Here is a 143,594-nt window from a genome sequence, read left to right on the forward strand (position 1 = left end):
AACAAGGTTTAAAATGGCAATAAATACAAATTTGTCAATAATTACCTTAAATGTCAGAGTTCCCATCATGGTGCAGTAGAAGTGAATCTGACTAGGAACCATGATGTTGTGGGTTTGATCCCTGGTCTCGCTCAGTGGGTTAAAGGATCTGGCATTGCCACGAGCTGTGGTGTAGTTTGCAGATGCGGCTCGGATCTGGCATTGCTGTGGCTCTGGCATAGGCCAGCAGCTGTAGCTCCAGTCAGACCCCTAGCCGGTGAACCTCCATATGCCACAGGTGCAGCCCTAAAAATAGAAAATAATGATAATAATAATTACCTTAAATGCCAGTGGACTGAATGCTCCAATCAAAAGATACAGAGTGGCAGATTGGATAAAAAGCAAGAACCTACAATATGCTGTCTACAAGAGACTCATCTAAGGGCAAAGGACACATATACTTTGAAAGTTAGGGGATGGGGAAAGATAGTTCATACCAATGGACAAGACAGGAAAGCAGGGGAGTTGCAATATTCATATCAGACAAAAGAGACTTTAAAATGGAGGCCATAAAGAAAGACAAGGAAGGACACTATTTAATGGTAAAAGGATCCATACAAGAAGAGGACATTACAATTGTCAATATATATGCCCCTAATATAGGAGCACCCAGATATATACAACAAACACTAACAGACATAAAAGGAGAGATTGATGGGAATACAATCACAGTAGGAGACTTTAACACCCACTCACATCAATGGTCTGATCCTCTAGACAGAAAATCAATGTGACAACAGAGATCCTAAATGACACAATAGAAAAGTTAGACTTCATTGATATTTTCAGGACATTACATGCAAAAAAAAATGAGCATATACATTCTTCTCAAGTGAACATGGAACAGCCTGAAGGATTTATCACATAATGGGGGGAAAACAACTAACCTCAACAAATTTAAGACTATAGAAATTATTTCAAGTATCTTCTGTGACCACAATGTTATGAAACTAGAAATCAACCACAGGAAACGAAATGAGAAATAACTGACTACATGGAGACTAAACAACATGCTACTAAAAAACCAATGGGTCAATGAGGAAATCAAAAAGGAAATTAAAAAATACCTTGAGACAAATGATAATGAAAACACAACCTTTCAAAATCTATGGGATGCTGCAAAAGCAGTGCTCAAAGGGAAATTCATAGCAATACAGGTCTTCCTCAAAAAAGAAGAAAAATCTCAAATCAAAAACTTAATCCATCACCTAAATGTATTAGAAAAAAAGAGCAAATAAAACCTAAAGTCAACAGAAAGAAGGAAATCATAAGGATTATAAATGAAATCAATAAAATAGAGATTCAAAAAACAATTAAAAAAATCAATAAAACCAAGAGCTGGTTCTTTGAAAAGGTAAGCAAAATTGACAAACCTCTGTCCAGACTCACTAAGAAGAGGAGAGAAAAAACCCAAATAAACAAAATAAGAAATGAAAAAGGAGAAATCTCAATGGACACTGCAGACATACAAAAAAAAAAAAAAGAGAATACTATGAACAATTGTACGCCAACAAATTTGACAACCTAGAAGAAATGGACAGCTTTCTAGAGGCTTACAGCCCATCCAAACTGAATCAAGAATAAATAAATCAATTGAACAGACCAATCACTAGAAATAAAATTGAATGTGTAATAAAAAAAAACACTCCCAACAAACAAAAGTCCAGGACCAGATGGCTTCACAGGCAAATTCTACCAAACATACAAAGAGGAAATTATACCCATCCTCCTTAAACTTCTCCAAAATGTTGCAGAAGGAACACTCCCAAAGACATTCTGTGATGCTACCATCACCCTAATACCAAAACCAGACAAAGATACTACCAAAAAAGAAAAATATAGACCAATATCTTTGATGATATAGACACAAAAATTCTTAAAATTTTAGCCAACCGAATCCAAGAACTTATAAAACAGATGAAACACCACAACCAAGTGGGATTCATCCCAGGTTCACAAGGATGGTTCAATGTACACAAATCAATCAACATCATATACCACTTTAACAAAAGAAAAGTCAAAAACCACATGATTATCTCAATAGATTCAGAAAAAGCATTTGACAAGTCCAATATCCATTCATGATAAAAACTCTTACCAAAGTAGGTATAGAGGGAATGAACACACCTTAATGTAACAAAAGACAATTAAGAATAAACCCACAGCCAATATATTACTCAATGGAGAAAAGCTGAAAGTCTTCCTGCTAAATTCTGGAATAAGACAAGGATGCCCACTCTCACCACTTTTATTCAACATAGTATTGGAATCCTAGCCACAGCGATGAGAACAGCAAATGAAATAAAAGGTATCCAAATTGGAAGAGAAGAGGTAAAACTGTCACTGTATGCAGATGACATGATACTATACACAGAAAATCCTAAGGACTCCACACAAAAACTTTTGAGCTGATCAGCGAATTCAGCAAAATAGCAGGATACAAGATTAACATTCAGAAATTGGTCGCATTTCTGTAAACTAACAAGAAATATTAGAAAAAGAATACAAAAATACCTTTAAAATCACACCCCCAAAAATTAAATACCTGACCAAGGAGGTGAAATACTTATATGCTGAGAACTGTAAAACTTTAATCAAGGAAATTAAAGAGGATTCAAAGAAATGGAAAGATATTCCATGCTCCCGGGCTGGAAGAATTAATATCATAAAAATGGGCATACTACTCAAAGCAATACACATTCAATGCAATCCCTATCAAATTACCCATGGAATTTTTCACAGAACTACAAAAAACAATCCAAAAATTTATATGGAACCACAAAAGACCCAGATTACCAAAGCGATCCTGAGGAACAAAAACAAAGCAGAAGATGTAACTCTCCCAGACTTCAGGCAATATTGCAAAGCAGCAGTAAGCAAGACATTGTGGTACTGGTATCAAAACAGACACAGAGACCAGTGGAACAATATAGAGAACCCAGAAATAAACCCAGACATGAATGGCCAATTAATCTTCAACAAAGGAGGCAAGAATATAAAAACGGGAAAAAGACAGTCTTTTCATCACGTGGTGCTGGAAAATTGGACAGCCACATGTAAAACAATGAAACTGGAACACACCCTCCACTAGGCACAAAAATAAACTCAAAATTGCCGAAAGACCTAAGCATAAGACAAGACATCATCAAACTCCTAGAAGAGACTATAGGCAAAACATTCTATGACATCAGCCTTACAAATGTTTTCTCAGACCAGTCTCCCACGGCAACAGAAATAAAAGCAAAAATAAACCAATGGGACCCAATCGAACTGACAAGCTTTTGCACAGAAAAGGAAACCATAAAAACAAACATAAAGACAACTTACAGAATGGGACAAAATAGTTTCAAATGATGCAACTGACAAGGGCTTAATCTCTAAGATATACAAACAACTTGTACAACTCAACAGCAAAAAAGCCAACAACGCAGTTGAAAAATGGGCAAAAGACCTGAATAGACATTTCTCCGAAGAAGATATACAGATGGAAAACAAGCATATGAAAAAATGCTCAACATCCCTAATTATTAGAGAAATGTAAATCAAAACTACCATGTCACCAGTCAGAATGTCCATCATTAATACGTCCACAAATAACAAATGCTGTAGAGGGTATGGAGAAAAGGGACTCCTCCTGCACTGTTGGTGGGAATGTCAATTGGTACAACCACTATGGAAAACAGTATGGAGGTAGCTCAGAAAACCAAATATAGAACTACCATATGACCCAGCAATCTCACTCTTGGGAATATATCCAGAAAAGTCTTTCCTTGAAAAAGACACATGCACCCATATGTTCATAGCAGAACTATTCGCAATAGCCAAGACAACTTAAATGTCCATCAATAGATGAAAGGATTAAGATGATGTGAGATATATAGCTATATGTATCTATATATCTATATATATCACTCAGTTATAAAAAAGAACAAAATAATGCCATTTGCAGCAACATGGATTGAACAAAGAATCTCATACTGAGTGAAGTAAGTCAGAAGGAGAAAGGCAAATACCACATGATATCACATATCTGGAATCTAATATACGGTACAAAAGAACCTTTCCACCAGAAAAAAATATATACGGACTTGGAGAAGAGATTGTGGTTGCCAAGGGGGAAGAGGAGGGGGAGTGAATGGATTGGACTGGGAGTCAAGGTTAATAAAGGCAAACATTGCATTTGGAGTGGATAAACACTGAGATCCTGCTGTATAGCACAGGGAACTATATCCAGAGACTTGTGATGGAACATGGAGGATAATATGAGAAAAAGAATGTGTGTGTATATCTATCTATCTGTCTGTCTGTCTATCTATCTGTCTATCATGTGCTGAGCTTTGTAGGAGACACACTTGTATTCATATCAGTGAGTAATTGTGTGACCTTGAGTAAACAACAGAATGTACTTTCTAGGCTCAGTTCCATCACCTATAAAACAAGGATGACAATAATAATATCCCTGAAGATGAAATGAAACTGAGGTAGTAAGTCACCTAGTCATACAGGCAAAAAATAGGTTAACTCCCTCCTTTTGGGAATAAGGTATAAAGTCAGTGCCAGGCAGTGGTTAAGATCCTGAACACAAGTTCTGGGGTTGAAATCTCAGCTCTGCCACTTAACAGGCTGTGTGATCTTGGGCCAGTGATGCTCCCTGTGCCTGGGAAGATGGGGACAGTGAGGACATGGCTCACAGGGCTGCTGGGAGGAACCAGGGCATCTGGAGCAGACCTGCCCTGCAGTGAGCACTGTGTGTGTCACCTCTCACAGCTGTCGTGTCAACACCACCCCGCTGCAGCCCCAGGGCTCAGGGACCCTTTCTGAGCTGACAGAATGTGTGAGCTGCAAGCTAGGGCCTCTTCCAGAGCCAGGCTGGGCTGAGGAGGGTTGATCCCAGTTGGTCTTTTCTGGGTCTGCTCCTGAGCAGGGGTGGGTGGTGGGGGAAGCTCAGTTCAAGCCCATCCCCCACCCCTACTCCAACAGCATCTGTTTCCACAGATCTGTCCAGTGCTTTGCCTGGAAGGGGAGTGAGCTTCCTCAGGAAACAAAGTTCTCCTAAATGACCCATCTGGTCCACCAGGCTGCTCATGGGCTGGGCAGGACTCTGTGGGCCTCCTTCCTTCCCAATACTGGCCCTGATCACCCTTAGGGTCACGCCTACCCTCTTAGCACTACTGCCAAGAAATCACTCCCCTTGTCAAATCAGGACCCTGCCTATCCCTTGGGCTCCTGGCTGCCCTCTACTGCCAGCACCACCATCCCTCAGGCCACCTAAGGTCCAAGTCTACGTTCAGCCTCGGCCAGCTGCCCATCAGACAAACCTCTGCCCCCTTTAAGTCAATCTCTTATCACTAGTCTGGGACCACTCCTTACATGAATCCCTTAGAGAGAGCTTGTGGTTATTTCTGGTGCTTCAGGAAGAAGGAGGGATTTCTTGAGTATTTTGCTTTGGGACCTTGGGAGAGGCTGGCCTGTCCCCACTTGTCCCCCATCTCACCCTCTGCCCTCCTCCCCCAGGGCCGTGGCAGCCCAGATTAATCTTATCCCCTCCCACAAACTCAGTTTCAGCTTTGTTCTTAGTGTCAGGGAGAACTGGCCCAAATACAGCACATAAAGACACAGTTGTCTGATCTTCAAGCAAACAGGGAAGCTCAGCCACCTACCCCTTAGTAGGAAGCCATTACTATTGTATTGAAAAAAAAGCCTGATATGTGATGGATATATTATTATGGTTCTATTATAAAATAGAATAAAAAACACCTCATTCACATTCACGTAAAATAGGAGCCTTCAAGGATAAACCCTACAACGCAGATACACAAGGAAAGGATATCAACTCTCTTGGTCACTGATGTGTTCCCAGGGCTGAAAAGGAAGACTGGCACAGTGAGGTTAGTCAAACGAATATAACGTGAGCAGACAGCATCAGGCTCAGGCTGAACCTCCTGACTGGTCTGTATTCCATCCCTCCTGCCCTTTAGGGAAAATGTCTGAGAATCAGTGATTCACATGTTATCTCCCGGAATCCTCCTCACAACCCCTGGTCCTGGGTGATGAACATCTGCATGCAGGGAACCACGAAGAACCTGGGTTCCCTGCCATATTTGAGGACGTGCCCATAATTTGAATTTTTATGAGAGACTGGGCATCTCCCGAGATAAAAAACTTGAAGGTAGGAAAAATTGACCTTCCCCCAAAGTGGAGCCTGGACACACATTTAAGGAGCCAGTGACACACAGGCACAAGCTCAGATCAGAATTCCTTGTGCTCGGCCTGCTAGCATCCGGTGTGCATTTCCAATGGCCATGGCTCCTGGACCAGCTGCCCCTGGTGGTGCCCTGGCTACCCAGTCCCCCTCCTTCCGGGTCTGAGCCTCTTGTGGGCCTGATCCCTTCCTAATAATTTGCCAATCTACCCAGCATCGTTTTAATACAATTATTCTCTGCTTATATTACCAAAGATGTTTTCTACAGTGTGTAGTTAAGAACTTTCAAGGTGAAAAGCCAAAGCTATTATGTCCATTTTTGGATGAGAAAACCAAGGCTTAGACTGGCACTGACTGAGCACAGGAAGCATGATCCAGGCTGAGCTCTGATCTCAGTTCAGGGTTGGAGGCAGTTGAGATGTAAGGGGAAAGGCCCTGAGATGACCAGGGGGAACTAAAGGAGTTCTCAGTGTCTGGAGAGAGGGAGGAGATGAGGCTGGAGTGGTGGGGAGGGGTCTGAGCTTGCAGGGCTTTGGAGGTGACCTGTGGAGTTTGTTTTTCCTCCTAAGAAGGCAAAGAGAAGCCTTCAAGGTATCTCAGTTTGAGCTCAGTCCAAATCAGATATTAAGGTAAAGAGCAAAGATGGAGGGATCAGGGAGAAGCTTCTGGCAGGCATCCAGGTGAGCGGATGGATGGATCTGGACCAGGCAGTGGCTTTGGAGATGAAGAAGAGTGGGTGTATTCGTGAGTGTTTTGTGAGAAGCATCTGTGAAGGTGGTGCCTTGGCTTAGATTGGAAAATGGGGATGGGGCAGTGTGTGTTGGGGGTGGGGGTTCAAGAGACGGGACTGGACATGATGAGAGAAAGGTACCCTGATCCATGCAGAGGGAGAGATCAGGAGAGAGATGGACATGTCTTTACGACTTTGAGTCTCAGCAGATATCAGATCCAGAGACAGATATTGGAGATGTGTCACCATAAAGCCTATTCACTTCCTGTAGCACCTTCGTAAAAGTCTCATCATTAGAGCACCTTCCCCTTTCCCTCTACCCCCACACCCCAGTAATGCTCTTTCCCCTTGTTTTCCATTTGTCATGGCGTTTATCACTCACTGACCCGACACTACATACTGGTTCACTTATTATCCATCGCCTGCACTAGAATGTCAGCACTATGAGGGCAGAAACTATCCGTTCTGTTCTCTGCTCTCTGTCCAGTACTTAGAACAGTGCCTGGCACATACTTGGTGCACAACAATATTTGCTGACTTTGTGGAATCTTAAAGCCACTGGCCTGGAGGGAGAAGAGCAGGTACACAGAACAGAGGTGGTCTTGGCGCAGGTCCTGAGGACCTGAAACACTCAGACGTGGGAGAGGAGGAGGGAGAGGAAGACGGAGGAGAGGCTGAGCAGCTGGAGGAATATCCTCCCAGGGAATGGTTTTCTGAATTGTGCTGAGAGATCTAGTGATGAGAACATGAAAATACCTTGAGTTGCCCAGTGGGGCTCCCTGGTGACCTGGTGAGCAGGGTTTCCTTGGAGAGGAGGGAAGAGAAGGCAGAGAGGGGCTTGGAGCAAATGAGAGGAGGGAAAATGGAGGGGGGGGTGTCGGTCATGTTCAAGGTGCTTGTGGAGAAAGGGTGCAAAGCCTATAGCCTGGAGGGTATAGGATGGAGGGTTTGCTTTTGTTTGGTTTTCAACTGGGAGATGCTGCCGCGTGCCTTGTGCTTGATAGGTGCCTGGTGCATAGCAACCCCTCGATAAATGTCACCAGTGTGTCCCTTGGTCCTCCTGCTGTGCTGGGTGTGACGTGCCCTCAGGGAAGGAGAGGGGAAGAACAGGGAGGGAAGGATGTTCAGGTCATGCACAGACCTCTTGTTCCCGGTCAGGTAAGGATGGACTCATCGCTCCTCCTCCCTCCTTCCATCACTCGCCTGTCTCCTCACTCACTGGCAGAGCAGCGAGTCTGAGGACAGTTCTGGGAGTAATGAGGTGAGCAGTGGAGCAGCCCTGCCCTCAGGGATGTCAAGGGAGAGAGCAGGGTTGGGAGAGGGGAACCCAGGCAGCTCGGGTGTGAGGACGAAGGAGGGAGATGGTCGGGGGCATCCTGGGCAGCAGCCAGCTCATCCTCCTCCCTGGTCCCCAGGGCCTAGGACAGCCCTCGGCACACAGGAGATGCCAGATGCATACGGACTGAGTGAAGAACAGCTTCATCATCACACTTTGCTATTGTCTTTCAAGCACTTGCTGTGATCCAGGTCCTGGTACATCATTTCATCACTGCAATCACCCTCTGAGGTGGCCATGCTGAAGGGGTAGTCTGGATTCTGGCCTGGGTTGGGGACAGTGACAGGAGATAAGTCTATGGGGTTTGTGAGGTGGAACCAGGATGGAGGGGTGCTGGGCATCCAGGGCACAGCCCAGGGCAGCTGGTCCAGGCCCCGTGTGGTTTGGCAGTGTATACTGGATGCTCCAGCAGGCCCCGGCAGAAAGAATCCTGATCTAACCTTGTGCCTGTGTGTAGGCATAGGGAACATCCCAGGCTAGAGGTCAAATAGGAGCTGCAACTTCCGACATATGCCTCAGCCACAGCAATGCTGGTTTGTGAGCCACCTCTTCATCCTACACCACATCTCACAGCAACGAACACACTGAGCAAAGCCAGGGATCGAACCTGCATCCTCATGGATACTAGTTGGGCTGTTACTTCTAGGTCATAACGGGAACTTCAAAAAAAAAATTTTTTTAAGTTAATGTAGTTACATGTTTCAAAACTAAAATCCTTAGAGTTCCCGTAGTGGCTCAGTGGTTAACGAATCCAACTAGGAACCATGAGGTTGCAGGTTCGATCCCCGGCTTCACTCAGTGGTTTAAGGACCCGGCGTTGCCATAAGCTGTGGTGTAGGTCACAGACGTGGCTCAGATCTTGGGATGCTGTGGCTCTGGTGTAGGCCGGCAGCTATAGCTCCAATTAGACCCCTAGCCTGGGAATCTCCATATGCCGCGGGAGCGGCACAAGAAATGGCAAAAAGAAAAATAAACAAAAACAAAAAAAACCTAAAATCCTTAAAAAAGCCAGGAAACCTCCCTTCTGTCTGTGGCTCCATCCACTCTGTCCCAGCTCCCACACCCCCCACCCACCCGCACCAGGTAGCTGCCCCACTGGACTCAGGGGAGAACGTCCTGTGCCCCTGATACAAGTCAAGTATACTCAGATGTGTTTGTTTCTACTTCTCCCCCTTTTATTACATAGAAATTGATTAGCATACATCACTCTGTATCACACTGCTCTTACGTAATATATCCCAGAGATATTTCCTTATCATCTGAGGGCATCTGCATGTCTGGCAGCTGTACAATGCTCCCTCTTGTGTGTCCACCATGATTCCTTCCCCTGAATCCTGACGATGAGCACATTGATAGCTTCCAGTCTTTCCACTCTTACCTCCAGATGAGATCTTGAGTGGGAGCTTGATTCGTGCTGCTCTGGTGAGAGAAAGTGCTGGGCGAGCCCAACACCCTACATGCAACCTCCACTACCTCAGCAGAACACTAGTGCTCCAAAAACCACAGCTTTAAAGCCATGATTTTAGTCCTATGTGATCATTTCATAAATGGGAAACTGAGGCTCAGAACAAGGATAAGACTCATCTGTGGCCATGAACCATCTATGGCAGAACTGGAACAAGACACAAGATCTCCTGGGCTCTGCTCACAATGCTCTTCACGTTGCATCCCCAGGGGGACCCGAACAGGGCTGCGGGGACACTTGACTGGAGTCAGGAGCAGATGTGACTTGGACCCAGGGATGAATCCTTGGTCTGCTTCTCTCACACTCTGGGCTCCTGTTTCCCCCTTCTCCTCTTGGGATCAGCCCCTCTGCACCCTCAGCAGAAAGGACTTTGGGGTCCATAAAGGAAATGTGAGGTCCCCACACAGGACCAGAGCCCTGGGGCTGCTGATCTGGACTCTGAAGAAGTGGAAAGTCGAGGATGTGCAGGAACAAGGGAGTCTGGGAGACTTCAGCCTCTGGAGACGCTGGAGGCACTCTCTGTTTTTGAGAAGAATCGCTGGAGAGTCGGACCACTGGGAAGTGACTGAGGAAACACGTGTCATGAAAGAGAACTATGTCAACCACCAAGCAATTGTCCTGGGGAAGGAGGGTCTGTCTAATCAGGAAGGATGTAACTCAGAAACAGGAGCCCAGCAGCCAAAGGAAACAAGCAGAGAGGGTGGACGCAGGGGAGGGAGGCAACTCCCATCTCCACGCCTGTGTCTTCAAGACCTGCCCCTTCCTTGGGCACCGGGAAGAGGTGGGGTTGGGAGGGGACACGGAGTCTCTGGCACCCTCTCCCCAATCCTGATTAGGAGGAAACAGACCCCCCAGCAGTGAGTGACCCTTCAGGGTAAGGTGGCAGGTTGGCGCAGAACTGGGAGGATGGGGCTGGTGCCAGCCTGGAGGATGCTGCTGCCACCCTTGGAACAGGCAGCTTGGGCAGTGGAAATGAGGCGGAGAACTAACTCAGGTAGTTAGTGGAGGAACATGGACTTCGATATAGTCCCTGATTAATGTTCGTGTTTTAAGATTTGTAAAAACTAATCCAGACACACAGGCCCTGCTTTTGAAGGATTAACTACTGAAAGTACCTTTGTTTTATGTCAAGGTGGGAACTAACCCCTGACCTATATGCTTGACTGTTGGCAAAAGAATTGTAAAGACTGGTGACTCTAAGTCTAGAGAAAAAAAGACTAAAAGGACCATAAAACTTATGGAGCATCCCCTAAGTCTAAAGTCCCGATTGGACCAGACCCAATATAGGTGAACTGGGCAAGGCCAAGGGGAAGAAGAACTGATACCTGGGCCCCACGTTGGTACTCGTGTCTTTAAGAGACAAAAACCCCCATAGAACCATAGAAAGGGGGGACTCTTTCTCCTCCTCTCAGTGTCTGTGCTGGGAGCTTTTTGCTTTCCTGTAATAAAGACTTTTGCTTGCTTGCTGCCTGTGTGTTTGTCAAGTCCATTCTTCAGCTCTGTGAACAAGAACCTGGATTCTCGTCACATCTTTCAGGTAAGAGAGAGAAAGACAGCTGCCTGGGAACCAGGGCACCTCGTCCTGCCTTTACTCTGCCAGACACAGGGAGACTGGGACAAGACCTGCCACCTCCCTGGGGTCCAGCTGTACCTTCGTTATGACAAGAGGGTGGGACTAGGCACAGGACATTTAAACTTTCTTTTGAGCTCCAGAGTAAGCAGACTGGACCTTGCCTTTGTGGCAAATGAACCTCAACCCCCACCAAACTGGAGGGATGGAGCAGCTGCCCTCCTGAACCATGAGACTTGCTTGGACCATGAGCCTCAGGTGAGCCCACTCTGGGCAGTTCTTTGACTAAAGCACAGAGGCATCGCCATCCTCCTGGGAAGGAAGGTTGCATTCAGTTTGATTCAGGAAAACATGGATATAAGACTCTTTGCACCCACATTTCTGGGAGTCAGTGCATACTTGCTTTGTGCATGACAATATCAAATCTAACCAAGAAAGAAATGGAACTTTTCTTTCAAGCCAACCTGCGGATTTTAAATAGGGATTTTAAATAGTCTTTCAGAAGGCTCTGAGAACCTTGCTGAAGAGCTAAAGGGTAGGCCAGTATGCCTGGGGTCTGAGCGAAAACAGCCAAACACACATCTTGGTAGAAGTCTATTGCTCTTTTGGGAGAAATAAGTCAATGGTTTTAGTGCTTTTCGAAGTTGGGAAGATGCATGCAACTGGGTTCAGAAAAATTTCTCCTGAAAATATCTAACTGTCTGAGGGCTGGTTCTGCCACTTTTCCCAGAGACCTTTGTAGGTCCTCATCCTGGTCTTTGCCCTGAATCCCTTTCAGGCTGGATTATAGGTCGGTGCTGCCGTGCCTCGTGGCTGGACTTTTGTAGAACCGGGTGGTGAGCAACATTCTTTTCATCACAACCCCCTCCCTTTTGGTCTGAATTTCAGCCAACATGAGGCATTTTGGGATCAGTTTGTTCTAGGAATGCTTATTCCCAGGTCAGGAAAGGATTTCACTGATAAGCCACTCAAGGTGCCATGACTCACCTAGTTCTGGGAACAGCAGCCAAAAGGCACTGGACCACCTCTCTCTGGCTCATCAGCCTCTAGGAAGTTGATTCCTATTGTTGCTTCTAGCCCTGTCTAAGGTCACACTCTTACTATTACAATCAATAGTTTTATAGAGGTATACATCAGGTCATTTATTTCTAGTAGACCAGTCATCATCATTTTTTATTGGAACCTAATTACGCAACTATTTATCCAAGAAACAATAGTCTTATAAAATAGGAAGAATACAAATAATAGAACTAGTGATGTTAGTAAAGGTGTCAGTAACTGCTCTCATCTGTTAAGGAGTGACATGCCAGGTGCTAGAAGAAGAAACACTGATCTTTATGGTAGACCAGACATTTCTTCTTTTTTTTTTTTTTTTTGACTTTTGTCTTTTTAGGGCCACACTGGCAGCATAAGGAGGTTCCCAGGCTAGGGGTATAATCAGAGCTACAGCTGCTTGCCTACACCACAGGCATACAACACCAGATCCACACTGCATCTGAGACCTACACCACAGCACATGGCAACACTGGATTAATAACCCACTGAGCAAGACCAGGGATAAACCCACAGCATCATGATTCCTAGTGGGATTTGTTTAAGCTGTGCTGCAATGGGAACTCCGCCATGAGAGGATATCCTAGAGCAGACACTTCTGCCCTTGGGGTTCTGGTTAACACACAAGGCACATGCACAATACACACTCCTTAGGAGGCAGGAGGACCAAAGAGCAAAAAAAAACATTTTAGGTTTAAATTTTTTGTGCCTTAAAATGTGCATTTTATTTCATTCCTTATGATGTTTCTGCCACATGAGGCCCCTGGGTGAGGAACCCCTGCTTCCTCCCAGGACAGGAGTGAGAGGCAGCTGTGAGGGGCCTTCTCCTCCACTCCCCCACAGCTCCGCTGGCCTGGCCCCTCTGCCCTGCTGACACTGGGATGCTGGACTCTGAGGCTTTGCACCGAGAGCAGGCAAGGAAGAAGGATTGTGGTGCCTCGCAGCCACCAGTTCCTGTAAGGAGCTGCTTTCCACACCCTGAGCATGCACAAACATTTGCACAGAGGCCTCCAGGTGCTGGCAGAGCCCCTTTCAGACCTAGGGGGCAGGATGTTGGGCACTGGGGTGAGGCCAAACTGCCAGTGTCCCAGGGCTGGGCCAAGCCCCTAAGACTCTGCCTAAGATGGGAATTGGGAGGCAGTGGGGCAGGCTTGCAGAGATGCTGGTTTGTATGAGAATGGAAATCTACTCAGTTTCTTCTGAACTCCAGGCAAATGTGGGTCAATGAGGGAAGGTTGATTTTGTGGCTTTGTCTTTTATTTTCGGATTGAGGTTTAAAAAGGACATCATGAGTGTGGGAGAAGGGACAATTCTCTCTCTGATGGACAGCAGAGGCTGATGGGAGCCAGAAGCTCCAGGAAACCTTTTAACAATGATACACATTTATATTATTGCATTATTTGGGAGTCCCAGAGAAGCAGGAAGCAGCAGCAGAAAACAACTGGCCAACAAGAAACGCATGTGCGCAGAGCACCGTCAAGCAGTACAAGTACTTTGACGCTTCCCATCCTCCCGCTCCCCCCAAGAGATCTGAAACATACTTCCCCTTTAAGAGTATGCTAGTTTGAGCACACAGTACTTTTGGCCCTTGTGATGAGAAAAAAGAACAGAAAAGCTACCCAGGCTGTGCCACCTTAAGCCTGGCAGTGGCCATTTTCTCCTTGCAGAGGCAGGGCCAGCTGTCTTGGCACTGAGGCTGGTGGGTCACAGGCTTGTCCCTCACAAACACTTCACACAGTTGTCTTGAAGACAACGCACTCAGTCCTTGGCCAGTTCTGTTTTTGACTCCCCAGAGAGCAGCGGGAATGGAAGGCACCTGCTCCTTGCTACCTTGTAAATGGGCTCTAGTCAGAGCATTTTGAATAAGCCTGCAACAACTCTGGAGCCAGTTTCAGGTGGGACTGGTGTGCTACCAGGCGGGCAGGGGCTCCACCCCAGGGTTTCTGCTTTAAGCCTCCTGCTCACTGGAAATTGTTGACCTCCACAGGTTTGTTTTTTTTCTTTTTAATGTTTAAAGGGGAGGTACACTGCACACCAGCCTCCACTGGGGAAAGGGGGCTGAATTCCTAGCCACCCACCCCCACCAAACACACACACACCAACTAATGCACAGCAGGGGACAGGCGGCTTTGGCCATGAGGCCCAGGCGGCTTTGGCCATGAGGCCCAGGGTAGGAAGAGCTGCACAGAGGCCTGTGTGATATGAGTTCAGCACCTTAGGGGATGAGGGGGGCAGAGAAGGAAGACGTCTCAGGGCCCCTATTGATGCGAAGAAGAAAGAAGTGTCAGCGCACAGGAGATTAGAAAAGAACAGACGACCAGAAGGAGCCAGAGCAGAACATGTAGAAAAGGTCAGAGCAGCAAGAGGAAGAGGGAGAACAGGACGTGGGCCACCAAAGAAAAGAGGAAGGGAGACAGAGCAGAGGAGGGAAGGAGACAGAAAAGGGAGCGAGACGAGTAGGGAAGGATGCGAGAAGGGAGCGAGGAGAGCCAGGAAGAGGACCTCAGGGGGCATCAGACTCCAGAAAGATACCTCTGGTGAGAAGAGTGACTCAGGAGCCCCTGGGAGGATCTTCAGTCCCCACAGAAACCCGACAGGACCAGAACACCAGGTCAGCCACGTAAAGGAGCAAGTTGATGGCAGTCAGGACGGTCACAGCCAGTCGCTGGTCCCAGGGGCACACGTAGTAGTTGGGGTCACCCATAATTGAGCAGTTCACATCGCTGGACCGCTGGGGCTGGCCCCCCACCTTCTCATCAAACTGGTAGAGAGGCAGAGGACCAGTGCACTGGCGTAGAGGAGGACGGAGAGCAGGGTGAGCCCCAGCTGGAAAATGGGGAAGGGGATGGGCAGCCTGTATTCACAGTCCCCCAGGTTCAGTACAAGGACCACGGCGGCCTGGAGGAAACAGATGGTGTACACGGCCACGCACCACCGCAGGGCCGGCTGGTCGTGGTACAGGGAGGTGTTGCTGATGAAGGCGAAGATGACACAGGCCGTGAAGGTCTCCAGCACCTTCAGCAGGCCTGGCATGGTGAGCACATAGCAGGTGACATCATTGAACCAAAAAACTCTCCAGATCACTCCCACTTCCACGGCATAAAGCAGAAATGCGATGCAAGAGAATGCAGTGGCAGCAATGGCCCGGTCCCGGTAAGGCTCATAAGGCAGGAATTGGACGTAGGCGATGGAATAGATGATGGAGGCAGAAAGACAGAGGAGAGCAGCATAACAGGCGAAGGTGCCGGAATGTTTCTACCAGACAGATTTTTTTTCGTTCAATGATGTCACCTACTATGGGCTCACCATGCCAGTCCTAACAGGCATAGATGATAGAATATTTGTACCTGACGGAAGGAAAATCAGACATGAGTTTCCAAATCTGGAGCATGAGGATGATGAGAGTCACAGCAAAACAGAAGCACCAGATGGACAGGGTCCAGTTACCTAGAGCCCCCCGCCCAATGCCCATGTCAGCCACCAGGGAGAAAGCCACACAAGTGGAGAAGAGCTGACACACTTGGAGGCAGCAGTCCGATAAACAATCACGTTCATCTATCAACCAGGTGAACATGGTAGTTGTGATATTCAGGCAGGTTGAGGTCACAGGTATGCCAGTGGTTTTTGCTCAGGACCTGTCAGGGAAAGACCCACCCTGGAGATGGATTCAGTCAGACACTTGGAAGAGGCTCAGGGGCCTGTGGTGGCTGAGGCTCAGGATCTGCGGGGTTTGAACTGTGGGTAATATCACAGCTGCTCCAGAATGCCCCTCATCCCCCTTGGCCTTGTCAGGGGGCTTGTCTGATCTCAAACCTCACAGCTGGGTTGGGTCTGGCCTCAAACCATGAACATTTTTTACCTTTTTGAGCTTTTTGCCATTATCTATGGAGAAACAGCATAGGAGGGTCCTTATCTACAATCCCAGAACTTCAAGTCTCTCAAAACTGAAAATGAATTTTTTTTAAATTGCTTTGTAACAAATTTTGATCTAAACAGACATGAGAAAATTAATGGTCTTTGTTTAATTGACTTAGTGGGCATTTGCAAAAGGGCATTTGTGGAAATACCAATGTGTTTTACTACAAGGCACTTTCAGACCCCAGTGAGGTGTTATGTCCTACAGAGTAGAGGCACCATGTCACCTGACTGAAGCTGAAGAATTCTCAGTTCGGGAGCATATCTGGAGTAGAGGGTTCTAGGGATAACTCCATTTATTGATGAGAAATCTAAAGTTTAGGAAATCCAGTGCCTTCCTTAAACTCCAAAGGCGAGGAGTGGGACCCCAGACAACTGTGCCAAAGCTGTGGATTTGAGCCCTGTGCTCTCCAGCCCAGCATTGCAGCAGGGCCCCTGGGTGGGAGCCCAGGACCAAAGATGGCGGCTCTGGGAATCCAGGACCCACCTCAGGGCCACGGCCTCCTTCACAGAAACCTGAAGGGACAGGGGTCTGGCCTCTCCTCCCTGCAGCCACCCCTGGAAGGAGCTGCCATCTGAGGGGACACAGCCCCACACAGAGGAGGACAGGTGCAGAGGTGAGCAGGGAGAGGCCCTGGGGGGAGAGCAAGGCAGTGGGGACAAGATGACATGGCAGGGGGAACCGATTTGCACCCCTCCCCCCAGGTTTGCCTGAACTTGTGCTCTCCCCCATTTGGGAAGGAGACCCCAAGCCCATTACTCCAAGGTGGAGCCTCATGAAGGAAACGCAGACTCCGTGGACATGAAGTCTGGCTGCTGAGCCCCAAAGCTGCCACCCAGGTGGGGGTCTGGAAAGATCTGGGAGTAGTACCAGCTGAGGGGGGATGTGTCTGGCCTGGGAGACTGGTTAGCAGCTTCCAAGCTGGGAAGCAGGGATTGGAGATGAACGAGGGTGTTGCGTCTGGATGACGTGTGATGTGGAGCCGTTCAGGGCATCCCAGGGGAGCGGGTGTTGGCCGCATCCTCCTGGTGGAGGCAACCCGCTTCCTCCCAGACTTTGTCTAGAACCCAGGGCTGTTCCTGGGCTGTCAGCCTGTATTCACCAATGCCTGCACACGGGTCCAGCTTGGGCAGTGGTGTGAAAAACAACGCGAAGGACCATTTCCACCATTTTTTGTGGATCATCTCAGTACAGAAGCCTGGCTTTTTCCAGCTGGGTAGGTCTGAGATGGAAAGCAGAGTAGAAGTCCACTATTAGCCCACTGGCTGCCCTTGGGCATTAGAGCCTCCCGCAGGGACCTGTCCTAAAGGAAATCCACCCACCGCCCCTGTAGGGCACACACACTGGCCAAACCGAGTGGCCTGTCAGGTGTCAGAGACCATCTCACACCTTGCTTCCCCACACACAGGGGGAGTGGTCAGTCTCTGCCAGGTTCCCCAGGAGTCCTCCTCCTCCCAGGGACGGGCCATGGGAGGCCAGAGCCCCAGGCAGCCCCATCAGGCCCTGGGAGAGAAAACACAGCAGGTTCAGTCCCCTGGAAGTTCAGACCCACACTCATCCTCGCTTGACAGCAAAGAGGCCTTTGGAAAGGGAGCAGGCTTCTCACATTTGCATAAGTAATTTCCTGTCCTTGTTGGAAGAATCCTTATTATGGAGCAGCAGGAAAGCCTGCACCTATGGAATCTCCTCCCACTTACCCATTCTAACTGCAAAATAGGAACTGCGAGACCCTTTCAGGGGCCAGCATTCTTCTGAAGGCAAAACATACCTTGGCCAGGCTATATTACAGTAAATACTCGTTCACTCCTTTTGTCTTGGTCATGGGCTTATAGCTAGGATCGTGCCAATCTGCTCAGACGTGTCCCAGGGGACCTCTGGAAGGGATGGAGGTCCACCCCCACTTCACCTCGCTTTCTTCTTCTGAACAGATTTCAAACAAACAAATTCTCCCTCAGACAGAGCCGGGTCCAGAGGGCCAGACTGCCATTGCCCAGTCCTGCAGTATCTGAACTGACCCCTAAAGGACAAAGGGCAACGAAAGTGCCTGAATGGGTGGGATGGGGGGCTCCAGGGTGCATATACCTGGACGCACTCAGTCAAGAGCATGGCTGCTCTTGGAGTTCCCGTCGTGGCTCAGCAGAAATGAATCTGACTAACCTCCATGAGGACGCAGTTTCAATCCCTGGCCTCACTCAGTGGGTTAAGGATCCAGCACTGCCATGTAGGTTGTAGACGTGGCTCGGTTCTGGCGTTATTGCGGCTGTGGTAAAGGCCAGCAGCTATAGCTCTGTTTCGACCCCTAGCCTGGCAACCTCCATACGCCTGGAGTGCTGCTGTAAAAAGCAAAAAAAAAAAAAAAAAAAGGCACTGCAGCTCCTTCAGAGGCCATTTTTTTTTTTTCTCAACAGAAGGTCAAAGCAGGTTGCCAGCAACTAGTGGTGGGGTACAGGAAAAGTTTCAGAAAATAAGTTCAGCAGATCCTCGACACCCAGAACCAGTGGGGCCCAACCATCCCAGGGGAATCTTGGCCTCACCCCAAAGGAGGTAGAGGGGCCAGGAGCTTCAGAGATCTGACTCCTGCCTGGAAGGCTAGCGTGTGTCGCCCAATTCAGGCTTGTCACTCAAGAAGCCAATGCTGAGAGATAAGTACTGGATCAAAGAAAAGCAGCTTTATCTTAAGGAACCCAGCAACCTGGGGAGAAGCTGCGTTAATATGCGGAAGAACCAACTCCTCAAGTTTCAGCCAGGATCCTACAAGAAGGGAAGCAGGCAATTGCTGCAGGCCACAAGCCGGGGTGGGCTGTGCTTCTAGTGCTGAAACGGCAAGGTTCCTACAGCAGTGCCTGCCCGCCCGCATCACCATGTGTGCTTCCTTAAGGCTGGGCTCCATGCCCATCAGGAACTTCCTCTTCCGCCTCCTGCAGCTGCTCTCCACCTGCGTGCCCTTCTCCCTGGTGGCCAGCGATGACATTCTGAAGGGGGACATCATTAACTGGTACATGTTCCTCTGGTGCTTCTGCTTCATTGTGAGCCTCCTCATCTTCCTAGTGGAGCTTTGCGGGCTCCAGTCCCGCCTCCCCTTCTCCTGGGATGGATTTCTCTATGCCTATGCCTTTAACTTCACCATCGTCTGCCTCACAACCTCCATCATCTTCGGCACCGCCCACATTCAGTTCTTGTCTCCAGGCCCCACCCGGGACCGCGCCACCACTGCCACCGCTTTCTCCTGCATCGTCGCTGTGCTTTACGCCATTGAAGTGGCCTGGGTCTATGTCCGTCCTGGTGATATATCCTGCTTTGTGCCCACCTTGCCAGGCATGCTCCGGAGGCTGGAAAGCATTGTGGCCTGTTTAATCCTCACCATCAACAGCAGCCGCTCCCTGTACCAGCACCAGCCGGCCCTGGAGTGGTGCGTGGCCGTGTATGCCATCTGCTTCATCCTGGGCGCCGTGAACTTCCTGGTGAATGGGTCTGACTGTGACAACGACAAAAAGCTGCCCATTCCTTACCCCCGCTTCCTGCAGGGACAGACCGTGCTCTCACTCCTCCTCTACGCCAGCGCTCTGGTCCTCTGGCCTCTCTACCAGTTCAGTGAGAAGTTGGGCGGCCAGCCCCAGCGGTCCAGCGATGACAGCTGCAGCGATCACCACACCTCTTTCGTCTGCATCTGGGACCTACGACTGACTGTGACCATCTTGACAGCCATCAACCTGCTGCTTTACGTGGTTGACACCGCGTACTTGGCCCGAGAGGCTCTTGTAGGAACTCAGGCTCAGCCCAGGGGCTCCCAATAACTTTTTTCACTGGAAGTTTCTTTACTGGTGTCCTCTGAAGGTCCCTCTGTCCCTTCTCACGTCCCTCCCCCTCATCCCAGCCTCTTCTCTGTTCCCTTCCCTTCTTCTGCTCTGTCTCCCTCCCTCTTTTCTCTGGCTGCCCACACTCTGCTTTGCCTCTCTCTCTGTCTGCTCTCATCTTTTCTACATTTTCTGCTCTTTGGTGCTTTTCTGGTCTTTTGTCTTCTCATCTCATGTGAGCTGACCACTTTCTCCCATGTTTCTTCTCCTGATCACTGGGGACCCTGAGACATCCTCCTTCTCTGCCCCTCCCTCCTCCTAAGGTGCTCAAGGCACATCACACAGCCCTCTGTGTAGCTCCTCATACACTGGGCCTCGGGAGGGCTCTTGTTGCCAAAGCTGCCTGTGCCCCTGGCTGTGCCCTAGGTGTGGGGTGTGTGTGGATTTGGGGGGGTGGGGTGGATAGCTAGGGATTGGGCCCCCTTTTTCCCAGTAAAGGAGGAGTACAGTGCACCTCTCCTTTGAGTTAAGGTCTGCAAAGCTCAGTAATATCTAGTGGCAGGAAGCTTCACACAGAGACCCTCTGAGGCCCACCTGGTGCTCAGCCCCACCTGAGACTGGCTCCAGAGTTTGTGCAGTCTTACCAAAATCCACAGCGGGCTCCGAAGAAGCCAGGGGTGAGCTCCTTCCATCCCACCTACTCTCTGGGGAATCAAAAGTGGAGCTGGCAAAGGAGCCCAGGGTCTTTAGGACAACTGTCTGGAGCACTTTTGAAGGTCAGGGACGTGACCCTCCTGCCTCAGTGCTAAAGGCAGCATGTCCTGCCTCTGCAGGGAGAAGCAAATGGCCCCTGCCAGCTTGAAAGCTGATGTGAGCCTGGGTGTTTTATTTTTCTTTTCTTGTTTCTGGTCAGGAGGGCAAAAATGCTGGGTGCCCCTGTTCTTCAAGGAGAAGTTTCTTTGCAAATTCTCTTGGGGTGGTGGCTGGGCTGGGTGGGGACTGTTGCTGCCACAGTCAAAGAAACCGCTGGGCTTGAGAGTGTTTTTCGTGTGCCTCTAGCCTTCTGCTGTGGCCTCCTGCTTCTCTGAAACTCAGGCATAATCCGATCTCTAAAATGTACATAGTTATTCTTCTTATTCCCTGGAACGTCTGCTTCACATCAGCCCCTCTACTAGACATAGAGAAAAGCCTTTTTCCTGATCCCAAATCCGTCCAATTCCTTATGCTTTAACCTTTTAAAGGTGAAAGAAAGAAAAACCACAAACCCCACACATCACCAAACCCTAATTGCCTCCAATGTGCCTAGAGCTCAGAAGAGGCCTAGAAAATTCCCAGTCTCCCCCCCAGAGTCCCTCTCTGAGAGCCCCCCCCACCAGCCTCCCCTCCCCCTGCCCAGCCACAGCCTAGGGAGTGGCCCAGCCCTGGGAAACTAGAGTTAGGCCCCACCCCAATGCTCTACATCCTGTCCTCTAGCTCTTGAAGGGGCCCTGCAGCTCCTAGATGCCTCTCTCTTTAACGTGTGGGCTTATGTGCTTATCAGTGTGTGTGTGTGTGTGTGTGTGTGTATGTGTGTGTGTGTGTGTGTGTGTGTGTGTGTGTGTGTGTACACGTGCATGCATTGAGATCAGCAGCACTTTTTAGTAACTGGGGGCCTGGAAGTCACCCCAGGCCTTCTTCCTCTTTTACTCTCAGCCACAAAGCCCTAGAGCCCAGCATCCCAGTGTCAGCACGGCAGAGGGCCCAGGGCAGCAGAGCTGTGGGGGAGGGGAGGGGAGGGACCCTCATGGCTGCCTCTCACTCCTTTGCTGGGAGGAAGCAGGAGCTCCTCACCCAGGGGCAGGTTGGGTGGATGGGGAGGGCCCAAGCAGGTGGTCCCATGGCAGGAAAATCTGAAGATGAAATGAAATAAAATGCATGTGTGAAGGCAAGGCAAGAAAATATGGAGTGTAAAATGGGTCTCTGTGCTTTGGGCCTCCCCCCTCCCCTCCAGTGTGCATGGTGCCTCTGCATTCTCCTGAACCAGACCTCCCCAAAGGCAGAAACACCTACTCACCCAGAAAGACACATGTTTCTTCTTCTGGCATCAGTCCCATATCTCTTTACAGCCCTGTTTACTCCTGACCTTGTTCATGTCACTAGCTAGAGGACTTGTATTTGGGCTCTTTTACAAGATCCTTGTTCTTGTCTTAATAAGTGTGTCACTGAGCCTCTGATCAAAACAATCATGACCAGGTGACGTGACAGGGTTGACCTGATGTCTGTGGTTCTGTAAGGTCCATGGTGGTAACAGTGGGACTCTAGGTGTGGGAAGGAACAACAAAAGGGAACCATGTCCTAGAGCCTGACGGACCCGTGAGACAGGTGCTCCAGAGGCTTTTGGCGGCGGGTCACAGGACCAGGTGAGTAATACACCTGAGAGCCTATGGATGGAATCCTCACCTGATCCGGGATGAGCCTCCCTAGTGCCCTGGACAAGAGGCTAATAAAATGCTTCCCACACCCTGGTTGAAATAGAGCCTGAAAGGTAGGGGATGGTGAAACAGGAACGTTGCCCACCACCCAGACCTACAAGAATCAAGCCATTAGCCTCTGCAGTCACTGACTACAATCCACCCTGCAAGGAATTCAGGGCTAAAATCAGGATGAGACACTTTGTGCTCTGGCAAAACTGGTAGAACGGGCCCTCAGATCCTTAGATATTTTCAGGAGAAATTTGTAGGAACCCAGTGTCATGCATCTTCCCATACTTAGAAAAGCACTAGAACTCTTAACTAAGATGTCTGTTCCTTTGAAGAGCCGTGACGTTGCCAGGATGTGTGCCTGGTGCATGTACCCCTTCCCCAAAATCACATACACACTGGCCTCCCCCCTTTGCTCTTCAGAGCAGATCTCAGAGCTTTCTGAAGGACTGTCTCCCCAGTTATAATCCTCAGTTTGGCTCAAATAAAACTTCCCACTTCTTTGATGATTGATAATTGATTAGGGTTTCATCAACACAAGCAAGTGTGCACAAACAAGTGTGCACTCCCCAAGTTTGTGGGCAGAAACCTCAAATTCCTACATTTTCCTGAAGCAAACTGAACAGAACCTGGAACCTCACTTTCCAGGAGGATGGTGATGCCTCTGTGCTTTAGTAGAAGAATTGCCCTGGGAGTTCCCACTGTGGCTCAGCAGCTTAGGAACCTGACTAGGATCCATGAGGATGAATGTCTGATCCCTGGCCTCACACAGTGGCTTAAGGATTCCACAGTGCCTTGAGCTGTGGGGTAGGCCACTGGCTACAGCTCCAATTCCTCCCTAGCCTGGGAACTTCCATATGCCATGGGTACAGCCCTAAAAAGACAAAAAAAAAACCCACCAAAAATACAAAAAACAAATCATGCAGGAATGGGCTGACCTGAGGCTCACTGTCCAAGCCTCATGGTTCAAGATGGCGGCTGCCCCATCCCTCCTGTTTGGGGGTTCCTTTGTCACGATTCCAAGGCAAGGTCCAATCCCCTCACCCTGGAGCTCAAAACAGACTGCTAAGCCCTTTTTTTGTCCCATCTTCTTGCCATAGAGAAGGTGTCACTGGGCCCCAGGGAGGTGGCAGGACTTGTCCACAGTGCCCCTCTGTGTGGCAGAGTAAAGACGGGACCCAGGCATCCTGGTTCCCAGACAGCGGTCTTTCCACGCTGCCTGTTCTAAGTGTGGAGACAGCAGGATCCTTAACACACTGAGGGAGGCCAGGGATCGAACCCACATCCACAAGGACACTCTGTTGGTTTCTTAACCCATTGAGACACAGTGAGATCATTAATACATTACCTTTTAAGAAAACAAAATTTCAGTATGAAAAACACCCAGTGGAGAAACAGATCAGGGGGAGGCTCATTGGACAGACAGTCTCCATAGTCCCTGCCTCCGGGATGGGCAGGCTGGGGGAGAGGATAAGAGATGCCCACACAGGCCTGTCTCCAAAGGCAGGGGAAGGGAGGGGCCTGGGGTCCAGGGCTCTGGGGAGGGGGAGCTGTGGCCCCCAAGCCCACCTGCTGGGTGGCCAGGCCCTCCCCCAGCCCTTTAGCACCACAGTTGATGGAGAAGCCCTGGCTCCAGGCCTCAGGCCCTTCCCTTGCTCCTGCCTGGCCTGGGCTCCCTGTCTCCCAGGGTCGTGGCCAGAGGCTCCCTCTTCAGCAGGCAGCCAGAGCTGCCCCACCCACAGTCCAGCAGATCAGAGCCTCCTCCATGCAGCAGTGGCTCCAGCTGCCGCCAGCCCCAGACTGTGGCCCGAGCCGCGTCCAGGACAGAGCCCAGGGCACAGATGTTCTTATTCTTTGACTGTGGACAAAATTCTTGGGAAATCATGGAACCAACCTTCCTCAAGCCATCTTTGAGAGAGAAGAGAGGCCTCCTTCCTTTGGGACCTCTCCTTATACAAATTCCTTAAGGAGAGCTTGTGGTTATTTCTGGTGCTTCAGGAAGAAGGAGGGACTTCCTGAGTGTTTTGTTTTGGGACCTTGGGCCTGTCCACAGTTGTCCCCCATCTCACCCTCTGCCCTCCTCCCCCAGGGCCTTAGCAGCCCAGATTAATCTTATCCCCTCCCACAAATTCAGTTTCAGCTTTGTTCTTAGAGTCAGGGAGAACTGGCCCAAATACAGCACATAAAGACACAGTTGTCTGATCTTCAAGCAAACAGGGAAGCTCAGCCACCTGCCCCTTAGTAGGAAGCTATTGCTATTGTATTGAAAAAAAGCCTGATATGTGATGGATATAGTATTATGCTTCTATTGTAAAATAGAATGAAAAACTCTTCCTTCGTATTCAAAAGTAAAATAGGAGCCTTCAGGGATAAACCTTACAATGCAGACACACAAGGAAAGGATATCAACTTTTTGGTCACTGATATATTCCCAGGGCTGACGAGACAGATGAGCACCATGAGGTTAGTTGAAGGAATATGACATGAGCTGACAGCCTGGACCTCCTGATTGGTCTGTATTCCATCCCTCCTGCCCTTTAGGGAAAATGTCTGAGAATCAGTGATTCACATGTTATCTCCCGGAATCCTCCTCACAACCCCTGGTCCTGGGTGATGAACATCTGCATGCAGGGAACCACGAAGAACCTGGGTTCCCTGCCATATTTGAGGACGTGCCCATAATTTGAATTTTTATGAGAGACTGGGCATCTCCCAAGATAAAAAACTTGAAGGTAGGAAAAATTGACCTTCCCCCAGAGTGAAGTCTGGACACACATTTAAGGAGTGAGTGACACACAGGTACAAGCTCAGATCAGAATTCCTTGTGCTCGGCCTGCTAGCATCCGGTGTGCATTTCCAATGGCCATGGCTCCTGGACCAGCTGCCCCTGGTTGTGCCCTGGCTACCCAGACACCCTCCTTCCGCGTCTGAGCCTCTTGTGGGCCTGATCCCTTCCTAATAATTTGCCAATCTACCCAGCATTGTTTTAATACAGTATTTCTCTGCTTTTATTGCCAAAATGTTTTCTACAGTGTGTAGTTAAGAACCCTCAAGGTGAAAAGCCAAAGCTATTATGTCCATTTCTGGATGAGGAAACCGAGGCTTAGACTGGCACTGACTGAGCACAGGAAGCGTGATCCAGGCTGAGCTTTGATCTCAGTTCAGGGTTGGGGGCAGGTGAGATGTAAGGGGAAAGGCCCCGAGATGACCAGGAGGAACTGAAGGAGTTCTCAGTGTCTGGAGAGAGGGAGGAGATGAGGCTGGAGTGGTGGGGAGGGGTCTGAGCTTGCAGGGCTTTGGAGCTGACCTGTGGAGTTTGTTTTTCCTCCTAAGAAAGCAAAGAGAAGCCTTCGAAGTACCTCAGTTTGAGCTCAGTCCAAAGCTGATATTGAGGTAAAGAGCAGAGATGAAGGGATCAGGGAGAAGCTTCTGGCAGGCGTCCAGGTGAGGAGCTGGATCTGGACCAGGTGGTGTCTCTAGAGACAAAGAAGAGTGGGTGGATTCATGAGTGTTTTGTGAGAAGCATCTCTGAAGGTGGTGCCTTGGCTGAGACATGAAAAGATGGGGATGGGGCAGTGCGAGTTGGTGGTAGGGGTGCAAGAGATTGCACTGGACATGATGGGCGTTAGGTGCCTTAAGCCATGCAGACGGAGAGATAGGGAGAGTGGTGGACGTGACTTCGGATGTCAGTAGAGATCAGTTCCAGAGGCACACATGGGAAGTTGTCACCAGAGGGCCCATTCACTGAATTCAGCATCTTAAATGTCTCATCAATAGAGAAGTCTCCACTGTCCCCCTAACCCCCACACAACAATAATGCTCCTTCCACCTGTTTTCCCTTGCCATGACATTTATCACCCACTGACCTGACATTACATGTTGGTTCACTTATTATCCATCTCCTGCACTAAAGCGTCAGCTTGGAGATGGGATTAAGATGGCGGAGCTCAGGAGTTCCCATCCTGGCTCAGTGGTTAATGAGGAACCATGAGGTTTCGGGTTCGATCCCTGGCCTTTTTCTGTGGGTTAAGGATCTGGCGTTGCCGTGAGCTGTGATGTAGGTCAGAGATGCGGCTCAGATCCCATGTTGCTGTGGCTCTGGTGAAGGCCGGTGACTACAGCTCCCATTCGACCCTTAGCCTAAGAACCTCCACATGCCACTGGAGTGGCCCAAGAAACAGCAAAAAAAAAAAAAAAAAAAAAAAAAAAAAAAAAAAAAAAAAAAAAAAAGATAGCAGAGCTCAACTTCTAGCCTAAAAACAACAACATTTACAAGCAAATGCTGAGCAATCTTGAACCAAATGGACCAGAAACCTTCAAAAAGATATCCTACTCCAGAAGACAAAGAGGAGGCCACATCAAGAGGTAGGAGGGGCAGTTATGTGATATAAGCAACCCCATACCTCCCTGTTGGGAAACCCCACAGACTGGAAAGTAACTAGTTCACAGAGACTCACCTACAGGAGTGAGAGTTCAAACTCCTATGTGTGGGGATCTGGCACTAGTAGAAAGAGCCCCTGGAGCATCTGGCTTTGAAGGCCAATGGGGCTTGTGCACAGGAGCTCCACAGGACTGGGGGAAACAGAGACCCCATTCTTAAAAGGTGCACACAGACTTTCACGTGCAATGGGTCCCAGGGCAAAGCAAAGACTCCATAGGAATCTGGGTTGGACCTGACTGCAGTTCTTGGAGGACATCCTGGGAAAACAGGGGGTGACTGTGGCTTGTTATGGGGGAAGGACACTGAAAGCAAAGCTCTCAGGAATATTCAGCAGCCCTTCCTTTCTCTGGAGGTGGCCATTTTAGGAAAATCTGGCCCCACCCTTCAGCACTGAGAAGCCCCAGGGCAAAAAAAAAATCCAGGTGGGATCAGAGCCCAGCCCCTCAGCAAACAGACTGCCTATACAGGCTACCCCCCAGGCACACAGCCACCTCTAATCCCATCCAGAGACAAAGCCCCACCCACCAGAGGGATAGGAATCAGCTCCACCTACCAGTGGGAAACACCAGTCCCTCCCATCAGGAAGCCTACAGCAAGCCCCTGTACCAACTTCAGCCACAAGGGGGACAGAACAAGCAGGAAGAAGGGCTACCACTCTATTGTCTGCAAAAACGTCACCACACCAAAAAAACCATAAAAATAAAAAGACAGAGAACTATAACTCAGATAAGGGAGAAAGAAAAAAAAAAACAGAAAAATAGCTAAGCAATCAGGAGATGCTCAGCCTCCTGGAAAAAATGTTGATGCTGAAAATGATGCAAGACATTAGAAATAAACCAGAGGCAAAGATGGATAATTTTCAGAAAACACTGAGCAAAGAAATACAATATATAAAGCTTAAACAAGAAGAGAGGCAAAATACAATAACTGAACTAAAAAATTCACTAGAAGCAGCTAACAGCAGAATACCAGAGGCAGAAAAACAAATAAGCAAGGTGGAGGACAGATTACTGGAAATCAGTGATTTGGCCAGAAGAGAGAAAAAAGATTGAAAACAAATGAAGAGAGTCTCAAGAACTCTGGGAGAACATTAAACGCACCAACATCTCTACTATAGAGGTGCCAGAAGGAGAAGAGAGAGAGAAGGGGACAGAGGAAAGATTCAAGGAGATAATAGCCAAAAACTTCCCTAACATGGGAAAGGAACCACTCACTCAAATCCAGGAAGCACAACAAGAACCATATGAAATAAACCCAAGGAGGAACACCCCAAGACACGTATTAATCAAAGTGACCAAAATTAAAGGCAAGGAGAAAATTTTGAAAGCAGCTAGGGAAAAGAAACAAATAACATACAAGGGAATCCCGATAAGGTTATCAGCAGATTTTTCAGCAGAAGCTCTGCAGGCCAGAAGGGAGTGGCATTATATACTTAAGGAAAGGAAAAAAGAAGAAAGGAAAAAAACACCAACCCAGATTAGTAAAGGTATATATACAGTAAAGACACAAAATCATCCATGCACAACTATGCCACCAAAATCAGAAATCATGAGAAGAGGTGGGTACAAAGGCAGGACACTGGAGATGAACTTGCAATTAAGAGACCAACAACTTAAAACAATCTCATGTATATGTAGATATTTATGTCAAAATATCAGAGTAATTGCGAGCCAAAAATCAACAATAGATACACACACAAAGTAGAAAAATCAACTAAAACACAACACTAAAGATAGTCATCAAACCAGAAGATGAGAGAACAAGAGAAGAAGGGAAGAAAAAAGAGCAACAAAACAAATCCAAAGCAATTAATAAAATGGCAATAAGGACATGCATATCAATAATTACCTTAAATGTTAATGGACTAAACGCCCCAACCAAAAGACATAGGCTGACTGAATGGATACAAAAACAAGATCCATATATATGCTGTCTTCAAGAGACCCACTTCACTTCTAGGGATGCATACAATTTGAAAGTGAGAGGATGGAAGAAAATATTTCATGTGAACGGGAATCAAAAGAAAGCTGGAGTAGCAATACTCATATCAGACAAAATAGACTTTAAAATGAAGAATATTTTAAGAGGCAAGCAAGGGCACTGCATAATGATCAAAGGATCAATCCAAGAAGATATAACAATTTAAAATATCTACACACCCGACATAGCATCACCACAATATAGAAGGCAACTGCTAACAACCTTAAAATGACAAATCAATGATAACACAATAATAGTGGGGGATATTAACACCCCACTTACAGGAATGGACAGATCATCCAGACAGAAAATCAATAAGGAAACACAGGCCCTGAATGAAGCATTAGACCAGATGGACTTAATAGATATTTATAGGACATTCCATCCAAAAGTAACAGAATACACATTCTTCCCAAGTGCACATGGAACATTCTCTAACATTGATCACATCCTGGGCTACAAATCAAGACTCACTAACTTGAAGAAAATTGAAATCATATCAAGCATCTTTTCTAACCACAACACTAAACAGCTGGAAATCAACAACAAGAAAAAAACTGCAAAAAACACAAACACGTGGAGACTCAACAACATGCTACTAAACAACCAATGGATCACTGAAGAAATCAAAGACAAAATTTAAAAATACCTAGCAGCAAATGACAACAAAGATACAACACTCCAAAACCTAGGGATGCAGCAAAAGCCTTTATAAGAAGAAAGTTTATAGCAATACAAGCCCACCTCAGGAAACAAGAAAAAGCTCAAATAAACAAGTTAACTTTACATCTCAAGCAGCTCGAGAGAAAACAGACAAGACCTAAAGTTAGTAGAAGGAAAGAAATCTTAAAGGTCAGAACAGAAATCAATGAAATAGAAATGAAGAAAACCATAGAAAAGATCAATGAAATGAAAAGCTGGTTCTTTAAAAAGATCAACAAAATTGATAAACCCTTACACAGACTTATCCAGAAAAAAAGAGAAAGGACTTAGAGCAATAAAATTAGAAATGAAAAAGGGGAAGTAACAGTGGACATCACGGAAACACAAAGGATCACAAGAGACTACTATATGCAACTCTATGCTAATAAAATGGAAAACCTAGGAGAAATGGACAAAATCTTAGGAAAGTACAATCTTCCAAGACTAAACCAAGATGAAATAGAAAAGATGAATGGGCCCATCACAAGAACTGAAATTGAAACTGTGATTACAAAACTTCCAACAAACAAAAGTCCAGGACCAGATGGCTTCACAGGTGAATTCTATCAAACAATTAGAAAAGAGCTAATACCTCTCCTTCTGAAACTATTCCAAAAAAAAATCACAGAGGAAGGGACACTCCCAAATGCATTCTATGAGGCCACCATCACCCTGATACCAAAACCAGACAAGGATACCACACAATAAAGAGAAAACTACAGGCCAATTTCACTTATAAACACAGAGACAAAAATCCTCAACACAATACTAGCAAACCACATCCAACTATACATTAAAAGGATTGTACATCATGCATGATCAAGTGGGATTTATCCCCAGGATGCAAGGATTCTTCAACATTCACAAATCCATCAGTGTGATACGCCACATTAACAAACTGAAGATTAAAAGCCATATGATCCTCTCAATAGACACGGAAAAAGCCTTTGACAAAATCCAACACCCATTTCTGATAAAAACCCTTCAGAAAGGGAACCTACCTCAACATCATGAAGGCCATATATGAAAAACCCACAGCAAACATCATTCTCAATGGTAAAAAGCTGAAAGAATTCCCGCTGAGATCAGGAACAAAACAAGGATGACCACTCTCACCACCACTATTCAACATAGTTTTCGAAGTCCTAGCCACAGCCATCAGAAAAGAAAAAAAGATAAAAGGAATCCAAATTGGAAAGGAAGAAGTAATAGTATCACTGTTTTCAGGTGACATGATACTATACCTAGAGAATCCTAAAGACGCTACCAGAAAATTGTTAGAGCTCATGCATGAATGTGGCAAAGTCGCAGGATACAAAATCAATGCACAGAAATCAATGGCATTGCTATATACTAACAATGAAAGAGCAGAAAGATAAATTAGGGAAGCAATCCCGTTTACCATCACATCCAAAAGAATAAAATACCTAGGAGTAAACCTACCTAAAGAAACAAAAGACCTGTACTCTGAAAACTAGAAGACACTGATGAAAGAAATCAAAGATCACACAAATAGGTGGAAAGACATACCATGCTCTTGGATTGGAAGAATCAGTATTATCAAAATGACCATACTACCCAAGGCAATCTACAGATTCAATGCAATCCCTATCAAAGCACCAAGGACATTTTTCACAGAACTCAAACAAAACATTTTCAAGTTTGTTTGGAAGCACAAAAGACCCAGAATAGCCAAAGCCATCTTGAAAAAGAAAAATGGAGCTGGAGGAATCAGACTCCCTGGCTTCAGACTATACAGTCATCAAAACCGTATGGTACTGGCACAAAGACAGAAATAGGCATCGTGGAACAGAATAGAAAGCCCAGAATTCAACCCATGCACCTACAGCCATCTCATCTATGACAAAGGATCCAAGGATATACAATGGAGAAAGGACAGCTTGTTCAATAAGTGGTGCTGAGAAAACTGGACAGCCACATGGAAAAGAATGAAATTAGAACACTCCCTAACACCATACACAAAAACAAACTCCAAATGCATTAAAGACCTAGATATAAGACCAGACACTATAAAACTCTTAGAGGAAAACATAGGCCAAATACTCTCTGACATAAATGACAGCAACATCTTCTCAGATCCACCTCTTAGAGTATTGACAATAAAAACAAAAATAAACAAATGGGACCTAATCAAACTTTGAAGTTTCTGCACAGCAAAGGAAACCCTGAACAAAACAAAAAAGACAACCCACAGAATGGGAGAGAAACTTTGTAAATGAATCAACTGACAAGGGATTAATCTCCAAGATTTATACTCACCATCTGCAGCTCCATACCAAAAAAACAAACAACCCCATCCAAAAATGGGCAGAAGATCTAAACAGACAGTTCTCCAAAGAAGACATACACATGGCCAAGAAACACTTGAAAAGATGTTCAACATCACTCATTATTAGAGAAATGCAAATCAAAGTCACTATGAGGTACCACCTTCCACCAGCCAGAATAGTTGTCATCAAAAAGTCTACAAACAATAAGTGCTAGAGAGAATGAGGAGAAAAGGGAACCGTAGTACACTGCTGGTGGGATTGTCAATTGGTGCAACCACTGTGGAAAGCAGTATAGAGATGCCTCAGAAAACTAAACATAGAACTACCATTTAATCCAGCAATCCCACCCCTGGGCATCTCTCCAGAGAAAACCACAGCTTGCAAAGACACATGTACTCCGATGTTCACTAATGCACTCTTTTCAATAGCCAAGACATAGAGACAACCTAAATGTCCATCGACAGAGGAGTGGATCAAGAAGAGGTGGTACATATACACAATGGACTATTACTCGGCCATTAAAAGGAATAAAATATACAGGCATTTTTAGCAGCATGGATGGACCTAGAAATTATCATGCTAAGTGAAGTCAGCCATACAATGAGACACCAACATCACATGCTTTCACTGACATGTGGAATCTGAAAAAAGGACACAATGAACTTCTTTGCAGAACAGATGCTGACTCACAGACTTTGAAAAACTTATGGAATCCAAAAGAGACAGTTCAGGGGGTGGGGGGATGCTCTCGGGTTGTGAGATGGAAATCGTATAAAATTGGATTGTGATGATCATTGTACAACTATAAATGTAATGAATTCACTGAGCAATAAAAAATTAAAAAATAATAATAAAGTGTCAGCTCTATGAGGGCAGAAACTCTCAGTTCTGTTTTCTGCTCTTTGTCCAGTGCCTAGAACAGTGCCTGGCACACACTCAGCACACAACAACATGTACTGAGTGAGTGGAATTAAAGCTGCTGGGGAGAAGAGCAGGTGCACAGAACAGAGGTGGTCTCGGTCCAAGTCCTAAAGACCTGAAACACTCAGACAGTGGGAGAGAAGGAGGGAGAGAAAGATGGAGGAGAGGCTGAGGGACTGGAGGAACATCCCCCCAGGGAATGGTTTTCTGAATTGTACTGAGAGATCTAGTGATGAGAACATGAATATACCTTGAGTTGCCCAGTGGGGCTCCCTGGTGACCTGGTGAGCAGGGCTTCCTTGGAGAGGCAGGAAGAGAAGGCAGAGAGGGGCTTGGAACAAATGAGAGGAGGGAGAACGGAGAGGGGTGTCGGTCATGTTCAAGGTGCTTGTGGAGAAAGGGTGCAAAGCCTATAGCCTGGAGGGTGTAGGATGGAGGGTTTGCTTTTGTTTGGTTTTCAACTGGGAGATGCTGCCTCATGCCTTGTGCTTGATAGGTGCCTGGTGCATAGCAACCCCTCGATAAATGTCACCAGTGTGTCCCTTGGTCCTCCTGCTGTGCTGGGTGTGACGTGCCCGCAGGGAAGGAGAGGAGCTCTGTCAGGTGGGGAAGAACAGGGAGGGAAGGATGTTCAGGTCACACACAGACCTCTGGTTCCCGGGTCAGGTAAGGATGGACTCATCATTCCTCCTCCTTCCTTCCATCACTCGCCCATCTCCTCAGTCACTGGCAGAGCAGCGGGTCTGAGGACAGTTCTGGGAGTAATGAGGTGAGCAGTGGAGGAGCCCTGCCCTCAGGGATGTCACAGGAGACAGCAGGGTTGGGGGAGGGGAACCCCGACAGCACAGGTGTGAGGATGAAGGAGGGAGATGGTCGGGGGCATCCTGGGCAGCAGCCAGCTCATCCTCCTCCCTGGTCCCCAGGGCCTGGACAGCTCTCGGCACACAGGAGATGCCAGATCCATATGGACTGAGTGCAGAATAGTTTCATCATCACACTTTGCTATTGTCTTTCAAGCACTTGCTGTGATCCAGGTCCTGGTACATCATTTCATCACTGCAATCACCCTCTGAGGTGGCCATGCTGAAGGGATAGTCTGGGTTCCGGCCTGGGTTGGGACAGTGACAGGAGATAAGTCTATGGGGTTTGCGAGGTGGAACCAGGATGGAGGGGTGCTGGGCATCCAGGGCACAGCCCAGGGCAACTGGTCCAGGCCCCGTGTGGCTTGGTGGTGCATACTGGATGCTCTTGAAGGCCCCAGCAGAAAGAATTCTGATCTAACCTTGTGCCTGTGTGTAGGCATAGGGAAACTCCCAGGCTAGGGGTCTAATCAGAGCTACAGATGCCAGCCTACACCACAGCCGCAACAACACCAGATCTGAGCTGCATCTGAGACCTACACCACAGTTCATGGCAACACTGGATTATTAACCCACTGAGCAAGGCCAGAGATCAACCCGCAACATCATGATTCCTAGTGGGATTTGTTTCCGCTGCACTGTTGTGGAAACCACAAAAACCGTGGCAATGGAAGGAGACAAACAGCACTTGGAGATATGGAAAAGCAAGGCTTATTCAGCACTGGTGCGGGATCAGAGGAGTCACTGCCAGAGTCTGAGCACCAGGTCTTTGTTCTCAGTAAATTTTATACACTACAAGGTCTTGATTTTCCCAGGTAAGCATCGGGACCTCCCCCCATCCCCAAGCAGACAGTGTTCCTCCCTAAGAAACTGAGCAAGCAAGGTTACAGAAGTGGAACTGATAAGCAATGCTGGGTACCTGATTAGCAGGGCTGCTGGCTTGGACAGAGAGCACACAGTTGTTGCATTATTACAAGAAGGGTGGTATAGTGACGAGCATAGCTGGAGAGGCCTGCAGCTGCCTTCTTAGCCAAGGGGGGTTGTTCTTTAGTTAAAACTCCATTTCATTCCCCCCTCTTGATGTTCAGCGTGCATCTGCACCCTTTAGAGATCATCATCAGTCATAACCCTTTGGTAGCCTCTGATAAGTAGCAGGTGGGAGGTTGTTTTTCTTTCAACCATGTTTTTTATAAAACCTTTTATAATATTTATCAGGAGAGGTACAAGGCAGGGAACAAGTAGGCACCCTGCAAGTATAACTATGATTATTCTGTTGTCTTAATTCCTCCCAACCAAGAGAACCATTTACCAAAGAGACTGTCTGCATCCCATCCTTTCCAAGTTTGTACAGGCACATGGGCAAGTTTAGTCATGCGGTCAGCAATTTCTTCTATCACCTTTCTGGTGTCATCTATTTGTAGACAGGAATTACTTGAGTTAAATTTTCCACAAATCCCTCCCTTTATTTGGGCTCACTGGAATTGAAAATAGTGAAATTAACTGGGTTACAAGCTTTAGTCTGACAGTCTGGAGGGGCTGTACCCTTTTGAAGGGCAGCTGTTTTGTTTCCCTTATTTTAGGTTGCCCAGGCCACGCACCTCCAATAAGTGCATTTCTGGCAACTGCTCCAGGTGGTGCCCCAGCACATATATTTATGCCAGAGCCTATATTCTCTTTTCCATGACGGGCTTCCACATGGTCTAGTAGAAGTCCATGACCCATTTATAGCTTCACAGGCATCAAAAAGTATTGATGCTGGCAACTTGGGGTTGGTAATTTGGGTCCGATTAATTAGCTGCCCTGATTTATGAGGGCGCTGGACTTCTAACCATTCCTCAGTTGGTGAGTATCGTGGATCAAAGCAAGTATATTGGTCCCTCTGTTGACAGATAGAATAAGTGGTCCTGTTGTGAGTACAACTTCCATGAATTTCTCCGGAACAGGAGAAATGAGTGAAGTAAAGCAAAGTCCATGTAACCTCTTAATCTGATCGGGTTACTTGAGTGCATGGGTCACATGAGGAAATAGATCCTGGCAGAACCAAAGGGGACCAGATTAACAGCAACAGGCAGCAAACATTCATGTTGGTAATAAGACAACAGTACATACCAGTAAGAAAGTCTCTTGTGGAAGGTAGGTAAGGCAGTTTATTTTATCAGGCAGCTGATTCCTCAAGCTTCAGTCGTGCGTTGACTGACCAGCTTCCGGTGTGGTCAGAGCAGGGCTTTGAGATCGTCGTCTCCTCCTCCGTATTATCAGGCAAAGAGGTCTCTCCGGATCGAGGGCAGTCTCCCATTCTCCATGGTCGTCAGCTGGGCCAGCCAGTTTAACTCTGGAATGATGGATCCAAGCATCTATTCCTGTTACTTTAAGAGCAGTGGGGGTGGTTAGAATTACAGTATAGAGGCCCTTCCATACTGGCCTCAAAGACTCCTTTTTCCAGTCCTTTATCCACACCTGGTCCCCTGGCTTGTGAGGGTGTACTGTTATACCTAGGGACACAGGTATTCTGTCTGTGACCCATTGATGCATCCGAGAAATGTGAGCCCCAGTCCTTGTAATTGTTTGTTTAATTCCAAGTCTCCCAACTCCCTGGTGTTTCCGTTTAGATTGATTAGTGGAGGTGGCCTCCCATATAAAATTTCAAACGGCGAGAATCCTATTCCCGCTCAGGGGGAGCATCTCACTTTTAGGAGGGCCACCGGCAACATGTCTACCCAGGGCAAGCCGGTTTCCTGACATAACTTTGCCAATGTCTGTTTAAGGGTCCGGTTCATGCGTTCTACTTTCCCTGAACTTTGAGGGTGATAAGCAGAGTGTAGTTTCCATCGGATCTGTAAAGATTTTGCCACCTGTTTTACTGTTTTGGCCACAAATGCCAGTCCATTATCTGACCCAATGGTCAGAGGCATTCCATATCTGGGAATAATGTCTCTCAGGAGTGCCTCGGTTACTTCCCTTGCCTTTTCAGTTCAGGTAGGGAAGGCTTCTACCCATCCTGAAAAAGTACAGATAAAAACTAGTAAACATTTGTACCCCTTACTAGGGGTGACCTCAGTGAAATCCACTTCCATATCCTCAAATGGGGACAGTCCGCAGTGCTGTGCCCCAGCTGGTCTGTTGGGCCCCTGGTGGGCATTATTCTGCAAACAGGTTATGCATCTTTGGGAGACAGAGGAGCAGAGTGCAGGAAGATGAGCAATGAGATATTACTGGCCCAGTAGGGTCTCTAAGGCAGTTTTGCCCATGTGGGTTATCTCGTGTTGTTGGTGGACTAGTTTGTAGGCCAGCTGTTCTGGAACACCAACCCGGTGGTCCCATGTGACTCACCATCCCATTCTAGTTTTAGTTCCTCCTTCCTCCCTTATCCATTTGTCTTCCTCTGGAGAATATCTGGGGACAGCTGGCACTTCTGGAGCCAGAAAGACCTTAGGTTTGTCTGGCTGTTGTCCCCGGGCTGCCTGTCTGGCAGCTGCATCAGCACTACAGTTTCCTTTTGTCACTGGGTCGTCTCCCTTTTGGTGGCCTTTACAGTGGATAACTGCAACTTCTTTAGGTTCCCATACTGCCTCTAGAAGCTTTACGATTTCAGCCTAGTTTTTAATCCCTTTTTTTTTTTTTTTTTTTTTTTTTTTAGCAGTGAGGAGTCCTCTTTCTTTATATAAGGCTCTATGAACATGCAAAGTTGTAAAGGCATACTGTGAGACGGTATAAATATTAACTTGCTGGTCTCAGCTGAGCTCCAGTGTTCTGACTAAGGCCCATAATTCTGCTCTCTGTGCTGACCATCTTTGAGGAAGCATCTCTGCTTCCATCACTTTTAAGTCAGATACCACAGCATATCCTGCCATCCTTTTTCCATCCTCCACAGAGCTGCTGCCATCAGTATATAAAACCAGGTCAGGATTTTGGAGTGGTTTATCAGTCAAGTCAGGCCTGCTGGAAAACACCTCATCTAGTACCTCCAAGCAGTTATGGTCTGGGGGCCCTGCTTCATCTGGCAGAAAAGTGGCTGGGTTCAAAGTTTGTACAACCTCCAGTTTTACCCGTGGATTTTTGCATAGTAACCCTTGATATTGAGTCATTTGTGCATGTGTGAGCCAATGGTGGCCCCTGGTATCCATTAGGGTTACAACCAAGTGTGGGATTTTAACACTGAGGTTTTGTCCCAGAGTCAACTTGTCAGTCTCTCTCACCAACAAGGTGGTAGCTGCCAGCCCTGAGACAGGGAGGCCATCTGGCTGCAACTGAGTCAATTTGTTTGGACATATAGGCCACCGGCCTCTGCCAAAGCCCAAATTCTTGAGTTAAGACTCCCAAAGCCATCCCACTTTCCTCATGAACAAAAAGGTTAAATCCTCTGATTACATCAGGAAGTCCCAAGGCTGGAGCCTCAGTGAGTTTGGTTTTGATTGTCTGAAATGTTGCCTCCTGGCTTGGTCCCCATTTAAGGGGAGACTTTTTCCCCCTTTTAGAGCCTCCTACAGAGGCCTGGCCAAGTCTGAAAACCCAGGGATCCATATCCAGCAGAATCCTGCTGCCCCTAGGAACTCACGACCCTTCCAGCGGGTCGTAGGGACAGGAATGGCACGAACTGCCTGCTTTCTTTCAGTCCCCAGCATTTGTGGGCCCTGCATGATGTTAAAGCCCAGATACTTGACTTGTTTTTTTACAGATTTGTGCCTTTTTCTTTGATACCTGATACCCTGCCTCCGTCAGTAGGGAAAGGAGAGCTCTTGTTCCCTCTAGGCACTGAGCCTCCATGGTGCCAGCTAGTAAGAGGTCATCAATGTACTGTAGCAAAACACAGCCCAGTTTTTGCCCAGGAAATTCAGCCAGGACAGCAGCTAAGGCGCCGCTAAAAAGAGTGGGAGTGTTTTTGAATCCTTGTGGGAGTCTAGTCCAGGTGAGCTGTTCCTTTGTCCCTGTATGTGGATTTTCCCATTCAAAAGCAAACAAGGGCTGACTGGCAGGTGCCACCCGGAGGCAGAAAAAGGCATCTTTTAAGTCCAGGCAAGTAAACCACTCAGCAGTGCAGGGGATCAGCCCTAGCAGGGGATATGGGTTAGGGACGGATGGGTGTAAAGTGACTGTTGCTTCATTTATGGCTCTCAAGTCCTGAACTGGGCAGTAGTCCTGTGTTCCCGGTTTTTTCATGGGCAGTAAAGGGGTGTTCCAAGGGGACTGACATTTTATTAACAGTCGGTGCTGAAGCAGCCTATCCAGGTGAACCTGGATTCCCAGTCGAGCTTCTCTGGGAATTGAGTATTGTCGTAGCTTTACCAGTTGAGATCCGGGTTTTAGATCAATCAAGACAGGAGTATGGCGTTTTGCCAGTCCTGGTGGATTTTCTTCAGCCCAAACCAATGGGTATTTAGTCTCCAGTTCTGGGGGAATGGTCCCCATTTCTGAAGGGGAAGAGTACAAATGCCATTCCTCTTTCCTTTTTATAGCAAGAGCCATGATTAAAGGAGAGGGGGGTTCTGTCAATTTAAGTTGGGCTGATCCATCAGTAGAAAAGGAAATTTGTGCCCCCATTTTAGCCAGCAGGTCTCTTCCCATCAGGGGGACTGGGCAGTCAGGCAGGTAAAGAAATTCATGTATTACTTCATGGCCTCCTAATCGACATCATCGAGGACCACAGAAGGGCCTGTGGGTTTGGTTACCTGTGGCCCCAACAATGGTGGTTTCTTTCCCCGAGAGGGGAGCCACAGGTTGTGTAACCATAGAAAGTTCGGCACTTGTGTCAACCATAAAGTCTATGGGGTGGCCCCCTACTTGAATTCTGACCATAGGCTCTCAGGGGCCCAGTTGGAGAGAGCCTGGTCCCCCCTAATCAGACTCAGCTAGGCCAATCAGATTGGGGCTGAATGGCTCAGATCGGTACCGGCTAGGTGGGGCCTTGGTCTTTTCCTCAGGATGGTTGGGGCATTCATTTCTCCAATGTCCCTTTTCTTTGCAGTAAGCGCATTGGTCATGTTCCAGGGGACTCCTTTCTCCTGGCTTTGGGCCTTGTCCCCTATGGGGTGGTCCCACTGGGGGCACCGGTTTTGACAGGGCGGCCGCCAGAAGAGTCACTTTTTGTTTCATTCTCTTTTCTGCATCACGGCGAGCCACCTGGTCTCGGTTAATAAAAAACTTGTTGGCTATTTCCAACAGTTTAGTGGCATTCTCTCCTGCAAAGCCTTCTAATTTCTTTAGCTTTTTACAGATATCTGATTGGGCTTGTCCCACAAAGGCAGCATTTATTATCCATTGGTTTTCAGGGGCCTCGGGATCAAAAGGGGTGGAGATTTGGAAAGCCTCACATAGTCTCTCATAGAATTTGGCTGGGCTTTCATTTGGCTCTTGTAGTATCTCACTGATCTTAGCTATATTAGCAGGCCTTTTAGCCCCAGCTTTTGCCCCCTGTAGGAAGACCTGCCGGTACCTCTCTAGGTTACGTTTCCCTTCTTCGGTGTCACAGTCCCAGTGGGGGTTTTCTTCTGGGAAGGCTTCCCTCACCCAGTTTGCCAAGTCTGCTCGACCCCCCACATTGGCCTGAATCCATTTTTGGGCTTCTGTTACAATTCGCCAGCGCTCTTTAGTGTCAAACAGAGTAAAAAGGAGTTGCCGGCAGTCTATCCAGGTGGGACAGTGTGTCTGGAAAATGAATTCTAAGAGATCAATTAGTGCCTGAGGCTTTTCAGAATATGAGGGAGTATGGTGTTTCCAGCTGAGGAGATCGGCAGTGGAAAAGGGCTGGTAATAATAAAAATGTCCCCCCTCTTGTATGGTCCCATCGGGGGTGACTTGCTGTGGTCCCCGTGTCTCCCGTAAGGGCATTTGCAACGCTGGAGTGGCTGCTCCCTGAGCTGACTGGAGACGCCTGCTCATTGGTTCTGGAGAATCTGGTGGCAGGGGTGATATTGCCTCAGGAACTTCAGAAGCAGAAGGAGGAGGAGAAACAGAAGGCCGTGGGCTATCTGGCATCTGGGGACCTTCGGCTCCCAGAGGTGGGGCTGGCAGCGCATAACGTGGTGGCATAGGGGGTGAGTCCTCAGGTTCCCCTTGAAAAATAGGTGGCACCTTTTTTTTTTTTTTGAGACAAGCTTTTCTTCTTGGACTGGGCTACTAGCACCCTACACTGTCCCTGGTCTGTGGTGCAGAACCGAACCCATGGGGGCCTCAAATAGGCAATTTCCAGCCATTGATCAACATACGGAAATTGGTCTGGGTGTCCAGGGTCTCCTGTTATAACATTAAATACTGCTGCAACTGTGAACACATCTAAGGTCCCTTCCGGAGGCCAGCCAGCACCAAAGGGGGGCCACTCCAGAGTACAGAGGGTACACAGTTTTCCAGGACTCAGTTTAACACCATAATCTCTAGAAAATCCTTTCTTAAAATTCTTAACCATACACTCTAAGACAGTGGGCTTGGAAGCTGATTTACCCATTGTGTGAAGTCCCACCCTGTGCCGAGGACGCAGGACAAACAGCGAGGACAAGCCTCAGGTAACAATCACTTCGTCCTCCTGACTGCTCCCCCAGAGGAGATATTTCAGGCACCTCTTAGCATAGGTGGGACTGTATAAACCCCAACGTCAGGATCCCCCCGAAGAGGGCCACCATAAGCCATGTGAGGGTCGCCGCGGAACTGCAGGTTAGGACTCACTCTGGCTCCGTAGTCCAAAGACGGTGGAGCACGGGCTCTCGCTCTCTCCAGTCACTCACACACACACACACACCAGAATTGACAAGCCTTCTGATCCCAAGGGAGCAAACCCTGACCTGAATGACCCTTTTGGTCACTGAGAGGTGATCAGTCTCTCCTTCTGCCACATGATGGGTCCTGACTCAGGCAGATGTCCCCAGGGCACTCACCAGTTTGATGTCCTGTCCTGGAACCTGCTTCCACTCTCCTTCTGAGTCCATTCGGGAAGCGGTGTGAGCCAAGGCCAGCACGGCCCGAGTGAGGGTCTGGATCCGGCAAAATGGCCAGTGTGTGCTATCCACCTGTCAACGGGCTGGCGACTGTGGCCTCCCCCAGTTCCCCGACAACAGTGGCACAAGAGGCCAGCTCGGTTGTCGGCTTCCCGGCCAACGCACCAAAAAGGTTGCAGAAACCGCAAAAACCGTGGCAATGGAAGGAGACAAACAGCACTTGGAGATATGGAAAAGCAAGGCTTATTCAGCACTGGTGCGAGCTCAGAGGAGTCACCTCCAGAGTCTGAGCACCAGGTCTTTGTTCTCAGTAAATTTTATACACTACAAGGTCTTGATTTTCCCATGTAAGCATTAGGACCTCCCCGCATCCCCAAGCAGACAGTGATCCTCACTAAGAAACTGAGCAAGCAAGGTTACAGAAGTGGAACTGATAAGCAATGATAGGTACGTGATTAGCAGGGCTGCTGGCTTGGACAGAGGGCACACAGTTGCTGCATTATTACAAGAAGGGTGGTATAGTGACGAGCATAGCTGGAAAGGCTTGCAGCTTCCTTCTTAGCCAAGGGCGGCGGGGGGGGGGGGGTTGTTCTTTAGTTAAAACTGCATTTCAGCACCATGATGGGAACTCCACCATTGGAGGATGTCCTAGAGCAGACACTTCTGCCCTTGGGGTTCTGGTTAACACACAAGGCAGGTGCACAATACACCCTCCTTAGGAGGCAGGAGGACCAAAGAGCAAAGAAACATTTTTAGCTTTAAACTTTTCGTGCCTTAAAATGTGCATTTTATTTCTTTCCTTCTTAAGATGTTCCTGCCATGTGAGGCCCCTGGGTGAGGAACCCCTGCTTCCTCCCAGGACAGGAGTGAGAGGCAGCTGTGAGGGGCCTTCTCCTCCACTCCCCCACAGCTCCGCTGGCCTGGCCCCTCTGCCCTGCTGACACTGGGATGCTGGACTCTGAGGCTTTGCACCGAGAGCAGGCAAGGAAGAAGGATTGTGGTGCCTCGCAGCCACCAGTTCCTGTAAGGAGCTGCTTTCCACACCCTGAGCATGCACAAACATTTGCACAGAGGCCTCCAGGTGCTGGCAGAGCCCCTTTCAGACCTAGGGGGCAGGATGTTGGGCACTGGGGTGAGGCCAAACTGCCAGTGTCCCAGGGCTGGGCCAAGCCCCTAAGACTCTGCCTAAGATGGGAATTGGGAGGCAGTGGGGCAGGCTTGCAGAGATGCTGGTTTGTATGAGAATGGAAATCTACTCAGTTTCTTCTGAACTCCAGGCAAATGTGGGTCAATGAGGGAAGGTTGATTTTGTGGCTTTGTCTTTTATTTTCGGATTGAGGTTTAAAAAGGACATCATGAGTGTGGGAGAAGGGACAATTCTCTCTCTGATGGACAGCAGAGGCTGATGGGAGCCAGAAGCTCCAGGAAACCTTTTAACAATGATACACATTCATATTATTGCATTATTTGGGAGTCCCAGAGAAGCAGGAAGCAGCAGCAGAAAACAACTGGCCAACAAGAAACGCATGTGGGCATAGCACTGTCAAGCAGTACAAGTACTTTGACTCTTCCCATCCTCCCGCTCCCCCCAAGAGATCTGAAACATACTTCCCCTTTAAGAGTATGCTAGTTTGAGCACACAGTACTTTTGGCCCTTGTGATGAGAAAAAAGAACGGAAAAGCTACCCAGGCTGTGCCACCTTAAGCCTGGCAGTGGCCATTTTCTCCTTGCAGAGGCAGGGCCAGCTGTCTTGGCACTGAGGCTGGTGGGTCACAGGCTTGTCCCTCACAAACACTTCACACAGTTGTCTTGAAGACAACGCACTCAGTCCTTGGCCAGTTCTGTTTTTGACTCCCCAGAGAGCAGCGGGAATGGAAGGCACCTGCTCCTTGCTACCTTGTAAATGGGCTCTAGTCAGAGCATTTTGAATAAGCCTGCAACGACTCTGGAGCCAGTTTCAGGTGGGACTGGTGTGCTACCAGGCGGGCAGGGCCTCCGCCCCAGGGTTTCTGCTTTAAGCCTCTTGCTCACTGGAAATTATTGACCCCCACAGTTGTTTTTGTTAATGTTTAAAGGGGAGGTACACTGCACACCAGCCTCCACTGGGAGAAAGGGGGCTGAATTCCTAGCGACCCACCCCCACCAAACACACACACCAACTAATGCACAGCAGGGGACAGGCGGCTTTGGCCATGAGGCCCCTCCCAAGGCCCAGGGTAGGAAGAGCTGCACAGAGGCCTGTGTGATGTGAGTTCAGCACCTTAGGGGATGAGGGGGGCAGAGAAGGAAGATGTCTCAGGGCCCCTATTGATGCGAAGAAGAAAGAAGTGTCAGCGCACAGGAGATTAGAAAAGAACAGACGACCAGAAGGAGCCAGAGCAGAACATGTAGAAAAGGTAAGAGCAGCAAGAGGACGAGGGAGAACAGGATGTGGGCCACCAAAGAAAAGAGGAAGGGAGACAGAGCAGAGGAGGGAAGGGGACAGAAAAGGGAGTGAGACGAGTGGGGAAGGATGCGAGAAGGCAGCGAGGAGAGCCAGGAAGAGGATCTCAGGGGGCATCAGACTCCAGAAAGATACCTCTGGTGAGAAGAGTGACTCAGGAGCCCCTGGGAGGATCTTCAGTCCCCACAGAAACCCGACAGGACCAGAACACCAGGTCAGCCACGTAAAGGAGCAAGTTGATGGCAGTCAGGACAGTCACAGCCAGTCGCTGGTCCCAGGGGCACACGTAGTAGTTGGGGTCACCCATAATTGAGCAGTTCACATCACTGGACCGCTGGGGCTGGCCCCCCACCTTCTCATCAAACTGGTAGAGAGGCCAGAGGACCACCGCACTGGCATAGAGGAGGACGGAGAGCAGGGTGAGCCCCAGCTGGAAAATGGGGAAGGGGATGGGCAGCCTGTATTCACAGTCCCCCAGGTTCAGTACAAGGACCACGGCGGCCTGGAGGAAACAGATGGTGTACACGGCCACGCACCACCTCAGGGCCGGCTGGTCGTGGTACAGGGAGGTGTTGCTGATGAAGGCGAAGATGACACAGGCCGTGAAGGTCTCCAGCACCTTCAGCAGGCCTGGCACAGTGAGCACATAGCAGGTGACATCACTGAACCAAAAAACTCTCCAGATCACTCCCACTTCCACGGCATAAAGCAGAAATGCGATGCAAGAGAATACAATGGCAGCGATGGCCCGGTCCCGGTAAGGCCCATAAGGCAGGAATTGGACGTAGGTGGTGGAGTAGATGACGGAGACAGAGAGACAGAGGAGAGCAGCATAACAGGCATAGGTGACAGAATATTTGTACCTGATGGAAGGAAAATCAGACATGAGTTTCCAAATCTGGAGCATGAGGATGATGAGAGTCACAGCAAAACAGAAGCACCAGATGGACAGGGTCCAGTTACCTAGAGCCCCCCGCCCAATGCCCATGTCAGCCACCAGGGAGAAAGCCACACAAGTGGAGAAGAGCTGACACACTTGGAGGCAGCAGTCCGATAAACAGTCAGCTCCACCTATCGACAAGGTGGACATGGTAGTTGTGATGTTCAGGCAGGTTGAGGTCACAGGAATGCCAGTGGTTTTTGCTCAGGACCTGTCAGGGAAAGACCCACCCTGGAGATGGATTCAGTCAGACGCTTGGAAGAGGCTCAGGGGCCTGTGGTGGCTGAGGCTCAGGATCTGCAGAGTTTGAACCACTGGCCCAGATGCTTGGCTAATGGCACAGCTGCTCCAGAATGATGGTCCCACTCATCCCCCTTGGCCTTATCAGGGGGCTGGTCTGATCTCAAACCTCACAGCTGGGTTGGGTCTGGCCTCAAACCATAAACATTTTTTACCTTTTTGAGCTTTTTGCCATTATCTATGGAGAAACAGCATAGGAGGGTCCTTATCTACAATCTCAGAACTTCAAGTCTCTCAAAACTGAAAATGAATTTTTTTTTTAAAAAAATTGTTTTGTAACAAATTTTGATCTAAACAGATGTGAGAAAATTAATGGTCTTTGTTTAATTGACTTAGTGGGCATTTGCAAAAGTGCCGTTGTGGAAATACCAATGTGTTTTACTACAAGGCACTTTCAGACCCCAGTGAGGTGTTATGTCCTACAGAGTAGAGGCACGATGTCACCTGACTGAAGCTGAAGAATTCTCAGTTCGGGAGCATATCTGGAGTAGTGGGTTCTAGGGATAACTCCATTTTTTGATGAGAAATCTAAGGTTCAGGGAATCAGGTGCTTTCTTAAGCTCCAAAGGTGAGGAGTGGGCACCCAGATAACAATGCCAAAGCTGTGTATTTGAGCCCTGTGCTCTCCAGCCCAGCGTTGCACCAGGGCCTGTGGGTGGGAGCCCATGACCAAAGCTTGGGGCTCTGGGAACCCAAGACCCCCCTCAGGGCCACAGCCTCCTTCGCAGAAACCTGAAGGGACAGGAGTCTGGCCTCTCCTCCCTGCAGCCACCACGAGAAGGAGCTGCCATCTCAGGTGACACAGCCCCACCCAGAGGAGGGCAGGTTCAGAGGTGAACATGGAGAGGTCATGTTTATCTAAAGCCAGAGGTTTGCCTGAGTTTCCCCACCATCCCTTTTCCATTCTAATCTGTGAACATGGTGAGAAAAGAAATGTTTCCATTTCTGGCTTGCACATAATGGAACTCAAACTTTAGGCTACCAGCCTGTTTGTGACCTATCAAATGCACATTGTACACCTGCTTTAATCATTAAAGCAAAGGACTCGTTGACCAGAAATAAAGACTCTGGACACTACAAATAGAGACCAAATGCCCTCCTTCCTGGGACACCAGTGCTGGTTCTCCTTCAGGGACAAGACTCCTTCAACAGGAGCCAAGGCCATACTGACTCACCTTTTAAGTGCTGATCTGGTTTCCTGAAACCTGCAAGCAGGGGATCCCTGACTTGTTGATGTTCTCTGTTCTGACTGTGATGAAAACCACGCTTCTCTGGAGCCTTTTCCCAGCCTTAGGAGAGGCTGTCTTCTGGGCTGTAATACTCAGTTTGGCTCAATTAAAACTCTTTTCTATTCTTATTAGACATTGCTCATTGATTACTTTCATCAACAATGGATGGTGTCCCCATCGAAGCATATTCTAGACTTGGCCGAGACCTGCCTGCTAAGTAGCCCCCCCGTGTTAGACTTGAAATATAGTGAGTTGGGGTGGCAGTGTGACTAAGCAGGACCCTATGGGGTCTTCCTGGGACAGACCTCTCCCACCACGTCCACTGCATGCCTCTTGTTTGCAGAAAGTATTTAGTCTCCCAGCTCTCCCTTAAGTCACAAAAGCCTGGTTCAAGAACTAATTATTGATAGGAGGTGAACATGTAATGACAAAAAATATCAGTTGGGCCAGGAGGACTGGCAACAATTTAAACAGGAAATCTGTCATTTGGCAGTCACAGAATCCTTGGTTCCTCCCTGAAGTACACAGGTAACAGTATGTGATGCATATTCCAGAGTTCTGTTACAGATACTAAAGTCCCCATGAAACAGAAGTTAACTACATGGTGACCATGAAGTCCTCAGACTGACTGGTGCCTGAAGGTTAATGCTGTTAACCCCTGTTTCCCCACCCTGTGACTTCAAGGTCAACCAGTCAGAGAACTGTGATCAAGCTGATCATACAAATCCTCTTTCAATTTGCCTTTAAAAAAGCTTTCCTGGAGTTCCCGTCATGGCTCAGTGGTTAATGAATCCGACTAGGAACCATGAGATTTCGGGTTCGGTCCCTGGCCTCGCTCAGTGGGTTAAGGATCCGCCGTTGCTGTGAGCTGTGGTGTAGGTTAGAGACGCGGCTTGGATCCCATGTTGCTGCAGCTCTGGCGTAGACCGGTGGCTACAGCTCTGATTCCACCCCTAGCCTGGGAACCTCCATATGCCAGTTCTAGAAAAGGCAAAAAAGACAAAAAAAAAAAAAAAAAAAAAAAGGCTTTCCTGAAACCCATCTAGGAGTTTGTTTTTTTAGAGCAAAAACTGCCCTAGATCCCTTATCTGGCGCCTCCCGTTAAACTCTGTACTTTCCTTCACCACCACCTGGTGTCAGGAGGTTGGCAAGGGGACACAACTCCCACTTGTCTTTAGTAGCACAAATGGCTGGGAAGATAATGACCTGGGCAAAGGAAGAGAGAGGAGGAGGTGACAAAGGGCAGAAAAGGAGGAGAGCATTTGGACCAAATGCCCTTCTCTAGGTCAGTGCTCCCCCTACCCTTGTGAGTCTCAGACACTGAGGGACCCAGGATTATGACCCGGGGGCCTTGGAGCCATGTCACCACCAGGCCCTAGTGCAGCTGTACAAGCTTTTCGGTAAACTTTTAAAAAATAAGACAAAGAGTGTGTTTTTCATTTTTGGTATCTAGAATACAGAAAGAAATTCCACAACTCTTTAAAGACAAAGACAAAGCCAATCTTCCTAAATATTTTAATATAGCTTACTGATTTAAATGATGCAATATAACAACTATAATGGAAAAATAAAAATCATATATAAAAATAAAGGATGCAATATTTTTATACTTCTTTAGATATCATAGAATTGTAATTTAAAATTTTTAATTTCTTATTTTACCCTCTGTACAAATTTAAGTCTTGCTCCAGGGTTCTGGCCTATGGGAATGGTTACAGTATTCCAAAAATGAAAATTAATGCAAGAAAGAAGTGATTTAGATGCACTAAATTCACCTAATCAGTCATTGTGGTACTTTGGAAAAATTTATCAGTTGTGCATAGTTTGAAAATATAGGCTGAAATATTTTGCAAATACAGATATGTGAATGGTAGGTAAACACAAAAAAAGTGCTCAAAAGCATTAATAGTGAGAAAAATGCAAAGTATAACCCCAGTAAGATATTAGTTCACCCCTTAAACATATACAATTATTGTTTCTAAAAACAGAGAACAAAAGACAAGAAACATGGAGTTCCCGTTGTGGCGCAGTGGTTAACGAATCCGACTAGGAACCATGAGGTTGCGGGTTCGGTCCCTGCCCTTGCTCGGTGGGTTAACGATCCGGCGTTGCCGTGAGCTGTGGTGTAGGTTGCAGACGCGGCTCGGATCCCGCGTTGCTGTGGCTCTGGCGTAGGCCGGTGGCTACAGCTCCGATTCAACCCCTAGCCTGGGAACCTCCATATGCCTCGGGAGCGGCCCAAGAAATAGCAACAACAACAACAACAACAAAAAGACAAAAAAAAAAAAAAAAAAAAAAAAAAAGACAAGAAACATGAGTCAGTACCAAGTTGTCTTAGTTTTCACCTGAAGAAGCTTGAATTTTATTCTTTAAAAATGTTTGAAATTTTTAAGAAAGGTAATTTCTCAAAATTAAAAAAAATAAAACATGATTTTTAAAATAAAGTTTCAGGAAGATTAATCTGACATATATTCACAGAATGGCTAATTTAATAAAAATAATATAACATAAAAAATAAAAACCATAGTACTTCCTTTACTAGAAAGGAAGTATTAAAGTCCTTAAAAATATGGAAGATATAAGATAAAGTAATCTGATTGTCCAGATGATGTGTTTAAAAATTTGGGACCAAAATTATCTTGCCAAATCATCAGGAGTCTGTTCCACAGTTTAAATATTTTTATAGGACCGTCTCATTAATAACATTTTTACTTTGTTTGCAACAGTTCTTAACAGTTAACTCCCTTATTATCATACTGTAAAAGACAACAATTTATGAAAAGATGCTCTAATAATTAGAGACAGGCAAATCAAAACTACAATGAGATACCACCCTCACAGTGGTCAGAATGGCCATCATTACAAAGTCTACAGATAACAAATGCTGAAGAGCGTGTGGAGGAAAGGGAATCCTCCTACACTGTTGGTGGAAATATGAGCTGGTGCAGCCACTATGGAAAGCAATATAGAAGCTCATCCGAGAACTAAAAACAGAATTACCATATGATCCAGCAATCCTACTCCTGGGCATACATTTGGACGAAACTATAATTCAAAACAATTCATGTACCCCTATGTTCATAGCAACATTACAACAGGCAAGGCATAGAAACAACTGAAATGTCCATTTGCAGATGAACGGATAAAGAAGTGATACATATATGCAGTGGAATACTGCTCAGCCATAAAAAAAGAATGAAATAATGCCATTTGTAAGCAATATGGATGCAATTAGAGATTATCATACTAAGCAAGGTTAAGTCAGAAATAGAAAGACAAATACCATATGATGTCACTTATATGTGGAATCTAAACTATGGCACAAACAAGCCTACTACAAAAGGGAAACAAACTCATAGACATTGAGAACATAATGGGTGCCAAGGAGGAAGGGGTGTGGGGAAAGGATGGACTGGGAATTAGGGGTGAATAGATGCAAACTATTACATATAAACATCAACAAGGTCCTACTCTATAGCACAGTCACTTAAATTCAATATCCTGGGATAAACCATAATGGAAAAATAATATTAAAAAAGAATGTGTGGGAGTTCCCGTCTTGGCGCAGTGGTTAACGAATCCAACTAGGAACCATGAGGCTGTGGGTTCAATCCCTGGCCTCGCTCAGTGGGTTAAGGATCCGCCATTGCTGTGAGCTGTGGTGTAGGCCAGTGGCTATAGCTCATATTAGACCCCTAGCCTGGGAAACTCCATATGCTGCAGGTGTGGCCCTAGAAAAGACAAAAAAAAAAAAAAAGCGTGTGTTTGTATATCTGTTTGTATGTATGTTTGTATATCTATAAATAGACATAATTTAAAAATTTAATTTTCCTAAAAGACAATGTTTTAATGTATTTTTATGTAATTCACATTTTTACCTCTTTACTAAGCCCACTGTTTAGTTTTGCTAACTTTGGTATTTGTCTTTAACAAGACATTCTTTTTTTTCTTCTTCTTCTTTTTATAGCTGCACTATTGCCTATAGGACTTCCTGGCCTAGGGATTGAATTGGAACTGCAGCTTTGGTCTACACCACACCATGGCAACTGGATCAGAGATTTCAGCATCCCTATTGACAAAGAGAAGGCAAATGGGAGCAAGAGGCAGTCAGGACACGAGATGAGAAAACTAAGGATGACCAGAAAAGGGCCAAAAGTCAGAAAATATGAGGCAGAAAAAGAGGCAAACAGGATGTGGGCAACCAAAAAGAATAGGAAGGGAGACAGAGCAGAAGGAAGGAACAGAAAAGAGAATGAGATGAGTGGGGAAGGAGGTGAGAAGGGAGAGAGGGAGCCAGGAAGAGGGCGTCAGGGCATGTGGGACATAAGACTTGGTAAGAAGAGGGAAATGGGAGCCCCTGGTCTGATCCTCAGTTAACTAACACAAAACAGGTCGATGGAGTACACGAGGTCAACCACGTAAATCAGCAGGTTGATGGCTGTCAGGATGGCCACAGCCAGTCGTTGGTCCCAGACACACATGAAGATCCCACTGCTGCAGGTGGCATCGCTGGACCACTGGGGCTGACCTCCAAACTCCTCGTTGAACTGACAGAGGCCAGAGGACCACAGCAGTGAGGTAGAAGAGGGTGGAGACCACTGTCTGACACAACATGAAACAGGTGAAGGGCGGCCTTATGTCACATTCACACTTGTGTTCCAGGATGGCCACGGTCACCAGGATGGAGCAGATGGAGTACACGGCCACACACCACCTCAGGGCCAGATGGTGCTGGTACAGGGAGGGGTTGCTGATGAAGGCGAAGATGACACAAGCCACAAAAATCTCCAGCCTTTTGAGCAGGCCTGGAAAGGAGCAGGAGGCGGCCTCAGCGTGGACACAGGTCCAGACCACTTCTATGGCATAAGCCACAGAAGCGATGCAGGAAAATGCAGTGGTGGCAATGGCGTAGTTCCTGGGAGGGCCATCAGGAATGAACTGAAGGTAGATGATGGGGTGTCGGGAGCCATAAGGCTGCTCCAGTAAAGAAAGCAAAGCCACAGTTGGCAACTGTGTGAGACTTGTCTGGTTAGCAGAGCTACAGACAAGCTGAAGAAAGAAGAAGGATTGCAGAGCAATCCCTTGAAAAACATCGGCTCCAGGAAAATAAAAATGATATCCCCTAAAAAATATGTTAATCTATTTTTTCTGTGTTTATCCTTCTTTTTCTATCTTTGATTCACAGCTTTCTTACAGTTAAGGATTTGCCCCGGGTACGTAAAACACTTGAACCAAAACAGAGTGAAGTTATTTAAACAATGTAATGGAAAAAGCCTTTGTTTTGGAGTAACAATTTATGGCACCTATTTTGTGAGAGTATACAGGGGAAACTTATGATTTCAGTTCCTTTACTTAAAAAGAAGTTTGGGGCTGGGAAAAATGTTGTTTGGCCTATAAATTGCTATTTTCTATAACAGATATATCTTTTATCAAATAACAGTGTCACCTGTAACTTTCATCCCTTGTGGGGGCATTTGTTAATTTTTGGGTATAATACTCCTTTCTATTGAAATTGGTGGTTTGGAACTTACGTAAATCAGCACAATAGGTTAAATGCTTAGCTTGCTGGCGCCAAATAAATCGTAGTCTCAACAATGTCATGAGCCCAAGGCTTTCATGCCTTTTTGTTAACTACATACGCCTGTAGTTAAAGAATGTTAGGTATCATAGTTTATGACTTATTAAAGCTTTGTTCTTAATATAAAATAGAATAGCTACTATTGTTGACCTTTTAAGAAAAATACAGTGTGAAACTTTAAGTTTGTAATCTTGAAGGAAAATCTAAAGTTGAAAGGAACATGTTTTAACTAACCTTTTTTTTGATCTCAGGTGGAGGGAACAGAAAGGGCTTTAAATCAAATGTTAATGTCAAATCTTACACGAAACCTGATTGTGATATGGTATAAAAACTGATGCTTTTCATTTAATAAATTGGGTCATCTGCAGCATGCAGCTGAGGAGTTGGCTCCAATTCTTTCCACGCCGTTTGTAGCTCATCCTCTCCTTCGGCACTCCCTGGCTGTTGGGGCTGGACCTCGGCAATGGGGTAGGTGATGGAAGCTGAGAGGCAGAAGAGAGTGAAGTAGCTGGCATAGATGATGAGAAAGCTGTCCCAGGAGGAGAAATCAGAGTCCAACTCCAATAACTCGACTATGAGGATGATGAGGGTCACTGTGAAGCAGAAGTACCAGATGAGCACGGACGAGTTATTTAAGTCCTCATTCCAAGCGCCGACAATGACCACCAGGGAGAAGGCCACGCAGGTGGAGAGCAGCTGCAGGAGGTGGAGGAAGTAGCCCATGAGGTCACAGAGCCCAGGCCTGAGGGGGATCACATGCGGTCGTGATGCTCAGGTGAGCCACTGTCAGCAGAATGGCCGCAGTCTTCACTAACGACCCACCAGAGAAAGATCTGCCTCTGGAGGTGGATGAAGTCAGACACCTGTGGAGGCTGAGGCTCAGGATCTGCGGAGTTTGAACCATTGGCCCAGATACTTGGGTAACAGCATGGCTGCTCCAGAATGATGCTCCCCACCATCCCCCTTGGCCTTATCAGAAGACTGGTCTTATCCCAAACCTCACAGCAGGGTGTGTCTGACCGTGAACATTTTTTAAAACCTCTTTGATCTTTTTGCCATTATCTATGGAGACTCGGGGTAGGATGGTCCTTATCCCAAACTGCAGAGCTCTGAACATTGAAGAAGAGTTTTAAAAAATTTTGTTTGGTAAGATCATTTGACCTGAATGGACATGAGACAATTTATGGTGAAAGTTTAAAAGATCAGTTGTGGAAATGCTGCTGTGTTAGATTACAAGGTACTTTCAGACTCCCGTAGGGTGTTACCTTACAGAGTAGATGTACCATGTTACCCGTCTGAAGCTAAAAATTCAGTCTGGAGCATACCTGGCCCCAAAGTTCTCAGGACAGGGAGTGTACATTGTACTGCTAACCCATTTTACAACAGAAACTCAGGTTCAGGGAATCGAGTGCCTCCCTAAGATCCCATGACTAGGAAGTGGGCACCCACATAACAGTGCCAAAGCTGTGGGTTTAAGCCCTGTGCTCTCCAGCCCAGCATTGCAGCAGGGCCCGTGGGTGCGAGCCCACGACCAAAGCTCGGGGCTCTAAGAACCCAGGACACCCCTCAGGGCCCAGCCTCCTTCACAGCATCCTGAAGGGACAGGAGTCTGGCCTGTCCTTCCTGTAGCCACCACTAGAAGGAGCTGCCATCTGAGGGGACACAGCCCCACCAAGAGGAGGGCAGGTGCAGAGGTGAGCAGGGAGAGGCCCTGGGGGAGAGCAAGGCAGTGGGGACAAGATGACATGGGAAGTGGGAACCGGTTTGCACCCCTCCCCCCAGGTTTGCCTAATGTGTGCTCTCCCCCATTTGGGAAGGAAACCCCAACACTCATTTCATATGTGCACACAGGTGTGTAAGGATGTCTGCCGATGTTTTTCTTGTTTTATCAACATGAGCCCGTGTCACGCACACTGCATCCTGCTTTTCTACCCCTGCCCCCAGGTGCGGCTGGTCCTCTCCAGTGGTCTGAGTCCTCTCCATCCCTGTTGCTTCTTTCTTTCCTTTCTCCATCCTGTAGGCATTTGGACAGAACACCCTTCTCTAGATCAGTGCTTCCTCCCCTGTGAGTCTCAGACAGTGGGGGACACAGGATTACGACCAGAATCCACGTGACCACCGTGCTCTAGAGCAGGAGGTGTGCAAGCTTTTCTGGAATCTTTTAAAAATTTTTTAATTATAACAAAAGCTTTATTTCATTTTGCCTTTTAGGGCCACACCCAAGGCATATGGAGGTTCCCAGGCTAGGGGTGGAATTGGAGCTATAGCTGCCAGTCTATACCACAGCTCACAGCAATGCCAGATCCTTAACCCACTGAGCGAGGCCAGGGATTGAACCCACAACCTCATGGTTCCTAGTTGGATTCATTTCCACTGCACCACGACGGGAACTCCAAGGCCTTATTTTTTCTATATCTGGAAATTCATCTTGGCTTTCATAGCTACTGCAACAAATTATCACAAGCTTGTAGGCTTAAAGCAACAGAAATTTATTCTGTCACTTTTCTGGACCCCCAAAGTCTAAAATTAAGGTGTCAGCAGGGCCGTGTAGTCGATGCTCCAGGGGAAGGTCCTTCCTTTCCTCTTTTATCTTCTGGAGGCTGCTCAACTCCATCTCTGTCTCCACCTTCACTTGGTCATCCTCTCTCAGCTCTGTGTGTGCAAATCTCTCTGTCTTGTCTTTTGTAAAGACACCAGTCACCCTCAATCCATGATGATTTCCATGTCAATATACTAATTATTTCTGCAAAGGCCCTGTTGGGTACCAGTTTTGTTAACTTCCCAGGCTGGAGTTGTTTTGAGACAAGTAGACAATAGTACAGCCATTTTTTGGAAAGGAGTGGGGACCAGCCTTGTGCCAAACAGGCCTTGCAAGCTAAAGAACGAAGTCCCTGAGGGCCTGAGCCCCAGAGGCAACAGCCTGGCCTGCAGAAGTAAAATATTAACTTTATCTCTGTTATACCAGCGCTATACCTAATTGCCACAATATAAGAAGGTATAGCTATAGCTGTGGTGACCATAAGATGGGTTTTGAAATTTGTGTAGCACAGGAAAATATACTCAATAGTTTGTAATAACCTGTATAGGAAAAAAAGAATGGATATAACTGATTCACTTTGCTGTACACCTGAAACTAACACAACATTCTAAGTCAATTATATTCCAACAAATTTTTTTCTTTTTTTTTTTTTTTTGGCTTTTTAGGGGCACACCCAAGGCATATGGAGGTTCCCAGGCTAGGGGTGGAATAGGAGCTGCAGCTGCTGGGCTACACCACAGCCACAGCACACAGGATCTGAGCCACATGTGTGACCTACACCACAGCTCATGGCAACGCTGGATCCTTACTTAACCCATTGAGCAAAGCCAGGGATCAAACCCGCAACCTCAGGGTTACTAGTCAGATTAATTTATGCTGTGCCACAATGGGAACTCCTACTGCAATAAAATTTTTTTTAAAATGGATGGAAGCTGGGAGTTCCCGTCGTGGCGCAGTGGTTAACGAATCCGACTAGGAACCATGAGGTTGCGGGTTCGGTCCCTGCCCTTTCTCAGTGGGTTAACGATCCGGCGTTGCCGTGAGCTGTGGTGTAGGTTGCAGACGCGGCTCGGATCCCGCGTTGCTGTGGCTCTGGTGTAGGCTGGTGGCTGCAGCTCCGATTCAACTCCTAGCCTGGGAACCTCCATATGCCTCGGGAGCAGCCCAAGAAATAGCAACAACAACAACAACAACAACAAAAGACAAAAAGACAAAAGAAAAAAAAAATGGATGGAAGCTATTAAAAAAAAAAAAAGAAAAAAAAAAAGAAGCCACAACTATAAAATTAACCCTATCTGCTCCGGTGTTTCTTCAGAGCATTCTCCTTCTCCCTCCCACAGCAGCACTCCCTATGCTTCATAGCACCTGTGGAGCCACCTGCTGCTGATCAAGGAAGTTTGATGATTTCTGGGAATTATGAGTGATCATGAGATGAACCCTCCCTTTTGTGAGAAAAGCAACTTCTACTTGGGGAACTGGCATTTCCTCCTCACCTTCTCCCTTGTACACAAGAGATTTCTTTTAATAAAAAGCTTTGCTAGGAGTTCCCATTGTGGCGCAGCAGAAACAAATCCAGCTAGTGTCCATGAGGATAAGGGTTCGATCCCTGCCCTCGCTCAGTGGGTTAAGGATCTGGTATTGCTTTGATGTGTGGTGCAAGTCGCAGACGTGGCTTGGATCCCATATTGCTGTGGCTGTGGTGTAGGCCGGTGGCTGCAGCTCCAATTCCATGCCTAGCCTGGGATGGGAACTTCCATATGCTGCAGGTCTGGCCCTAAAAAAAAAAAAAAAAAAAAAGCTTTGCTTGCCTAAGCATCTTATGGAAATGATATCCATTTCTACAGTGTTGTTGTCCAAGAATCTGGAAAGGGCCTTAGAGGTCATGCACATTTGCCCCAAACCCAAAAGAAGAGAAGACCTGGGACTTTGATTTCTCTGGTGGAGACTTTAAAAATAAATCCAAAACTCCCATGGAGGCAGAGATCAGCCTTGCCCTTTGCTCTTGCTGAAGGGCGTGGTTTTCCTGGTCTCTCCTTTGCTCTGAGGCTGCAGGCCACATGGTCCTGGCTTTAAGGAATTGTCTCAGCTCCAGCTCCTTACCTGGTGTCATCCCAAAGCCTCCTTCCTGACCCAAGTGGGCATAAAGACTGGCCTTCCATTGGCCAGGCCCAATTCTCCCTTCTCCCTCCTCCCTGCCACATGCAAGCAGAAGTCACAGCAACTCTGCCCCTTGAGATTTGAGATCCTTTAGCAATCATTTAATCTGAAAACTCCTTCCTCTTTTCTTTGCCTTCTTAACTCCATTTTTTTCTTTCTTTCTTTCTTTTTTTTTTTTTTTTTTTTTTTTTTTGTCTTTTTGCTATTTCTTTGGGGCCGCTCCCACGGCATATGGAGGTTCCCAGGCTAGGGTCCAATCGGAGCTGTAGCCACCGGCCTACGCCAGGGCCACAGCAACGCGGGATCCGAGCCGCGTCTGCAACCTACACCACAGCTCACGGCAATGCTGGATCATTAACCCACTGAGCAAGGGCAGGGATCGAACCCGCAACCTCATGGTTCCTAGTCGGATTCGTTAACCACTGCGCCACGACGGGAACTCCCATTTTTTTCTTTAAGATATCACCTCTTCCAGGAAGTCTTCCTGCATTTCACTGGCTCTATCTCCCATTGTTTCACAGTGACACTTCTAAGCCTTTGCCCTCTGTGAAGCAGCATGCTTGAGCGGGACACCACAAGCTTACCTGGACACGACAAGTGAGATGAGGAGGAAGAGGGATGGTGCAGGAGCAGCAGATAAGGCTCAGCACGGATGGGCGTGGATGAGGGAAGTACGCTGGGTTTTAGCTGTAAGTGAGGCTGCCCTTACCGCCTCTAAGGAGGGGTTGCTCAATCAGATGCCCACTTTGGAGTGGACATCTGGCTGTTAGGAGGAAAATGAAATGGAGACCCAAGAATCTGGGTGGAGGCTGGTAAAGCTTTTCCAGAAATGTATCTCTTACAATTCACCTGAGTCAGGAAACCTTCCCTGGGGTGATGTTCCTTCTGATGCTCAGCCTCTCCTCCGTCTTGCTCTCCGTCCTTCTCTCCCATTGTCTGAGCATTTCCGGTCCTCAGGACTTGGGCTGAGACCACCTCTGCTCTGTGTATCTGCTTTTCTCCCTCTAGACCGTGGCTGTAGAGTCCACACAGTCAGCAAATATTGTTGTGCACCAAGTGTGTGCCAGGCACTATTTGATGAATGGGGTGGAGAACAGAGAACAGAACCAATAGTTTCTGCCCTCATGGAGCATAAGTTCTAGCACAGGAGATGGACAATGTCCAAATCAATACGTAATACCATGACGTGGTGATAAATGTAACAACAAAGGGAAAACAGGGAGCAAGAATTGTTGGAGTGTGAGGAGGTGAGCAAGGCTGCTGTATTAGGTGTGGAGGAAATGGGGGGGGGGCCTGCTCTATTAATGTGACATTTAAGAATTACTGGATGTAGTGAATAGGCTCTGTGATGACAACTCCCCAATTTGAGCCTCCAGAGCTCATCTCTATTGACAGAGAAGGTCATGTCCATCTCTCTCCCAATCTCTCCCTCTGCATAGCTCAGGGCACCTCACACTCATTGCATCCAGTCCCATCTCTTGAACCCCCACCCCCAACTCACACTGCCCCTTCCCCATCTTTCCCGTCTCAGCCATGGCACCACCTTCACAGATGCTCCTCACAAAACACTCATGAATCCACCCACTCTTCTTCGTCTCTAGAGCCACCGCCTAGTCCAGATCCATCCATCCCCTCACCTGGACACCTGCCAGAAGCTTCTCCCTGATCCATCCATCTCCGCTCTTTACCTCAATATCTGATTTGAATGGAACTCAAACTGAGACACTTTGAAGGCTGCTCTTTCCTTCATTAGGAGGAAAAACAAATTCCAAAGGTCATCTCCAAAGCCCTGCAACTTCAGACCCCTCCCCACCACTCCACCCTCATCTCCTCCCTCTCTCCAGACCCTGAGAACTCCTTCAGTCCCTTCTGGTCATCTCAGGGCCTTTCCCCTTACATCTCACCTGCCCTCAACCTAAACTGGGACCAGAGCTCAGCCTGGCGCATGTACCCTGTGCTCAGTCAGTGCCAGTCTAAGCCTCGGTTTCCTCATCCAGAAAATGGAGTTAATAGCATCTGCTCTTAGACATGAAAAATCTTGATTCCACCCTGCAGAAAACTTCTCTGGCAACTTAAGCAGAGAACAACTCTACTAGGAGGATGCTGAGTCATTTGGAGAATTATCAGGGAGGGACCAGCTTCAGAACTAGCCTAGACCAGGAAGAAGGGGTGCTGGGCAGCCAGGGCACAGCCAAGGGCCACTGGTCCAGGCACTGGGGGCCTTGGAGACACACACTGGATTCTACTGCAGGCCCCGGGATTGGGAATTCTGATAAGACCTTGTGTCTGTGTATTGCCTGCATTTAAGGTGTGTGTCCAGGCCCCACTTACTGGCCAGGTCAAATATTTATCTGGCCTTTTTAGTGTCTTATTGAGGGTAAGGCACAGCCACTCCCCAAGACTCCTGTGATGGGGACATCCTCAAATACGGTGGGAGTTCTGGTTCTCAGTGGTTCCTTTCCATGGTGACATCCATGGGTTGTTAGGAGGATTAAATGGGATGAAACAGGATTCAGTGATTCTCAAACATTTCCCTTAAGACAGAAGGGATGGAATGTACACTGGTCAGGAGTTTCAGCCTGGAACATGGGGCTGAAAACTCCTGTAATACTCACTCTGCAAACACCTCCATGGGCCGGGCCCACTTCTCAGCATGGGGAATGTATCAGTGAACAAAGGAGAAGAATTTCCTACTTAAAGGATCTGTGTTGTAGCATTTATCTTTAAAGCTGTATGTTTTACTGGGAAGTGAATGCAGAGTTTTGCACTCTGTTTTATAATAGCGTTGTAATAATACAGCCATAACATACGAGGCTTGTTTCAGTCCAGAGGAATGCTTTCCTACTAACGGGCTCGTGTCTGTCCTGGCCTATTGGCTAAAAGATACAGAAATCTGTGTCTTCATGTGCCTATGTTAGAACAAGTTCTAGTTGACACCAAGAACAAAGCTTAAATCGAATTTGTGGGAAAGGAATAGAGAAAGCTGGGGTGCCAAAGTCTTGGGGAGGGGGCAGAGGGTAAGAGAAATAATGGAGGGGTCTGGAGTCTTGCCAGCCTCTGCCAGGGTCTAGGATCAGAATATTCTGGGAGTTCCTGTCAAGGCTCAGCAGTTAACAAACCTGACTAGAGTCCCTAAGGATGCAGGTTTGATCCCTGGCCTCGCTCAGGGTTAAGGATCTGGCTTGCTGTGAGCTGTGGTGTGCCATGAGGCTCAGATCCCAAGTAGCTATGGCTGTGGCTCCACTTGGACCCCTAGCCTGGGAACCTCCATATGCCTCAGATGCAGCCCTAAAAAGCAAAAAAAATAAATAGATAAATACAAATAAAAAATAAATAAATAGAAAGAATATTCTGAATGCATCTCCTCTTTCTGAAGTACCAGAAATAGCCAGACTTCTTTCTTTTCATGGATTTTCATAAGGAGTTGTCCCAGACTTGGAACAAGAGTGTTCCTGGGGGGCAGTGGTCTGGGTTGATGAGCAGCTGGCCTCTGCTCATAATGGACTTGCACCACTGTGGTCATCAAGTGTCCTGTGGGATGGCTTCTTCCTCCAGCAGTGGGCAGTCGGGAGCCCCAGGGGCAGGCAGCCTGCAGCCAGGAGAAGGGGAGTCACTTCCCTTGGCAGTAGTGCTAAGAGGGTGATGGTGGCCCAAAGGCTGGTCAGAGCCGAGGCAGGGATGGAAAGAGGCCACAGGGAGCCATCCACCCATGATCAGCCTGTTTGACCAGATGGGTCATTTAAGAGAACTTCGTTCCCTGAAGAAGCTCACTCTCCTTCCAGGCAAAGCACTGGAGGGACTTGTGGAAACAGATGCTGTTGGAGTAAGGGTGGGGGATGGGCTTGAACTGAGCTTCCCCCACCTCCCACCCCTGCTCAGGAGCACACCCAGAGAAGACCAACTGGAATCAACCCTCACCAGCCCAGCCTGGCTCTGGAAGAGGCCCCAGATTACAGCTCACACGTTCTGTCAGCTCAGAAAGGGTCCCTGAGCCCTGGGGCTGCAGTTGGGTGGTGTTGACACGACAGCTGTAAGAGGTGACACACACAGTGCTCACTGCAGGGCAGGTCTGCTCCAGACCCCCTGGTTCCTCCCAGCAGCCCCGTGAGCCATGTCCTCACTGTCCCCATCTTCCCAGGCACAGGGAGTGTCACTGGCCCAAGATCATATAACTAGTAAGTGGAGGAGCTGGGATTAGAACCCAAGTTCTTGTGTTCAGGATCTTAAACTCTGCCTGGCATTGGCTTTGTACCTTTTACCCAAGAGGGAAAGAAGCCAATGTTTCCTCAGCTTCAGCTCTGTGACTAGGTGACTTGTTACCACTATTTCATTCATCTTCAGGGATATTATTATTGTCATCCCCATTTCATAGGTGATGAAACTGAGGCTCAGAGAGGACGTTCTGTCATTTCCTCAAGGTCACACAGTTCCTCCTGACAGAGCCTGGATTTGAATACAAGTCTGTCTCCCGCAAAGCTCAGTGCATAATAGACCTTCAGTGAATGCTGTGACCCTGTGCTCTTGGATCTGGGAGTCGTCTCCTGGACCCCTGCGTGTTTTGGTCTTGCTGCAGCACTGTCATCTCAGCCAGACTATTTCCTGTTGGCAACCCAACCAGACAATGCCAGAGAAAGAGTGGAAACCCAAGGTGGGGGCTGACTGGAGCCTTGCCAACCCCCTCTGACCACCTGCATCCCCACAAGGGATCTTCAGACAGGAGCCAGCCTGTTGTGGGGTAGGTATCTAGGTGCCCAAGTTCTCAGAAGAAGGCCCTCTTCTCCATTCAAAGATGGATAGAGAAGGCTGGCTCCATGATTTCTCCAACAGGCTGGTCCAGAGCCAGAGAATAAGAATACCTGTACCCTGGACTCTGTCCTGGACATGGCTCAGACTACAGTCTGGGGCATGTGGTAACTGGAGTCATCCCCTGGAGGAAGCTCTGACCCACTAGACTGGGGCTTAAGCAGCTCTGGCTCGTTGCCTGCTGGGCTTGGGCACTGGGGAGACCTGGCATCAATTGTGTGCTAAGGGGCTGAGGGAGACCTCAGCCTGGGAACCACAGTACCTGGTCCTGCCTCACTTTGCCACACACAGGGGGACTATGGAAAAGTCCTGCCACCTCCCTGGGGTCCAGCTACACCTTCTCTCCGAAAGAAAGGTGAGACTAATCACAGCTTTCTTTTGAGCTCTTAAGTGAGGAGACTGGACCTTGTCTTGGAATTGGGACAAATGACCCTCAACCCCCACCAAAGACAAAGAATGGAGCAGCTGCCCTCCTGAGCCATGAGGCTTAGACAATGAGCCTCAGGTGAGCCCACTCCTGGGCAAGTCTTTTACTAAAGCATAGAGGCATCGCCATCCTCCTGGGAAGGGTGGTCCTAGGTTGGGTTCAATTTAATTCAGGAAAATATCAATATGGGATTCTGCACCCAGAGTTCTTGAGGTCAATGCATACTTCTTTTTCTCAATGAAAAAAATTAATCAATAGTTAATCAAAAAAGAAATGGAAAATCTATTGGAGCCAATTGGAGGATTATAACAGGGCAACAGTCCTTCTGAAAGGCTGAGACCTGTCGCCAAAAGGTAAGGGAGGATGTATGTGATGTTGGCAAAGGGGTACCTGCAACCAAGCACACATCGAGTAGAGTGTAATACTCTTCCCAAGGAGCAACTATCCCAGTTGATGGCTTTAGAACTTTTCTTAGTATGGAAAGATGCAAGAAACTTACTTCATGAAAATATCTCCTGAATATATCTGAGGGCTGGTTCTGCCAGTTTTCCCAGAGCACCAAGTGTCTCGTCCTGATCTTCACCCTGACTTCCTTTAGGGTGGATGGGAGGTCAGCAACTGCAATGGCTCATGATTTGCTTCTCAGAGAACTGAGCAGTGAGCAACACTCTTTATACCCAAATCCCCTCCCTTTGGTTTTATTTTCAAGCAAAACTTAGGAGGCGTTGTTGACCTATATGTCCCAGAGTTCCGTGAACACTCATCCCGAGATCCATCTAGAATCTCGTTGCCAGGCCACTCAAGGTGCCATTACTCATCTAGTCCTGAGAACAGGAGCAGAAGCCGCTGGACCACCTGTCCTAACAGTCTGTCAGGCTCGAGGCAAGGGTCTCCGCTTTTTGCCTCTTCCTATTTTCGGTCACATTCTTAAAGTCATGGGTCTTACGGAAACACATATCGGGTCAATTGTTTCAAATCACCTAATCGTCATTATATTTATTGGAGGCTCCCACACACATTCATTAGTGCAAGAAATGATAATCTTGTAAAATAGGAGGAATACAAATAATACAGCTAGTGACATTAATAAAGTCCTAATTAAGTAGTGTCATCTTCTAGGGCCATTCATGACTGAGGCCAAAAGAAGAAAAAACTTACCTTTCTGGGTGAGTAGGTATTTCTGCCCTTGGGGAGGTCTGGTTAAAGATAATGCAGAGACACCATGCACCCTAGAGGGGAGCGAGAAGGCCCAAATGGGCAAAGAACAATTTTCTGTTTAAATGTCCCCTGTCTTGACTTAAAATATGGAAATTATTATATTATTTCTTAAGATTTTCCTGCCAAGGGGACCACCTCCGTGAGCCCTCCCCATCCACCCAGCCTGCCCCTGGGTGAGGAGCTCCTGTTTCCTCCTGGACAAGAGTGAGAGGCAGCCCTGAGGGTCCTTCCCCTCCTCTCCACCACAGCCTTGCTGCCTGGCCCCTCTGCCCTGCTGACACTGGGATGCTGGGCTCTGGGGCTTTGTGCCAAGAGTGAAATAGGAAGAGGCTTGTGGTGCCTCCACAGCCACCAGTTACTGGAAAGGGCTGCTGGTCTCGATGCTCATATGTCCAAGGGTACATATATACTCTCTCTCACAGGCACATACCTTCAAAGAAAGGCATCCAGGGGCAGGCAGGGCCCCTTTAAGAGCCCAACCTCTTGCTTCCCAAGGCAGGGCCACTCCCCAGGATCAGGCTGAGGTCAGGGTGGGGGGTGGGGGAGGGTCCAGAAGAGACCTTGGTTTGGGTGAGGAGGGCAACCTGCTGGGCTGCTTCTGCACTCTAGCCAAATGTGGGGCAATTAGGAATGTGGATTAGGGGGTTGTTTTATGTTATCTTTCTTTTGAAGTTAAATAAAGAATATTATGGATGTGGGAGACAAGACTCCTCTCTATTAGTGACAACAGGGACTGATGGGAACCAAAAGCTGCATGGAATTAAAAAATACATCTGTAACCAACTGTAATGGAAAAAATAAAAATCATTTAAGTAAAAATTAAATACATGTGTATGTTTTCATTCACACACATGCACATAGATCACATTACACTTTGGTTCCAGAGAAGCAGGAAGCAACAACAGAAAGCAACTTGCACGCAGAAACAGGTGCACCACACACTCAAGCAATGTGTTTCCCTTGACTATGGCAGCAACAATCCTTACCCAACAACACACTACCCACCCCAACAAAATTGAAAAAAAAGAAACTTCTCCTTTAAGAATTGGGCCACACAGTAATTTTTGCTCTCCAGACAGAAAAAAAGAAACAGAAACTCCAGGCTCACATCAGCTTTGAGGCTGGCAGTGCCCATTTTCTTCTCCCTGCAAAGGCAGGACAAGCTGTTTTTAATACCAAGTGCCAGTGCCAGTCCCAGTACAGGCCACTTCAGTGGCATAAACCACGGAAGCCGTGAAGGAGAGTACAGTTGTGGAGATGATTTGGGCCTGGCAGGGGCCGTGAGCCGAGAGCTGGATGGTGCTGGGGTAGGTGATGGAGACCGAGAGGCAGGAGACAGCTGCGTAGCAGGAGGAGGTGACGCAAAAGGCTTCCCCAGAGAAAGGTAAGCGATCCTTGAGCTCCCATCACTCAGCTATGAGGATGATGGGGTTCATGATGAAGCAGAGGCACCAGTTGAATATGGACCGATCACCTATGCCCCCCCTCTGAGTATGCACCCTGAGCACCAGCAACAGGCAGTGCAGATAAGGAACAGCTGCAGCAGGCGGTAGACGAAGCCCACAAGGGTTGAGGACGACCACAGAAAAACCATGACAGGGGTAATGGACCCCGCCACCAACATGGCAGTGGCCTCTGCTGAGGACTCGCCAGAAATAAATCTGGCTCTGAAGATGGATTAAACCAGATGTCTGGAAAAGGCTCAGGATCTGTGGAGTTTGAACCGATGGCCCATATGCTTGGCTAACAGCACGGCTGCTCCAGAATGATGCTTCCCCTGCCATCACCCTTGGCCTTGTCAGGAGACTGGTCTTATCCAAAACCTCACAGCCGGGTTGGGTCTGATCTCCAACCATGAACAGTTTGGATCTCTATGAGCTGTGTGCCTTTATCTACAGAGACATGTGGTAGGATGGTCCCTATCTGTTACCCCAAACTTTCAAGGCAATGAAAATAGAAAAGTAATTTTCTAAAAACGTCTTTGATTCTAAGCTTTGAAATGAAAAGCCATGAGACAACTTAATGGTCTTGGTTTCCCTTAGTGTGAACATCCAAAGGGGCAGCTGCAGAAGTACTTCTGTGCTTGATCACAAGGTACATTCAGTGTCCAGGGGGCTGTTATGTCCTCTAGAGTAGATGCACCGTGTCACCTGATTGAAGCTGAATGAGTCTCAATTCTGGAGCACATCTGACTCAAGGACTTGAGGAAAGGGATTGTGGATTATACTGCCAGCCTCGTTTTATAGGTGAGGAAACTTAGGCTCTATGACAAATCATTTAGGTGTATTACATTCGGCTTCTCAGTAATTATGTTGTTTAGGGAAAATGTATAAATTGTGCCAGTCGATACTTGGGCTATATAGAAAAATCGGAGTGAATAGAAGAAATAAATGATTTACTTTAATAGCATAGTTTAATTGAAAACAACATGATGAAATATTTTGCAAAGACACCTGTGATATATGAATGCAGATAAAACACATGAAAAGGTACTCAAAATCATTAGTAATCCAAGAAATGCAGATTATAACCCCAATGAGATAGCACTACAATTGTATGCAATCTTTATTTAATAAAAACCAGTGAGAACCAAGGCAGGAGACACGAGTCAGTGACAGGTTGGAGAGGATCATAACTGTCGTGTGGAAAAGTTGGAATTTTACCTTTAAGAAAATGTTTGAGATTCCCAGGAAGGGTAATGATACAATTTAAAAATAATAAAGGTTCAGGAAAAATAGTCTGATGTGCATAGAATGGCTAAAACATGATATAAAATTTTAATAAAAAGCATGATGACATTCACATGGAAGTATTAAAGTTATTAAAAGTACTGAAGATATAGAATAAACAAGCAAGTTGACATGTTTGGACTGAAATGCTGGGACCAAACTTATCTTGCAGAAGCTCAAAGAGTTTGTTCCGTAGTTTTTGTAATTTTATGGGACTGCCACCTCAGTAACATTTTACTTTGCAACAGGTCATTGATGATTAGCTCCCGTATTGTCACATAAGAAGAGAGTAATTTTCAATTGATTGTGTCACTCTTTCCCTAATTCATTTTTTCAAAAAACATTTAACTAACCCCACTGTTTGGTTTTGCTTACTATTTGGGGTTTGTTTGGTTTTTTTTTTTTTTTTTTTTTTTTTTTGGCAAGACATTCTTGCTGAAGGAAGCCGTGCATTGATGCACTTGCCCAGCCTCCTTAATCCGGATAGTTATTTTTCCTGCCTCTGCAGCTGTGCCGTCAGAACACACTCCTAACACCAAACTTAACGTCCAAGCCACACTGACTGACTCTCCTCATACTCTTGGATCCTTGGACAAAGTCAAGTTGCTATACAAGTTTCTAGCTGCTCCCTCTCTCTCTCTCTGTACCTAATCTCATGGTGGACCAGGAACAACTTGTGACTGGTACTAACCCACACAGCACAGAGGAGGAGCCCCGTCCATACCAAGCTCTCCCTGGGAGATGTTGGGTGGGCCCAGGGTTGGGGTACAAGGGACAGGGCTGAACAAAAGTTCTCAAGTCCCTCCACCCAAGGATGCTCTGATTCTGTGGCTTGGGAAGGAGACAGTCTAATGCTCAGAGAGCCTACCCCATCTTTCTCAACACGTTTCCCCTGATGTCAAGGGAGGGAGGGGTCACTGCTCAGGGGCCAAGCCAGACAGAAGCTCAGATCCATGCTCCCTCACTTACTCTGTGTGGATCAGCAGTATTAGGAAACCCTACTTCTTCAGGAGCTATGACAGAGCCCATGGAAACGCTTCACCTTTTCTGCACACAAATCCCTTTGAGAAGGTGACTATCCCAGAAACACACATGCACCTATACTCAAATATTGCCTTCTGTAATCCACCCACCCTCGGACATTCCATGGATCCCTGGGTCTCAGGGCAGGAAGCTGGCCTTGAAGGAGGAAGTCAGGTGACTCCTGCACTACCTTTCCCTCAGGTGTCGGGGTGGTCAGAATCCTGGACCCATACTCAGGGCTCGCCCTTGAGCAACTCAAGTGCCCATCAACAGACAATTGGATTAAGAAGATAACCCAATTGTCAGAGGTCCCCAAATCAACCAGAGAGCCCTCTGGAGGCATGACAAGGAGTCTGGACCCTAATAATGATGTCCCACACTCATCACCATGGTCCCCTTTTCTTTCTCTGACTCAGGGATTCTGGGAACCCCATCGTATGACCCTAGAGAGAGAGGGTGACTATGAAACCTTTGAAGAAGGTGGATTGCTGTTGTGATCTCCAATATTTGGATTAAAACCCTTTGCTGAGAGTTGATGGTGGTCTGGTGTGTGCACTGAGGAAATGAGGGTTCCTGAACCAGGGCTCTGCTTGCAAGGGGACCGGGGCGGCGGGGGGGCTGTCACTTGCTTCAGTACCAGGAGAAGCCAGGGCAGGAAGGACGGAGGACTGTTTATTTGAGGGAGAGGAGACAGGTGGGTTCAAGATGTGGCTTCTGGCAAGGTCAGGCCATTCACAGCTCTGCTACCACATTAAGCATTTGGGACTCAGCAGGAAGCCACGGTTATGTTGTAATCACGGGGGTGACGTTCACTTACAGAGAAGCCTCTGGGATTCCCCGAGTAGGAAAGTGGCAGATGTCCAATGGGGGTGTTCCAAAAAGTGAGAGAGGAACCCTGAGTTCAAACTGTGTCCACTGTGACAGGTCTTATATGTACAACCAGAGAAGAAGGAGTTCCCCACTTTACTCCACTAAGACTGAGGTAGGGGACTTGGATGTGTGTGTGTGTGTGTGTGTGTGTGTTCTGTTCTCGCAACAGAGGAAGTTACCTGGGCTGCCTTGAGAAATCATCTGTGATGCACGTATATGGGGGGTGAGTAGGGTCCCCTGAAAACAGTCCAGTTACTCAAGGTCGGGACAGGGGCTCAAGAGCCCTACTCCCCAAAAACTCCGTGTCTCAAGAGTCAGAAGGGAAAGGTTGCTGAGCCCTGGGGCAAGTCCCCAAGGAGGGTAGGGTGGAGCAGTTCCAGCACTCAGGGTCAGCAACCAGAGAAGGGCCGCCTGTATCCCCTCTGCCCAAGTGGGTTTCAGGAACTAAGGGCTGGGCACCACCAGGTGGACTCCTGTAGCCAGTGCAGCCCCGCCCCTGCCATCTGTCTTGGCCGCAGGTTCATGCAGAGAGAGGGCACAGGTTCATGCAGAGCCTTAAACAGCACCCAGCATGGATGAGGGACCCCAGGGGAGGGGAAGAACCCAAGAGATTCAAATCCACCTCCAATTTCCCTGCTTCTCACTCAGATTGCTTTGCAATGGTGCCACTTCCATTTGCACCACTGATTTCTGGGACCCTGATCTGGGAGGGTGGGGAGCTACCGCCTGACCTCTTTGGGTTCTCTCTGCCCTGTTTTTCCAGTGTAAGTGTCCTGACCTCTGCTGTGATGGGTTTTCTGAACTGTGGAAGCTGCTGGGCGGGGCTGTGGGTCTGGCTGCGACCGGCCACCAGGGGGAGCCCTTGGGCCGTCTCTCCCTAAGGCTGCCTTGCAGGTGGAGCCAGCCTGACGGACACTTTGGCAAGAAGTGTGAAGGTTGCACCATTGACATGGTTAGGGGGCTGCTTCAGGGACCCTCTAAGCTGCCCTCACTCAGCCACTGAGCTGAGGCTCAGAGGGGGCTGGGCAGTGGTGCAGCCTGGCCTGGAAAGTGACCCCAGGCTCCCGGACTCCCCACCCAAGGTTCTTTCCAGGGTTTCAGGATTCCTGGAAAGGAGAGGAAGCAGGATTCCCAGAGAAATAGCTTTCCCAAAGGATCTCTAACCCCACTTCCTGCATCTGCATCTGGGAATTGGATGCCCCCAGCAGAGAGAAAACCAAGGGAGGGGCCCCCATCTCCCAGGTTGGCACTGAGGTGAGGGTGAGGACCCAGAGGGCAGCATGTGCTGTGGCCCCAGCCCCTCTCTTGGGATCCCTGCCTTTTGTGCAGCCAGCTTCTCCATGGATAAAGCAGAGTCAGTGGGAAGCGCAGAGGCGGAATGTTGTAGAGACACCACCAGCTTAGGTCAGCCGACCTGGCTTGAGTGTCTCCCCTCTGGGAGCTCAGGGTCCCCACCATCAAAGGGCTGAGAAGGGGAGAGGAGCTCAGAGGCAGGTGTCAAGCTCCGGACCCATGAACAGACCCTTCAGACCTGAGCCTAATAAAAAGGAAGAGCTGGTCCTGCTGTCCCTCTAGACTCCTAACCTTCCTTGGTCCTGACACACCTGGAGGTGATGCTGAAAATGTTGGGTTTGTTTTGTTTGTCTTTTTAGGGATATGCCCATGACATAGAGAGGTGCCCAGGCTAGAAGTCCAATCGGAGCTGCAGCTGCAACCTGCGCCACAACCACAGCAATGAGGGATTCCAGCCACGTTTGTGACACAGCTCACGGCAATGCCAGATCCTTAACTCACTGAACGAGGCCAGGGATTGAATGGATGCTAGGATGGACGTCCCATGGATGCTAGTGAGATTCATTTCTGCTGAGTCACAACGGGAACTCCGCAATCGCTGGATTTACTCGCCAAGGGTGTAAAGGATGGAGGCAGAGAATGTGATGTTTGTTGAGTGGCTGCTTGTGAGTAGCTCTGTGCTCTGTGCCTCACACATTTTCTCTTTCCGGGTCCTGCAGTGACCCTGCCTGGGCGGCTTTCTTCTACTCTTACCTTTAGGAAACCAAGCCTGGCTCCTGAGCCCCAGCTCCCTCATCTCCCCTGACCTGCTCCCCGCGGCCTGAGCAGCTCCTCAGCAAGCAGACCAGGGAAACATCCAGAGCCCCGCTGGCCCCTCGTGGCAAGTCCCCCTCAGCATCCTCCTCTGTGAAATAGGGATGCTCGTCCCAACTCCCAGGGCTGTCATGGAAACAGGTGGGGCCACAGGGAAACCTACCCCAGCCTGTTCGGGCATCAGCTGGCATCTCCTTCTCCCTCCTGGCCTCTGCCCTCAAGTCCGAAAAGGGCAGGTCAGGGTCCAGCCTGGGCAACAGGAAGAAGGGACTGTGGGCCTCTCAGCACCACCTGGCCTGCTGGTCTCTGCTTCCCAAGCCCTTTAGCCACCCCCCTTTGCCTCCTCAGGTTAGTGTCCAACCCACCCCACCTTCCCTCTGACCCACCACTGCCAGCGTCCTGCCCTGGGCTGTGCTCCTGGACAGCTGTCGTCATCGTCTCCACTCACAGAGCACCTGCCCTGGGTGCCCATCCCAGGTCCTCAACACCCTGGGGCCTGTCTCTGTCGAGGGCAGTGATGGCCGATGAGTGACCGCTGTCCTGGGACAATGACAGACCCGGCAGGTCAGCCATGTAAGGGGGGGAGGAGGATCGTGCCCTGGGGGAGGGTGTCCAGTAGGGTGGGGTCAACCTAGCATCCCAGCCATGGCAGGACACCATGTCGTGTGCTGTCACCTGGGCCCATGGGAAACCACTGCCACCACCTGTCCTGCCCCAGGTGTGCCGGCGGGTGAACCTAGAGAAAGAGAAGCGATGAGCTTGGTCAGGGCCTCTGCTCCCAGGCTCCCTAAAGGGCCCGTCCAGGAAACACATGAGCCACCCAGCCCCGAGGTTTGTCAGAACTGGGAGTGCTGGCCCGGCTGCCCTGGGCAGGCGCCACTCAGCCTGGCTGGTGGTGACCGGGCAGAAAGGCTGGCCTGTGGGAGCATCTTCAGGGCTGTGTCTGGACCAGTCTGAGGCCTGAGCCCTCGTCCACCTCCCACCTGCCCCCGGGGGCCAAGTGCCCTTGGCCTGGATGTGTCCAAGGACAGAGGACTCCCTGTCTGGAAGGCCCCCCCTCAGAGGGCCGGGGACCCGGGTTTAGGCGGCCAGGTCTACCCCATCGAGGCTTCCTCCGGGATAAAGGCCACCTCACCGCTACATGGTGACCTGTCCCCATCTTCGCACCGCAGTCATGTCCCCATCTCGACCCTGAGTCTTTGACTTTCAGGTTAAAGGTCCCCAGCTTCTCCATTGTTGTCCCTTTATGTAAATCCCACGTCCACTCTGCCTCACCATACATCCCAACAACGACCTTCTGGTCCCTTCACTGCCCACTTCCCCCAAACCCCATTCTCAGTGGGTTCTTCTTTTGTTTTTTGTTTTTTCCTGTCTTTGTTTTTTTAGGGCCACACCTGCGGCATATGGAGGTTCCTAGGCTAGGGGTCTAATCGGAGCTGTAGCTGCCAGCCTACACCACAGCCACAGCAACACGGGATCCAATCCTCATCTGCGACCTACACCACTGCTCCTGGCAACACTGCATCCTTAACCTACTGAGCGAGGCCAGGGATTGAACCCACGTCCTCATGGATACTAGTTGGGTATGTTAACCACTGAGCCACGATGGGAACTGCCCTCAGTGGATTCTTATCAAGTGAAGAAAAGTGGGAAGGGAACCAGGATTCAGCTGAACCCAGGGAAACAGCACAGCCCTCAGGCCAGGGCTGGCTTTGGAAAGACCTGCACTTTCTTGCTACTGTGACAGAATGAACTAAGACACAGGGACAGGATCACCTCCTGCCACCTAACCCTGAAGGCATCAAGGAGAATCTGGAGTGTCTGAAGAGGGACACTCTAAAATGCCCCTGACTGAGTTCCCATTGCAGCTCAGTGAGTTAAGAACCCGACTAGTGTCTGTGAGGATGTGAGTCTGATCCCTGGCCTCACTCAGTGGGTTAAGGATCTGGCATTGCTGTGACTTTGCTGTGGGTCATAGGTGCAGCTCTGATTTGACCCCTATCAGTGAATTTCCATATGCCTCAGGTGTGGCCTTAAAATAAATAAATAATAAAATAAAGCAAAATAAAATGAATCAAAAATGGCCCCGCTTCGCTGAGCACACCTGAGTCACCTCTAATGCAGACCTGTTTGCTGCTGAGGGGTTTAGAAAGGGTGCCTACCCCGCTCAGACCCCATAGCCCTCCCCCTGCCCCTGCCCTCCCCCCAGCCTGGGTGAGGAAACGTGCATCTATTCAGGAAAGGAATCTCTAGGACCTGCTCACTGTCTTCAGGCACACGCCCCGGCCCTCTCCCCAGGGGCCCAGCCCCATCCCAAAGCCTGGTCTGGTTCCAAGAGTGGTAGCCAGCCATGCCTGCTTCCTGCCCAGTGCACTCTCTGCAATCCAGGCCAGGCTCCAGGGCCAAGAAGCTTACTCACTGGTGGAACAACTTCTCCTCTGTGTGGAAAGAACATAGGCTTTTCCTGCTGGGGCACCAGTGTCTGAGTAGCTTTGCTGAGACGTAGGGGAAAAGGCACATGTTGGCCTGGCCGCTTCCCCCTGATTTCAAGCCGTGTGCTGTGGTTCCTGGTGGAGCCCACTGGCCTCTGTTCCCAGGTGCTAGGGGAGGCCCAGGGAATGCTGGGCTGGTCCCTTGTTCAAGACGGGATGTCCTTGTGTCTTCATGGTCCTGTTCCATCCCCAGCGTTTAGGGCTCGGACAGAGGGAGAGGCTCTGTCTCTGCCAGCCAGTCCCAGCTCTGCCCCCGGCTGTGTCCTCCAGGGGAGGCTGGAGCAGCTCTGCTTGATGGACACCGCAACCCACCCACCCACAACCCTCCGTCTGGAGGAAGAGCTTGGGCTAAGGGGGAGCTGGTAGGGCCGGTGGGCTCAGATCTAAATGCACCTGGGCCTCACTGTCTACAGAAAGGCGGGGTGGACTTTTAATACAAACTCTCTCTTTGTGAGCTAGCGTCTTTCCTCTAGGGGAGGGGAAACAGCTGGAAAACAGCACCCACAGCTGAAGCCTCTTCCTGCAATTCGAAAGCCCCAGGAGCCTGACCCAAAGGGTAGCTGTAGAAAGGGCAGGACCCTGAAGGCAGGGGGCTAGAGGCCAGCCCTGCTCAGTGGTTTCCAGGCTGGGAGGGCCTGAGCAGTGCCCTTCGAGGTCCAGCTCATGACCTGTTTATTGAGGATGATAATAACCCTCCCAGGGTTACCGCAGGGGGTCGGAGACAACGAAGCACACACAGAGGGGCATCCAGTGACAGGTAGCCTTGAATACAGATACACCACGGCTTTGCTTTGGAGCAGGGAGCAGGAACCAGCTGCCTCAAGAATGGGGGATAGCACCAGGTCTGGAAATAGTAGACTAGCTATTTCTGGGTCCTCCAGGAAGGCGACACTTTCACCCCAGCTCTGTCATGCCTGCCCCTTAGATGGTGATTGAAAGATTCCAACTACACAACTTGTGTGTGTTGCCAGGACCCAGTGTTTTAGCAGTTTGGGCTGCTAAACAGAATAACATAGAGTGGGCGGTTTATACAACAGACATCTGCTGTGTATAGTTTTTTTTTTTTTGTACTTTTATTTTTTAATTTACTTTTATTATAGTTGATTTACAATGTACAGCAAATTGACCTAGTTATACATCTATATTGCATCCTTTTGCTCACATTTCCTCCATTATGTTCTATCACGAGTGACTGGATATAGCTCCCTGTGCTATGCAGCAGGATCTCATTGCTTATCCACTCCAAATACAATAGTTTGCATCCACTAACCACAAACTCCCAGTCCATCCCACTCCCTCCCCCTCCCCCTGGCCAAACAGGAGTCTGTCCTACATGTCCGTGATCTTTTCTGTTTTATAGCTAGATCATTTGTGCCATATTTTAGACTCCACATACAAGTGCTATCATATGGTGTCTGTCTTTCTCTTTCTAACTTACTTCACTCAGTATGAGAGTCTCTAATTCCATCCATGTTGCTGAAAATGGCATTTTTTTGTCCTCTTTATGGCTGAGTAATATTCCATTGTGTATATATACCACATCTTCTTAATCCATTCATTTGATGATGGGCATCTAGGTTGTTTCCACGTCTTGGCTATTGTGAATAGTGCTGCAATGAACATAGGGGTGCATGTATCTTTTTCAATCAAAAATTTTTTCCAGATGTTTCCCAGGAGTGGGATTGCTGGATCATATGGTAGTTCTATATTTAGCTTTCTGAGGAACTTCCATACAGTTTTCCATAGTAGTTGTACCAATTCATATGCCCACCAATAGTGAAAGAGAGTTCCCTTTTTTCCACATCCTCTCCTCATAGTTCTGAAGGCAGGACATTCAAGCTTGAAGCACCTGGGACTTCCTACTGTGCGCAGAAGCAACAAACCCAACTAGTACCCATGAGGACATGGTTTTGATCCTTGGCCTTGCTCAGTGGGTCGGCATCTGGTGTTGCTGGTGGCTGTGGTATAGGCTGGCAGCTGTAGCTCTGATTCAACCCCAAGCCTGGGAACTTCCATGTGCTGCAAGTGCAGCCCTAAAAAGCAAAAAAAAAAAAAAAAAGAGATTGAAGCTCCAGCAGCGTGGACATCTGGGGAAGGCTCTCTTGCTGGTTTGCAGACCATCCCTCTGGTCTTGTCTATAAGGGCACTAATCCTATACACGAGGGCTCCAACCTCATGACCTAGTTACCTCCTAAAAGCCCCTCCTCCAAATACCCTCACATTAGGGATTTATGCTTCCAACTATGAATTGTGAAACAAATATTCTGCCCACAGTATTCGTTAAAAAAAAAAAAAACGACACCAGTGCGTTTTAAATGTTGGTGGAAAATCTTTTGCACTCAGGATTGCCTTGCCCTTTTCCTTCAAGTCCAAGGGCCAGGTCATGAACCGAAAAGGATCAGAGTTTATGGTCAGATTCTGCCAATAAAAAGTTCTTTGAGGCTAGACAAGTCAGCTCCCCTCTCTGAGCCCGTCTCACCCAAGCAGAATATCAGAACCACACCAGCCTTATATCCCTCCAGCACGGAACTCGCAGTGGCCACCCAGAGAGTGGTTGCAGTGATGAAATGATGACCAGGACCTGGATCACAGCAAGTGCTTGAAAGACAATAGCAAAGTGTGATGATGAAGCTGTTCTGCACTCAGTCCATATGCATCTGGCATCTCCTGTGTGCTGAGGGCTGTCCCAGGCCCTGGGGACCAGGGAGGAGGATGAGCTGGATGTTGCCCAGGATGCCCCTGCCGATCTCCTTGCTTAATCCTCACACCAGAGCTTCCAGGGTTCCCCTCCCCCTCCCATGCTCTCTTGTGACATCCCTGAGGGCAGGGCTGCTCCACTGCTCACCTCATTACTCCCAGAACTGTCCTCAGACCCGCTGCTCTGACCGAGCGGGGAGACAGGCGAGTGATGGAAGGAAGGGCAGAGGAGGGATGAGTCCATCCTTACCTGACCCGGGAACAAGAGGTCTGTGCATGACCTGAACATCCTTCCCTCCCTGTTCTTCCCCACCTGACAGAGCTCCTCTCCTTCCCTGAGGGCTCGTCACACCCAGCACAGCAGGAGGACCAAGGGACACACTGGTGACATTTATCAAGGGGTTGCTATGCACCAGGCACCTATCAAGCACAAGGCATGAGGCAGCATCTCCCAGTTGAAAACCAAACAAAAGCAAACCCTCCATCCTACACCCTCCAGGCTATAGGCTTTGCACCCTTTCTCCACAAGCACCTTGAACATGACCGACACCCCCTCTCCATTCTCCCTCCTCTCATTTGCTCCAAGCCCCTCTCTGCCTTCTCTTCCCTCCTCGCTAAGGAAGCCCTGCTCACCAGGTCACCAGGGAGCCCCACTGGGCAACTCAAGGTATATTCATGTTCTCATCACTAGATCTTTCAGCACAATTCACCTGAGTCAGGAAACCTTCCTTGGGGGGATGTTCCTCCAGCTGCTCAGCCTCTCATCCGTCTTTCTCTCCCATCATCTGAGTGTTTCACATCCTCAGTACTTGGGCTGAGACCACCTCTGCTCTGTGCATCTGCTCTTTTTCCTCCAGGCCAGTGGCTTTAAGATTGTACAAAGTCAGTGCATATTATTGTGCTCCAAGTGTGTGTCAGGCACTATTCTAGGCACTGGACAGAGAGCAGAGAACAGATCTGATAGTTTCTGCCCTCATAGAGCTGACACTCTAGTTCAGGAGATGGATAATAAGTGAACCAATATGTAATGCTAGGTCAGTGGGTGATAAATGCCATGACAAATGGAAACCAGGTAAAAAGACGATTATTGGTGTATAGGGGTTAGGGGGACAGGGGAACCTGCTCTATTGATGGGACATTTAAGGAATGCTGAATGAAGTGAATGGGCCCTGTGGTGACAACTTCCCATTCATGTATCTGGAGCTGATCTCTATTGACATCAAAGGTCATGTCCATCTCTCTCCCAATCTCTCCCTCTGCATCGCTCAGGGCACCTCTCACTCATCATGTCCAGTTCTGTCTCTTGAAACCCCACCCCCAACATACACTGCCCCATCCCCATTTTCCAATCTAAGCCAAGGTACCACCTTCACAGATGCTCCTCACAAAACCCTCATGAATCCACCCACTCTTCTTCGTCTCTAGAGCCACCGCCTGGTCCAGATCCATCTATCCCCTCACCTGGACACCTGTCAGAAGCTTCTACCTGATCCATCCATCTCTGCTCTTTACCTCAATATCTGATTTGGACTGAGCTCAAACTGAGATACTTTGAAGGCTTCTCTTTGCCTCCTTAGGAGGAAGTACAAACTCCACAGTTCACCTCCAAAGCCCTACAAGCTCAGACCCCTCCCCACCATCTCCTCCCTCCCTCCAGACACTGAGAACTCCTTCAGTTCCTTCTGGTCATCTCAGGGCCTTTCCCCTTACATCTCACCTGCCCCCAACCCTGAACTGAGATCAGAGCTCAGCCTGGCGCACGTACCCTGTGCTCAGTCAGTGTCACTCTAAGCCTCAATTTCCTCATCCAGAAAATGGATATAATAGCTTTGGCTGTTTGACTTCAAGATTCTTGAATACACCCTGCAAAAAAACAGCTCCAGCAATTTTTTTTAATTTATTTTTCTTTTTAGGGCTGCACCCATGGCATATGGAGGTTCCCAGGCTAGGGGTCGAATCAGAGCTGCAGCTGCCGGCCTATACCACAGCCTCAGCAACATGGGATCCAAGCTGCATCTGCAACCTACACCACAGCTCATGGCAATGCCAGATCCTCAACCCACTGAGCCCAGGGACAGAACCAGCATCCTCATGGATACTAGTCAAGAGGAACTCCTTTGGCAGTTTAACCAGAGAAGGATGCTGGGTCACGTAGAGAATTATTAGTGAGGGACTAGCCTGAGAACAAGCTCAGACCAGGACAGAGGGATGCTGAACAGCCAGGGCACAGCCCAGGGCAGCTGGTCTAGAAGCACATACCTAGATATTACCACAGGCCCCAGAAAAAGGGGTTCTGATGTGACCTTGCATTTGTGTGTCACCTGCTCCTGAGGTATGTGTCTAGGTCCCACGTGGGGGGCAGGTCAAATATTTATCTGGCCTCTTACATTTCTTGTTGAGGGTGAGGCCCCTTCTCCCACCATGAATCACAGGATAGAAACATCCTCAAATCTGCAAGGGAGTTCAGGTTCTCAGGGGCTCCTCTCCAAGGAGGCGACAAGGCCATGGGGTTGTTAGGAGGATTAAATGAGATAAAACACGATGAAGCGATTCTCAGATATTTCCCCTAAAGGCAGAATAAATGTGTCAGGAGGTCCAGGCCACAGCTGGCATCTGTAAGCTTGTGTTATATTCATTCAACAAACATCTTCCTTGTGCTAGCCCCTCTTCTCAGCCTGGGAATACATCCATGAATAAAGGAGACAATACCCCATCTTAGTGGATAGATATTCTAGTGTTTATCTTCAAAGGCTCATATTTATTTGAAAGTGAATGCAAAAGTTCGCATTCTATTTTACCATAGACTGTAAAATAGTCTACTGTAAGATAGAACTTGCTAGGCTTATTTAAATATAAAAGTAATGGCTTCCTACTAATGGGCTGGTGGCTCAGCTGCCCTGTTTGCTTGAAGATACAGAAAACTGTGACTTTATATGCCTATACTGGAGCAAGTTCTGGTTGGCACCAGGAACAAGACTTAAACGAAATTTGTAGGAGATGCATAGAGAAGCTGGGGCGCCAAGGCCCTGTGGGAGGGGACAGAGGGTGAGAGAGATGATGACGGGATCTGGGGCCCTGCCAGCCTCTGCAAGGTCCAGGAACAAAATATTCTAGAAATCTCTCCTCCTATCGGAAGCACCAGGAAGAACCATATGCTTTAAAAAAAAAAAAAAAAAAAAAGGATTTGCAGAAAGTGTGGTCCTAGACCAGCAACAAGAGTGTTACTGGGGGGCAGTGGTCTGGGCTAATGGGCAACTGGCCGGCTCAGCATGGACTTGGACCACTGAGAGGATCAGGTGTCCCGAGAGATGGTGCTGATGGCAACAGTGGGCAGCTGAGAGCCCAAGAGGCAGACAGGCTGCCGCTGGGATCCAGAAGTGACTTCCCTTGGCAGTGGTGCTAAGAGGGTGATGGTTGGTCAGGGTCAAGGCAGGGAGGGAAGGAGGCCACGGGGACCTATCCACCCATGAGCAGCCTGGTGGACCAGATGGGTCATTTAGGAGAACTTTGCTCCCTGAGGAAGCTCACTCCCCTTCCAGGCAAAGCACTGGACAGATCTGTGGAAACAGATGCTGTTGGAGTGGGGGTGGGGGATGGGCTTGCACTGAGCTTCCCCCACCTCCCACCCCTGCTCAGGAGCAGACCCAGAGAAGACCAACTGGGATCAACCCCCACCAGCCCAGTCTGGCTCTGGAAGAAGCCTCAGATTTCAGCTCACACGTTCTGTCAGCTCAGAAAGGGTCCCTGAGCCCTGGGGCTGCAGTGGGGTGGTGTTGACACGACAGCTCTGAGAGGTGACACACACAGTGCTCACTGCAGGGCAGGTCTGCTCCAGACCCCCTTGTTCCTCCCAGCAGCCCCATGAGCCATGTCCTCACTGTCCCCATCTTCCCAGGCACAGGGAGCATCACTGGCCCAAGATCACACAGGTTGTAAGTAGAGAAGCTGAGATTTGAATTCAAGCTCTTGGGCTCAGGATCTTAAACCCTGTTTGGCATTGAATTTGTATATTAAACCCGAGAAAGATAGAGAAGTCAGTATTTTTTAGAAGCAGCTGTCTGTCTAGGTGACTAAACTAACTCTATTTCATTTTATCACCATGGATATTATTATTTCGTATGTATTTAATAGGTGAAGAAACTGAGGCTCAGAGAGGACATTCTGTCCTTTGCTCAAGGTCATACAGTTCCTCCTGCCAGAGCCTGGATTTGAATACAAGTCTGTCTCCTGCAAAGCTCAGCACATGATAGACCCTCAGCGAATGCTGAGCCCCTGCCCCTTCTCTGGGGGAGGAGTCAATCCCTGGACTCCTGTGTGTCCTGATGGGGCCTGCAGCAGCACCCCCATCTCAGCCAGACCACTTCCTGTGGGCAAGGCAGCCAGAAAATACCAGAAGGAGTGTGGGGAGCTCAGGCAGGGGCTGACTGGAGCCGTGCCACCCTCTTTCCACCCACTCACCTCTGTAACTTTGGACAGGAGCCAGACAAAGACAAGGGCTGTATGGATGGGCAGCCAGTGCTGCCACCCCCAAGCAGGGCGGACAGCCAGGTGCCCAAGACCACAGCAGAGAAGAGCGCCTCTTCTCTCCACTCAAAGGTGGATTCAGGAAGACCGGCTCGATGATTTTTTCCAAGAAGCTCGTCCAGAGCCAGAGAATAAGAACATCTGTGCCCTGGGGCTCTGTCCTGGACATGGCTCAGGCCACAGTCTGGGGCTGGCGGCAGCTGGAGCCACTGCTGCCTGGAGGAGGCTCTGACCCGCTGGACTGTGGGTGGGGCAGCTCTGGCTTCCTGCTGATGAGGGAACCTCTGGCCACGGCCCTGGGAGACAGGGAGCCCAGGCCAGGCAGGAGCAAGGGAAGGGCCTGAGGCCTGGAGCCAGGGCTTCTCCATCAACTGTGGTGCTAAAGGGCTGGGGGAGGGCCTGGCCACCCAGCAGGTGGGCTTGGGGGCCACAGCTCCCCCTCCCCAGGGCCCTGGACCCCAGGCCCCTCCCTTCCCCTGCCTTTGGAGACAGGCCTGTGTGGGCATCTCTTATCCCCTCCCCCAGCCTGCCCATCACGGAGGCAGGGACTATGGAGACCATCTAGCCAACTAGCTTCCTCCTGACCTGCTTCTCCACTGGGTGTATTTTTCACACTGAAATTTTGTCTCCTCAGAAAGGTAATGTACTTACACGGTTCCAAATCTACATGCTCTGATAAGCCAGAGACTGAGAAACCTCACTTGAAGCTAAGTCTCCAACCATACTGCCCTCAGCTTTCCTCCCCCACCAACACCAGGGAACCACTCCACTGGACTCATGGGAGAACTTCCAGTGTTTCTTAATGCATGTCAAATATTATTATTTTTTTTTTGCCTGTTTTTTAGCCACACCCATGGCATATGGTGGTTCCCAGGCTAGGAGTTGAATTGGAGCTGTAGCTACTGGCCTATACCACAGCCACAGCAACACAGGATCCAAGCAGAGTCTGCAAACTACACCACAGCTCACAGCAATGCTGGATCCTTAACCCACTGAGCAAGGCCAGGAATGGAACCTGCATCTTCATGGATACTAGTCAGATTCATTTCCACTGAGCCACAATGGGCTTGACTCCAATGCAAGTCAATTATTTATAGATAAATTTATTTTTATTTCTCGCCCTTTTCTTACATTAAAAATGATATGCATATGTGGTTCTGCATATTACTATTTTTACTTATATATCCTGTAGATACTCCCTTATCATTATTTTGAGAGCACCCTCATTTTTTTACAGCTGTATAATATTCCCTCTTGTGGCTGCCAGCATCCTAAGGATTAAAATGTTGGTTGTTCAGTTGTTTCCTGTCTTTCCCATCTCATTTTCAAATGAGATTTTGAGTGGGAACTTTATTCCTGCCAGGCTTCTCTGGTTAGAGAAAGTGGTGGTGAAGTCAACATCCTACTTACAACCCCCACCACCTTACCAGAACCATAGGGGTCCAGAGAACACAGCTCAAAAATGATGATTTTAGCCCAATCTGCTCATTTTATAAATGGGAAGATGAGGCTCAGAACAGGGACAAGACCCATCTGTGATCATAAGTTGTTTTATGGCAGAACTGGAACGAGACACCTGATCTCTTGGGCTCTGCTCACAATGCTCCTCACGTTGCATCCCGAGGGGGGACCCAACCAGGGCTGTGGGGCCACTTAACTGGAGTCAGGAGCAGATGTGACTTGGACCCAGGGGTGAATCCTTGGTCTGTTTCTCTCACACTCTGGGCTTCTATTTCCTCTTCTCTTGGATCAGCCCCTCTGCACCCTCAGCAGAAAGGACTTTGGGTTCTGTAAAGGAAATGTGAGCTCCCCACACAGGACCAGAGCCCTGGGGCTGCTGAGCTGGACTCTGAAGAAGTGGAAAGTCGAGGATGTGCATGAACAAGGGAGGCTGGGAGACCTCAGACTCTGGAGGCACTGGAAGCACCTTGTGTTTTTGAGAAGAATCGCTGGGGAGTTGGACCATTGTAAAGTGACTGAGAAAACACGTGTTGTGAAAGAGACATACATCAACTGTCAAGCAAGGGTCCTGGGGAAGGAGGGTCTGTCTAATCAGGAAAGACATGACCCACAAACAGGAGTCCAGCAGCCAAAGGAAACAAGCAGAGAGGGTGAACGCAGGGAAGGAGGCAATTCCCCTCTCCATGCCTGAGTCTTCAAGACCTGCCCTAGTCAGGGGCACCGGGAAGAGGTGGGGCTGGGAGGGGACCAGGAGTCTCTGGCACCCTCTCCCCCATCCTGATGAGGAGGGAACTCACCCCCCAGAAGTGAGTGACCCTTCAGGGTAAGGTGGCAGGTTGGTGCAGAACTAGGCGGGATGGAGCTGATGCCAGCCTGGAGGATGCTGCTGCCACCCTTGGAACAGGCAACGTGGGCGGTGGAAAGACAGCTGCCTGGGAACCAGGGCACCTGGTCCCACCTTTACTCTGCCACACACAGGAGGACTGTGGACAAGTCCTGCCACCTCCCTCGAGTCCAACTGCACCTCCTCTATGACCACAGGGTGGGACTAAGCAAAATGCTTTTACACTTTCTTTTGAACTCCAGAGTGAGGGGACTGGATCTTGCCTGGGAATTGTGACAAATGACTCTCGACCCCCACCAAACAGGAGGGATGGAGCAGCTGCCCTCCTGAACCATGAGGCTTGGACAGGGAGACTCAGCTGAGCCCACTCCTGGGCAATTCTTTTGCTAAAATACAGAGACATCGCTGTCCTCCTGGGTTGCATTCAATTTGATTCAGAAAATATATCACTATGAGATTCCTTGCACCGAGACTTCCAGAGGTCAATGCCTTCTTGCTTTTGTTGATGAAAAATGAATCAATAGTCAATGGAAGAAAGAAATGGAATCTTCTATCGGAACCAACATGAGGATTATGACTTGGGAGACAGTTGTTCAGAAAGTTCTGAGAAGTGAGTACTCTGAAGAGTTACAGAGTGAGGGGGTCAGTATGTAAGTGATTTGGGGAAACGGGTACTTGCACTCAAGCACACCAAGCACTAATACGCAAGAAAGTGAGTTCTGGCAAGAACTCATTTGCATCTTGAAGATGCAAGAAACCAAGTTCATAAAAACTTCTCCTGAAAATATCTGACTATCTGATTGCTGATTCTGCAGTTTTCTCAAAGCACTAAGTACCTCATCCTGATTTTGTTTCCAGTTCCTCTCTGGGTGGATTGCAGGTCAGCAACAGCAGTGCCTGATGACTTGATTTTTTTTTTTTTTTTTTTTTGTCTTTTTGTCTTTTTGTCTCTTTGCCTTTTCTAGGGCCGCTTCCCGCGGCACATGGAAGTTCCCAGGCTAGGGGTCTAATCAGAGCTATAGCTGCCGGCCTACACCAGAACCACAGCAACACAGGATCCGAGCCGTGTCTGCAACCTACACCACAGCTCACGGCAACGCCAGATCCTTAACCCGCTGAGCAAGGCCAGGGATCGAACCCGCAACTTCATGGTTCCTAGTCGGATTCATTAACCACTGAGCCATGACAGGAACGCTGATGACTTGATTCTTATTGAACCAGGTAACGGACACCATTCTTTATGTCACATTCCCCTCCCTTTCATTTGTAATTGTGAGCAAGATATGGAGGTATGTTGCAACCAATTTGTCCCAGGGCTCTGGGATTGCTCATTCCCAGGTCCGTGGATTTCACTGATAGGCACTCACAGGGCTATTACTCATCTAGTCATGCTAACAGCAGCCAAAACCTCTGCACCCCTGGTCTCACTGGTCTGCTGGGCTCCATGTAATTATTCCATCATGTTGCTTCTTCCCACAGGTAGAGTCACACTATAACAATCATTGATGTCATAGAACTATACAGCAGGTCAATCATTTCAAGTTACCTGGTTATCACTATTTTTACAGGCGTCTCAGTCACACATTTGCTAATGTGAGAAACAAATCTTGTAAAAGAAGCCAGAGTAGGAGTTCCCGCCGTGGTATAGTGGGTTAAGGAGCCGGACTTGTTACAGCTGGCGTGCAGGGCACAGCTGGGGCTCAGATTCCCTCTCTGGCGCCAGAAACTCCCATATGCCACAGGTGGAGCCAAAAAAGGGGGGGGGAGGAGGTGCAGAGTACAAATAATATAGCCAGTGATGTTAATACAGCCATAAGTAAGTAGTATCTTCTAAGGATTTACATGGTGGGGGCCAGAAGAAAGAAAATTGGTCTTTACCGGGCAGCCCTTAAGGAGATCTGGTAAACATACAATACATACACACAGTGCACATTAGAGGGGAAGGAGGAGGCTCAAACACAGAAAATTTTTTGTTTAAATTGTTCCTGTGGATTTCCTGTTGTGGCTCAGTGGTAACAACACCGACTCATATCCAAGAGGAAGCAGATTCGATCCCTGGCCCCGCTCAGTGGGTTAAGGATCTGGCATTCCCCGTGAGCTGTGGTGTAGGTCACAGATGCCGCTTAGATCCCGCGTTGCTGTGGCTGTGGTGTAGACCGGCAGCTACAGCTCCAATTGGACTCCTAGCCTGGGAACTTCCATATGCTGCAAGTGAGGAACTAAAAAGCCAAACACAAAAAATGTTCTTGTCTTGCCTTAAAATATTAATTTTATTTCATTCCTTCTAGATTTGCCTCCTCCGGGGACCCCCTCCTGTGAGCCCTCCCCATCCATCCAGCTGTGCACGCCCAGCTGCACAGTGAGTGGCAGCTGTGCCGGTCATTTCCCTCCCTCTCACCCCCACAGCTATGCTTGGCCTGGCCCCTCTGGCCCTGGTGACACAAAGGAGGCTGGGCTCTGAGCCTTTGTGGCTGAGAGGAAGGGAGGAAGAAGGCTTGTGATCCCTTCACAGCCACCATTAGTAAAGGGCTATTGGTGCTAATGCCGGTGTGCACAGCGACGCACATGCACAAACCCAAGCAAACACATACACCCAGCAGGTGCTCGGGCACACACCTTCAAAGAGAGGCCTCCAGGAGCTGGCGGAGGCCTTTTAAGAGTTGGAGACCGGATGTTACCCCTTGGGGGTGGGGCCTAACTCTAGTTTCCCAGGGCTGGGCCACTCCCTAAGCTCTGCTGATGTGGGGGAGGGGAGGCAGTGGGAGGGGCTCCCAGGGAGTGCGCTTTGCGTGAGGAGGGGAATCTTCGAGGCAAATTTGAGGCAATTAAATTCTGTTGATTGGAAGGAGGGGAGTGGTTTTTTCCTTCTGTTGTGTTTGTCTTTTATCTTTACATTAAGATTAAAAGTAAAGTACATTATGGATGTGAGAGAAGGGACAAGACTTCTCTCTCCATGATTGACAGCAGGGCCTGATAGGATCCGGAAGCTCCTGGGAATTAGATATAGATACATATATAGTTATACTTTTTTTTTGCTTTTTAGGGCTGCACCCAGGGCATATGGAAATTCCCAGGCTAGGGGTCGAACTGGAGCTGGAGCTGCCGGCATACACCACAGCCACAGCAACACAGGATCCCAGCCGCGTCTGTGACCTACACCACAGCTCATAGCATGCAGGATCCTTAACCCACTGAGGGAGGCCAGGGATCGAACCTGCAACCTCATGGATCCTAGTTGGGTTCTTTAAAAAATTCCTGCCACTAGAAATTATCGACCTTCAGAGATTTTTTTTAAAACTCAAATGGGAGGTACACCATGCATCCTGCTCCAGTGGAGAAAGGGGGTCCTAAAACTATCCACCCTCTACACCCCATGCACAGCCGGGAGGGAAGGCACACTTTGGCACCGAGGCCCCTATGGAGGCCCAGAGTAGGAAGAGCTGCACATGTTGTGACTTGAGCACCGTAGGAGGGAGGGGGCAGGGGCAGAGAAGGAAGAAGTCTTGGGGCCGATTAGGAGAAGGAAAATGGGAAGACGGGGTCAGGACACAGAGATGAGAAAACAAAGAATGACCAAAAAAGCGCTAAAGAGCAGAAAGTGTAGAAAAGATGAGAGCAGACAGAGAAAGAGGCAAAACAGAGTGTGGGCAGCCAGAGAAAAGAGGGAGGGAGACAGAGCAGAAGAAGAAAAGGGAAGGAAACAGAAAAGAAACTGGGATGAGGGGGAGGGACGTGAGAAGGGACAGAGGGACCCAGGAAGAGGACGTCAGGGGACATCAGAACTCTGGAAAGTTACCTCCATTTCCAAGAGGGACTTAGGAGCTCTTGAGCAGAGCCTGAGAACCTGATTTTAAAAATGACAGGCCAGGTTCATGAGGCCAACCACGTAAAGCAGCAGGTTGATGGCTGTCAGGGTGGCCACAGCCAACAGGATGGTCCCAGGTGCACCTGTCGTAGGGGAGTCTATGTCTGCAGGTGGCATCACTGGACCGCTGGGGCTGGCCACCGAACTGCTTGTCAAACTGGTAGAGAGGCCAGAGGATCACAGCCGTGGCATAGAGGAGAACAGAGAGCGAGGTGAGCCCCAAATGGAAAACGGGGAAGGGGATGAGCAACCTTCTGCCCCAGTCACACCAGGGCAGCAGGAGGGCCACAGCTGACAGGAGGAAGCAGATGGCATACACAGCCATGCACCACCCCAGGGCCGGCTGGTGCTGGTACAGGGAGGGGCTGCTGATGAAGGCAAAGATGACACAGGCCACAAAGATCTCCAGCCTCTTGAGCAGACCCGGCAAAGTGAACACATCACAGGAGAACTCACCAGTCAGGACACGGGTCCAGACCACTTCAGTGGCATAAGCCACAGAAGTGATGCAGGAGACGGCAGTGGCAGCCATGGTGCAGTCCCTGAAGGGGCTGCGTGGCAAGAACTGGATGTAGGTGGTAACAAAGTCCATGGAGGCTGAGAGGCAGAAGAGGGTGGCAGAGCAGGCACAGGTGATGAGAACGCTGTCCCCGAAGAGGGGGAGGCAGGACGGGAGCCCACAGAGCTCGCTATGAGGATAATGAAGGACAGGATGAAGCAGAAGCGCCAGGTGAATGTGAACCAGTTACCTGTGCCCCCCCCCACTCCAAGTGCCCACACTGGCCACCAGGGCAAAGGCCACACAGGTGGGGAACAGCTGCAGGAGGTGGAAGACCCATGACTAGGAGTGGGAACCCAGATAACTGTGCCAAAACTGTGGGTTTGAGCCCTGTGCTCTCCAGCCCAGCACTGCAGCAGGGCCCGTGGGTGCGAGCCCACGACCAAAGATCAGGGCTCTGGGAACCCAGGACCCACCACAGGGCCACGGCCTCCTTCACAGAAACCTGAAGGGACAGGGGTCTGGCCTCTTCTCCCAGCAGCCACCCCTGGAAGGAGCTGCCATCTGAGGGGGCACAGCCCCACACAGAGGAGGGCAGGTGCAGAGGTGAGCAGGGAGAGGCCCTGGGGTGGGGGGGAGAGCAAGGCAGTGGGGACAAGATGACATGGCAGGGGGAACCGGTTTGCTCCCCTCCCCCCAGGTTTGCCTGGACATGTGCCTCTCCCCCATTTGGGAAGGAGACCCCAAGCCCATTACTCCAAGGTGGAGCCTCATGGAGGAAACGCAGACTCCATGGACATGAAGTCTGGCTGCTGAGCCCCAAAGCTGCCGTCCAGGTGGGGGTCTGGAAAGATCTGGGAGTAGTACCAGCTGAGGGGGGATGTGTCTGGCCTGGGAGACTGGTTAGCAGCTTCCAAGCTGGGAAGCAGGGATTGGAGATGAACGAGGGTGTTGCGTCTGGATGACGTGTGATGTGGAGCCGTTCAGGGCATCCCAGGGGAGCGGGTGGAGATGGACTGATGGCAAGCCCCATTGAGGGGCAAGAGCTGAAGAGGAGGCACCTGCTGGACTTTGGGGACAGCCCTGAGCATACACCAGGACTGGGGGAGCAGGGGCGGCAGAGTGGAGATGGTGGGAGAGGGGAGGTCTAGAGTCTGTGTGGCCCTGGGGCAGCCCAGGGAATGTCTTCTGATTCAGAAGGGACACCGGCATGGTGCCACCTTCCCCACAGAGGAGGGGCTTGGGATGGACCTGAGAGGGAGAACAGGGGATGTTTCGGTCTTGTGACAGGGGACACAGGGTGAGAGTGGCAGGGACCATGGAGATTATGGAATTGCCCAGATCATGCTCTGAAATCATGCATACGTGTTTCCAGTGCATATTTGCATATTTTTTCCATTTTATAGATGAGTCCACGTCATGCACCCTGCATCCTGCTTTTCTCCCCCTCCCCCAACATGTGCGGCTGGTCCTCTCCAGTGGCCTGAGTCCTCTCCATCCCCATTACTTCTTTCCTTCCCTCCTCCATCCTGTAGGCATTTGGACCGAATACCCTTCTCTAGATCAGTGCTTCCTCCCCTGTGAGTCTCAGACAGTGGGGGACACAGGATTATTTCCAGGGGGCCTTGGATCATGGGACCTCCACACTCTAGAGCAGGTGTGCAACCTTTTCTGTAAACTTTTAAAAAATAAGACATGGATGCTATTTTTCATTTCTGGAAGTTTATCTTGGTCTCCCAGGGCTACTGCAACAAGTGACCACAAGTCTGATGGTTTAAAGCAAGAGAAATTTATCATCTCACAGTTCTGGAGGCCACATCTGTCAAGTCAAGGTGTGAGTAGACTGTGCTATCTCTGAGGTGCCAGGGGTGGGTCCTTCCTTTCCTTTTTTAGCTTCTGGAGGCCCTTAGCTTATGGCCCCTTAAGTCCCTCCATCCCTCCACCTCCACGCACTCATCCTGTCACCTCTGTGTGTGCACATCTCTCTCTTCTCTTATGAAGACACCAGGCATTGGCTTGCAGGTCCGTCCTCCATCCAGCGTGATTTCCATCACTTGATCCTGACCTAAGTATGTCTGCAAAGTCTGTGTTTCCAGATGAGACCCAGTCTGAGGCTCCGAGCAGTTCAACCCATCACAGTTCTCCCTCCCCTCTTCCTGTCCTTATTTCGTGCCATCTGTGTCTGATGTGCGTGTCATACTGGGGGTATTTGCTTGCTGTCACTTTCAGGTGGGCGTCTGTTCTCTGGAGCTCTTGTGACTCACATGGATTGTCCCCTCATGTGCTTTGTCATTAAGCCGTGAGCCCAGTCTTACAGGAGCCTTTCCCCCTGAGGATCCTGCTCCTGGGTTGGGAGCCCTCACCCAGACTAACTGCCTTTGCTCTGGCTCAGGATCCTCTGGGCCAATGGCCTGCTGGGCACCGACTATGTTAATTTCCCAGACTGGAGTTGTTGCAGCTCAGATATCATGCACGTTTGGGCCCCAACGCACAAGAAGTGAGGACCTGAGATTCTTATTTCTCCTGGGGAAACGTAAAGATAAAACCCAAAACTCTTACAGAGGCAAATAATCACCTTGCCCTTTGCTCTCACCAAAGCTCCTAGTTTTCCTTTGTCTCCCCTTTGTCCTGAGGCTGCAGAGCACGTGATCCTGGTTTTACAGAAATATCTCGTCTCTAACTCCTTACTTGGTGCTATCCCAAAGCTTCCTTCCTCATCCAAACGAGCATAAAGACCAGCCCCCAGAGTTCCACGCTCCATTCTCCCTTCCCAGCCCTTCCCACATCCAAGCTGCTGACACATCAACTCTGCCCCTGAAGAGTCTTGAGATCCTTGAACAAATCATCTAATCCTAGATCTCTTCCTCTCTTCTTTGCCTTCTTAACTCTTAACTTGTCTTGACTCCATCTCCAGCTCCATCTCCCACTGTTCCCAGCCTGAGACTTGTCAGCCTTTGCCCTTCTGTGAAGCAGCACGTTGGGAGCAGAGACCACAAGCTCCTGCTTCTTCTCTGAGCGAGGCAGGGAGGAAGGGAGGCAGAGAGGCTTTGCAGGAGCAGCAGATACGGCCCAACGTGGATGGGCCTCAACACCAGAGATAGAAGTTGAAGTTTAGCTGTAAGTGATGATGCCTCAGTGATATACCCTAAAGAGGAGCCATTCGATCATTTGCCCGCTTGGGATCTGTCACTCTGGCTATTAGGAGGAAACAGAACAGAGGAAGCTGAGAAGCTGGGTGGCCAGTTTGGTTTTGGTTTTTGTCTTTTAAGGACTGCACCCGCAGCATATGGAAGCTCCCAGGCTAGGGGTCGAATTGGAGCTGTAGCCGCCGGTATACACCACAGCCACAGCCATAGTGATGCCATATCTGAGCCGTGTTTGTGACCTACACCACAGCTCACGGCAACCCTGGATTCTTAACCGACTGAGCAAGGCCAGGGATCGAACTTGTGTCCTCATGAATGCTAGTCAGATTCATTTCCACGGAGCCAGGATGGGAACTTCCAGTTTGGAGGTTAATCCCACAGTCCAAGTGTGCAATGATGTGTCCTGAGCAAAGACACCTCAGGGGTGGAGGGTGGGGGCTGATTTAGGAAATATTTAGGGAGCAAATATTCACCTGGTCTTGATGATGCTGAGAGGCTAGAGTGGCAGTCATTTGATGCCCCCGAGGACAGCTGTGACATCACTCCCTCCTTCCCTTAACCACCTCAGACCTGTCCCAGGTGCCCCCAGCACCCCTCCCCTCCCTCTGGGCACCCAGCACTGAGGGGCTTTGGGAAGGAAGCCTAGGGAAGGGGACGCAGGCTGAAGCGACAGGGAGGCAGACTCTGGTCCCCTAAAGAGCACCCAGAAATGTGTCCCTCCTTCTTTATCCTGCTCTGGGTGCCAAGCCTGTACACTTCTAGAGGCTCTGATGTTTCTCAGGAAATTAGAATTCTCTGCCAGGCAGGCCCATCCCAGTGAATGACCACACAGAGAAAGGCGACAAGGGACTCTCACGGGCCCGACTGCACTGCGCTGGCCAGGCGGCCAGAGGCAGCTCCTCAGAAATCAGCCTCTGTTAGAGGGTCAGCTACTCGAAGGCTCGCTCTGTCCCTGGGAGCAAGAATGAACAGGGACAGGAGGCTCTATGGTGACAGTGGAAGCAGCACCTGTGTTGTCTTGGGTGACAAGTCTCCAAAATAGATTTTATTTTAGTAATACAAACACGTGGTTCTCTGTAATCTATGTCCACATAAATTTTTGTTGTTGTTGTTGTCTTTTTAGGGCCTCATTTGAAGCATATGAAAGTTCCCAGGCTAGAGGCAGAATTGGAGCTGCAATTGCAGGTCTACACCACAGCCATAGCAACATGGGATTCAAGCCACATCTGTGACCTACACCACAGCTCATGGCAATGCCAGATCCTTAACCCACTGAGTGAGGCCAGGGATTGAACCTACATCCTCATGAATACCAGTAGGGTTCGTTACAGCTGAGCCACAAGAGGAGCTCTCACTATTTTTACACTATTTTAATTGTAATCATGTGATTTTGTCTTTTTAAATGTTATATTCAATTTTCCATGTTACCATATAGGATTCCTAACCACGTTTTCATTTTTTAAAAACTATTTTTGAGGTGTAATTGATGTCTAAACAGGTATAATTGATGTCTAAATTTGCTGTGTATAAATTGGATGAGTTTGGGGGTAAACATACCCATGAAACCATTAAGGCCATAAACATATCCATCAGCAACCAAAGTGTCCTCCCATCCCCTTTATTGTAGTAATTATCTTGTGTGTGCATGTCTCCCTCTGATGATGACAGATATTGGTTGTTCATTTGTCCAGTACATACTGGTCCACGTTGTGCTGGGGACAGATTGGCCCAGAGACCCAGAGGTGACAGCAGAGACTGGTAGCCGTCCCCATGCAGCACAGCTCCAGTGAGAATGTCAGATGACAAAGCAATAAGCTTGTTAAATACTCCAGGAAGGTACCTTCAGGTAGTGACAAGCATGATGAAAAAAGCACAACGGGGACCTGGAATGGAGCATGCTGGGCAGAGGTAGCTTTGGAAGATCCTTCCACAAAGGTGACATTCGGAAGGGAACTGAAAGACAAGAAAGAAGTGGCCACTCCCAGGAAGAGGGAACAGCTCATGCAAAGCCCTTGAGGTGGGAACAAGTTGTCATCACGATATTATATATGAGTTGAGGGACCTGGAGAGCTAAGTGTCCAGGAACAAGGAACACTGGAGACTGAATGTCACAGGAAACGTGTAAGCCACCACATGTGGCTCCACAGCTCATCAGTGGTGGCAGTCAGGGTGGTGCAATGTCTGAAGATGGGGGTACAGCTGAGGAGTGCCTGAGAGAACTGGGGTAGATGCCATTCATTTGTGTTCTACGCAACTATTACCACGTGTCTGCTGTGTGTTGGGCACTGCAGACTCCACAGCAAAGTCCAGTTCCTGTCCTGAAGGAGCACCTGGCTTAATGCTGAGAAAATCCATCTGGTGGATGAGAGGACAGGAGACCCAAGGACACCTGAGGACTTTTGAGAGGATTCTCCAGTCAATAGGAATTGGGATGCTCTGTGCAGCTCCAGAGAGCAGGGTAGGTGGGCTTTGCATCCCCTAAGGAATAAACCCGCTCCCAAATGAGATGGACCACCACGCGGAAAGGGATTTTGTTAGAGCCTTTTGAGTCAATGCTGACCACTCTGGGGCGAAGATGTGACTGATGGTTCCCAAAGGGTTTGCATGGAACCCTGGTCCATGATGCTCCATGAAGAAAAGACCTCCCTGGTCATATAAGTTTGAGAAATACTTCCTGCTATATATCTCTTTTGGTAATTTTATAATGCATAGCTCCTCTATTTAAGGTCCTAGGATGTTAACTTTTTAACCCAGTCCTAAATATATTTGGCCAAATACATTTTTTTCTTGTCTTAACTTAAATTATGAATTTTATTTCATTCCTTCTTATGATTTTCCTGCCATGGGAACCACCTCCTGTGAGCCCTCTCTATCCACCCAATCTGCCCCTGGGTGAAGAATTCAAGTTTCATCCCAGGTCAGGAGTGAGAGGCAGCCCTGAGGGTCTTTCCCCTCCCTTCCCCCACAGCTCTGCTGGCCTGGCCCCTTGGCCCTGCTGACACAAGGATGCTGGTTCTGAGCCTTTACATCTGAAAGCAGAAGAAGGTTTATGGTGCCCTTCCGGTCAACGGTTACATAAAGGGCTGCTAGTCTTAAGCACACCTGCACTCGCTCTCTCTCTCTCTCTCTCTCTCTCTCTCTCTCTCTCTCTCTCACACACACACACACACACACACACACACACACAAAGCGCACACCTTTAAAAAGAAGCATCCAGGTGCTGGCAGAGCCCCTTTAAGAGTTAGGTTGCTTTGGATTTCCAGTCAAATGTCAGGCAGTTAGGATCTGTGGATTTTGTTGGTTTCATTTTTTTTTATCTTTATACTGAGGTTGAAAAAAAAGAACATTATGGAGTTCCCATCAGGGCTCAGTGGTTCACAAACCCAACGAGTATCCATGAAGACTCAGTTTCTATCCCTGGCTTTGCTCAGTGGGTTAAGGATCTGGCGTTGCCATGAGCTGTGGTGTAGGTCACAGTCATGGCTCAGATCCTGTGTTGCTGTGGCTGTAGCTTAGGCTGGCAGCTGCAGCTCTGATTTGATGCCTAGCCCGGGAACCTCCACATGCCAAAGCTGCAGTCCTAGAAAAAAGACAAAAAGACCAAAAAAAAAAAAAAAAGAGCATTATAAATGTGGAAGAAAGGATAAGATTTCTTTCTATGCTCATAGCGGGGGATGATGGGAACCACAAGCTCCAGGTAATTAAAAAATATGTATGTATATTTCTACATTTATATAGATCCCATTGCATGAGAGAAGCAGGAAGCAGCAACAAAAATCAGCTGGTGCATGGAAACACATATGCGTGTGCACCATACACTCAAGCTATACAATTCCTTTCACTATGGCAGCAACAACCCCCATTCACTCAAACCACCTTCCCCCCAAAAGTAAAAAGAAACTCCCCCCTGAAGAACAGCCATCACAAAGCAATCCTGGGGTAAAAGAACAAAGCAGGGGGTATAACCCTCCCAGACCTCAGCTAATACTACAAAGCTATAGTAATCAAAATAGGGTGGTATTGGCCCCCAAATAGACATATGGATCATTGGAACAGGATAGGGAGCCCAGAAATAAACTCACACACCTATGGTCAACAAAGCTTCTTTTTTAATTCAATGAATTTTATTGCACTTATACTTGTACATAATGGAATATTACTCAGCCATAAAAAGGAATGAAATGATGGTGTTTGTGGCAACATGGATGGACCTAGAAATTATGCTAAGTGAAGTTAGACAGTGAGATCTGGCCAATTGAGCTTTGACAAAGGAGGCAAGAATATACAATGGAGAAATGACAGTCTCTTCAGCAAGTGGTGCTGGAAAAGTTGGACATCTGAATGGAAATCAATGAAGCTAAAACACACCCTCATGCTATACATGAAAATAAACTCAACATGGCTTAAAGACTTAAAAATTAAGACATCATAAAACTTCTAGAAGAGAACATAGGCACAACATTCTCTGACATAAATCATACCAATGTTTTTTTAGGTCAGTCTCCTAAGCGGATAGACATAAACCAAAAATTAAAAATGAGACCTAATCAAACTTACAAACTTTTGCACAGCAAAGGAAACCATAAACAAAACAAACCCACAGACTGAGAAAATATTTGCAAACGATGCGACTGACAAGGGCTTAATTTCCAAAATGTGCAAATAGCTCATCAACTCAATAAGAAAAAAAAAATTTAATGAACATAAAAAAAGAATGAAATAATGCCATTTGCAGCAACATGGATGGACCAAGAGATAATCACATTAAGTGACGTAGGTCAGACAAATATCATACAAAATCACTAATATGTGGAATATAATAAAAATGATGCAAAAGAATTTATTCACAAAATAGAAACAGACTCAAAGATTTCAAAACCAAATTTATGGTTCCCAAAGGGGACACATGGGGAGGGATAAGTTGGGAGGTTGGAATTTACTACTCTGTATATATGTACTACTATATACAAAATCGATGAGTAAAAAGGACCTTCTTATAGCACAGGGAAATCTACTCCATATTCTGTGATGGCCTATATGGGAAAAAAATCAAAAAAGAATGGATATATGTATAATGTATATGTATAACTGATTCAGTTTGCTGTGAAACCTGAAGCTAACACAACATTGTAAGTTAACTATACTCCAATAAAAAAATTTTAAAAGGTCAGATGAACTAAATAGACAATTTCTCCAAAGAATACACACAGGTAGCCAAAAGGCACATGAAAAGATGCTCAGCATCTCTGATTATTAGAGAAATACAAAGTAAAAACTACAGTGAGTTTCCATCTCCCACCATCAGAAGGGCAATCATTAAAAAGTCTACAAATAATAGGAGTTCCTGCCATGGCAAAGCAGAAATGAATCCTACCAGGAACCATGAGGTTGTAGGATCGATCCCTGGCCTCGCTCAGTGGGTCGAGGATCTGGCGTTGCCATGAGCTGTGGTGTAGTTCGCAGACGCAGCTCAGATCTGATGTTGCTGTGGCTGTAGCATAGGCTGGCAACTGTAGCTCCGATTTGACCCCTAACCTGGGAACCTCCATATGCCTTAGGTGGGGCCCTGAAAAAAAAAAAAGACAGAAAGAAAAAAAGTCTACAAATAACAAATGCTGGAGAAAAGGGAACATTCCGACACTGTTGGTGGGAATGTAAATTGTACGACCACTATGAAAAACAGTATGGAGATTCCTTGAAAAGCTAAAAAGAGTAGTCACATTATCCAGAAATCCCACTCCTGAGTATATATCCAGACAAAACTATTACTTGAAAAGATATATGATATGCACCCTTATGTTCATAGCAGTGCTATTCTCAATAACCCAGACATAAAAACCACCTAAATGTCCACTGACAGATGAAAGGACAGAGAAGGTGTGGTATTAATATACCACGGAATATTACTCAGCCATAACAAAGAATGAATGGCCATTTAAAGCTACACTGATGCAACTAGAGATTGTTGTACTGAATGAAATCAGGGGAAAAAAAGATAAATGCCATATGATAACACTTACATGTGGAAGTCTAAAATATGACACAAATGAACTTTGTGAAACAGAAACAGACTTACAGACATAGAATGGACTTGTGGTTGTCAATGGTGGTGGGTGGGGGAGGGTTAGATCAGAAATTTGGGACTAGCAGATGCAAACTATTATATATAGAATGGATAAACAATAAAGTCCTATTGTATAGCACATGGGACTACATTTGCTATCCTGTGATAAACCATAATGGAAAAGAATATGAAAAAGAATATATATGTGTATATATACACACATCTGCATCATGTGTATATATACACATCTGCATCATGTGTATATATACACACATCTGAATCATTTTGCTGTATACCAGAAATTAAAACAGCATTTTAATTATATTTCAATAATAATAATAGAAAAACTGAGCCATCCCATAATTTTTGCCCTCCTGACTAGAAAAATAAAGAAAAAAATCCCAGGCTCACATGGGCTTTAAGGCTGGCAGTGGCCATTTTCTTCTCCCTGCAAAGACAGGACACGCAGTTTTAAACACAGAGGCAGGAGGGCCACGTCGCTGCCCCTGACAAATCCTTCAGACAGTTGTCTTCAAGACCCTGCAGTCTTTCACCAGCTCCTTTTTTGCTTTTCCAGCAAGTAGCTTCCTCTAAGAGGCCTCTAGGCAGTGGCTGCTCAGTAAGCCTGCACAAACTCTAGAGTCCATCTCAGGTGGGGGCTGAGCACCTGAGCACTGGGCACCTGAGGATCCAGGGTCTCTGCTTTAAGATTCCTGCCACTGGAAATTATTGACCTCCAGAGATTTTTTTTTTTTTACTTAAAGGGGAGGTGCATTGTACATCCTGCTCTACTGGGAAAAAGGGGTCCCCACCCATAGAAAAAGGGGTCCCCACCCCCTAAATTTACACCCAAACACTAACTAAGGCACAAATGGCGGGGACAGGCAGCTTTGGCAACAAGAGCCCTCCAGAGGCCCAGGGTAGGAAGAGCTGCACAGAAGGCTGTGTGATGTGCATTCAGCACCTTAGGAGGTGGGGAGGGGGCAGTGGGGCAGAGAAGGGAGAAGTCTCAGGGTTCCCACTGATCAGGAGAAGGAAAATGGAAAGAGGGGATCAGAACACAGACGACAAGAAAACAAAGGATGGCCAGAAAAAAACCAAAGAGCAGAAAATGTAGAAAAGGGAGTTCCCATGCTGGCACAGTGGAAACAAATCCTACTAGGAACCACGAGGTTGAGAGTTCGATTCCTGGCCTGGCTCAGTGGGTTAAGGATCCGGCATTGCTGTGAGCTGTAGTGTAGGTTGCAGACTTGGCTCGGATCTGGCGTTGCTGTGGCTGGTGGCTACAGCTCTGATTCGACCCCTAGCCTGGGAACCTCCATATGCCACGGGTGCATCCCTAAAAAGACAAAAGACAAAAAATAATAATAATAAAAAAAATTAAATGTAGAACAGATGAGAGGAGCAAGAGAAAGAGGAGAAACAGGACCTGGGCCACCAGACAAAACAGAAAAGGAGGCAGAGCAGAAGGAGGGGAGGAAAGAGGAAAGAGAGGGAGACAAGGGGGTCCATATGCCACCGGAAGGGAGGGAGGGGTCCAGGAAGAGGCCCTTGGAGGACGTCAGAACTCGGTAAAGAAACTTCAGATGAGAGGAGCAATCGGGAGTCTCTGGGCCAAACCTCAGTCCTTTACAAAATTCAGGGCCAAGAACACTAGGTCAGTCACATAAATCAGCAGGTTGATGGCAGTCAGGATGGTCACAGCCAGTCGCTGGTCCCAGGCGCACATGGAGTAGATGGGTTCGTGGCTGCAGCTCACATTGCTGGAGCGTGGGGGCTGGCCACCCACCTTCTCATCAAACTGGTAGAGAGACCAGAGGACCAGCGCGCTGGCATAGAGGAGGACAGAGAGCAGGGTCAGCCCCAGCTGGAAAATGTGGAAGGGGATGGGCAGCCTGTTCTCACATTTGCCCAGGTTCAGCATGAGGACCACGGCTGCCAGGAGGAAGCAGATGGCATATGCGACCACGCACCAGCCCAGGGCTGGCTGATGCTCATACAGGTGGGGGCTGCTGATGAAAGCGAAGATGACACAGGCCACGGTGGTCTCCAGTCCCTTGAGCAGCCCTGGCACGGTGGCCATGTAGCTGGTGATTGCGTTGGGCTGGGCCCTGTTCCAGGCCACTTCCATGGCATAAGCGGCAAAAGCAATACAGGAGAACGCAGTGGAGGTGATGGCATGGTCCCGGGAGCGGCTGTCAGGCAAGAACTGGATGTAGGTGATGGGGTAGGTGATGGAGGCTGAGAGGCAGAGGAGGGCAGAGTAGCAGTTGTAGGTGGTGAGAAAGTTGTCCCAGGAAAAGGAGAATCGATCCTCAAGCTCACATAACTCGATGATGAGGATGATGAAGGTCAGGACAAAGCAGAAGCACCAGATGAACATGGGCCAGCTACCTAGGGCCCCGCTCCAAGTGCCCACGCTGGCCCCCAGCAAGAAGGCCACGCAGGTGCAGAGCAGCTGCAGCCGTCGGAGGCAGCAGCGCATAATGGTTGGGGAGCCCAGGCCTGAGGAAAATCACACGGTGGTCACGCTGGTCGTGCCGGTCACTGCCACCAGCATGGCCGTGGTCTTCACCGAGGACCCACCAGAGAAAGATCTGGCTCTGGAGGTGGATGAAGTCAGATGCTTGGAAAAGGCTCAGGGGCCAGTGGCAGCTGAGGCTCAGGTTCTCTGGTGTTTGAACCGATGGCCCAGACACTTGGGGAACAGCACAGCTGCTCTGGAATTAATCTCCCCACCCGTCACCCTTGGCCTTGTCAGGAGACTGGTCTTATCCCAAACCTCACAGCTGGGTGTGGTCTGGCCTCAAACCCATGTACACTTTGGATCGCTTTGTGCTGTGTGTCATTATCTATGGAGACACAAGATAACATGGACCCTGTCTGCACTCCCAAACCTTCGGTTATGAAAACAGAACAGGAATTTTTAAACATTTGTTTGGTGACAAAATTGGACCTGAACAGACATGAGAAAATCTATGGGTTTTATTTACTCTGCTTCCAGTGAATGTTCCAAAGTTCAGCTGCAGAGAGACAAACAAAGGTGTTTGATGACAAGGTACATTCAGACCCCAGGGGGGTGTTACGTCATAGAGAGGAGATGTACCACGTCACATGATTGATGCTGAAAAATTCTGAATTCTGGGAGCATATCTGACACCAAGGGATTCAGAAAAGGGATTGTGGATCACATAGCTAACCTCAGTTATTGATGAGAAGACTGGGGCTGTGGGAATCAAGTGCCTCCCTAAGGTCCCATGACTAGGAGTGGGCATCCAGATAACTGTGCCAAAGCTGTGGCTTTGAGCCCTGTGCTCTCCAGCCCAGCACTGCAGCAGGGCCCGTGGGTGCGAGCCCACGACCAAAGCTCAGAGCTCTGGGAACCCAAGACACCCTCCCAGGGCCATGGCCTCATTCATAGCAACGTGAAGAAACAGGGGTCTGGCCTCTCCTCCCTGCAGCCACCCCTGGAAGGAGATGCCATCTGAGGGGACACAGCCCCACACAGAGGAGGGCAGGTGCAGAGGTGAGCAGGGAGAGGCCTTGGGGGGACAGCAAGGCAGTGGGGACAAGATGACATGGCAGGGGGAACCGGTTTGCTCCCCTCCCCCCAGGTTTGCCTGGACATGTGCCTCTCCCCCATTTGGGAAGGAGACCCCAAGCCCATTACTCCAAGGTGGAGCTTCATGGAGGAAACGCAGACTCCATGGACATGAAGTCTGGCTGCTGAGCCCCAAAGCTGCCGTCCAGGTGGGGGTCTGGAAAGATCTGGGAGTAGTACCAGCTGAGGGGGGATGTGTCTGGCCTGGGAGACTGGTTAGCAGCTTCCAAGCTGGGAAGCAGGGATTGGAGATGAACAAGGGTGCTGTGTCTGGAGGCTGATGTGGAGGCTTTCATGGAGCCCCTTTGTACAGAATGCCTATTAACACACTAAGGGACTTGTGTGATGAGAATTTGAGAGTTCCTCAAAGTACTGTGATGAAAGATACTTTGCTTTTTTCCCACCTACCATAGATCTATCCTTTTGTAGAGGCAATAAAATGAGTTACTGGAAAAATGAAATAAAAAAGACACAAAATACAGTCTAGATTTTTTTACTAGATTTGAGGAACATAAAATTCTATTTTAATAAGTATAATCAGAACAGAAATATATAAAAATAATTGCAAAACTTGTGTTTAGACAATTACTACAGAGAACTGCTGTTCTAGTTACATCTGTTTTGTTGTTCCACAATCATATCTGAGGGACAAGTTTTGATAATACTCACACTTATATGGTCAATTGATTTGTTTGTTTGTTTGTTTGTTTGTTTTTAGGGCCACATCTGCGACATATGGAGGTTCCCAGGCTAGGATTTGAATCAGAGTGGCAGCTGCTGGCCTTCACCGCAGCTCACGGCAACGCTGGATTCTTAACCCACTGAGTGAGGCCAAGGATCGAACCTGTGTCTTCATGGATGCTAGTTAGATTCATTTCCACTGAGCCACCATAGGCACGCCTGTGGTCAATTGATTTTTAACAAACGTGCTAATGCAATTCAGTGAGGAAAGAGGAATCTTTTCCAAAAAAATGGTGCCGATAAACTGGGTGTTCATATGGAAAAAAAGAAACCTTGCCCCTACCCAACACCATGCACAAAAATTAGTTCAAGATATATCATGGAACTAAAAGTAAATGCTAAAACTATAAGGCTTCCAGAAGAAGTGTAATAGAATATAGTCATAGTTCCAGAGTAGGCTAAGAACACGGAAAGCAATAACCATAAAAGAAAAAAAACTCAAAAGCTTCTACTCATAAAAAGACACTGAAGAAAATAACAAGCCACAGACCAAAGAAAATTACCTTTATGACATGTATCTGACAAGAACCAGTATCCTGAATGTATCTAGAATTCCTACAACTCAAATAATTAACAGACAAATTACACACAATTTTTAAATGGCCAAACTTCCTAAGCTATCTTAGTATGTTTCCTGATTTAAATGTGACGATAATTTTTAATATTTCCTTAGATTACAGAATTATAACTTTCACTTGTTTTGTTTTGTTTTTTTGTTTGTTTTTGTTTTTTGTTTTTTGGTTGTTTTTTTTTTGCTTTTTGGGGCCGTACCTGCAGCATATGGAGGCTCCCAGCCTAGGAGTCAAATCAGAGCTACAGCTGCCAGCCTACACCACAGCCACAGCAACGCCAGATCCTTAACCCACTGAGCGAGGCCAGGGATCGAACCCGCAAGCTCATGGTTCCTAGTTGGATTCATTTCCGCTGCACCACAGCAAGAACTCCTAACTTTCACATTTTAATTTGGTGTTCCTTCTACTCAATGTTAAGACTTGCTTCAGAGGTGCTGAGTGTATGAGAATGGTTACTATTTCAGAAAAAAGAAAACTTATGTACAAGATAAATGATTTAAATTATTAAATCATTCTTAGTAATTGTGTTGTTTTGGGAAAAAAATGTATACATTGTGCAATCAATACTTGTGCTATATTGGAAAAATGAGAGTTAAAATTAGAAATAACTGGAGTTCCCATTATAACTCAGTTCCCATCATGACTCAACTATTATCCATGAGGATGTGGGTTAGATCCCTGGCCTCACTCAATGGGTTAAGGATCCGGTGTTGCCATGAGCTGTGATGAGGTCGCAGATGCAGCTCGGATCTGGCATTACCGTGGTTTGAGGCATAGGCTGGTAGCTACAGCTCTGATTAGACCCGTAGCCTGGGAACTTCCATATGCTGCAGGTGAGGCCCTAAAAAAAAAAAAAAAAAAAAAGAATTTAAAAATTAAAGAAATAACTGACAGTTTAAATGACAGAGTTTGGGGAAAAAATAAGCTGGAATATTCTGGAAAGAGATATATGAATGGTGAATAAACACACGTTAAACTGCTGAAACTCATTAGGACTCAGGGAAATGCAAATTATAACCTAATGAGATATCACTACACACACAACAGAATAAATAACATCAGAGACACAGTATAGTGATCATGTCAAGTGACTGGATCTCGCATAGATGCTGGTAGGAAAACTACCATATGAGCCAGCAAACCACTGCTAGGTATTTTTCCAACTAAAATGAAAGAACACTCTACAAATCTGGTACAAGAATGTTCATAGCAGCTTTCTCATAATAACCCCATCGTGGGAAGAGCCAATGTGTCAATCAACAGGAGAATAAAACAAACACTAATATATTCAAACATAGAATATTACTCAAAAATACACAGGAAAGTTTTAACAATAAAAAATAAAAATAAATAAATAAATAAATAAATAGTAGGGAACAGGAAAATATAGAAAAAAGAAAAATGCAATCTGATTTAGTACTTGTTATTCTTCATTTAACTATTCTAGTTAGCAAAGAAATTGTGAATAAAAATCTATTTACTTTTTTAAAAAATGGAAAGGAATGCAGTATACATCTACACAAAGCATCTCAGGAAGCTTATGCTGAGTCAAAGAAGCCAGACACAAAAGCATGTATATTGTAGGATGCAAGATAGGTTGAAGTAATGTACGGTAGGGAAAAAAAAAATAGAAGTGAGGTGGGGGCGTGAATTGACTCAGAAAGGACACGAGGAAATGTTCTGAGAAGGTTATACTGCTCAACATTTTGACAGTGGTTTCCAAGACATTTGTTGAGACTCTTTGACTGGCACGCTATCGATTTGAGCACATCATTGTGTATAAATGACCTGAAGGAATAAAAAAAGAACCATCAACAAATACAGAACTCCAGTTAACGCTAGGGATGCTGAAGTACCCAGGGCTGAAGTAAAGAGTACTGATGCTTACAGTGTACTTTTAAATGCCTTTTAAAAAGCTGGAGTCATGGAGGGAGGGAGAAATGGGTACATGGATATATACGTGGTAGCGTACACACAGATGTTAATTGAGGAACCTAGGTAATGGGTGTATAGATTTTCACTGCATGAGTCAAGTTTGAAAACTTTTCATCCCCTCTTTTCCCTCCAATACATACATTTATGAACACAAATCTTATATATTTAGGTTGGATTGATGATAATGCTAGTCGCAGGAGGAAAAGGATCTCTGAATTATTACTGTGTTTTGTTCTAACAAGCCATTGTATAGAAATCAGTCTCACAGGAGTAAAATAGGGATGGACAAAGAGATTTTAAAGAAATTTCATCAAGCTCAGGGTATTTCTTTTTTAACTATTATCCAAAGCAAGGTAAATGATGCCATTTTTAAAGTCATGTTCAGTGCTTCCTCAGTAGCCAGTTTCAACAATTATCCTGTAAAATTAGTTAAAAATTTTTAATGTAAGAAAGATTCTGGAATTTCCTGTGCATGGATTTCCTTTTAATACAAAATTCAAAATTTTCTATCATTCCATAAAGTATTTGATAACTTTTTACATAATGTAATAGCAATACAGGCATAAGTTACCTTATGGATAATGTTTTTCATGACTGAACACATTATAACAATCTGTTGAAATTCTACTTTTCCAAATTTCTAAATTTTTTTGTTTTCACCCTTTGATCTTATCTGATCTTAAAAAGCATGGCGATAGGGAAAAACGAGTATTCATCAGTGGATGATGGAATAAGAAATTTACAGACACACACAGAGTGGAATATTATTTAGCCCTACAAAAGAAGGAGATCGTAATGTTAGCAACCACATAGATGAACCAGGAGGACACTATATAAGTGAAATAAGGGAAACACAGAAAGAGATAACCTGCCCGACCTCCCATATATGTGAATCTAAAAAAAAAACAAATTCATAGAAGCAGAAAGTAGAACAGTGGTGTTTGGGGGTGGGGGTGGGAGGAATGGGGAGATGCTGTCAACAGATACAAAGTTGCAGTTTTGTAGGGTGAACAAGTCTAGGGATCTAATGTACAGCACAGGAAAATATTTCACACTGTATTGAATACTGATCATCAGTGTTGGTTTCGTTTTGTTTTTCTTCTTATGGCTGCACCTGCAGTATATGAAAGTTCCTAGGCTAGGGGTCCAATCGGAGTTGCAGCTGCGGTAACACCAGAATCCTTAACCCACTGAGTGAGGCCAGGGATGGAACCCACATCCTCACAGACACTATGTTGGATTCTTAACCTGCTGAGCCACAACGGGAACCCTGGACACTTGTTAAGAGAGTTGACGCCAGGTGTTCTCATCACACACAGAAGGTAACTACGTGAGAAGATGGTATGTTAATTAGCTAGACCATAGTGATTATTACTATATATGTATATCAAATCATTATGTGGTGCATCTTAAATACATACAATGTTTATTTAAAAAAAAACAAACAGTGAGCACAAAGGCTGGAAACACAAGCCAATGCCAAGTTGTAGAGGATCTTAATTGTCACACAGAAGTTTGAATTTTATCTTTCGTGAAAATGTTTGAGATATTTGAGAAGGGTAATGACATGATTTACAAAACAAAGTTTCAGGATTGTTGGTAAAGTGGTGGAGAAAAGGGAACCCGTGCACGCTGTTTATAAGAAAGCAAATTAGTGCAAGCACTGTGGAAAACTTTATGGGAGTTTCTCAAAAAACTAAAAGTAGAACTACCAATAAGAGCTAGCAATTCCACTGTTGGGTCTATATCCACATAAAAAGAAAACACTCAAAAAAAGAAAAAAGGAAAAAACCCCACTAATTCAGAAAGATACATGTACCCCAATGTTCACAGCAATGTGCATAGAAGTCAAGATGCGAATGCAACCCAAGTGCCCATCAACAACTGGATTAAGAAGATATATATATCATATATATATATATCATATATTTTATATATATATCATATATATATATATCATATATTTTATATATATATGATAAACACATACACACACAAAATGGAATACTGCTCAGATGTAAGAATGAAATACTGCCATTTGCAGCAATATGAATAGATCTAGAGAATATTTCGCTTTGTGAATTAAGTCAGAAAGACAAATACAGTATGATATCACTTTTACATGAAATTTTTAAAATATTTCAAACAAATATATATGCAAAAGAGAAACAAACTCACAGATATAGAAAACATACGTGGCCAAAGTGGAGAAGAAAGGGAGGAGGGACAAGTTAGGGATATGAGATTAATAGAAAAAAAACCTGGTATGTATAAAATAGATAGGCAATGGAGTTCCCTGGTGGTTCAGCAGGTTAAGGATCTGGCATTGTCCCTGCTGCAGTGCAGGTTCAATCCCTGGCCTGGAAACTTCTGCATGCCGCAGGTACAGCCTAATTAATTAATTAATTAATTAGATAAGCAATAAGGATATACTTTATAGCAAAGGGATTTATAGCCATTAATCTTGTAATATCCTATAATGGAGTATAATCTGCAAATATGCTGAATACCTATGTTGTACACCCCAAACTAACATAATATTCTAAATCAACTGTACTTCAATTTAAAAATAAAATATCTGGAATTCCTGTCGTGGCTCAGTGGTTAACCAATCCAACTAGGAAACATGAGGTTGCGGGTTCGATCCCTGGCCTCGCCCAGTGGGTTAAGGATTCAGTGTTGCCCTGAGCTGTGGTGTAGGTCGTAGATGCGGCTTGGATCCTGAGTTGCTGTGGCTGCGGCGTAGGCTGGTGGCTACAGCTCCAATTAGACCCCTAGCCTGGGAACCTCCATATGCTGCCAGTGCAGCCCTAAAAGCCAAAAAAATAAATAAGATAAAATAAAATAAAAATAAAACATCAGGAGGATTACTCTGACGCACATAGAATGGCTAATTTAATTAAAATTACAAAACATGAAAAAAAAACTTAAAAATGTGGTGACTTTCATTACTAGAGTGAAAGCATTAAAGTCATTAAAAATACTAAAGATAGGCGATCCCATCGTGACTCAGCAGTTAATGAAGCCAGCTAGCATCCATGAGGATGCAGGTTTGATCCCTGGCCTCGCTCAGGGGGTTAAGGATCGGGCGTTGCCGTGAGCTATGGTGTAGGCTGGAGGCTACAGCTCCGATTGGACCCCCAGCCTGGGAACCTCCATATGCCACGGGTGTGTCCCTTTAAAAGACAATAAATAAATAAATAAATAAATAATAAAATAAAATATACTAAAGATATAAATAAGAAAATCTAGTAGTCCAATCAACATGTTTAAAAAGTTGGGACCACGCTTACATTGTAGAAGCTCCAGGAGTTTATTCTATAGTTTGAATATTTTTACAGGACCTTACCCTTGATGATATTTTTACTTTGTGTGCAACAACAGTTACTGACAATTAGCTCTCATATTATCACATAATAAAAGAAAATCATTTTTGATTTAATGCATTAGTCTTTCAGAAAGACTAACACATTACCTCTTCCCTAAGCTCACTGTTTAGCTTTGCTTACTTTTTTGAGTTTTTTTGGCAAGACATTCTCGCTGAAGGAAGCAGTGCATTAATTGGCCCAAACTCCTTCATCTAGGTCATGACTTTTCCTGCCACTGCAACTGTGCCATCAGAACACGCTTCTACACTAAACTTCAACTCTGAGCCATGTTTGCTGACTCTCCTCATACTCTTGGATCCTTGGACAAAGTCAAGTTGCTATACAAGTTTCTAGCTGCTCCCTCTCTCTCTCTGTACCTGATCTCATGGTGGACCAGGAACAACTTGTGATGGGTACTAACCCACAGAGCACAGTGGAGGAGCCCCGTCCATACCAAACTCTCCCTGGGAGATGATGGGTGGGCCCAGGGTTGGGATACAAGGGACAGGGCTGAACAAAAGTTCTCAGGTCCCTCCACCCAGGGATGCTCTGATTCTGTGGCTTGGGAAGGAGACAGTCTAATGCTCAGAGAGCCTACCCCATCTTTCTGAACATGCTTCTCCTGATGCCAAGGGAGGGGGGGGTCACTGCTCAGGGGCCAAGCCAGACAGAAGCTCAGATCCATGCTCCCTCACTTACTCTGTGTGGATCAGCAATATTAGGAAACCCTGCTTCTTCATGAGCTACAACAGAGCCCGTGGAAATGCTTCACTTTTTCTGAACACAAATCCCTTTGAGAAGGTGACTACCCCAGAAACACACATGCACATGCACTCAAATATTGCCTTCACTTCCGGGGCTTCCACATGCATGGTGTAATCCACCCACCCCAGAACATTCCCTGGGTCCCTGGGTCTCAGGGCAGGAAGCTGGCCTTGGAGGAAGAAGTCAGGTGATTCCTGCACTACCTTTCCATCAGGCGTGAGGGGATCAGAGTCCTGGGCCCATACTTGGGGGTCCCACTTGTGCAACTCAAGAGCCCATCAACGAAGATAATCCAATTGTCAGAGGTCCCCAAATCAGGCAAGAGTCCTCTGGAGGCATGGCAAGGAGTCTGGACCTTAATAATGACATCCGACACTCATCGCCATGGTCCCCTTTTCCTTCTCTGACTCAGGGATTCTGGGAACCCCATCGTATGACCCTAGAGAGAGAGGGTGACCTTTGAAGAAGGTGGATTGCTGTTGTGATCTCCAATATTTGGATTAAAACCCTTTGCAGAGAGTTGACGGTGGTGTGGTGTGTGCACTGAGGAAATAAGGGCTCCTGAACCAGGGCTCTGCTTGCGAGGGTGTCTTCTCACAATACTCGGGAGAAGCTGGGGGCAGGGGGAACTGAGCAATGTTTATGAGAGAGAGGTGGGGGGAGAGGACGGAGGGAGAGAGAGCACGCAAGGTGTGGCTTCTGGCAGTGACAGGTCAGTCACAGCCTTGGGTCGCACACTGCACATTTGGGACTCAGTGGGATGCGTTGTTCAGATATAATTAGGGGAGTAATTCACTTACGGAGAAACCTCTGGGATTTCCCCTAGGATAAGAAAGTGGCAGATATATTCAATGGGGGAGTGTTCCAAGAAGTGAGAAAGGGACACTGACCTCAAACCATGACTGCTGTAACCAGGCTGTGTCTCTGGTCAGTGGGTACGACCTGAGAAGGAAGAGTTACCCCATTGAACTTCACTATGACTGAGGGAGGGGACGTGATGGGGGTGTTTATGTGTATGTGCGTGCATGTGCATACACATGCTTGTGTGTGGGTGCGTGGGGGTGTGTTTTAGCAACAGAAGTCACCTTGGCCACCCCTGGGAGATCATCTATGATGCAACGCATACGGAGAGCAAAGTAGGGTCTCCTGAAAACAATTTGGTTACTCTGGGTCAGGACAGGGGCTCAAGACCCTACTCCCCAGAAACTCTGTGTCTCAAGAGTCAGAAGGGAAAGGTTGCTGAGCCCTGGGGTGAGTCCCCAGGGAGGGGAGGGTGGAGCGGTTCCCAGCGCTCAGGGGCAGCAGCCAGAGAAGGGCCGCCTGTATTTCCCTCTGCCCGAGTGGGTTTCATGACACCCGGCTAATAGGGCAAAGCCTGTACAGTTTGAAGCCTCAGGCTGAGTCCGCACCCCACCCCCCCTGCCCGCCCCTGCCCCTTGGAGCAGGATTAGGTGACTTTCTCAGGAGCACTCAGTCACTTAATTGCAGAATCAGAACCCAAACCTGGGCCTCCAGCATCGAGCCCACTGTACCCCCCCCTTTACACCGCTGGGAGCCCCAGAAAAGACTGCTCTACTTCCTGGGATGAAAGACTTGCATCTGTAGGGAAAAGCCGTCTGAGCAATCAAGGCTAAAGCAGCCTTACCACACATGCAGTTTCAAAGCACATGCAACCCGACGGAGGTTCAAGGGCAGAGTGGATGGTCAAAGACCCCACAGGTACCCAGCATCAGGTCAGCTCAGGGCAATTGGATGCAGGACAGAAGTTAACCCAAATCTCCATATGCACTGAGCTCTGACTGGGGAGTCAGATAACCAGGCGTTTGTGTGGTAGGGCATCCACCCCTCAAGGGGGCTCATGCTAGCCTCTATGTGTCTGAAATGCTGCCACTTGTGAGCCCCATGGATGTGTCCCTGGACAGCCGCGGGCCATCTTTGCCACCTCACCTTACAGCCAACGTTCCACTCCTTTGAATCACTGTGGAGGCTCCCAGAGCACCACACACCCTTGGGAAACCCTTACAGACACAACAGAGCCAGCCTGGCCTCTGGGACACAGCGTGGTTTAAAAGACTCATGCCAGAGCTATTACTCAAACACACCGCCAATCCAAGGGCCAGAGTAGCAGCAATTATTTAAGTATTCTTGGAAATGCTGAAATTGTCTTTCTTTTAGTTTGTACTAATTTTTTCCTCTGGGCTTCAAAACAGACTTGCATTGTCAGCACAATGGGACAGACTCCCTTATTCCACCCTCCCTTCCCCCCCCCGAATACACCATGACTCCCTCCCCCAACACACACCCTCCCCTGAAAGCCTGACACACACACAGAAACTTAAGCAGGCAGGGTCTTGTGTGAGTTTATGGGGAGCTTAGGATCCCAGGGAATTTGCGCTCTTTCTCTGTGACACCTGTCAGTGTGGTGGAAGCTAGTTCCCCTGCAAGATGCAGCAGGTGGATGAGCCAAGGCTGGTGGAGGGGGATGGTGTTGGGGACACAGCTGGAGAAGAGGCTCCTCTTCAACCTGTTCTAAGCCCCAAGAAGCAGCCGGGCATCTTCAGCTATGGTTTCTTTGCCTGCAGTGGAGGTAGAGCCCCTTGATCTCCTCGGCCAGTAGGTGGCGCTCTTGTATCTGTTATTCAGCTTGATGCCCCCAGAATCTCCCATCTCTGCCTGAGCCTTGTCACTCAGGTGCCTAGCCCATAGTGAGCCCTGAGGACCCCTAGCTGCCACATAGAACCAGGTGATCCAGACGCAGCAGCCCCACATCCCCCTCCATCACTAGCTATCAAGTGAGGGCTCCGTTGGTGACAGTTGACAGTCACCAGGCTTTTACCTGGGGTCTCCAGTGACATCATTTCCTCCCCTTCATTTAACCATTTTCCAGCAATTGTGCCCAGAGCACCAGGTCTAATTGAAACAAGACATGGACTCTCGTGTTAAAGTAGCCTTCAGCTGGGAGGCAAGGGCCGCTTCTGGAAAATGTGAATGCTTTCCTGTTGGATGCCAAGCCGCTTGGAACTAAGCTTCAAACGAAACCTCATCTACAAAATGAGGGGGTTGAACCATCGCAAGGAGCCATTCTGGCTCTGACAGTTTATGCTACTGTGAAAAAACTCCAACTGAGCCCCGGCTGGAGGAGCCAAGGGCAACTTCTGGTTGGCAATGGTGTTGTCACAAATAAAGTGGTTGTGAATCCGTTTTATTTTAGGCCTTGCAGCTGATAGATTCATTTCTATTTTGTGGGCCATACTCTGCATGATTCCAAGAAAATCACTCCATCAGAGACTCCACTGACATCACCAACCACCAGATAGGAGACTCCTGACGGGCAAACCTCAGGCTGAGTCACTATCTGAAGACTTGGCTCCAGGTGGGGAAAAAAAAAAAAAAAAAAAGGTTGTTTATGGTTGGGACCCCTAGTTGCCATGGACACCAAGTTTCTCCCTCTCCATTCACCTTCAGGAGATGTGAGCTTCACAGAGTTTCCCATCTGCCCATGCCCAGGAGTGAATTTAATAGGTCCAGTCTTGGGTTAGGCAAATCCAGCATCCCTGAAGAGACACTTTTCCGGAGAGCTGGCCAAGCCGAATTTAGGAGGTGTGGCTTTCATTGCCGTATCATTTGGGCTTAGAGGTTTATTGTTTTTTGGTTTATTTCCTTAATTATTTAATTATTTCTTATGGGTTTTCTCCATCGTAGGTACAGTGTTCCTATGCCCTCCTAAGCTCTTTATTTGGAAAAGAAAAGGACCCTTAAAAAGAGAGCGCGAGACAGAGGAGAGGGGTTTATAGTTATTTCAGTTGGGAGGCCAGAACCACTGAATAGAGAAAGGTGTTGAGGCGGTCAGCCGGGAATGAGATGAACCACAGGTCGACCAGCAGACGGTTTTTGAATTGACAAAGCAAAGGGCTTTCTTGTTGCTCCAGGGCTAAATGCTTTAGAATCCTGGCATCTCCACACTGAAAGAGACCTCAGACATCACCTAGTATAAGCACCCAGCCTGTAACAAGCTGCTGTCCTCTGTTCTTGGCAGTCATCACCTGCTCTCTGCTTCCCTGGACCGTCATTTCTATATTCCTATAAACTCGGTTGAGAAAAATCTTCTGAAGTTCTTAGAGTGAGCTGAAATCAGCCTTCCTGTAACTTGCGCCTTGCCAGTCAGAGGTTTGTTCTAGGGAGGCCCATGCAGAGAAAAAAGTACGAGGTCTAGTCCAAGTTAGCTTAGACCACACCGTCTGCAACACCCCTTCAAGTGTTCACAGCAGCTCTCACGTCCCCTTCTCTTCTGCGGAAGACCCCTCGTTCTTGTAACCACTCTTCATTTTCAGTCATTTTCAGACACTTTGCCCTCTTGGCCATTGCTCTCTGGCTGCTTTCCGAGCTGTCACCTTCCTTGTAAGACACTGCGGCTGGGGCCTGGGTAGGATGCTCCCAGGTTCTGTTGATGGGTTGATGGATGTAGGGCCAGACCTGAAATTGCAAAGCCACGTGTAGGTGTCTCTCCAGAAACTGGAAGCAGGGAGAGGTCCTGTCATCAAGGACAATTTTTTTTTTTTTTTTGGCTTTTGTCTTTTTAGGGCCACACCTGCAGCATATGAAGGTTCCCAGGGTAGGGGTCAAATTGAAGCTGCAGCTGCTGGCCTACAACACAGCGACAGCAATGCTGGATCTGAACCACATCTGTGACCTACACCACAGCTCACGGCAACACCGGATCCTTAACCCACTGAGCGAGGCCGGGGATCGAACCCACAACCTCATGGTTCCTAGTTGGATTCATTTCCGCTGCGCCACGACAGGAACTCCCAAGGACAACTTTTGAGTAGCTGGCAAACACTATGGTACGTTGTCTGCCGTGAGAACCACACACTCCCTATCCTTGAATGTGTCTTCTAGAGAATCTACAGTTGGAAATCATTTCTTTTTCCTTCAAAGAACACTTAGAATCAACCTCCTAAGATGCTATCATTGATCATAAAAGAAAGTCTTTGGAGCTGTGACAATAGATGGTTTAGTCTCTAACCTCAAGGAGATTAAATGGAATAATCTACAAAAAGTTAATTGGCCCAGCTGTTTTGGCACTAAGCAACTTTGGATGAATTCTACTTATGCTAAAAAAAATTAAAATTAAAAAAAAAGGATAGTCATAGATCATTGGAGTTGGAAGGAACCTCAGAAAGCCTGAATTGATGTCCCTTGGTTTAGAGATGTGCCAGCTGAGTTCCAGAATTTTTAATTCATCCATCTAACCATTCATCCTTCCATCTATCCACTCAGCAAGGTGGATATCTGGAGGGAGTCCAAGGTGAGCGGCAATGCCAGATAAGGTATGGGGAGTAACTTCGTTGTCGTATGGGAATAACTTTGTTGTCTTACGGATAAAGAGTTCTTGTTAAGTGACCTGGCCAAGGTCATCCTAATCCAGTTGGCTGGCACCAGAGCCAGGACCAGGAATCAGGTCTTCTGACATCTGGCCTCAGGCTTTTCCCAAGGCACAGCTATTCCTGGTAAATAACTAGACAGTAGGTGATAGAGCAGGTTCTCTATTTCAGGACACTCTGTCCTGATAGAATCCTATTTAGACGTTTCAGACGACACGTTGAATTGATGAACGTGCTGGCTACACGCAAGTAATCCTTCACCACCAAAAAGCACCCTGCAAAAGCTAGAGGCAAAAACCATTCCTGTCTGTCTTCCAGAAGCATCGCCAATCCCTCCTTAGCTCCTTCATTCATGACTTCCCATTGCCAGCAGTTTACCAAAATTCTCTCCAGGATCCACCAGAGAGCAAATCCAAATTGCTTTCCTTAGCTGTCCTGGATGTTACTGACTTTCCTGAAACATCCTCCCCTCTCGGTTCCCAGATGATCCTCTCGCTACCGCCTCCTTGCTAACGATCCCTTGTCAGTCCCTGAGCCAGGAACATTTTCAGGACCTTGCACATTATAGCTTCTGGATAAATACATTTGTTGAGTGTTTGGATGGATGCATGGATGGACGCACGGATGAGTAGATGGCTAGGTGAACGAATGACAAATTCCGGAGCCCAGTTTTCCCCTCTATAAACCAAGGGATATTAATTCAAGTTTCCTAAGGTTCTTCATTCCTCATCTTTTGCTTTAATGTCTCTCCTTTGAAGACTCATTTATAGAACCTCTGCTATCATCTCTATGTGTGACGTTTCCAAATCCACATCCTCACCTCGACAAGTGCCCCTTGTTCCACTAGGCTCTCCTTTTGTTGCTTCAAGTTCAACAGGTCTCAAATCACGTCACCCTTGCCCGATGCCCACTCTCCTCCGTGCCAAACCTCCATCTCCCTTCTACAGCCCTAATCCTCAGCCTGACCCATTCTTAGTCTGTCAGGCTCAGAACACTAAGATAAAATTCAGTTTGCCTCTCCTATTCAATAAATGAATAACCTGCAGAAAGTCATTAGCGATTCCTTTCTCAGATCAGTTTAATTTTATCCATCCCCTATCCATGAATCTATCCTTCTTCCTTTGAGAATATTCCAGGTTCCTCTGGATAACTAGGTCATGTGTCAAAGAAGCCAGATCTCTGTCTGCAAGCTCAGACTACTGTCACATCTCAGCTCGAGACACTGGCATACGCATCCCTTGGGCACGCCCAGCCCGAGGGATCCCGGCCTCTCATAGATGCCCCCCCTCCCCTTCTCTTCATCCCTGAGTTTCAACCCTGCAAGCAAGGCCAAGAGCATATATGCCTCCCCACCAGGAAGCCTTGCTGGAGAACAAATGGCCCTCTCACTCCTCTGGGAGGGGAGCCTCTCCTGGGGCACGATGAGCCATAACCTGAAATCAGCCCTTATTTTAAAACAGGCATCTGCGAGTCTGGGGGTCCCAGAGCTGAGCAGTGATCCTTCTGGCACAGCCTCCCCGTCTCCTTCACCTCACTCCCCCAAATGCCAGGGCCAAGCCCTCCTCTGTGATGCTCTTCAAAGACAGGGAAGGAGGGGGTGCTATGTGTTGGTCAAACATCTCTAACCTCCCCAAGAGCATGGATGCCAATGTCCAGGAGCAACCCACTTTGGGGCAGTGTTGGGAGACATGGAACTGCCAGGATCCAGGCATGACCTCCCAGGTACCCAAGTAAAGGTATATTCAGGGAGTTCCACTGTGGCTCAGTGGTAATGAATCCAACTAGTATCCATGAGAACAGGGGTTCCATTCCTGGCCTTGCTCATGGGTTAAGGATCTGGCTTTGCCATGAGCTGTGGTGTAGGTCGCAGATGTGGCTCAATCCACATTGCTATGGCTGGGGTGTAGGCCAGCAGCTGCAGCTCCGATTTGACCCCTGGCCTGGGTGCTTCCTTATGCCACGAGTGTGGCCAAAATAAGACAGAAAAAAAAAGATACTAAAGATATTTTCACTCTGACCCCAGTGACACCTGCATCCAGATTCCTAGACACACAGAAAACTGGAGCTTCAAGGGCCCTCAGGGACCAACCAGTGTAATCCCCCCTTGTCTAGACGGGAAGATCAAGGCCCAGTTGCTTCCCAAGGTCACTCAGTGAGGCAGAGACAGAGCCGGAACTAGACGGCAGAGGCCAGTCCGATGGGCAGGAGAGTGACAGCAAGCCACCCTCTCACCGAGATAACCCCTATGGCAGGGGTTCCCTGTCTCTCAAACTTTGAGTAAGATAGGTCCTGCCAGCAGAGCCAGGTGGACAGTGTGAGCCCACAATGGTGTAGAGATGTGGGATGGGGGTCTGAGCAGGGCAGGAAGCACGTCCAGTGAGAGGCAGCCTATGCTCAGCCTGGGAGCCTGGCACAACAGGAGAGGCAGGGAACAACCCAGCAGGGACGTGAACTTCACGTTCCCCACCGGGGGCCTGAGCATCCGGTGAGCCAGCTGATTTTGCAGAAGGGCCTCCTTCCCCGCCTCTCTGCCTGCTCCCAAGGATGGCCTGGCCAGGAGGCAGCCCTTCCACCCACAGTCCCCACACCTGCCAGGTACCCAGGCTCCCTGCCTGCTCACCTCACCCCCTCTGGTCCAGACGTGCTCAGGATGCAGGCTCTCTGCCAAGGGCCCCAGAGGTCCAGACTCTCCTGGATCCACGTCCAGGGATGGAGGCTCCGAGGGTACTGAAAAATAAAGAAATGCCAAACAAGGTTACCAAAAAGTGAGGCGTGTTGAAAACATTTCCTGTGAACAAATTAACACTCTTTACACACACACACACACAGGCTCACACCAAACATAATGCAACATAATCGTGCTATTCACAAAATAATTGCGGAAATTATGTAAACAGTCAGAGGCCCCCTTGGCAACGTGGCCCAGCAGTGAACACGGATTTAAAGCTGCCTGATGACAGTCTCTTCAGCAGATCTCTGTGACTGCATGAGAAACCTCCCTTGAAGGTAAGTGACATCTCAGGTCGAGAGAGGGCCCTGTCACAGCCTCACTCCCTCACTGTTCCACCCTGAGGTGTGCAGCTCGAGAGAGCCCACCTGAAGGTGAACCGGAGCCCCTCAGGCACTGGGGCCTTCCTCACCCCCCAACATCCACACCCAGCCCCAAGCCTGTACCTCAGGGAGAGAAGCCAGGCTGCCCCCGGGGACAGCACAGGAGCCTGGGCTGCCGGTGGGCAGCCAGGCCTGGCTGAATGAGGCCTTTTCATGACACACCACCCAGGAGGGGGAGGTGATCCCTGCCCAGCCACACAGAGCCCTCTCAACTCAGGCAGCACAGCGCACCGTTCACACAGCTCAGGAAACAAAATAAATATATTCTCCCCTAAAGACCCCACAATGGGGCTTTTTCATGGCAGAGAATGAGAAACAGCCCCTTCTCTCCACCCGGCCAAGGGGCTTCTGGTCCCTAGAGACTTTCCTGTCCCTTCCCAGATTCAGGGTCTTCCTGGCCGCCTGCCTGCCCACTTTCTGGTTAAGACCTTATATGGACAATGAGCCTACAGGCAGGTACTGGGCACAGTCTGCAAGCAGCAAGGAAGCGAAACAGGGTAGAGAGGAACCTAATATTTGCTGGTTTTGTCCTATGCGTCAGGCAGGGAAGGTGAGGACACTTCTTCGTGGATTAAAGTCATCTGCAGATTAGATAGCACAGGGCTGGTGTTCCCTTGGCGGCTCAGGGGTTAACAAACCCCCCTAGGATCTATGAGATGCCGGTTCCATCCCTGGCCTCGCTCAGTGGGTTAAGGATCCAGTGTTGCCATGAGCTCTGGTGTAGGTCACAGATGCAGCTGGGATCTGGTGTTGCTGTGGCTGTGGTGTAGGCCAGCAGCTGCAGCTCTGATTCGACTCCTAGCCTGGGAACTTCCATATGCCTCAGGTGCAGCCCCAAAAAAGAAAAAAAAAAAAGATGGCACGGGACTGAGATGGGGGGGCCCTACCCATGAAACTCTTGAGATTTCTGGTCAACCACCCCAAGCTCCAGGACAAACTGCATAGCTGGGGGGAGGGGGCCACCCAGGGCTCTCAGACCCCTACATGACACATGGCCCCACGACCTTCAGGAGAGACCTTCAGGAGACTTGCTTTCAGGAGGAGGTTAACCAGCCCTGAAATCCACGGTACTTTGGCCCCACTCCCCAGCCACAGCCAAACCAAACCAGCTGTGACTCTCCAACATGCCCATCTGCTTCGGAAGGTGCGTAAACCTCTGTCTGGAAGGCCATCTTCCTTTTCCCATGCTCTTGTCTCTAAGATCATGGGGGACAGTGATAATAAAGAGAGAACATTCAGTGACTCTTTACTCTTGGCTTGCGCTTACCTGAATTCAAACATCACCTCCTACAGAAAGCCCTCCATGACTTCACCCAGCACTGGGACCCTCTGTCCAAGGGTCTTTCTCCCCAACTGGACAGGAAGTCTTTCTTGCCTCCCATCTGAGTGCCTTCCTCAGAAATGACCCTTAACGTTTGGGTGAATGTGGTCCCCTCCTCTTTCCCCGCCAATATATATGCCTGTAGAGCCCCTTGAACTGGCGCAAGGCCTGAGCCACAGAGTCTGATGATGACAGTCTAGGAGTCAGCATCCCAGGGATGAAGCCTGGGCAAGTCATTTAACCATCTGTGTTTTATTCATATTTGCTGTTGTTATGGTGGTTGTTATTTTTAGTTTTTCTTTGTGTGTCTTTTTAGGGCCACACCCACAGCATATGGAAGTTCCCAGGCTAGGGGTCAAATGGGAGCTAGAGCCGCCAACCTCCACTGCAGCCACAGCAACGCCAGATCTGAACCGCATCTGCAACCTACCCCACAGCTCACGGCAATGCTGGATCCTTAACCCAGTGAACGAGGCCAGCGATGGAACCCATGTCCTCATGGATACTAGTCAGATTGATTACTGCTGAGACACAACTGGACCTTCTGTTTTTAGTTTTTAATTTCAAAGCACAGCAAGGAGGGTTAATTATATCCTTTAGCTCAAAGTATAGGACCACCATTAGTTAATGCAAAGCCTTTTCTTATTTCTTTTTTATAGCTTTAATTGAAATCGAATAATATTTAAAATGTGCGATTTGTTGAGTTTGTGCATGTTCATGCACTCGAAGAACCATCACCATAATCCAGGTAATGAACAAATCCGTCACCCCCAAAAGTTTCTTCATGTTCTTTGGCAGTCTCTCCCTCCTCTCTCTCCTCTCCTCCCATCCTCTGCTCTGGGGACAACCACTCATCTGCTTTCTGTCACTGTAGATAAGTTTGTATTTTCTAGACGTGTAGACATGTGGAATCATACTGTCTGGACTCTTTCATTCAGCATAATTATTTTGTACATCCATATTGGGGGTCTTGGGGACATGTTGTTGTTGTTTCATTTTGTCTTTTTAGGGCCACGTTCGCAGCATATGGAGGTTCCCAGGCTAGGGGCTGACTCAGAGCTGCAGCTGCCAGCCTACACCACAGCCACAGCAATGCCAGATCCAAGCTGTGTCTGCGACCCGCACCACAGCTCACGGCAATGCCAGATCCCCAACCCACTTAGGGAGGCCAGGGATCAAACCTGCATCCTCGTGGATACTAGTCAGATTCATTTCCACTGCACCACAACAGGAACTCCTAATCTTATTTTCATGCCACAGTGACCATGTCATCCTTCCAGTCCCCTTGGTGTTCGGCACAAGCACTGAGAGTTGGATCTCAGGGTCCCAAGTGTACACTTACTTTATATGGCTCAGGGCTGCTGGTTGACTGTTTCCACACTGCCTGAGCCAACTAGTTACCTGTCTGCTCTCCAACAGTGCACCTGCCCCCACCTCCCCACATCATGGCGAACACTGAGTACTCATCCTCTTTGCTAATCTTTGCCATTCTGACCAGTGTCAAGTGATACCATGTTTCAATATTAATAATTCATCTTATTACTGATGAGACTAAGCATCCTTTCAAATATTTGTTAACACTCAAGACTTCTCTTTTTTGTGGATGATCAATTTATATTTTTTGCCTACCACGCTTTTTACTTCCTAGATTTTCCTTAGTGATAGGCAAGAGCTCCTTGTGTTGCTTTGTTTGAAATGAGATCTAATTTTCATAAAGTAAAGTGCACAGATCTTTAGTGTGGAATTTGCTTAATTTTTTACACATGTTTACATTGGTGTAAACATTGTCTAGATCAAGATTTAGAGCATTTCCAACCCTCAAAAAGGCTCCCTGTGTCCCCCTAGTCAGTAACCTCTTAAGGTAGCCATATTCTTACCCCTATCACCTTAGAGCATTTTTCGTGTCCTGGAATTTCATATAAACGGAATTAAACAGTATGTGCACTCTTTCACTAAATATTATGTGTGAGACCCAATCAGTGTTGGTGTCTGCAGCAGTAGGTCATTCTTTTTCATTGCTGCATGATATTTCCCCATGTGCCTATATCACAATTTATTCACTTTCTTCCTATTGATGGATATTTGGGTTGTTTCCAGTTTGTGACTATTATAGATTAATAAAAGTTCTATAAACATTCTTGAACATGCCTTTTGGAGGATATAAGCACTCAGTGCAGTTGGGAGTGAATTGAGGCATCCTGAGGATTTTGCAGGTTTACCTTTTTTTTTTTTTTTTTTTTTTTTTTTTTTGTCTTTTTGCCATTTCTTGGGCCGCTCCCGTGGCAGATGGAGGTTCCCAGGCTAGGGGTCTAATTGAAGCTGTAGCCACCGGCCTATGCCAGAGCCACAGCAATGCAGCATCCAAGCCACGTCTGCGACCTGCACCACAGCTCCCGGCAACGCCTGATCCTTAACCCACTGAGCAAGGGCAGGGATGGAACTCGCAACCTCATGGTTCTAGTCAGATTCGTTAACCACTGAGCCACGATGGGAACTCCAGGATTTTGCAGGTTTACCTTTAATGGACACTGCCAGACATTTTCTGAAATGTTTATGGCAATTTACACTCCTTCTTGCAGTCTTTGAAAATTCCAGTCGCTCCTCATCTCTGACAATACTTGATATGTTCAGTCTTTTTAATTGTAGCCATTCTGGTGGGTTTTGTAAAAGATCTATGTATATATAAGAGATTCCTTTCTTTAGGGTTTTTTAAATACTGTGTAATAAAAGTAATTGCACCCTCTATTACCTTAGCCTGGGGGTACAGTATCCGTCTCCTCATCTGTAAATGAGAACAATACTAACTACCTTCAAAACCTGGCAAACAATAGGCACTCAATTCATGTTACTATACATTATGTGTCTTTATCGTTCGACGGTGCTTTTCCAGGGCAGGGACTGGATCTTAGATTGTGCAGTAACCAGGGTCCAGCTCAGAGCCAGCAAGGAGCAATTTTTCAATAAAGTTTGTGGATTGAGCAAGGGACAGAGCCTCCCAGAAGCAATCTCCGGACTGTAATTCAAGGATCTGAGGGAAGGAATGAGGGGCCGTGGCAGTGAAGCTGGAGAAGGCATTTCCCTGCAGGGGCCCAACAGGCATCCAGTGGATGGGCGAGCCCTCTCCTCCAGGCATCTGGCCCTGGACCTAGCAAGTAGGGATGGAGCCGGGAGCGGGGGAGGGGAGGCGGGGTGGAGCCTAGGCTGAAAGGTAGCAGCTTTTCCTCCCCCGCTGCCCCGGTGGGTGGGCGGGCGGCGCGGAGCCGGCCAGCTGCCTTCTCCCCGCTGCGGGTCCTTTTTTTCCAACCGCTCTGCCCAGTGGTGGAGAAGGAGGAGGAGGAGGAGGAAGCGGCGGCGGCAGAGGCGGAGGAGGAGGGCGCTGGCCTGGCCGCGGGAGCCTCCCTCGAGCTCTCACTGCTCTGGGCGGGCGCTGCTGGACCACGCCGAGCCGCCGCTGGCAGCCAGACGGAGGCGCCTCGCCGCCTCGCCCGCCGCCTTGTCGCTTCGCCACCTGGCTGCGGAGGCAGCCTTCCCCGACGGCGCCCCGCCCTCTCCGCCTGCTAAGCGGCCCGCAGGCCAGGCTGGGCAGCCAAAGGGGCGCCGCCGCCGCGGGCATCACCCTTCCCGGGCAAACAGCACTTCTTAGCCGATCTGGCACTGAACCCTTATAGACTCGCAATTAGAGTTGAGTCCACCCCTCCCTTTACCCACTACCCGAGAACCAGGTCCAAGGTCGCATGGCCAGTTAGAAATAGAGGGGGCACTAACGCCGAATCCCCATCCTCCCGTGCCTCTGCCCTGCGTGCAACACACAGGCCTTTCACTCCAGCGTGCCTCCCCATCCCTCCTGAGTCCCCAGGCTTCTCTCCCTCTCTGCCTGCTCTTGACTCAGAGAGAGGTCCTGTGTACCACCTGGGGATGGCAACACCCCTCAAGGGCCCCCTGCCTTCCCTCTTGGCCCTAACACCCCGTTCTCCATACAGCAACCAAAATGATCTTTTAGAACATGAATCTGATCACCACTCCCCTCTATTTAAAAACGCTATTTGGGAAGTTCCGGTTGTGGCGCAGCAGAAACGAATCCAACTAGTATCCATGAGGACATGGGTTCCATCCCTGGCCTCCCTCAGTGGGTTAAGGATCAAGTGTTGCCGTGAGCTGTGGTGTGGGTCAGACTTGCTAGGATCCCATGTGGCTATGGTTGTGGTGTAGGCCAGCAGCTGTAGCTCCAATTCGACCCCTAGCCTGGGAACTTCCATATGCCATGGGTTTGGCCTTAAAAAGCAAAAACAAACAAAAACCCCAATGTCTTCCAGCACACTGGGAATACAGATAAAAGGCAAGCCCAGAGCTCCAGGCCCCTGTTTATATCCCTTCCACCCATTAAGCTCAGTTCTCTGTCCTGAGCTCCAACCTGCTGAGTTCATTGCCACCCCAGGGCCCTTGCACTTGCTCTTCTCTCTTCCCCAGACACTCCTTCCCTAGGGATTCTGGAGCAGGAGCTCATGGATTGAGGTGGATTTCAAGTTAATTGGTTTCCTATATATTACTTTATGCATATTATTTTATGCATTTAAAAGCATCATTTGGGGAAGGGGATCCATAGGCTTCACCAGACAGCCCCAGTGTCTGTGGCACAGAAAAGTTTAGGAATCCCTAGATCTTAGCTTGCCTGGCCCTTCCTTGCCCTTCGGGTCTCAACTCACTGTCCCATCCTCAGGGAGGCCTCTCCTGGCTATGGCAGCTAAGGGTGCCCCCTTCCTCATCCAGTCATCGCTTAGCACAGTGTTTTTCAAAGTGTGGTCCCTGGACCCACAGCATCAGCATCTCTTGGGAGTATGTTCAAAATGCAAGTTCTTAGGACCCATCCCAGACCTACCAAGTCAGAAACCCCAGGGATGGGGTCCAGCACTCTGTTTTAACAAGCCCTCCAAGGTGATTTGACCATTGGATTCTCAAGTTGGGAAACCGCAGGTCCAGCCTGTTTTCCCTGTGCTCTCCCGGGGTTCACCAGCCAGCCAAGGAAAACTGGAACCTGGGGCCTCAAGTGAGGAAGGACCATGGGGGCAAAGGTGGAAGAGTGGCTGGCTGAGTGGTGAGGTGGAGCTATCCTAGACCTACAGCCCAAAGAGGGCCAGGCTGTCTTGGAGAAGAGCACAATTTGTCTTCGACCAGAGCAGGGCTTGGAGAGTCTGGTTTCTGTCTCCCGTGGGCTGGGTCAGCATCAAGCTGGAAAGGAGAAGGAGGTCCCTAGTCTTGTGTTGCACATGCGACAGGAGAGGACTTTCACCCTGGGACCTCATTCTTCTGCCCCGGTCTGAACAATAACCAGCATCCCTGAGGTCCCATTTGGAAGCAGCCACAGTCACTCCCAACTCATACCAGCCTGGTCTCCTAAGCCTCTGCCTCATTAGCCACAGGAAGTTCCAGGGCAACCCTGAGCTGTTTCCTATGCATTTTCCAGGAGGGCCAGATGTTCCTGCAACCTGAGTCTGAGCCTGTTCTTCAGACTGGAGAGCTGGTCCCTCTTTGCCAATTCCTGGGAGCTGCCTGATGCTTCCTGCAGCCAGCTAGGGTGCAGCCTGCAGCCTGCAGCCTCCAGCTTTGGTGTTGTAAAAGGGAACTTCTGGCCCTATGCCTTTTGGCCACTGGTTTCTGGCCCCTGTGCAACTCCCAGGTCCCTGGGGGGAAACCAGACCCTTTTAATTGACTTCCCCAATCTGATGATAGAGTATTGGGTATCAATAGACCGCAGCGAGCTATTTTCATCCATGACTTCAGACGGCAGCAGAAGCCCAGGCTGCCACCACGGTCCTGCCACGCCACCTCAGGAGATGAGCTCACCCATGTCTGCTAGCACAGCAGCATTTGCCGTGGCCAGGCAGTCTGATTCAGGACCTCCGAGAGGAAGTTCTCGGAAGTGGGGGTGTGAGCAGTTATAGCAATGTGACTGAACCAGAGCCTGTGGGAGACCAGCTCACAGTCAGGAGACCCAGGCATGCTCCCAGCTCAGCCTCTGTCTAGCTGGGGATGCTAGGCAGATGACTGGTCCAATCTATGCCTCAGTTTCCTAACCTGCCAAGGAGGTTGAAGCAATGACATCATTGGCTCTGGAATTCTACAATGAATCTCGAGTGCTTTTTTTTTCCACTCTTTTTTTCCCCCACTTTTTAGGGCCACATCCACAGCATGTAGAAGTTCCCAGGCTAGGGGTTAAACTGAAGCTGTAGCTGCCAGTCTACACCACAGCCACAGCAATGTGGGATCTGAGCTGCATGTGCAACCTACACCACAGCTCACGGCAACGCCAGATCCTTAACCCACTAAGCGAGGCCAGGGATGGAACCCGAATCCTCATGAATCCTAGTCGGATTCGTTTCCACAGAGCCATGACGGGAACTCCCCACCCTGTCCTATGTTAGAGTCCCAAGCCTTCTAGGTGCCATCAAGATAAGAATCACCAACCTGACAACATTCAGGCGTCCTGGGTTTGACTCCAGTTTCCCCCCTTGCACACCCCTCCTTCACATAGGATGGGAGAGGTGGTCTCCAGAGTGTTCAGGGCACCTCACAGGCATGTGTCTACGCTCCAGATCCAGTGTGAACAAGCATCCATTGAAGAGGTGATGATATGACCAGGATGCTGCAGGCCCTTCTTATTCTCACAGCCCCTTGCCAGACCACTGCGCTAGATCTTGGTCAGCCCTGTCCTGTCTCTTCTACAAGCTGCTGCTCCCCCACCCGTCTGTGAGTTCAAAGGCAGGGAGGGGATCCAGTCACCTCTTTGACTGCATGGTGTGTGCTTAAGGAACGGTCATGGACCCAATGAATGAGTGCATGCATAAATGGATGGCTAGGTGGATGGATGGATGGATGGATGGATGGATGGATGGATGGGAGGATCAATAAGAGAAAGAAGGCAACCCACGAAAGGCACGTTTGCTTGATACTCTGTATGTATGCGTGTGTTGTTGCTAGGCAGGGGGAGAGGGCAGGATTAGTCACAGTCAACTAGGAGGGGACATGATGGCTCTGCCTGGAAACCTTCCCCCTCCATCATGGTCTGCAGACTCAAGAACAAGGAGACACTTTCCTCCATGAGAAAAACCGTAGTATCATGGAATGTTGGCTCCAAGCAAAAACCACAGGTCACTTAATCCACACCCCTCAAATAAGGGAAGCGAAAGGCCCAGACAGGTTCAGTGCCTGCCTGTACACTGAGCTCATCATGGAAACTGTTGCTTTTTCCATGAACACTGAGCCAGGCGCAGGGGAGACGGGGCACAGGACTAAAGAGAAAACTGTTCATCACAAAGTGCCTTCCCAGGGCCCCGACCAGCCCAGGGCAGGGGGCTCACAAAGCAAAGGGGGTTGGCCAACAGGGGTCCCAGCTCGCCAGCATTATGTAACCAAGCCAGAGGCTCCAAGAAACACCTAAGCTGGCCCGCTGTTCATACTGGAACGCGGTTTCCTGCTATTTCCTTATGGAGGGAGGTTTTGCTGAGCACAGGGTTTTTTGCATTTTCCATCCGTTTGCTATTAAAGAAAAGCAGAAGACGAAGTAGAAAATCCTTCCCTGAGGTTGCCAGAACGCTCCCAGTTTTGAAGAAGGCAGAGCTTAAGCTCTGTCTTGTGGTCCTTAGAGAAGCAAGGCAGCTGAAGCAGCAGGAGCTGATCCCAAGGTGGAATCTGCGCAGACAGGCTGCTCCCCTCGGGCCTGGCAGAGAGCAGGGTGCTGAGGCCTCATGCTGCGGCTGCAGCGGCCTCCTAAGCTTACAGGGTTCCGAGAGCAGATAGGATGAGAGGACAGGAGCAGTGGGAGCCCTGGAGGAAGGAACTCCTGAAAGGAGCTTGAAAGGTTTAAGTCAGCTGTGGTGAAATTGATACAGGCCCTACTACGTTCCTCATCTAAATTCTCATCATGACATCTTGATACTGTGTCTCCAGAAAGCCCCGCTTAGGGCAGGAGGACAGATGTCTTTGGCGCATGTCTGTGGGGTCCGTGCCTTTGGAAGGCAGGGGTGGAGAATGGGTTGGGAAAGATCTGGAGTTCAGCATCTCTGTAGAATGGCAAGCCTGGGGGACATCAGCTCCAGAGTCCCAGGAGAGCTGGGGGACAGGTGCAAGGGACCTGCCTGGACCTCCACCTAAGGATATGAATAGAAAGACCTCACAGGAATAAGCCCACTGTCTGGGTCCAGAGTGAGCATAGTCTGAGGAGGTGGACCTATTGTCCCCACACGTGCCCCTTCCCTCAGGCCCTCAGGACCCTCACCCACACAGGTGGGAGGCAGTAGAGACAGTGTGATGATCCCACCTGCCATCAGGGTCAACACTGCACCTTGGAACCTATGTGACTCAGGCAGTAACGGACTTCTCTCTCTGCCTGTGTCACGTCGTCTGTGAAATGGAAAGAATGCCAGCTCCTCCATGCCTGGGTTGATGTGAGACTTGCGATAAAGCAGCAAAACGAGGAACATGCCTCTGTGTATACGCCTGGTGCTTGTTACATGTGAGTTGTTAGGAAATTAACCAGTGCATCCGGGACTGCATCGGGACAAACCCATTCAGCTGGGCATCTCTGGAGCTTCTTCATCTGCAGGCAGCATGTCAGACACAGCAGCGGGGCAAGAGAGGCATTACAGGGTGAGTGAAAAAAGAGCCCTGCCCCACCGGGTTTATTACAAAGCATGGACCTAAGGGAAGGACAGCTGTACTAAGCAGAGGCAGCAGGTGGAGTTCAAGGGATGCTACCTGGAGGGGGCGCTGGTCTCCCAGGAAGGATTTGGTTCTGAGACCGGAAGCAGGCTCACGACAACCAGCATCATCTCAGGACCCCCTGAGGGAGCCCCTGGAGACAAGTAGCCACGACCCTATCAACCCCTGGTCTTCACAAGGGATGGTGAGATCTGGATGCCAAATGGATGCCCCGTGAAGACTCTGGACGATGGGAGAAACTGGTTCCAAAGTCCCCTCCCTCCTCAGGGAGTCTTCTCTGATGCTTTATGTGAGCTCCCAAACCCCCACGCTCCCCAAGGGCCTCATCCTCAAGCTTCTACACACCAAGTACCGCAGTCACCTGCCTCTGCATTTCAGTGCCCCCACCAGACTGAGTTCTCCGAGGGCAGAAACTGTGTCGTCCTCAGGTTCAGCCTAGCTTCTTGGTGCACCAGCCCAGGAGGGTTACACACACACACACACACACACACACACACACACACACACACACACGGGATTTTTTTTTTTTTTTAAGGTGGACTTTTGATGGTTCTTAAAAAAAAAAATCAGAGTTCCCGTTGTGGCTCAGTAGAAACGGATCTGACTAGTATCCATGAGGATGCAGGTTCAATCCCTGGCCTCGCTCAGTGGGTCGGGGGTCCAGCGTTGCTGTGAGCTGTGGTGTAGGTCACAGACGAGGCTTGGATCTGGCATTGCTGTGGCTGTGGTGTAGGCTGGCGGCCACAGCTCCGACTGGACCCCTAACCTAGGAACCTCCATGGGCCGCAGGTGTGGCCCTAAAAAGCAAAAAAAGGAAAAAAAAATTAAGTTAAATTAAAGCAACCATATGCACTCCACGTTCAACCCTCTAAGAGGGATCTGGCTAAACCATGTTTCACAAAGAAAAAATTTAAAAATCTAATAGACTAGGTTGATTGGTCGTTTGTCTTAATGAAAAGACCCAGAGAGGCTGAAATGGGTGGGATGGGTGGGATCAACAGGGAAGTGGAGTCACCCTTCAGAGAGGATCCCAGGGGGCCAGGCGGACAATCAGAAACAAACCCGCTTGTGCTTATTCCAGCGTGCGGGTCTTTAAATAGAGCCCTGGGTGCATTTCTGCAAATGTGGGACGAGGTGTCCTTTCGGAAGGCTGTTTATGGGACTTGGTAGGTTGGCCTTCAATGGGCTGCTTTGTTGTGTGTCTGCCTGCGTAGCCACAGACAGACGACAAGTGGCTCCAAAGCTCATGCTCCCCCTGCCACTTTCCTTAAACAGACTCCAGAAGCAACAGTCACCCTGGGAGTGAGGATTGCCCAAGAGCAGATGAGACCCAGGCTGGGGCACAAGGACCTTTCGGGGCTCCCCAAAGACTGTCCTCCTGGGCCTCCTCTGAAGGGTTCCAGAGCAGCTCTGGCAGGACCTGAGATAAAGCCTCAGCCCCTGGGTCTCTCATTTTCGTGCCCTTAAGAGGCCCACCTTGCTCCTCAACCCTCACGCCATGCACTTTGCACTGTGGGGAGACAGAGGGCACGGGGCCCACCGCAGAAGGTCGTGATGAGTTCAGCCCTGCCAGCCAGGGAGCAGGCAAACATGCATTTGACCAGTCTTTTCTCTGCCCATTCAGTCACCCACACTCTAAGCTGCCCGATGTCTTAGGCACACGCAATCCATAATCACACGAAATCCCAGCTGTATCACACATCATCACACGAAATCACAGCTAAATTGACTGGACGTTTACTGGGTACCTGGCCCCGTTCTAAACACCCATGTATCTTCTTTCTTTAGTCCTCGCAGCCATTCTGAGAGTATTATCCTCACTTTATTATCCCCATTTACAGATGAGAAAACTGAGACTCGAGTTCCTGCCAAGGAGGCCAAGTTCCTACAGTGAGTCCAGAGCTGGCCAGGACCCTAACCCAGGTGTGTGTAATTCCAAAGCACGGACTCTTTACCATCAAACTCTCCCACCATGAAGATGCACTAAACACCACCCCTGCTGTCCCCCCAGCCCCAGCCCCCCGGAGCTCAGCCTGGGGGGAAAGATAGCAGGAAAATAGGCCACTAGAGAAGAGCTACAGAGAATACTAGCTCGGGTGAGAAGGTCTGGTCCAAATGGAGCCACCAGTCACCAAAAAACTTTGAAGTGGTGAACTTGAGTTCAGTCTTTTTTTAAAAAAGTAAAAGCCAGATGGTGGAAGCAGATCTGCTCCCTAACTAAGCTGAAAGGTTCTTCAGGATGGAAGGAGGAGAAAGAGAGAGAGAGAGCACGTGGATGTGTGTGTGTGTGTGTGTGTGTGTGTCCTGACTGCTGATTTAGGGAACAATGGGGCAAGGCTTGGCACTAGAGATTTCAATAGATATTGGGGCCTTGCCATTGGTGACAACCACTGACCTTGATAACTTAATAACCACCCATAGTTTTTTTTTTCTTTTTCTGTCTTTTATTTTTTAGGACCGCACCCACGGCACATGGAGGTTCCCAGGCCAGGGGTCCAATCAGAGCTGTAGCTGCTGGCCTATAGCACAGCCACAGCAATGTGGGATCTGAGCCGTGTCTGCCACCGACACCACAGCTCACAGCAACACTGGATCCTTAACCCACTGAGCGAGGGCAGGGATCGAACTTCTTGTGTTCTCCTGGATACTAGTCAGATGTGTTTCTGATGAGCCATGAAGGGAACTTCAATAGCCACCCATACTTAACTGAGAACCTATTTTAGTGATATCTTAAGTCATTATAGCCTGGGGGGGGGGGTGTCCTGATCTCACGTGGTCCCCACCATGGTGTGATCCAGACATGTCATTTTCCAGAGAGGGAAACTGAGGCTCAAGGATATTAAGACACTTGTCCATGCGCATGTCACTGACTCAACTCCTAGGACTTAAAAACTTTCAGGACAGAATCTGCCCTTAAAGAATCTATCCATCCAGCCATCCCATTCGTGCCTCCCCTCCTCCCATCTCTCCCAAGTGGTAGCCATACCTTTGGTTTGAACACATGGGATGGAAGACCACTCATTATCTTCTAAAACAGCTCATCTAGCCTCAGAGAGATTTCACAGTTACCCACAAAAAATCCTTCCTCATTTTGAGGGCCACAGGCTTCAGGGGTTTTGTTTTGGGTTTTTTTGTTTGTTTGGTTGGTTTTTTTTTTTGGCTTTTTGGCTTTTCTGGGGCCACTCCAGCGGCATATGGAGGTTCCCAGGCTAGGGGTCGAATCGGAGCTGTAGCCACCGGCCTACGCCAGAGCCACAGCAACGCGGGATCCGAGCCGCATCTGCAACCTACACCACAGCTCACGGCAACGCTGGATCCTGTACCCACTGAGCAAGGCCAGGGATCGAACCTGCAACCTCATGGTTCCTAGTCGGATTCGTTAACCACTGAGCCACGACGGGGCCTCCTCAGGTTCTTTGATCCATCACTTCAGTTCCCTCTGGGGACCCTAAAGAGGAGCATCACTCCCTTCCAGGGGCCAGCCCTTCAAAATTTCAGAAAAGACCCTTGAGTCCTAGGCAGGAGGGCTCAGACAGAGAGTGAGGTGGCCCATGGAGGTCCCTGAGCCATGGGTCTGCCTGAGGGCCATCACATGTCTGGTTCCAGCACTCAGGGCTGGTGGGAAGGGGGCACGGTTTGCAGATCCCAGAGCCTCTGCCTGGTGGCCCAGCCCCAGGGCCCTGTGCCCAGCCAGGTCCTCAGACTTGCTCCAGCCCATGTGGTCCCACCCCTTGTGCCCACTTTGTGTGCAGCGAGTTCTTTTCTCCTCTCTCTCTCCCTGTGCTGGTGAGAGAGGGTTAGGAGCAAAGCGGCTGCAAAATGCCCTACTGTTCAAGCCTGCCACCCACCGGCGTGACTCTCTCCCGGGACATGCGGCCCCCTGACTCACCGGGACCGCCCTGGGTAAATGTCCCGTGCTGGGAGACCAGGCTGTCCCTTCAGAGCGTACCTTTCCATGAGGCCCAGCTTTGGTTCCCAGAACAGCAATAAAGGAAGGACCCACACCTTCCCTCGGCCCCCCTTGTTCAGCCAAGTGTTGACAGAAGAGACACGTGACACTAGAGTGAATAAGGCAGGGGCCTGAATGAGTGTGAGAGAGAGCAGAAGGCCGCACCCCTTTGCTGGTCATCACCTGGGACCACACTGGGCACTGTCCACACACCCCTGCCCCTGCTTCCCATTGTGGGGGAATTTTCAAGCGAAGCTGGCATTGTTGGGTTGAATCCTGCTCAGTTCCCCACCCACTAAGGGCCCCAGAGAAGGTCTCCTGCCTAAGCTCAGGAGGCGACAGGTAAAGTCACTCTGCCCGGTATCCTCTTCCCCCTTCTCCTCTGCTCAGCCCCTCGGTCCGATGGTGGTGGTGGTGCAGGGAGGCCTCTGCATCTGGAATCTTCCAGCCCTCCTGTTCCCTTGGCTGGCTGTATTTGTCTTGGCCGCCTTTACCTGGGTTTTTAAAACCGATTTTCTTTCCTCTGCTTTCCCCCAGCAGCTGGCCTCCGCAGCACAGCACACAGAGCAAGCCTTGTTTTCGAGGAGCCATAGAACCCTGCTTTAGGAGGCAGCCCACCCGGGTCTGTACCCTCACAGCCACTTTTCTCTGTGGCCTCAGAGAGCAGCCATGGACAGAGGCATGTGTGAGACTCAGGGCCTGGGACCAGAGAACCAGGATGGGGGACAGAGAGGGAACCAGGATGGGGGACAGGGAGGAAGCCACGATGGGGGACAGGGAGGGAACCAGGATGGGGGAGAGGGAGGGAACCAGGATGGGGGACAGGGAACCCCATCAGGGAACCAGAATGGGGGACATGGAGGAAACCAGGATGGGGGACAGAGAACCACGGGGACAGGGAATCCTGGGGACAGGGAACCCCATCAGGGAACCAGGATGGGGGCCAGGAAGGTCCAGGTTATCAGGGGCAGGAAGAGATGGGCCAATGGACGGCAGGTACATGGCACCCTGACAATGAGATGTGCTGGAGAAAATCAGGGATCTAATGGAGAAAGTTCCAAAGTCACGTGGGGGGAGCCAAGCCAGTGTAGAGGGAGGTCCTGGGAAGAGGGGATCTGCATTCGGGTCCCCATCTGCCCCTCACTATCTGTAAGGGCCCCCTGTCCTGTTCCTAACCTGTAATGTGGGCATATGATAATATTTTACTTGCTCCCAGGTAAGGAACCGGACTTCTTGAGATGCTTTCCAGTTTAAAAAACCTATGATGTAATCGTTTTTTTTTTTTTAAATGCTAATGAAAAGTTATTTGCGTGCAAACAGAGCATTGACATAACCAAGCGTGCCTGGGTCCAGGGGTGGGAACAGTTTTCTGCCTCGTAAGAGTCAATCAATTCTGATCACAGCCATTCTTCCTCGGGGGATGGTTTCTGAATGGAGGGGCCTGTATGGTTCTGCCATTCCTCCCAGGAACACAGGGTAGAGAGCAGCCGTTCACCTGAAGCCCCCAGCCTTGGCCTGAATTCTGTTCTCCCCTCCTGCTCTGCTAACACCTCTCTGCCCTTGATTTTGTCCGTGGCCAGCTGGATGGCACTTCAGGGCTTTGCTCGGGAGCCATCCTAAACAGTGAAATCGCCCACACAGAACATAGATATGTCAAAAGCATGGCACTACATAGACCGAGAAAAGACAGTTGTAGGATGAGAGCTGAGACACAAAGGCAGGGCATCACCTTGTCCCAACTCAGTAAGAACAGGTGTGTTCAACCATCCAACGTGTTCACTGATCTGCACGTGTCCACGAGTGACTGTGCCCCAGAGCTGATTCTGGATCACCAACCAATTTTAGGAAGGAGGCAAATTCAAAAAAAAAAAAAAAAAAATGTCATCCGCAAGCACAGGTAATCATTGTGTGAGCCATTACCAAAGGGAAAGGTGGGAGGAGGGAGGGACCGGGATTTGGGACTGGTACGTGCACACTATTGTATACAAAACGGATGGTCAACGGGGACCTGCTGTATACAGAGCACAGGGAACTCTTGCAATATTCTGTGATAACCTATATGGGGAAAGAATCTGAAGAGACATTGAACAGTGTATAGACATAACTGAATCACTTTGCTGTACAGCAGAAACGATCACAACATTGTAAATCAACTATACTTCAGGAGTTCCCACTGTGACTCAGCGGTCATGAATCCCTCTAGTGTCTAGGAGGACGTGGGTTCCATCCCTGACCTCGCCCAGTGGGTTAAGGATCCAGTGTTGCCGTGAGCTGTGGTGTAGGTCAAAGATGAGGCTGGGATCCAGGGTAGCTGTGGCTGTGGTGCAGGCTGGCAGCGGCAGCTCCAATTCAACCCCTAGCCTGGGAACTTCCATATGCTGTGGGTTCGGCCCTAAAAAGACAAAACGAAACAAACAACTGTATTTCCATAAAACTTTAAAAAATGAAAAAAAGAAAAAGTAGTAACTGTAATCCCTATATAAGTATAATCACAGCATCCCTCACCTGCTTAGCCCCCTCCCTCTACCAAATCCTCCTAGGCCCTCCTCCCTGCAAGTTCCTTCTTTTGTCTGTCCTGTCCTCACTTGTTCACACAACAAACACCTATTGAGCAAGAAGCACATATCAGGCATTATGTCAAGGACTTTCAGGTTCCAAAACAGGGATTGAGTCCTGTCTTCCAGCAGCTTAAAGTTGAGGTCAGGGCTAGCCCACAGTTTCTGTAAAGGGTCAAAGAGTAAATGTTTTCAGCTTTGTGGGCTCTGTCACAGCTATTGAACTGCTGTCATGGAAGGAAAGCTGCCGTTGACGTCATGCAAATGAAGAACTGTTACTTACAGAACAGGGGTCCCTCCACGGACTCTGGTCTAGAAGAGTTTTGTCTCCTGTTTCCTTAGCAGGGCCCTTTGCCACGGGCTCATCACGCTGCACTCCCTGAGTATCGTGCACTGGTGCCTACATCTGCTGGAAGCCCTCCCCTGGGCCCCAAGAGCAGGGATCATGACTCCTCTGATCTCTGCTATGTCAGGGTCTAGCCCAGCAAGAGCTATTTATCTGCTGGATAGACAAACCAATACATAAATCAGTGTCTGATAATTATGACTGCACAGGACTCAACTATCGACACCATACACACTTAGAAATATTTCCAGTCAATGGAGTTCCCGTCGTGGCGCAACGGAAACGAATCTGACTAGGAACCATGAGGTTGCGGGTTCGATCCCTGGCCTCGCTCAGTAGGTTAAGGATCCGGTGTTGCCATGAGCTGTGGTGTAGGTCACAGATGCAGCTCAGATCCCATGCTGCTGTGGCTGGTGTAGGCTGGTGGCTACAGTTCTGATTCAACCCCTAGCTTGGGAACCTCCAAATGCCAAGGGTGCAGCCCTAAAAAGACACAAAGACCAAAAAAAAAGAAAGAGAGAGAGAGAGAAGCATTTCCAGTCAACTCCATGATTATTTTTAAAAACAGACACCTGCGGGCCCTATGTGGAAGCAGCCCCTACAAACCACAAGCACTTCTTCATGGGGGAGGTACCTGCAGCTCCGTCATCCCCACATTCCCCTCAGGGAAGCATCCAGAAGGGCACCATGGCCATACAGTTGAGGCAGTGAAGGGAGATCATCCTCATCAATTTTTCCTCCTAATTCTTCATTTTTCTCTACTTCTTTTTCTTGCTTTTTCCAGCCCTAAGGAAAGCCAGGTGGCCAGGAGACAGCTGAGTGTTGCCTCTGGTCTCAGCTTTCAGGGAGCACGGTGGCAGAAGTCCCTGATTCTGGGTTGTCCCATCCAGCTCTTCCTTGCCCCGTGGGCATCACAGAGACCCCTGGAATTATGTCTCCTGGAGACTCAGCCCAGCTGCAGGGAGCTGGATCCAGATCCAGGGGCAGCACTGACTCCCGGCAGAGGCCTGTGACCAACAGGAAGCAAGGATGCCCCCTGCCCACCCCAGGAAGGAGATGCCAGGAGGTGGGGTGAGTGAGTCAAGAAGAAAATTAGTTCCCACCCCCCTTAAGTCCCACTGTGCAGAACTACCTCTAGATTAAAGGCAGCCCCAATCCTGGAGCCCCGTGGCTCTGGCACCATGAACAGATGGGTGTGTGCACACATGCACGTACAAAGGAGACCTGATGGCCTGCAGGATGGAAAAGGAATCTCAAGTCAGTTTAGGGTTTCTTCTCAGTATGTCACTTCTCCCTATAAAGTCTCCACCCAATGGGGAAAGATTGAGAAAATCTGGGACGTGAATCCACGGACTCGGGGGTTGAGGGGAACTGTGGCTTGGTGTGAAGATGAGTCATCCTTCACACTTGCTCACGAGCCTTCTGTGGGTCCATACAACATGCAACCTTGCATCACCCTTCAAGGCTGGGCTCCAGAAGGGGAGCCCAAAAGGGACTGGCCCAACCCTGCGTGGAGGGTAGAAACCCAAAAAGATGAACAAGATGGGGAGAAACACAAGGGAACAGGCTCTGGGGGAGGGCCCTTCTCCTCTGCACCTCTGGAGGTAGCTCCCATACACCTGCAGCTTCAGAAACCACAGTGAGCAGGAGAGGAGCCATGATGATGCTGGGTGTAGCCAGACCCTCCCGGAACAGAAGGCCAGGACCACTCAGACCACGGGAGCACTGAGGTCTAAAACAACCACGCTTGGGAAATGCAAGCACTGGAGGGGCCCAGGGTGGCTAGGTATGAGGACTCAGGCAGATGTGGCCATGCGGCCAGGACCCATCCAAGCTCCAGAATCTTCATCTGTACCATGTGCTAACACTAGCATCCTCCTCCTAGGCTCGTTGGGAGGATTAATTAGAGGAGGCTTAGCCCAGACCGCGGCACAGGGATAAATCTGCAAAATCTCAGCAGCCATGATGACAAAGATGGTAATGATGACAGTAGAACTCTTTCAGTCTGAGGGACTAAAGAATTTGATCCAAGTTTTCATTTTTTACAGTCCCTCTTCTTGTCAGCTCTGCTGCCTCTTCTATGAAATGAGATGGCTCAGCCAAATGAGTTCTAAGATTGCTTCAAGAGCTAATGATTTCGGACTCTAGGAGTTTCTAGAATCTGGGACCCTGCAGAAAGTGACTCATGCCCTGATATGGTGCTGGAAATGTTCAATTGTCCCGAGACTGTTCGGAACAAGAATGGAATTAACCCAGATGACACATAAACAGGTAACATCACTCTGGCTTTTTAACAGCCTCCTACCTGATGCTTCATCTCCTCTTTTGACCTTTATGGCCAGAGTGATTATGCAGAACACAGAAAAAGTACGTTGCAAACCAGCCTGCCCTGTCAATGTGTTGCTGGCAGTGGTGACCCACTGTTCTGAATTTTATTAACAGGCATTAATTTTGCCTCATATAAATGGAACCAAACAATATGTATTATTCTGTCTCCATCTTCCTTTCCACAATAGTTTTGTGAGATTCACTCATCTTCATTCTTATTGCTGAGTGGTATTCCATTGTATAGATGTACCACCATTTCTTTACCCGTTCACGGACACTTGGGTTGTTTTTGGTGTAGGGTTATGATGAATAAAGCTGCTATGATTTACAGTAAAAGCTCTATTACTCTTCAATGGGAGAAAAATGTCTTGCAAAAAATGATAGTAGAACTATTGGATATCCATTGGGGAAAAAATTAACCTTTATCCCTACCTTGCAAAAATTAATTCAAAGTGGATTATAGTTCTTGAATTAGGAAAGTAAAATAAAGTATCTTGGGAAGGGCGAGCATATCTTAAACAAACACAAAAAGCATTAGCCATTAAAGAATTTTAAAAGTGGACTTCATTAAAATTAAGAACCTGTTCATCAAAAGACACCTTTAAGAAAATGAATAGATAAGCTGAAGACTAGGAGATGTTTGCAATATATTTATCTGACAAATTAGTCTTATTTAGAATGTTTAAATCTCAATCATAAGGAGAGAAACAACACAATGAAAAAAAATAGGCAAAATATTTGAACAGGAACTTTAAAAAAGATATCCAAAATGGCTACAAAACCTTGGAAAAAATTCCCACCATCATTACTTATCACAGAAATGTAAACAAGAAAAACAATGAGACATCGCTACATACCCGGAAAGACTGAAATTAGAAAGACTGATGATCCCAAGTACTGGGCAGGATGTGGAGCCACAGAAATCTCAGACACTCCTAGTGGGAGAATAAGTTAGTTCAGCTGCTTTGGAATAACATTTGATAGAATCTACTAAAGGTAAACTCTATGACCCAGCAATTCCACCTCTAGGTATATAACCAACAGAAGTGAGTGCAGGTATTCATCAAAGACATGAAAAGAATGTCTACAGCAGGTTTATTCGTGATATGTTAAAGTATAAAATATATGCTATTTTATACTTTAACATATCACGAGGCATTAATTTTATCACCTGGTGATAAATTATTTTATCACCTGATGATAATTAATGCTTGGTGATAAAAGTATAAAAGAGAAATGCCTCTTTTTTTTTTTTTTGTCTTTTTTGCCATTTCTTGGGCCCCTCCCGTGGCATATGGAGGTTCCCAGGCTAGGGGTCCAATCAGAGCTGTAGCTGCTGGCCTATGCCAGAGCCCTGGCAATGCGGGATCCGAGCCTCGTCTGTGACCTACACCACAGCTCACGGCAACGCCGGATCCTTAACCCACTGAGCAAGGGCAGGGACCGAACCCACATCCTCATGGTTCCTAGTTGGATTCGTTAACCACTGCGCCACGACGGGAACTCCGAGAAATGCCTCTTAACTGACTTCGGTCTTAGGTTTGAGAGGACACAGAGCACCAGAAAGGACGATGCAGCAGGCTGCACAGCTCGGTTCAGGAAGGAGACTGATAAGACAAGGGGAACAAAAGCAGGTGGTCCTGGAAGGTCACTGCCTAGATGATGAAGCTGCAGGTGGGATGGTCCTGATCTGAGCTGGCCGAGGAAGCCCTGTCATGTGTACATGAGCTTGAGGGCAACAGTCCATCAGCTGTGCCCTGACATGGCCCCTTGCTTAAACTGGGTGTACATATTCTCTTGGAAAGGACAGGGCAAAGACAAAGACTGCCCACTGAGAGTGCAAATGTCGAGAGGGAACGTCTCCCTTGATGTATCGTGAGTAGGCACCCACCATCCAATCAGACTCTCGAACACTGGGATCTCGTCCGCTGGTCCCAAGTCACCATACAGCTGGTTCTGCTTCCAGCGACCTGAACCTCCAGCCACCTTGCTCCCTGCCCACACCACTCAGCTCCTCTCCTCCCACAGACACTGCCAGGGAAGGGTGGGGATTCTGGAACCCCTGGACCAGGAACATGCGTCCACCCATGATGATGGTGTATGTCCAACATGGCGTCTTTTCTGAAAGCAGAAATAACCTCATCCAAACACAGGACGGAAGAGATGTCTGACAAGGGGATATGTAAGCATTTCCTGGGGTGGGCGCCAGAGCTTTAGAAACCATAGGGAAAGGGCACACCCGGGTTTCACTCCTAAGCAACCTGGATCTCACATAGGAAATATTTGGTTAAACCTCTCACCTCAACACACACACATGTGATTAAACTCTACCTCCTGGTAACAGGGGAAGAACTGAAAAAAAAAAATCATTTTCAGTAAGAGGAACTATTGGAAAATATTGTTAGAGAAAAATAGAAATAAATAGAAAAATGTTCTGCTTTAAAAGCTTCCACAGGAAGCCACAAGACTATTTAAAATGCCACGTTGGAAATCCAGGAAAGATGTGAGCAGGGGCTCCAAAATAGTTGCTAAATAATGAACCTGCCTGGCTGGACTGGTGAAACTCCAGGTCATCGCGGAGGAAAAGGTGGGTTTTCAAAATTGGGAAGTGGGTCTGAGGAAGCACAGGAACCCAGAAGCCCCCACCCTAGAGAGGCAGCTGGTGTTCCCCAGCCAGAGTGCTGGGCCTAACCCCACCCCTAGGTCTGCACCGCCTCCTGCTCCAGCCAAGTTCCTGGTGGTTTCCTCCTCTGTCCATCAGAAAAGGCAGCTCCTCTCTGGAGAAGCACAGAATTCTCTCAGGCACAGGCCTCACTTTTCTGAGCTGTCTTGATAAGGTTTATAGGTAAAAACATAGTTCAAGGAACTTCTTAAAGGAGGGATCTCAAACCAATACCATGAGCTATTTCAAAGTCAGAGATGAAGCCATGGCCCCTCCCCTCATGGGGATCTCAGTTTGGAGGAGATGCTACAGCCCAAGGGGGTACCTAACCTGACAGTTACAGTGGAGTGTGTGGAATACAGGCGGCTTTGGAAGCCCAGTAGAAAGCCTCTGGCCCATGCTGGGGCTCAGGGGAGCCCTCTAGGGACCCGGTGCTTGAACGTGGTCTCAATCCAGAAGAAGAGCAGAAGGAAGAGCATTCCGAGAGGAGAATGCACTAGTACAAGGCACAGAGCTCTGACTGCTTAGCAGACGGCAGGGGCCCAAGGGAGGGGCGCCGGATGGTGAGAAAGGCAAAATCTAAGGAGATCTGGATGCCATGCTCTTCTTCTGAATTTACCCTGAAGGCACATACACAGGTTTCGGATGAATGACAGCGTGGGAGTTCCCTTCGTGGCTCAGTGGTTAACAAATCTGACTAGGAACCATGAGGTTGCGGGTTCAATCCCTGGCCTTGCTCAGTGGGTTAAGGATCCGGCATTTCCGTGAGCTGTGGTGTAGGTTACAGTTGCGGCTCGGATCTCACGTTGCTGTGTCTCTGGTGTAGGCCGGTGGCTACAGCTCCGATTCGACCCCTAGCTGGGAACCTCCTCCATATGCCGCAGGAGCGGCCCAAGAAATGGCAAAAAGACAAAAAATAAAAAAATTTAAAAAATAACTGACTGTGTGGCTTTAGTGATGTGGAGCAGCATCCCACACATTCCCACCCCCCAAAAGATAAAGGCATTATTACATAAGAGGAAAGAGCAGTCGAGCCCATCAGAGCACCAAGGAGTCTAGACCGACAATAGATGTATGTATTTGTCTTGTTCCTTCTCAAGGGCATTGAGAAGAAGAAAGTGTTCAAGGCACAGAGCCTATGGAGAAGGTTCACTACTTCGAAATGGTGGAAGCAGGGAGGACCCCCAACAAGCTTAGAAAGGGATGCTTTGGGGGGGGGAGGGGAAATAGGAAGCAGTTCTTTGCCCAGGAAGCTGCAAACATCTGGAATTAATCCACTCTAGAGACGGAAGGGAGGCAAGCAAAAATGGGTTCAGGGAGGGTTTTGATAATTTCAGGGGTGGGAGAGTCACAGTGATTATTAAGGGAAGCTGGGGATGTTTGGCACTTATGCTTAACCACCTGAGGTTGGAGTCTTGGAGCACCAGCGTGCTTTCCCAGCAAGCCTGCAGACAGAGCAGACCAAGGGTTGGGCTGGACTGACCACTCATCCAACCCCACCTGGCACTGCTCCTGCTTTCTGCATCCCTGGCCTCAAGCCTGGGGCACCCTGGCTCTGATAATGATAGGGAAGCGGGACTCAGAGCGGGGACGCTGTTGAGCCTGTGGCACCACCCTCTGAACTGACCATATGTTCTCCTCCTCCACTACTCACATACATGCCAAGCTCTGGTATCCAAGAAGGGCTATGAGTGTCCTTGTCCATGGGCTTGAGCAAGAGCTGACTTTACTTTCTTCGACCAAGGCTCATGATCTCAATAGGAGAGGCTCATTTTCATGTGGATGTCATTTACCGGCCAGATAGGAGGTTGCTATGTTCAGTGTCAAAGGTAAGGACATGGAGACAGCTAAGAAAAATCTGATAATCATGAGGAGGCGCTAAGGATAGAGGTCAAAGAAAGAAAAAGCAATGGCCATACTGGTGGAGTTGATGTGTGAGACCAAGCCAGGGAAGCAGAGAGGGAGGTGATGGCGACACTGGCGGTGATGGCAGTGGTGTTACTGACGTTTATCCTCAGAGGTGAACAGAGATGGTGGGGGTGATGAAAGAGTTGAAGGCACCAGAGGTGGTGGTGGAGGTGATAATTAATGGAAGCGATCATTGCAGTGATGGTGAGGAATAAAGAAGGAGAAAGGCAATTATGAGCTAGAGCAGTCAGGGAGGGATGCCTGGAATGGGTGAGTCTTGAAGCAGAATTTACAGACTTGTTGAATTTAGAGAGGCTAGAGTAGGACATTCCAAGACAGGGAAATGTTAGTGAGAATTTACAAGAACAGCACACATAGATTGTATTTGTGGGGCAGTGAGGGAAGGATGGACATGGGACCAGGGAGGGAAGCGGAATGGAACAAGGAGAGTAAACTCAGGCAGAGGAGTTCAGACTCTGGCTGGTAAAGTGGAGAGCCCCCAGGAGCCCTGAGCAAGGATGGGCTCTTAGGAAAGAGTCTGGAAAGAATGGGCAGCCAGCTGGAGGTGGCGCATCCAGCTTGGAGACTATGGAACCCAGTGAAGAGTGCCAGGTGCCAGCAACAGAGGGGGCTGGCTCATTTTACCCTAAATCTTAGCTGATAGGCACCTTCTTTCCTGAGGTCCTGGTTCCAGTCATCACTCTTACCTTAACTCCTAAGGAATCAGGATGCGTTTGGTCTGGTCCGACCCCTCATCAGACTGTACTGCAGTGCTGAGCTGCAGCTCATGCACACGGGCCTGGGAGCTCTTTATGAGAATGTCTTCTCGACTTGAAGTTCAGTGACGTCACATTGGTAGTTTTTTTGTTTGTTTGTTTTGTTTTGTTTTTGGTTTTTTTGTACATTGGTAGTTTTAAATCAGCTATGGTGAGTGTATTTACATGATGAAGACAGGCAGATGCTACAAATTGGCTTTTCCCTTCCTAGAGATTCCATTGTTAAACATTTAACAACACGCCTGTGATTGCACCCCAAGAACCCCACCCTGAGAATCAATGAGACTCCCCATGCTGGGCCTGGGAGCACAGCACATCCCTGCATTCTAATGTCATCTATTGAATATTTCAAAGCTAATTTGTATAACATTAATTTTGAACCCCCAGTAGGCAGGGACACTCATCAGGCCTGCATATTTTTCCCAAATTTTTATTATGAAAAATTCAAATGTGTATAAAAGTGGAAAGAACAGTACAATGAATATATATACATATAATATGTGCGTGTGTGTACACTCTCTGAATACACATTCAAATATTCTTCAATTGTTCGAAGAATAACTTTTTCTGTTTCCTTTTCCAAACAAGGGTCCAGTTAAAGTTCCTCTCCTTGTATTTGGCTCTTTTGCTCTTTAGTCTTTTTCAATCTAGACCAGGGAATCTAGATTTTTCAGCAAAGGGCCAGATATTAAATATGTTATTTTTCCAGCCAAGAAATAAAAATCAAGGCAGGTACTTAGATGAACAACCATTTAAATAAACACCATATAATATCACATATATCTGGAATCTAATATACAGCACAAATGAACCTATCTACAGAAAAGAAACAAACTCATGGACTTGGAGAACAGAGTTGTGGTTGCCAAAGGGGAGAGGAAGGGAGTGGGATGGCCTGGGAGTTTGGGGTTAGTAAAGGCAAACTATTGCATTTGGAGTGGGTAAGCAATGAGATCCTGCTGCACAGCACAGGGAACCACATCTGATCGCTTGTGATGGAATGTGACGGAGGATAAGGTAAGAAAAAGAATGTATGTATATGTATGACTGGGTCACTTTGCTGTACAGCAGAAATTGACAGAATGTTGTAAATCAACTATAATAAGAAATTTTTAAATAACATAAAAATATAAAAGCCATTCTTGGCTTGCAGTGATACAGAAAAAGCCAGAAGCTAGATTTGGGCCATAGGTTGCCAATCTCTGATCTGGGGCATTTTCTGCACATTTTCTCCCCTGCGACCTGAATGTGTGACTTGTGCAGTCACACTCAGGAGGACCCAGTGCTCTGTTTGATGTCTTGCCACTGCTCTCTTCAAATTCTTAATTTCTCCTGAAATCTGCCTTTGAACGTGTGCTTTGGTCTGAGGGGACAATGGATTAGAGGAGAGTGGACACTATGTGTGTCTCTGAACACCCTTCTGTGTACGGAGTCCCCAGCAGCCCACAAGCACACAATTGCAGTGGACCCATAGTGTGTGTTATCTCTACAACAGAAGAAGTGGGACACTTTGGTTCAAACCAGAGGCTTTCTTCAGATGTAGAACAAAGGCAAGAGGGTTCTAAGAAAGACTCATGACCAAGGAACCCCATCATATCCTTCCTTACTCTCTCTAATTCCTGTAACATGTTCCCCTTTAACTTATCCTGAAAATGATGACATATAAAAAAAAAAAAAAGAAAGAAAACAACCTTTTCCTCCCAGGACTTCCTTATTTATAAGTACACGGAAGGTAGAGAGTGTGGGCCAAGTGTATCAAGAAGTGAAAAAAAAAAAAAAAAAGCTGTTATTTTGTGCAGCTATCCCACTGTGCTGGTAAGAAACCAACACACAGGAATATACAAACTATGAAGTAGAAGTTGTATAATTTTGGCGATTCCACATATGAGTTAAGTACTTTCATATTTGTGGTTAGAGTGGTATTGCACAAAATAAAGATGGAGGGTAAAATCCATGCTAATAATTCATGCCAAAATTTTAATTCTTCTTTACTTAAAATGTCATTAAACAGCAAATTGGGACTTCCCTTCATGGCTCAGCAGTTAACAAACCCTACAAGGATCCATGAGGTTGCGGGTTCGATCCCTGACCTTGCTTAGTGGGTTCAGGATCCAGCATTGCTGTGAGCTGTGGTGTAGGTTGTAGATGTGGCTTGGATCCTACGTTGCTGTGGCTGTGGTGTAGGCCGGTGGTTACAGCTCCGATTTGACCCCTAGCCTGGGAACCTCCATATGCTGTGGGTGCGGCTCTAGAAAAGAAAAAGAAAAAAAAAAAGCAAACTAAAAATATGACCAGTTAAGAGAGAAACCATAGAAAAGGGAAAAAAAATCTTTACCTTTTAGTGTCTCTGTTCTCGCTTTTTTTTTTTTTTTTTTTTTGTGTGTTCTCGCTTTTTGAACAAAGGGTCCCACATATCCCTTTGCACTGGGTCCCACAAATTATGTAGCTAGACCCAAGATACTGGTTCTTTAAAGAGTCTAGGCTTTTAGGAGGTTCCCACATTTCCTGATTGTGTCCACATGGTGTTAGGTCACTTGTTCCTCAATCCCTGTATTTCCTATAAACTAGAAGTGAGGATTAGGTACTGAGTAGATTTGAGTTAAACAAATTTCACGTGCTGTTGTGTTGGTCACACTGCATCACACCAGAAAGCATGTGAGGGATGCAGTTTGATCTCTGGATTATGATGATGATTTCCAGGTAGTTCCGTCCTAAAGGTAGGGTTTTCTCTTTGAAATAAGTCATTTGCGGCGGGGCGGGGGGCGCTTTGACCCTGGACAGTTACCCACTGAACTTTCACCTAATGATTTTGGGTTCCGCTGATGAACTTTGCCTATCAGTTACTGCACTGGACTTTGTGGAAATGGTTTCCTAGTTCCATCACTTTTCTACATGTGTCAGTAGACCTTCAGTTTAAAAGAGAGCTTTCCCTCCTCCCCGGCACACGCTCTTTTTCTCTTTACTGGGTTGGGGGGAAGGGAGACAACTCTTAGGACTGTTTAATTCTTAGGAGGCCCTTCAACTTGGCTCCTGTGCTGTTTTTTGTTTTTTTGGTTTTTTTTTCTTTTTTTTTTTTGGCCGCACCCAGGGCATATAGAAGTTTGGCCCTGAGCTGTAGCTGTGATCTATGGCACAGCTGTGGCAACACTTGATCCTTAACCCACTGTGCCACTGTGTTCTTTTGATATGACTTCCATTCATCTTTGAATGTCTCCTTACTTCCTGACAAAAGATGTTCCAGGCTCATCTTGTACTTTTCCTGCTCTAGAGCTGGACTCAGCCAAGTTCCAAGACCCCTCTAACCAAGTTCCAAGGCCCTTGGTTAGAAACCAAGATCTGGGCACTAGGTATGCTCATTGCCACTGGGGTGTCACTACTTTAAGTGCTTTTCAAAGGACAGAGATGGAGTTCCCGTTGTGGCGCAGTGGTTAACGAATCCGACTAGGAACCATGAGGTTGCGGGTTCGGTCCCTGCCCTTGCTCAGTGGGTTAACGATCTGGCGTTGCCGTGAGCTGTGGTGTAGGTTGCAGACGCGGCTCGGATCCTGCGTTGCTGTGGCTCTGGCGTAGGCCGGTGGCTACAGCTCCAATTGGACCCCTAGCCTGGGAACCTCCACATGCCGCGGAAGCGGCCCAAAGAAATAGCAAAAAGACAAAAAACAAAAAAACAAATCAAAGGACAGAGATAAGAAATAACTTTTTTTTTTTTTTTGGTCTTTTTTTTTTCCTCTTGTAGGGCCACTTCCCATGGCAATGGAGGTTCCCAGGCTAGGGATCTAATCAGAGCTATAGATCCCAGCCTACACCAGAGCCACAGCCACAGCAACGCAGGATCTGAGCCTCGTCTGCGACCTACACTACAGCTCACGGCATTGCCGGATCCTTAACCCACTGAGCAAGGCCAGGGATTGAACCCGC

General features: G+C 48.3%; 6 protein-coding genes and 1 pseudogene across 6 annotated transcripts; 1 reads left to right on the plus strand and 6 right to left on the minus strand.

The window, feature by feature from the left end:
* On the minus strand, nucleotides 14,876–15,969 carry LOC100736822 (myeloid-associated differentiation marker-like). The gene is given in 4 exon segments (XM_021100048.1): nucleotides 14,876–15,170; nucleotides 15,173–15,650; nucleotides 15,691–15,711; nucleotides 15,748–15,969. Coding segments are annotated over 4 exon segments (945 nt in total). The 3' UTR covers nucleotides 14,876–14,946.
* Nucleotides 19,185–20,263, plus strand: LOC100737631 (myeloid-associated differentiation marker-like). The gene has a single exon (XM_021098956.1). The coding sequence runs from the start codon at nucleotides 19,200–19,202 to the stop codon at nucleotides 20,103–20,105; it is 906 nt and encodes a 301-aa protein (XP_020954615.1). The 5' UTR covers nucleotides 19,185–19,199; the 3' UTR covers nucleotides 20,106–20,263.
* LOC100156674 (myeloid-associated differentiation marker-like) lies at nucleotides 42,328–45,218 on the minus strand. The gene has a single exon (XM_003356661.2). The coding sequence runs from the start codon at nucleotides 45,216–45,218 to the stop codon at nucleotides 44,283–44,285; it is 936 nt and encodes a 311-aa protein (XP_003356709.1). The 3' UTR covers nucleotides 42,328–44,282.
* LOC100152264 (myeloid-associated differentiation marker-like) lies at nucleotides 50,363–52,056 on the minus strand. The gene is given in 3 exon segments (XM_021100049.1): nucleotides 50,363–51,148; nucleotides 51,150–51,571; nucleotides 52,051–52,056. Coding segments are annotated over 3 exon segments (606 nt in total). The 3' UTR covers nucleotides 50,363–50,970.
* On the minus strand, nucleotides 52,420–53,158 carry LOC110261553 (myeloid-associated differentiation marker-like). The gene has a single exon (XM_021098957.1). It carries the CDS (start codon nucleotides 52,896–52,898, stop codon nucleotides 52,521–52,523), a length of 378 nt encoding a protein of 125 aa, XP_020954616.1. The 5' UTR covers nucleotides 52,899–53,158; the 3' UTR covers nucleotides 52,420–52,520.
* LOC100155069 lies at nucleotides 64,726–87,641 on the minus strand (annotated as a pseudogene).
* Nucleotides 97,123–98,400, minus strand: LOC100153863 (myeloid-associated differentiation marker-like). Its single transcript, XM_013997061.2, has one exon. It carries the CDS (start codon nucleotides 98,122–98,124, stop codon nucleotides 97,261–97,263), a length of 864 nt encoding a protein of 287 aa, XP_013852515.2. The 5' UTR covers nucleotides 98,125–98,400; the 3' UTR covers nucleotides 97,123–97,260.

The sequence above is a fragment of the Sus scrofa genome, chromosome 7 (genome assembly GCF_000003025.6).
Source record: "Sus scrofa isolate TJ Tabasco breed Duroc chromosome 7, Sscrofa11.1, whole genome shotgun sequence".
NCBI lineage: Eukaryota > Metazoa > Chordata > Mammalia > Artiodactyla > Suidae > Sus > Sus scrofa.

Bases quoted from the DNA above. Each gene is read 5' to 3' on its own strand.
- LOC100737631 (XM_021098956.1), top strand. From the start codon at position 19,200: ATGCCCATCAGGAACTTCCTCTTCCGCCTCCTGCAGCTGCTCTCCACC.
- LOC100156674 (XM_003356661.2), bottom strand. From the start codon at position 45,218: ATGTCCACCTTGTCGATAGGTGGAGCTGACTGTTTATCGGACTGCTGC.
- LOC110261553 (XM_021098957.1), bottom strand. From the start codon at position 52,898: ATGGGCTACTTCCTCCACCTCCTGCAGCTGCTCTCCACCTGCGTGGCC.
- LOC100153863 (XM_013997061.2), bottom strand. From the start codon at position 98,124: ATGCGCTGCTGCCTCCGACGGCTGCAGCTGCTCTGCACCTGCGTGGCC.